Source organism: Pinus tabuliformis, chromosome Q, assembly GCF_031772625.1.
Source record: "Pinus tabuliformis cultivar Carrire ecotype Pingquan chromosome Q, CPIR1, whole genome shotgun sequence".
Lineage (NCBI taxonomy): Eukaryota > Viridiplantae > Streptophyta > Pinopsida > Pinales > Pinaceae > Pinus > Pinus tabuliformis.
The window spans coordinates 859,730,703-859,874,881 of NC_142296.1; the positions used below are offsets into that span (position 1 = coordinate 859,730,703).

Below are 144,179 nucleotides of genomic sequence, written 5' to 3' on the forward strand. Positions count from 1 at the left end.
AATAAGTTGTTGAGAGCCAGAATAATTTTCCCCGTCAGACATTCCAAATGGGTATCCAATATGGTACCCGTTAGAAAGAAAAACGGAGATATTAGAATCTGTATCGATTTCCGGAATCTCAACAAAGCCTGTCAAAAAGACAATTTTCCCCTCCCACCTATGGAGCAGATATTACAGGCAGTAGCAGGCTCAGAATTAATGTCTTTTTTGGATGGATTTTCAGGATACAATCAAGTGCTGGTACATCCCGATGATCAGTTAAAAACCACATTCCGAACTAAATGGGGCACATACGCATATCGGAAGATGCCATTTGGTCTGATCAATGCCGGCGCTACCTTTCAGAGAGCCATGGACATCGCATTTAAAGTATTTAATTAATGGAAAGATCTGTGAGCAATTTTGAAACCGACGTTTCGGACTAGCTAGGTGAGTCCATCATCAGGGTAATGAGATCCGCATTTTGAGAAGAGAGAGTCAAGAAAATGAGAACCTATTAATAGAAGGATGGATAGATAACTTTGGTTTGGAGAGGTCGGCTTGATTTTCATCAATTTATTAATAAATGGATTAAAAAATTTTAATTTTGTTTTAAATTTTAATTTAATTAATAACTTTAAAACTATATTAAAAATAAAATTTTACCTAAATTACTTTGACCTAAATTGAAAATAAAATTAATTTAAACTAAATTTAAAATAAAATCAATTTAATTAATTAATTCATTAATTAATTAATTAAATTAATTTTAAATTTAGTTTAATTAATAAATTTAAAACTATATTAATTAATTAATTAATTAATTTTTAAATTTAGTTTAATTAATAAATTTAAAACTATTTTAAAAATAAAATTAATTCACCTAAATTAATTTGGCCTAAATTAAAAATAAAAATTGATTTAAACTAAATTTAAAATAAAATTAATTAATTAATTAATTAATTAAATTAATTTTAAATTTAGTTTAAATTTTAATTAATTAATTAATAGAATTTAGTAATTAATTTATATATATATATATATATATAGATAAATTTATATATATATATCTATATATATATAAATAAGTTAATTTTAATTTATTTAATTTTTGAGCTGTAAATGCTGTCTTAAGGGAGAATTTGTATAAATTAAAGTTACTTTATTTTGTTTAGCAAGGGTTTCCAGGTATTACTTAGTTTAAGACCATCATCCCTATTCATATTATTAGAAGATTTTTCAATTTCTATTGCCTCTTTAATTCTTCTTTTTAAATAGTGGTCTTCCTTGTGGATTAATTTAGCTTGTTCCATGCATATATAGTGAGAGGAGGAACAAGCATGCTCTGCAAGACCTGATTTATCAGACCTATTTCTAGTAATATCACTAATGTGCTCTTTTAATCTTACTCCAAAGGATCTCCCTGTTTCCCCTATATAAACTTTACCGCACGAACAGGGAATCGAATAAACGCCTTTGTGACTTTTTGGGTCAATTGCATCTTTTGCAGATTCAAGCATGTTTTTTATGGTGTTAGGGGGGGTGAAAGCTACCATAATGTTATGCTTAGCGAGAACTTTGGCAATTTTATCAGTGGTTCCTTTGATATAGGGAAGGGATATTCTAGGGTTATCAAATGATTTCTTTTTGTTTTGTTTATTGGTTAAGGAATTTTTAATAATTTTGCTAATGGTGTGATGATGGACTCACCTAGCTAGTCCGAAACGTCGGTTTCAAAATTGCTCACAGGTCTTTCCATTAATTAAATACTCTACCAGCCTGTATGGAATCTCTCTTCAATCGCATTTAAAGGTTTAGTCAATAAATCTGTAGTGATTTACCTGGATGATATAACAGTGTACTCCAAGAAGCGAAGCAACCATCTCAAAGACTTGAAACAAATCTTTCAACGATGTTTAAGGTATGGGATTTCACTTAACCCAAAGAAATCGTTTTTCACATTAAGTGAAGGAAAACTGCTAGGATTCATAGTGTCAAAATCTGGTATTCACATTGAACCTGACAGAATCAAAGAAATTTCCGAAATATCCATGCCTCATAACAAAAAAGCCATGCAATCTTTCCTTGGTCAAATCAATTTTGTAAAGAGATTTGTCCCAGACTTCTCACGTATTGTTTCTCCTTTGCAAAATATGATTAAAAAGAATTCAAATTTTAAATGGGGTCAAGATGAGCATGAAGCATTCAACTTGATCAAACAAGCTATCATTAACGCTCCATCTTTAGCGACCCCGAATTTTTCAGAATCTTTTATCTTATACACATTTGCCTCAAAGAAATCTTATGCCGCGATTCTAACTCAAGCAAATCAAGAGAAGGCGGAAGCTCCAATCGCATTTTTTAGCTCGAACTTACAAGGTGCTGAACTCAACTATTCAGACGTGGAGAAACATGCATATGCTGTTTTCAAAGCGATCAAGTATTTTAGACCTTTCTTACTTAAAGCCCATACCAAAGTCATAGTACCGTTTCCAGCGGTAAGAAACCTTCTGATACAGAAGGATGTGGGCGAAAAAAGAGAAAATTGGATCACACCAAGAAAAGAACTCTGAGATTGAAAGCTAAACAATACCAGCTCATAAATGATGTTCTGTTTAAAAGGAATTACGATTCCGTGCTTCTTAGGTGTCTTGAGAAAACTGAAGCCGAAAAGGTTTTGCAGGAACTCCACCATGGAACAGCAGGCAGACACTATGCTGGAGACGCTACTGCACATAAAATTTTACGTGTAGGATATTATTGGCCCACGATGTTCAAAGACTCACACAGTTACGTGAGGAAATGCCAAGTCTGCCAAACTGCTGCAGGGAAACAAAAGAAATTGTCCATGCCACTACAGCCGGTTAACATCGAGAAATCATTCAGTCAGTGGGGCTTGGACATAATAGGTGAGATCGTTCCTCACTCTTCTAAGCAGCATAGGTACATCCTCACGACAACATATTATTTTACTAAATGGGTAGAAGCAGTTCCTCTCAAGACAACTAATTCTGAAAACATTATTGAATTCATAGATCAATTTATAATCACTAGGTTTGGATTGCCAACGGCCTTAATGTTTGATAATGCTTCATACTTCTCTAGAAATACAATGACTGAGTTTGCACTTAAAAGAGGGTTCAAACTGAAATATTCGGCCAACTACTATCCGCAAGGTAATGGATTGGCTGAATCAAAAAACAAAAACCTGATCAGGATTATTAAAAGAATAGTCGACCAAAACCAAAAGAATTGGCACAAAGCATTGGTAAATGCTTTATGGGCAGATAGAATAACGAAGAAAGCTTCAATCGACACTTCTCCCTTTAATTTAGTTTATGGGAAAGAAGTGGTTCTTCCAACTCACTTAGTCATTCCCTCTTTGTCTTTAGTACAACACATCAATGAGGTATCTACCTCCTCCATACAACTAAGACAAATGGAAATAATAAAATTAGAAGAACAACGAGAACAAGCTAAGAAAACCCATGCCCATCATCAAGTGCTGATAAAATCCTCTTTTGACTCAAGCATAATGACCAGAAAAAACTTTCAGATGGGAGATTTAGTTTTGAAATGGGATAAGGCTCATGAAGAAAAGGGCAAACATACGAAATTTCAGAAGCTGTGGCTTGGTCCTTTTCAGATTGTAGAAGTCATAGGCCCATCGACGTTTGTGTTGCAGGATTTGGCAGGTAGAAGAGATTCTTTGCCTGTTAATGGACAGATTCTTAAAATGTATTTTCCATAGAAGATCATTCTTCTATTTTTGTAGGATAGTTTTAGTTTTTATTTGTTTTTCTCTTTCTTATAAATAAAATCAGTTGTAGATGGTCACTAAAAGGGTTCATGAAAAAGACACCAATTCTCTATCGGATTTTGAGCTTTTCGCTTGTACAAGTAGCAAATTTTTTCGAAAAATCTAATTTTTATTATTGACAGGTAGAGTTAACTTTAGCCTAGACATGATGCTAGTTTCAACTTCAAAAACTTTGATGAAAGCAACCTTTGGTAAGAAATTGTTTTATATCAGCACAATGAAAGGTATCAATAATAAAATAAATATTCTCTGTAAAGCTGCTGTTTTCAAACTCTATTATTGTCGTCCAAAGCTTTCTTAAGGAAAAACAATGACTTCCTCCCTGCTAAAGGAAATCAAAGCATTCAGAGGAACAATCCCAGAAAACACTATATCTCAAAGAATAAGAGGTCTCATCACGAGCCGACTTATCATGATCACAGATATTATAACTTGCTGACTTTGCCAATATTGTCTACCAAAACAGGGCAACGACTCAAGATTGTTGCAATCAAAAGACAAGGGGTCTCATCACGAGCCAACTTTTTCAGCAAAAGTGTAAATCGAGTGAATGACTGTGTCATAATTTGGCCACCAAACCAAGACATTGTTCTTTAGAGAATAAAAAAAAAAAAAGGAAAAAGTGTCAAAAAGGGTTTTTCTCTAAAATGTTGTAAATAACCTCAAGCAGGATAAAGGATCATTGCTGGATAACAGGTAACCCTGTCGAGGCTATGGACACTTGCGGGCAGCAGAGGCTCTACCTACAACAAATGAGCATATTTTAAAAGCTAGCACACAGAGAAGACCTTATTTTATCTTTAAAAAAGACCGAGTAATGTCTGGTGTGAATACAAGAACTAAGCCTGAGGAAACAAACAATTGGAATATGAAAAGGTTGAGACAAAGTATCATTGATAGGATAAGGAGTAATGTACTCTATCTGTCCATAACAAAATTTAGACATATGAAAATTTTTCTACTTCGGAAGTGGAAATTCAATAGAAAAGCAGAGATAACTGGTTCTTCACAGTGAATCACCATTGTTGTGGTCACCAACAACCCCCCTCTTTGTTTGGTATTAGCAATAACACCAAACAAATGGGGACCCTTAACAAAAAATCCAAAAAACATTTTATCAAAATTTTTGTACTTTAACTCCCTAAAGCTGTATCGCATCGCAAAGAGAGAGTGAAGCGTTTTCCTATGCGCATAAATAAGCTGCGAAGAAGTGACGCGAAATTCATCGCATCGCATATATTGAGAAGCGCTCTTAAATGAAAAATTAAGGAATTGCCGACGGCCGATATGCGACGTCGCATATCGCAACATCGCATAAGCAGCACACAGTGATTGGATGATTAAGCATGATTTGCGATTCGCGATCTGCGATCTTGCGATCTGCGATTTTGCGATCTGCGATGAATGCGACCATCAATTCCTGCGATGACACATCTTGACATCGCAATCCTTGATACTGCGATGCGAGTCGCAGAAATCACTCATCGCAAAATTTCCTCGACATAGTGTTCAAGGAAAGCTGTCTGTAGACCAAAATTGGGCGCGCGCCTTAAGAGAAATTAATGATTGTACGCCAAAGTATCCAAGAAGGATTGTGTTGTGTTTTTCGAAGAGTCAAGTCATTATGAGTGTCATGATTATGCATTCAATAGAACTTAAAGCTTTCATGTCAATCGTTTCGTCATTACTCTTTTCCTTTGCGTAAACTGTAAGGCAACAACTAATATAAATCAATGTGCAGGAAACATCTAAGGAAAAGGGGAAAGCGTCAATACTTGGAGAACAGAGAAGAGATGCCTTCGCAAACGCATGCTGCATGCAGCAGGACCGCGAATTCCAGAGTATCACTCAACAGATACTGATGAAAATAGACTATCCAAGACTTAGAGTCAAAGGCGCACAAAAGCAGCATGTTTACAAAAGATCTTGAAGCTCAGACTGGGTAAAGCAAAAAGAAAAACGCTAAAGAGGGAAGACGCTCCAGAAAAGCCTGGAACAAAGAACAGAAGCAATTTTCAATACAGAAAATTGTTCAAAGAGCAAAGTCCCTAACTTATTCAGTCATTCGCATGGCCGGAAACTGAAATAGCAACGGCACAATCAGTTTGAAAGAAATTTGGGTTATGCCAAGTATACACACAGTGAATACACCAAGCCAGAGGAAGATTTTCGAAAATATCTTCTAGTTTGTCAGAAAATGGTGCCAGCTCTTGTTATTTCCATTTTCATAGCTCAAACAAAAGGAGAAGACAACCAGCCGACTCTTCCCAGGCGAATGTTACATTGCTTACAGCACTAAGGAGCAAATACAGAAATGGTTAGAAATTAGATTGAATTTTTAGAAATAAATTTGCTTTAATAGAAGGGTGGTCATTCGAAACCGTGTCCTAAATTTATGTAATCAAGATTAATTAGTTAGTAGTATTTAAACCCTTCTCAGGCATTTGGAGAAGGGTCTGGAAATTTGTCAAAAAACTTGTCCTCAGAACATGCACTTTTGCACCCTCGGAGGGGGTTTTTGATGAATGGATGGATCGAGATTTATCAATGTTTGCATTTAATGTCTGCTACTGATGTTGCACTTTTGTACTCTTAGTAGATGTTAGAACAAGTAGAGATAAATAGTTATTGCTTGAAGCTTATGAGTGGAACCAGTCATAAATGGTACTTTTATCTCTTGACCAACTTCTGCTTATATTCTTAAAGTGATATGCAGTTTTCAGTTGTTTATATGTTAATGCATGAATGTGTGGGTTACCATTTGGCACTTCTGTACGGTGGAGTCATTTATTTGTGCTTGATATATGAATAACTTACTATGCGGTATGCTGTTCACAATTGTTTTGCTTAACTTTTTATGCAAAGTGGTTTATCTTAATTGATTTCTATTCTTATGATAGATGAATGATCTTTATTACCAGTTATTGTTCGAAATCTCTTTAGATCGCATAATAGAAGAAATACACCCCGGGTTAGCGTAGATTAGATGTGTTGTTTCTTATTAGATTACAATAGCATAGAGTTAGTTTAGAAGTTTGAATTAAATTAGCTTAAAATACTCCTAGATCAGCATCATCCAACTCTACACACACACACACGCCTTAGATTGGGAAACTGGTCCCATTATCCCCAGTCGGACCCGCTATACCAAACAGATAAGGAGCTGCCAACCAAGGTTCGGACCGGGTGGGTATCCCCCTTGTTGTCGACCCGATTTTCGGGGCTTCAACAGCTCCCTGTACCATCGAGTATATAAAGGGGAACCCCCATAGGTTGCAAACATTTATCCATAGAAAGCTGAGTCCCCACCCTGTAAATGTGATACACCGAACATAACATTCAGGGAGATTTCCTGCACGCATGTCAAGTCCTTGGTAAATTTATTTTCTTAGGTGTATATTGGAGTTCACAGTTACTTGGTACTCCTTTTGCCTAGATTTATCCGAGTGGTCATTTTGATCTTTTCTGTCTCTTTAAATTTGAAAAGATCATAGAGAAACTTGTCCTTTCAAGCTCATTAAACCATCGAAAGTGACTAAATTCACCTTTTCGTCCTTTTCTCGACTCTTAAAATATGAAAATGCAAAGTTTGTGTTTCTAGAAATAACTACCCACGATAAACATGTCAGACCCAAGCAGTTGCTTCTTGGACCAATATTGAGTAATTCCTTGTTAATTTCAATATTGTTTAAAAAAGCCTCAATGAATTTCCTTTTATTTTATGCTCTTGAGAGGAAGTCATCGTGGCTGAACCATTGAGTTCATCTCATAGTTATCCTTCATTGTCTGATACTGAAGGGTCCTCCCAAGGAGTTCATTCGGAGCTTCCTCAGTCACTTGAGGATCAAGGTTTTGAACTTGGGATTATTCCAAGTATCCAACCCTTGTCTTTTGATCCACCTCCATCAGATTCCTGGTCACCTCAAGAATCTGATCCTGATACCTTTGATAATCCTATTCATACCCCTGAGAGTCTGCAAACTCCTACGAGTCCACAGAGACTTATTATTCATCCGTTGAATCCGTTATTCGATTTTGTTGTGATATCTCCTCGATGTCCTTACAATCCTTACGATCGGCCTAGTATTCCTTTGGAGTTATCTCCTCACACATCTCAGGTTCCTCGTCACCAGTTGTTTCCATCTATGGAGTTAGAAGGTAAAATCCCAACCTCCTCTTCGGGTCATCTGAAAGTTTCCGCTACCCATACTCCTCATATCGATGATGAACAAGGGCATGAATTTCCTCTAGAAGGCTTTCCTTTTACAGGAAGAGTCCTGTCTCTCACCTTTCTTGAAACTAGTGGACCCATGTTGCCACATGGTTATACCACCTTAGCTCAATTAGTTTCAAGTACTCCTAGTGCTTTTCCATTGTATCAAAATCCCATTTGCTCTTCAAATGCTATGCCTAAATCCAGTCCATTCATTCCAAATGCGACCTCTCGAACTTCTGTACAAAATGTTGTTACATCAGTTCCTGTTCAACCTATGATTCCATCGCAACCTGTCTCATCGTTTCAACCAACCTTTCGGTGCAACCGACTATTTCATGTCAGGTTTCGGTGAGTTCTTCTACCCCTCCATCAAGTGGACAGAATGTGCCATTACCTAGGGGGCAAGATCCGAATACTCCTCTTGTGTCAGGAAAAACCAATGTGAGTGGATTACAAACTCACATGGTTGGAGTTAATCAACCTTATTATGGTAGTATTCCTAACCCTATTGGTCCATCCAGGTCAGGAAACTTCCAATATCAAAAACCTTATATGGTTCAGATTCCACTCCAACAAGATTATGTCCCATATGGTTCGCAAGCCTTGGTTAATCAATCTTACATTCCTCAAGTAGGAGCTTATGTCCAACTTGGTCAATCAGTTATTCCTGGTGGGTATGGTCATATTTAATTCGGAAATTACCAATACCCATAAGGTATACCCCAGGGAACTGTCCACCAACCCTTGCAGCAATAAGGACAACCTTTGCACCAACAAGGGAAACCTTTGCAACAACAAGGGAAACCTTCGCAGCCACAAGGGAAACCTTTGCAGCAGCAAGGGAAGACATTGCTGTAGCAAGGGCAACTGTTACAATAGTAGGGGAAACCTTTTTTGCAGTCTCAATAGCCTTTGCAGTCGCAAACTCAGTCTGTTCAGCAGTCTACTCAACCTTTGTACTCACAAGGCCAACCTTTGCAGCAACAAGGTCAACCTTTACAACAACAAAGTCAACCTTTGCAGCCAAAAGGTCAACCTTTGCAACAACAAGATTTATATGCGTATCCACAAGGTCAACCCCTGCAGCAGCAGGGTCAATCTCCTTATGTTCAGGGTCAACAGGTTCAACAACCTTGCAACCCATATGCCATGTACAATGCTTATTAGTGACCTATGGTAGGCCAATATCAAACCTACTGTAGACCAAATCCAACTTATGGTCAAGGTAATCCTTAGTGGGGACAAAATCAGGTCCAGTATGGACAAAATCCCCCATTGTGGGGGAAAAATTCTTACCAGCAAGGATGGAACCCACAGTTTGGGTCTCCTCAAGGACCCTATATGCCATTCAACACAAAATTACCTTTCTCATCTATGTTGGAGTTGCCCAATGTCTCGAGGCTCACGAATGATCCCATTCTTCATTCACCTTACTGGCCTCCAGTTCCAAGCAAAATTCCAAGTGATTTCCCCAAATTCGAAGGAAAGTATAAGGAGGACCCGCAAGCCCATATGACGACATATCACCTATGGTGGTCCTCCAAATCGTATGTCAATGATTCTATCCGTCTTCGACTCTTTCAGAGAACTCCCATAGGTTCTGCCACAAAATGGTATATTGAGTTGCCTCGAGGTACCTATGCTGACTTCAACTCTCTCGCTATGGCCTTCCTTACCTATTTCCAATTTCTAGTTCGATATGGAACTGACACTCATTTTCTCACATCCCTTAAGCAGGACACCGCGACCAATATTTTGATCATACCCATGAATGGAGACGTCGACATCACCTCATCAATTTTGAGATTGCTGATGAGTTGTTGACTGAATGGTTCACAAAATTATTCGTTAACAAGATTGCTAAGGATATAGCTATGGGTGGATGTGTTACAGAAGAGAAAGTTATTTCCCATGCTCAGTATCTAGACTTGGTCTATTCACAATCTGGCACGTTGTATGAGATGTTTCATAATGCTTCGAGACCGTCTTCGGATCTGACAACATCAAAGTATCTTGTTGTACCACTTGTTGATGATGTGATTGGTTCCATGTCTCAGACTTCCACGAAAGCTTCTTCGAAGCAGAAATCTGTTTCAGGCATTGGTTCCAATAATCCTTCAAAGAATTCATCCAGTCCTGGTAAAACCTCTGAGGTACATGTTTTTCAGTGTACCGCAATAGATAAGGCCTCTAAAGGTAAGAAAAAGGGAAAAGGTAAAGCCAAAGCGATGCCCCAAAACAAGATCCACCCAATTCATCTGCTGATGATGTTTCTAAGAGGACGCTGAAATATCCTTGCCTCATATGTGAGGAAGATCATTACACCAAGGATTGTCCCTGATGTTCTGAAGTTAATCGCTTGTTGAAGAGGACTCCTGTTGTCTTAAAAGAACATTTTCCATCTCAGCAGACGTAGTTGGTAGACCAACTACAATCCTTTTCCTCCTTTGGTTCCCAGGTTTTCATGATGCAAGGTTCATCACCTATTTTGATTGCTACTCAAACAAAGGACTATCAAACTACGCATAAGCAGATGGTGGAGAAAGAAGTCACCAATATCCCTTATACTTCTACTCCATATAGTTCTAGTCCGCTCCATATTGAGTGCCCTAACATTGAGTTCGTAATCCGACCACCTCCCAAGGTTGTTCTTTGGAAATTATCATATAATACGAATGCTAGAGTTACACAACACTACAATATTGTTGAGGATTTAGCTCAAGCACCTTCGGCGATGTCTACCTTGGAGGTTCTCCAAACCTGTCCAACACAACAGAAGTCACTGTTGTCTGCTATAGGTGCTATTGATCCTTTCGATTCGAGTCTGATTACCTTTGATCTTGAAAACCACGTTCCTCGTCTTCCTCATCAGATTTCTTTTCTGATACAAGTTCTTATTAAAGGAAAGACGATCCATCAGACTGTTATTGATGAAGGTGCTTCTACCTGCATCATGTCTGTTTCGTGTTGGAAGGCCATTGACTCTCCTTCTCTTAACCAGTCCCCGAACACCTTGGAAGCCTTTGATGGCAGAGGCTCACGTCCATACAATATTCTCACAAATTTGCTAATTACATTAGAAGGAAAGACCGTTGAATTATAAGTGGAAGTTGTAGATGCAAATCTCAATTACAACCTTATTCTCGGGCGAAGCTGGACCCATGCTATGTTTTGTGTTGTTTCTTCTTTGTTCCGGGTGCTTTGTTTTCCTCACGAAGGAACAATTTTCACGGTTGATCAACTGTATTCATTTTCTTCTGGTTCATCCAATGACAACATCCCTTATGTGGGAAATACTCAGATTCTCGATGAGAGTGTGGGGGTAGGTCTCTTCAAAGACTCTGCTTTAATGGGTACTTTTACTCTCCCACCTCCGAATGTTACTTCAATCAATATGATCTCAGTTTTCACGGATCCTTGGATTCTTCCTACCGTGGATCAAATTGATTCATTTGGCGATTCTATGCCTTCAAGTCCATTGGAGAAAAATTATTAAGAAATTGTCTTAGCTTTGATGGTCACTTCAGAAAGTCATAATATTTTAGTATGAACCTAGACACTTATCTACCATCTCCTTGGCTTGGTTTTTGGGATTCTCTAGATCCTTTGAACGAGACATTCCCCACCGACGAGAGTATCATTGAGGTTATGTCTCTAGATGAAACTCCTTGGAACGGTCTCCATCATTATTCTTCATTTCTTCCCAACCTCAGTGAGATGCCTTCGTGTTTTGAAGCATTTGTTCCTCATTTCCCCACATCTTCTCTTCAAACACTTGTGCTGGTGCATGAAGTCCTGTCGGAAGGTAATATGGGAAACATCATTGCTACTATGCCTCTTGACATTTCCATTAAACCTGGAATTGTCGAGAACATTCATATTGGGGTTTCCTGTTCTCTAGATGAGATCAGGGTTTACACTCAACTTTTTAAATAATTTTGAGATGTCTTCACGTGGCCATATAAGGAAATGCCTGGTATTGATCCAACAATAGTGGTGCATGAAATACCAACTTATCCTAGTGCCAAGCTTGTTCGCCAATGACTTCACCTCGTGCATCCTCGAAAGGCTGCTGCTATTAAAGAAGAAGTGGAGAAGCTTTTAAAAGCAGGTTTTATTTATCCCATCCCATTGACAGATTGGGTGTCTAATATTGTCCATGTTGCTAAAAAGCAGGGCATGATCCATGTCTGTGTTGATTACCGCGATATCAATCGTGCATGTCCAAAAGACAATTATCCCACTCCTGTTATAGACATTTTTGTGCCTTACAGCTCTAAGCATGAAATGTCCATAAACCAAGGGATCCTAAGTCCCTAAAAGTGTTGTTCTGGCCCCTAAAGGAACAAGGTCAACAAATTACAGCTTCTCCCAGAAGTTCTCCACTAGAAACTACTCAGAATCAGTCAAATCAGGATCATTTCAGCTGCTCCACTAGCTAGCTACGTTGCATAGCACCCAAGTACACTAGCTAGGTGCGTTGCAACGCACCTAAATGCACTACTAGGGTGCGCTGAGCGGGAAATGACAAATGGCAGTGTCATTCCGTGAGGTGGACAGACAATGGAAGCTTCCAGAATCTTCCCCAATGACACTTGCCTCACTGAGTTCGACCAAGGATGAGTAAGAGGCTCTCAGTCTCCAAGTGGAAGCAAGAACTGACAGAGAGAAGCCACTAGTCAAATCATAAGCTGACTCATCCTCTTTGCATACATCTATATATGGATCCCTCATCCCAGAGATCCAGAGGCTGGAATTTTGTACATTGCAGAGAATTGTTGTTGGTTTTGAGATAGAGATCGGAGTATTGGGTGATTTATGCTTTGTTGGAGGTGAAGAGGGGATTCCTTTGCTGGGGAGTTGATGCTGGATCAGGAATCATCGGTTGTAACTCCTCCTGGACCTTCTTGTTATATCAATAAAACTATTTGAGTATCTCCTACATGCTTGTGTATCAATGATGCTTTGTTATATTTGCATGTTTAGCTTAAATCTGATCCTAAGCTATTTATGAATATAAATCCATGTCTTTGTGTAGTTTTCTCCTTCTGCGATCTTGCAGGAACTTGGTGAAACTGGGAAAGTAAGGGAGCAGGTAGCTGGAAGCTGTCAAAGAGGAGAGAGATTGGATCAAAGGACTAGCGCAAGACACAGGTTGGTTCATCCTATTCCTCTTCGTTTATAGTTCATAAAGAAGAATACGAAAGTAGTTTTCTCTGTTTGTTTCTAAGGTACTGTCACGCCTTAGTGGGATAGGGGCATTCTGAGTAGACACTTTTCCCGTTAACAACTCCCTTTATCGATCAAATCATCGACAAGTGCGCTGGGAGTGAGATTTTATTGTTCATGGACAGTTTTTCTGGCTACAACCAGATCAACATTTCACCTGCTTATCAACATAAAACAACCTTTATCTATCCATGGGGATTTAAATAATTCTGGCACTACCTTCGAAAGAGCAATGTCTTATGCATTTCACAACATACGACACATTTTTCATCCTTACCTTGAAGACTTACCAGCTCATTTTGTTAAGCGTCATGACCATCTAGATCACTTAAGATCCATATTCTTTCGATGTCGGCATTATAACATCCATCTCAATTCGCATAAATGTGTGTTTTGCATTGAGTCTGGCTGAAGCTTGGGTTTTGTGGTGTCCCGCAAAGGCATCTGAATTGATCCTTTAAAAATTGAGGCCATTATCAATTTACCCCCCCCCCTCATCATTGCTGCAATTGTAAAGCCTGCAAGGAAAGGATAACTTTCTTTGTCGATTCGTTCCTAAGTACGTTGAACTCGCCAAGGATTTTACTCGCTTACTTAAGAAGGGTATCCATTTCATTTTGGATGAAGTTTCCAGGAAATCCTTCGATGCTTTGAAAGACACACTTATTAGTTTTCCTTTACTGCAGCCCCCCGATTATTGACGTGATTACTTCCTATACTTGGCTGCACTTGATACTACTATTGCTATGGTGTTAGTTCAGGACAATGACGGTGGCAATGAGCACATGGTTTATTATTTAAGCTGAAATCTTCTCGATACTGAGTCTCAATATGCCCATGTCGAGAAACTTGCCTTGGTAGCATTCCATGCTATCCAAAGATTTCAACAATATATCCTTTTACGGAAAACCACAGTGATTTCCGATTGTAACCCCATGACCTATATACTGACTCGTCAATTGTTGGGGGGAAAATACTCCAAATGGATTGTTATCCTACAGGAGTTTGATTTGGAGTTTATTGCCGCCAAATCAAAGAAATTACTCATTTTTGCTGAGTTGATCTATGCCCTTTCGTCTGCAAGCACTTCGACTGATTTTATTGAGCAGATGCCTAATGAAACTCTATTTCTGATCAGCACTCTTGACCCATGGTATGGAGATATTATCGTTTATCTTCAAACCCAAACCTTCTGATTTTAGTTGTCTCGATTTGATCGATGCCACACCTGGCATCATTCCCAACCCTATTGGATCCTTGGTGATACATTGTATCAGGTTGGTGTGGACTATGTTCTTCGCAGGTGTCTCACCCTAGAAGAGGCTGAGCGGGTCCTTAATGATTGCCACTCTGGTGCCTATGGTGGTCATATGTCAGGATATGCCACTACTAAGAAAATCCTCTGCATCGGTTATTTATGGCCTTTTATATTTAAATATTGTATTTTAGTTGTTCAAAAATGCCAGATTTTCAACTGCAAGCAGCGCGCACCACCCGCACCCTTACACCCAGTAGTTACCATTGGCCCATTCGCTAAATGGGGCATTTATTTCATGACATGTAACCCTCTCTCGACCGAGGGGCATGGTTATATAATCATCACCGTTGACTATTTTACTAAATGGGCTGAGGCAATGCCTACATACAATGCTGACGGTATCACTGCTGCTCAGTTCCTTTTTAACCACGTCATAGCACGTTTTGGTGTTCCTCAAGCCATTGTGACTAACCATGGATCACATTTTTGTCAGCACATGATGGCAAAGCTAACTGCTTAGTTGGGCCTTTGTCATGATAGCTCAACTCCTTATTATCCATAGGCCAATGGCCAAGTTGAGGCAGTTAATAAAGTTTTGATTACTATGCTTCAGCGTACCGTTGGGAAGCACAAAAAGGATTAGCATTTGATGCTATTCTTAGCTCTCTGGGCTTACAGAACTTCTGCTAAGACGACCACTGGATTCACTCCATTCCATCTGGTGTATGGTTTAGAGGCAACTCTTCCAATCGAATGTGAAATCCCTTCGCTCAAATTAGCTATCGAACTTCTTCTGGATACCTTGCCTGAAGAGGAACGACTACTATATCTTGAGAGGCTTAACGAGACTCGTCGCATTGCTGTGATGGTCATCGAAGCTCAAAAGAAACAGGTCAAAGCTAATTTTGACCAAACCATTTCTCCTCACACTTTTGCTGAAGGCAACTTGGTCCTTCTTTAAGATCAAGCCAACGGTAAATAGGGAGCAGGAAAGTTCGAGTACATGTGGCACGGGACCTACATCGTTACAAGTGTCTTACAAAAATGTGCCTATGAGCTATGTGATTATTAGGGAAATGTATTGTCACAACCCCGCAATGGGTTGTATCTGAAGAAGTATTATGCGTGAAATTCGTGTAATGACTTTTGTACATTAGTGTGTTAATTCATTAGTGTGAGTTTTTTTATTTTTGGTGTGGTTCTTTGTTTTGCAGACATGTGTTTTTTTGCTTGCCCTATGTTCCACTCGGTTTGCAGATGTCGTCAAGCCATTATGTTGGTTATGCTAATGGTGCTTGTTGTAGCACACGGAACCTGTCTTCTGCAGCATGGGTACTCTATGCCCCTAATGGTGAGCTGATTAATTTACAAGGTATCTCCCTTGGTTGAACAACTAACAATATTTCTGAATACAGTGCAGCCATTGAACTCTTGTCAGAAGCAGTTGCTCTTGGCATTAGGGATTTAGTTGTCAAATTAGATTCACAGCTCGCTGTGTTACAGTTAAACAATCATTATTCAATGAGAAATCCACAAATATTGCGTATGTATCTACATGCTAGATCACTGGAAAGAAATTTTGATTTCATCACATATCAACATATTCCACGTAATTTAAATTCATTAACAAATGCATTAGCAAATTTTGTTCTTGATAGTAATTTGCGTCATTTATAAAACTGATCATATTGTGGACACATAAGTAGGAAATAAAACATACATATCTCTCTCTCTCTCTCTCTCTCTCTCTCTCTCTCTCTCTCTCTCAGAGTGTTTACATCAAGATATCAAAAAGTAGAGTGTTCTGGACACTTGGCTTTCAAAGCCTACAAAATGTGTAAAATAACTAGGAAGGCTATCAACCAGCACGGTGCTCATGATAGCACAAGACCGCTCTGATCACTCGACCTAATAGCCGACACAGTGTTGCAGATACTCCCACTGTGTGTCTCTTCCAACGCAATGGAACATCATCAACAGTGGCATACTCTGGGATTCCTCGAGTTTTTGCCTCCAGGTTGCGCTCCATCTCAGCTAAGGAGTATGCCCCTTCTTCATAGTCTACGCCCACTATTTGATGAGAAACTTGACGTGCTATTGGCGACATGCCTAGTGGTCTCTTTGGTCCCACATTTTCACATTTTCACATTTATCACAAGTTGAGTCTCAGTTTACACTTTTACAAAAAGTCATAAAACTTGAAAAAATCCAAAAAACAAGTTTTTACCTGCATCAATCCACTGTTTTCTTGGTGGCAGAGGTAGATCTAGATCCCACCTGAAATCCATGCCGGCATAAGCATAGCCATATACCACAAGTAGTTGGCATTCTAGCCAAGAGAATAATTGTGGTGGGTAATGCATATGCTGACCCATTCCTCCTCGAGGCATGAGTTGGCTCCATCTCACTAGTCTCATATTTCGGGGGGTAGGATTTGCTACCTTTTCCCACTGATACCAGAATAAGGGCACTCGCTCTAAAAAGAAAGTCACCAGTATCGATCCAAACCCAAATTGCTTCAAGTGTCTGTGCTTCCCCTTGGTCAGTTGTCTTTTCATATTTGCCAAAAGGCCTCCACACCAGTTAAAAATGGTGGGAGTCAAACATGCAATAACGTATTGTAACTGGAATTTTGAAGCCTCATGCAAGGTTTGTGTGTCAGATACACTCACCATAGTGAAGAAGATCATTCTCAAGACAAGGTTGTTGGTGATTGTTGTTATCTTCACCTTCCTTCCATTGGTCATTTCGACACGTGGACAATGCCTCTAGACTAGAATCCTTGTACTTTCATCTCCTTGGAAAGATCCAAAGAGTTGGACCGCTTCCCCTCGTCAGGACAATCCCGTGATGAAGTAGATATCCACCTCCTCAAGTTCTAGTTCCTGACCTTTTATGATGAAGATCTCTCAATCTACATCCAAAATACTGATCAAGTAACACATCAATTACATCTGGGCCCTTAACCCTGTGGTCCTAAAGAACTTTAGCAACCCACAATTCCTCAAAGCATTTATGCATTCAGGATTCTGAGCCACTTGGCGGTCTTCAGCCTCATGACCTCTCTCTTTCCATTCCAAGACCATGATCTCCTGCAAAACATCATTTAACACTAATTAATGCTTTTTTTCATGGATTAAAATAATAAATTTTTGCTTGAAAAGAGGGTTTTCCTTCCAAAAAATCTGCCTCGGTGCCATTGCGCCTGTTTGTAAAAACAGAGCGATGTCATCGTGCGAGCCTTTGGGCTTGAGCGTGATCATTGTGGCTCCGATGACGATACCCGCGATGATCACCTGCACCCTAAAAAATAAAAATCCTCCCTTATAGCATATAAATTACCTTTTAAAATGCATAAAAAGGTGATAAAATGCAAGAGCAGGGTTGGGCCTCTTACCTATTGCAGATAGTTCATGAAATGGCACTCTGGATCTCCCGTAATGGCCACTTGAAAATTGAGAAAATTAGGGCACAAATGCACTTTCAGAGCTTACTATGGTAAATGGTAAAAATATATTTACTTTTGGTTATTTATAAGTTTTGCAAGTCATTTTTGTCAATATTTTAATAATATTTTAATGTTTTTTCTCGATATCAGTGATGGGTGCAATTCTTTGTGCAATTACAGGCACATTTGAATGAACAATGATCATTATTGACTGATTCTTGTGAGTTTTATTTTATCTCTTTTTTGGACTCATTAAATAAACAAAAAAGGAACCCCCTTGGAGTCATCTTTGGGCTCTTTTTTTACTCTTGAAAATTGAAAAGATTGTTAAGTACTTGTTGTTTTGAACTCGTTGAAGTAAATGAATCAACATCACCTCAGTATACGTTTACCCCTTTTTCGGGCTGAGATTGACTATTTACGAAAAAGGTACACCTTAATCGACATGGTCAAGAGGTTCTCTCGAGTATTGTTTTCTACCTTTTTTGGATTCGAGAGACAAATTACGAAAAGGGTCATGATGGAGTTTTCTTTTTCATATATTTTTCAAACTCTCTAAATATGAAAAAGATATCGATTTATTCTTATGTCGGACTTGTTAAACTTTTACGACAAAAGACTCATCACCATGATGAGACCGAGCTTCTCCTTCCTAGGGCTCGTAAAACTTACTATGATGGATTCATGCGAAGAATGAACTCACATGAAAAGCATATGCTCTCCCCTTCAAGCTTGTGATAAAAATAATTGGGGTACTCTCTAGAAATAACGAGGAAAAATGAAGATGAAACATCCTTTTTATAGGCAGCATGTCGCTCTTGAACATAACACTCTTCTGCTCTCGTGTTGGGTTTGGGATATCCTCACTCAGTCACTTGTCCTCTAAGGTTTGGGTGATCCATTTTTTCCTCTCATTTGACTATTCCATTTTGTCATCATGACCTTTAGTCCTATGTCGAGTCATATGATACCACACTTCGGAGTTGTGTCACCAGTGTTCAAAAGAAGTCCAATCTGCAGTTATTTACCTATACACTGTTTGAGTCGCTGTTACAGTCTAGAAAATTATTCCACTTTATTCCTTGTTTTGTGTCGATGATGGGGGATTCATCATTGTCCTCCTTCGATAGGTCTCTTCCTATCGACTTCAACTCATTATCTAGGAATGTGAATTAGAAACTCCCTTTTAGTACCTTAGAGCTTGCATGCTTTAATGGCAAGTTCTTCGCATCCGACGATAGGTCTTCATTATTGGCTTTCGATCAGGTGACTCCACGAGTGTTCGACTTAAGCTTCATTATCACATTCACAGATTGTATTGTTGTACCTTGAGAGCTATTGTCATTATTGGTGGTTTCTCTCGTACCTGTTAATGGTCCACATCATTGGCTGGTAATCAGGTGGTTTTCTAGCATGTTCATCTTCAATACATTCATTCACATGTTAGAATTCATACTTTGATCTGGTTGGATGGAGTGCAAGACCCCGGGTCTTGTCTAATATGACTCAGATTGCGTGGAGTTATATGTTTTTCATGATTGTACACATGTTTCTACTATACGGATGGTTGTGACCATACCGTGGGACTTTATATTTATGATGATACTCGTTATCTGGATGTTTGTGCCCATACCATGGATCTTTTCATATAGTCTTCATCATCCGGATGGTTGCGTGCATGCCGTAGATTCATGTCTTGAACTCATATATGTATATGTATATGCATCCTTGATTTGCAGGTCTCCTGATAGTGCGTATCCTCATCCTTGCAAGAGCTCACAAAGCATCTCAACCATCACTCCTCATTCTGCCTTCATGCTTTAGGGGGAATTCGTTACACAATATTTTGTCACACCTCCTACACTTCCCTGTGACATACCTTGAAGTGCCCAAAACATGACCATTATATAGTATAATCATCCATGTATACAACTCAGATCCCTCCTAAGACTTTGTTTGGAAAATGCCTTGAGCTTTCCTTAAAGAAATAACTCTTGACACCCTAAAATGAGGATCATCACTCTTTTTAGGCTTAAAACAGTGATGGCCACCTGTTGCACTGTACTTGACCATTGATGGCATCACTCTATTCCCTTGCATACTCGCGATGATCCCAAAAAGGTAATTTTCCCAAATAATATGAGAAGCTTTGTGATTTAGAAGCTTCCAGAGCATCGAGCTAGAGGTTGTTTTGCATAGATGAGGTCGAATTATCCAAAATTGGCCTCTTTGTATTATCCCTATGAGCTACCTCCTTGAGATGAGGGCCTAATCATATCTTTGGAGAAGTCCTAACTCCCTCTCCCAGCCTATAAATTCATTCTCTCCCATTCCCAAATGGTTGGTCTATGTCTATTTGCACCCTTATGCTAAGCTTGTGCATAGAGGCTATTAATTAGACTTGGAGAAGGAGTGCTTGGAGAGTTCTTGGTTTGTACTTGGATTACCACTCAAGGAGAGCCTTTCAACATCAAGGCTTTGGTTGTAAACTTCCCTTTATTTCCTAATAATATACAACTGCTGGTTCATCTTCCCAAAATATATATTTTCATGTATTATTTAGCTTGAAATTCCTTGATGAGTTAAGTAGGTTGTTATTGGATTTTATATTGGTTTTGGCATGATTTGTTGTCTCTTGATCACTTTTGCAGGTACATAAACACTGAGAGAAACAGGAACAAGCCTGTGACACAAGCGGTTCAGGGTCCTCAACAAAGGAAATCAGAATAGCATCATAACGAGGTAGGCCACCTCGTTCGTTCTTAGTTTCAATTGTAACCTAGGAATATGTCTAGTTGATTGTTACTTCAGTTGCTAGACCCACTCATTGGGCTAGAGGGACTGTCTCTGTCTGCAGAGAGGATTAACCTTGTCAACAAAATCACAGGAAAATCGCTTAAGCCATATATGATAAATTCCTACAATTGGTGCATTCTTCCTACAATGTTAATGAAGATAGTGATGATCTCTCTCTTGTTAATAATCCAATACCATAAATATTGGAATCATTTGATGGTCAACTTGAAAAAGACATGGTTAATAAAATTGAAGAATCAGTTACTACTAAATCTAAAAATCAACATGTAATAAAATCAGAAAATCAGCAAGCAAAGGAACCAATTGAAGATTCCAACAAAGTGCAACCTGCTGCAGAAATTTCTAAAATTTCCCATGTTGATCAACCAAAAAATCTAAGGCATCCAAGCATCGATCTTCAATAAAGTATGATCAACAACATAAATGATTATGAATCTGAAATTTACATTGGAGAAAATGCACAAGAGTGTGCAAATAAAGAAATTTTCAAGTTCATTTCTTTCAATTTTCATTTCTCTCTTTACCCTGATCTTTTTTCTGATAACAATTAATTTCCTCTTTACATTAACGATATTCCAGAAGATAGAGGAGCTGATATAAATACTGTAAATGATGAATTTTTAATTAGTTTTTATCAGGGAAAATAAACTTTCAAAGATCGTTCTTTTGAAAATATTAAAAATTTGCTCAATCATTCTTGTTTTAATATATCGTATGCTCAATCATTCTTGTTTTAATATATCGTATGGAAAGGAAGAAAATACTAATGAAATTTGTCAATTCATTTATGATGATTATTTAGAGTTAGAGGACAATGAATCATTCCAGTGTTTATCAATTCCTCTCACTCTTGATAAAAATTATATATTTCAAAATGAGGATTCTCCTTTTCTTGATATTACTAATGCAAAGTTTCATTTTGAAATAATCATAATGAATTTTCCATTAGGAAAAAATGATTTTGACAATCTTCAAGTTTCCATTCCTGATCATAATCTTGAGTCTCTCTCTTATTCACAAGTTGATGCCAGTAATTGTTCCAATGGAATTTTTATGTCTAATTATTGCGAAGAAAAAATCATTTCAAAGAAGTCCCAATTGTGCTATAACATTAACTATAACACTAGTGTAAACAATAATCAAATTTTGTTATTTTTTTTTCATTTTTTATGGTTATTTTCATATTTTTATTCTTATTTTAATTTTCAATTCTTGGATATATTATGCTGACATATTCAACAAACTAGTATTAAACACTCGTGAGGCACATTAGTAGGAGAAGGTGAAATTGAACTTCTAAGAATTAGTCATGAGCATCAAGAGATTCTACTCTTCCAATTTCATTTGATGTTCATCTCATATCATCTATTTCTTTCTTCTCAAAGGCATTGCCAACAAGAATTGGCTCTTGAGAGTGTACCTTCACAATATGACCAACTATCCAACTCAATAAAAATATTATGTTGGATTCATGAAATTTCTGTCCACACTTTATTGATCCATTCGAGAGTTATTTGGAAAGTTCACTTACACAGAGGATTATTAATAATTTTTCTTATGTATTTAACAATAAATATTACTTGTCCTCTCTTTCATTTGACCTCTTCCATTCTCTATCAAATATTCATCCATATTTTTATAACCTAATAGTGATTTTATTGGAGGAAAATATTCAAGAGAGGGTGATTGTAAATAAGCTTCTTTTTGTGAATATGTTAGCAAGAAATGTACATACTGCATTCAATTTTATTTTTATTAGCTTAATTATATTTTTACTTTTTTTATTGATGTTTGATTTGTATATACATGCAAGAAATAAAATACTTGAATGGTTACACTAGAAATATGACTACACCTAGTCATATTTTCCCTCATACAGTTAGAATAGAAGTAGAATTAGTTTACTTAGTGTTATCACTCAGGTTGTTCCCTAAATTTGTAAGAAAGGGAATACGACCGAGGTAACCACAAACCAATCTTTTAGACACAGATTCTAGCCAATCTGCATCCAGAGAGGGCTCTCTCTTTATGATTTAGCTTTGTTTTGAGGTATATTATGCTAGTTATGAAGTGCAAGGGTTTTGTTTAGAGTTTTGGTTGGAAGGATGGGGACTCAATAGAACAGTGAGGTAAAACTGAAAAATTTCAGTCCATTGGGCATGATGGAGTCAAAGAAGGATGGCTTCCTGGGTTAAGTTTCTTTATCAGAGGATTTATCACAGAGCAAGGTACTCAAATATGGAACAATTTATAGGCTGAAATCTGATGTAATGGAGTCAATGGGTGAAGGGAAATTAAGAATCCTTCATCATGTTGACAGGGGGAAAATGGATGATTACTGCTAAGAAGCAATTAAGAATTCCTTAGCTAATATTCAAGATGAAAGAAACAGGGGAAACAAGAGCAATTAAGAATTCACTGTTTATGCTAATTCTGAAGAAAACATCAATAATAACAAAGACTGAACACAGAGTGCAAACACACAAATTCTGAGTTATTCTTTTTCTTTATTATTTAGATCATGAAACATAGATGATATAATAAACACAGAAACTGTAAAACACAAGTTAGAAGGGACTTATTGATCCATAAAATGATTCAAGAATTCTGCAACATGGTCCTTAGCATCAATTATTCATCCAGTGAGCTTAACAAAGATGGTTCCAACAACTTTCTTATTTCCAAAATTGTTCAGTATTACAGTCAAAACTATGAACATCCACCACTAACCAACCCTAAATACTTCGTATGGGGGGGTATTTATACAAAAATGTCAAGATATCATACACTAGCATTTGCACCAAATATTGCAAAGGAAACGCCGTAAGGCATAAATTGAGGAACAATTCCGACATGGGAATGGGAAAATGTACATAAGATGCATATATGTAGCATAAATGAGATTCTAAAGATGTATAAATTGAAGTTTATTTAGGGTGCCTAAGTCTATCTTTTTTTTAATTATTGAATTAATATTGCATATAAATCTCATAAAATTCAACCAACTTATAATTGAGGGCTCTGATCTCTAAGTTTGACTTTGGGTCATTAACATGGTAATGCACTGTCTCAACCACTAAACCACATAACAACAAACAAAAGACTACAAAATGTTACGATCATTACTATAGTAAACCCAATGACTCTACACACAATAATTTATTCTTTACTCGAAGAGAATATTGCTTAACCATATCCACAAAAAGATTGCAAGGTGGAAAGCATTATGCAGAACATAATCTCTGTTATTATAACTTGTAAGTTGTAGCATTGTTCCAATCGATAAAACTATCTTCACATTTTGGAAGATCAAATGGAAATAAGTTTTGAAGAATTCAATAAAAAACGTCCAAGATCATTGGATCACATGATTAATGGTACCCTGTCCTATGAATCTAATATTTTTATGCACTTACAATTAAGGGAGAAAGCAAGGTCCAAACAATGTATACCACAGGGACCAATAAATAGTATATTTGAAAATCCTTGCTAGGATCAGAAAAAACAACATTACTTCTCCTTAAATCCTTCACAATCAAATTATACAATTGTTGTACAACACAAGGCCCATGCTGTTGTCAATAGTTCTGATTGAGAATGCGACCAGATTCCTTCAATCTCATACAGTGATTAATGCACCAATTATACAATTGTTGTACAACACAAGACTCATGCTGTTGTCAATCAAGCAATAGTTCTGATCGAGAATGCGCCAAATTCCTTCAATCTCATATAGTGATTAATGCACCAAACACAGGTGTACTAGTTGCAACGACTTTTATATCATTTTACTGATGTTGTCATGTCAAAATCAATGTGATACAATTAAGTCACCTTTAAGAAGAACCTCATTGTAATTTCTATACAAGGATGTCTGTCTTATCATTACTCATTCTAATTTCACCTCTTTTATTGTCAGACTTCACGAATTAGCCTCCAAATGCTTGCTTCATCCACAGACCAGTCAATTACCTTTTATAAATATTTTGTTTGAGCATTGGAACTCAATAAAATTTACAAAATTATAAAATTTTTATCTCCAATCAATTTCTTTTCTTTTCTTTTTCTTTTTCTGATTTCCACTTATTATTGTTATATAAATATCTAAACTCATTTTATAATACTTTAAAAATACAAATTTTCAGATATTATAATCCCTAAATCCTTTCTTCCCATTCTTAATGACTTTTGCAATTGGAAATAAGGCTTTGCAATGAGGTTCCCTCTACATTAAACTCTGCAACTGACCCATCACGGTTAGTGTTAGAGTCCTTGGAGGGGTTTTATTCTCTTGAACAAAAGTCAAGTGACAAGAAAGAGTCTGGGATCCCGGCTCTACGCCGGGCCTGTACATTATTACTGGAATCTCTTGTACCTGTTTTGGCAGATCCTATTTTGGGTGTTGAACATCCAGCTCTGCCCTTAAATATTAAGGAGCAAGCCAAAAGTATTGCACATGAATGGAAGTTGAAGATAAACCTTGAAGGAGATGTTGCCAACGGCAATTCGTTGGAGGCCCAGGCCTTCTTGCCACTTCTAGCTACTTTTGGAATTGCGTCAGAGTTTGATAAAGATGACTTATGCAAGCTTGTTCTTGCAGTTGCACGGTGCAGGCAGACACCTGAACTCTGTCATTCCCTTGGACTTGAATAAAAAATTCCAGGTTGGTTGGCTGGTGTTATGTAATGTTAGCCTCAATGGCTAGGCTAGCAAAATTTCCATCCATTTTGGTAGATAGGCTTTTTGTTGTTTTTCTGGCATTCATGGCTAGCTTGGTTTTCTTGAGGGACTGGTGGATTTTATCAGTATACTTGGTTGTGGCTGATTGAGTTGAAGATAAATTTTGGTAATCCTGGCTGTAGTAAACCTTCCCAACGTTTTTTGTTTAGTCCAGTGAACGGGTTTCTAAGTTGACGGGGTTGGTAGTCTTTTCTTTAGATCTCAACATTTCATATGCAAGGCAGATACTGAGTGGCCTCTACTAGGTAAACATCTTTTTATGAGGTAGAAAGTTGTATGTAAGTTATTTTGTTGATATTAATAAAGGCACCTGAAGATGATCAGCTATGGTAAAGTGTCATAAGGCCTTTCATGAGTGGGGAACTGTTTACTTACGAAAATGGTCTCAAGCTGACATAGTTGTTATCTTTATTGACAAATCCGTTGAAGTTGTCTGTATTGTTTTTTCTTTCACAGTAAATTGTCTTTTGGTATTTCAAATGTTTGTGACATATTCAGATTAACTGAAAATTTTGTGATAATTTCATGCAGATGTTGTAGAAACCCTGGTCAATAGTGGAAAACAAATTGAGGCAGTCAACTTTGCTCATGCATTTGGGTTGACAGAGAAGTTTGCACCTGTTCCTTTGTTGAAGGAATATCTGAAAGATGCTAAGAAAGCTTCTAAGGCAAGTTTAAAAAGTGGGAATAACTCTACTGTTGCACAAGTACGATTGTATTACTGTTATACAAAATGTCTTGTTATGTGATGATCATTTTGGCTTAGTATTGTTGGTTATATCAGAAGTTCCTTTTTTGACCGATATTTTTATTTGGTGCTACAAAATGAAGTAAATACAAAAGAGCTTTCTGCTTATAGAGCTGTTATAAAGTGAATTGAGGAGCACAAACTTGAATCGCAATTCTCACCAGATCCTCTTCAAAAGCGTGTAGCTCAGCTAGAGAAAGCTAAGGCTGACAGAAAAAGGTCTGCAGGTGCTGTTAAGTCTCAACCTAAGCATCCTCGTGGTAATGGAGGAAATGCTGGTGTATATATGCCTCCGTTAAGTGCAGATGAAAGAACTTCGACTCTTTATGCTTCTTCCAATGGTGCAGACAGAAGAATTTATAGGTCTTTGGATAGAGTACAATATTCTGGTGCAGCTCCAGGTGTTACATCCTACAACCTACAGGGCCAAAATGCATATGACAAATCAAACCAAGGATTATATGGAGCAGGCTATGGTGTTGGAAATAGGACTCCAGTATCGCTCTCAAGGCCATATATGTATCCTTCAGATAACATGGGGCCTTCGTTGTTGGGTTCCGGTTCTTACAATTCCTCTACTAATTACAACAACCATCACTTTGGCAGTAGACTGCCTGCCCCTCCTCCAGCTTATCAATCTTCTTTTATACATTAGGTAGGTACGGTGCTTATCTTACCGTGGTCAAGCAAGTTCTGATCTTATCAGGCCCCATAAAACCTTTTCTATTGGATGTGGCTGGTAGTAAGCACTTAGCTTTGAAGAGGTTTTTTGACTTTGTTTCTGTAAATCTAAAAGATTGGCAAAGTTCATTTGGCAGCTTTTCACAATTTTCAATGGTGTTTTCTTTTATTAAGGAATCTTCTATTAAGGAATTTTATTTTTGTATGGTATTGAGTGCTTCATCACTTTCCCAGGTTACTATATACTGTAGTGTTTACAGTTCAAAGATGATTCTATGCATAATTTTGGTATTTTTTTATTTGTTTGACAAATCAGAGAGGATCAATCTGTCTCTTTGTGGAAGATTAAAATTTGGTGAATAATATATCATTTGTGATCTTGTTCGGAGCTCATAACACAAGACTTTCAATTGCATTTGTATGCCGAGGGCTGGTCTTGTGCTGAATATGATTTAATTGTCCACTTGCACCTTACCTCATTGGTACCTGTTTACTCTACGCCTATGAAGCGAATCAGATTTTATTTTGATTAGTCCAATTGTAAGGCTATTTTTGAAACTGGACCCTGCCCCTCTTAAGCTGGACCCTGCCCCTCTTAAGCTGCTGCATGATTTAAATCCCCCTTTTTGAGCAGAAATGATTTGTAGTACTAGTGATATAGTTGTTATACCCTGCATTAATATTTTTGTGTTCTCTGTAACGAGGACAAAGCACATTAGAGTTATATGTCCCATCTAGAACTAGCAATTGTCTCAAAAGGTACAAAGAGAGGCCGATAGGATTATTAAATTAGAATTGTTGAATTTCTCTAGAAGAGATGTTGGTTCAAGCCTACAAGGAGCAAAGAGATTTGATGTTTGGAGTTCTATGCTTTTTAGACACCATATTTCTTTAAATACAACTTAATTTTAGAAAAGTTCAACCCCAATGCAGTTTTGCCATGCAGACATACACTTAAATCGCTATTGGGTTTATGATATTGACAAATTCAAAGTAAACTGGTATACAAGAGAATGTACCAAGCTAAACCACAAGTTACACATATTCAGACCTAAAAAAGTACATAACAATGGTTTGGCATATCAATAACGATATCATAATTGCTTTTCCTTCCACATACATACAATTGCTCCAAAGGAAGGACAAGAAAATTTTCAGCTCTAGTGAGCACCAGTGGGTCACCAAAACAAGTGACCACTAATGGCTTTCACATTTATACAAGGAATTGGCAAGGGACTTTACATGGAATCCACTCAACTTCAGACATAGCTTCAGCCAATATGGAGAGTGATTGAAATTGAACATAGCCAAGTAGTGGCATTGGCTCACAGTAATACACCAAGTATAAAATATTGAAGCTTTTACAGAAGCAAGGAGTAAGAAAAATTATGAAGCTTAGAGAAGTAGATTTAAATCAATCAAAGCTTGTTGAACAACTATAATGTCCATAGAAATAATCTTCCAATGTTCTTCTCTCATGTACAAGATTTACACTTTGATCTGGACAACTGTTTGATACCAAATCATCATCAACTCCAAGCATTGCAAGTGATAGATGAGTTTGGATGTCACAACTCCCAGATTTTTCTCCAGATTCATCCTCAATCAATTCATCTAATTCCATGGACATTGTCAATTACCTCTTGGTCCAATAAGGTAGGTCATCTCCTTCTCCTCGTAGTAATTTCAAAGTTTGCAATAATAAGTTACAGACAAACAATGAGGAAGAATAAGTTCACGTTCTTATATTAACATTTATCCATTGTTTGAAATTTCACAAAGTCAGTTTAATGCAAAGGTAAGCCACTTTATTTGGGGAAATCAAAGCTTTCAATTCAAATCTTGCAATCCAGATTTCAGCTAGGATAGTGATTCTTAGGAAAGCTATATACTCTCTTGATATTGGAGCGAAAGCAGATATGCTGGCTCTTCTTGCATATTCAGGGAGGGGTAATTTGCATACCATCAACATCTCTTCTGCGTACCATCTGACCCACCTTCCACAAAGCATTCTTACCTTGATGATACCGCAGCTGGCTCTTCTTGCCTATTCAGGGAGGGGTAATTTGCATACTGAAGCTTTGGTTTGAGATACGATGTAATCTCTTTTGCTAATATTCAAAGAATATTATATTTCATTTAATGAAAAAAGAGATTATTGGCAATTGAGGCTTTGAATATTTTTCCATAATCCACCATCAGCATTTAGGGCTAACCTGTTTAAGGGTGATGATTTCACAAATTGAACTACTAAACAAATGTTTAGATTACAACCCTAAACACTAGGTCTAAACACCCTTTACTCTATGTCAGAAGGATATCAACTCGATATTTCATGTGCCATTCTTTGTTATGGGAAAAAACAATTCTAGCACTAACTCCTCACAGGAAAGGAAATGTCTTCAAGCAACTAAATTTGACATCAGAAACTGAAACATATATATGCAACTAATGAGAATAAGAGTAATTACTCTGTTCATTCGAGGTCGAAACTGAGCTGCTTGTCTCAGACAACATGCTGCACAAATGACCATTCTCTTCATCTTCCTCATGTCATAAGCATCTTCCAAAAGTGGATCTGCAAGTTCTCTAGAGACTGTCACTTTGCATTTAAGTAATTTCATTCATCCTCTTATGCAGATCTCAACAAGTTTCCTTAAACCGATCATCTTGGGTACTTGCTTGAGGTACTGGAGAATAACGAAGATGAGCCTAAGCGGGACAATGATGATCAAGAAAAGTAGAGACCATCATCCACAGTCTGTAGTTCTATAAAATAAAGAACATGACAAAGATTTTACTTAGAAAACAAGCTGTCAATAATGGGTTCCTGGAAGTAGTTGAATAGAAGCTACTTTGTTTTGTTTTGGTGTTTATTATAAAAAGGTAATGATCAGTGAGTTTCTTTCCTTGCAACAGCTATGGACATAACCTTCCAGAGAGTCCATTTTCAAATCTTAATGGATCCAATGGTATTAAAACAGTATTATATACTACAGAGAAAACAATGGGGAACATGCCCACTACTTCCAAAGTTTTAACACAAGCATCATCAAAATCTGCTATCGATAAGGAACTTACTTGTTCTATATGCCTGGGTACTTAGAATATTCGTTTTTTTTACATTGTTATTTCAATGATTTATCTGTATTCTAACAACAGACAACAAAATCTGAAACTTCTACCCATAAATCTATATGCAGATGCCATTGTGGAGCCGAAGCAATTAGCATGTAGCCACTTATTTTGTTTCAAATGTGTGCCAAAGGTGAGATAAACCAAGCGCTCATTTGCATTATTAAATCAATATATTTTTGAAAGAACATATATAACTGATTCAGGCTGCCATTTCTGTGAATTCTGTTGGTGCAGGTAATTAAATTGTCTGAGGAGTGCCCTATCTGTGTGCAACACAAGGGCAACCAGGTCTTTAAACTTTCTGCAAGGAGAGATTTACAATTTGATTATTACCCTTGGGAAAGAGAGCCAGTCCCACACCAAATGTGTTGTAGTTATACAAAATATACATCATGATACTCAGCTTGGTCCATTTCTCAGATGGCACTGGGTCTAAAATATAAAAAAATTTGAAAATGGTGCAAATGCAATCCTTTGTACCTATATGAAGATACAGATAATGTACACAGTGCCCCGAGATACATCAAGGTTCTGCCCTGGGGCCTGATTTATATTCTGCCCTGGGGCCTGATTTATATTCTGTTTTTTCCGACTGAGATCTTCATCCCCACTGAATTGGGATTTTCAAACTGAGCAGGCAGCCAGGAAATTTGTCTACAGATAACTATAGAAAATTCAACAGAAAATTCAGAAGATGCCAAGGAAATCGAAACCTTCAACAACCTGGCGGACCCTTCTTTTATATTCTTTGGGATCATTGCTGTATAGCTTAGCAGCGTCTGGATTCGCAGGAGAATTTGGATTTGGGTCACACAATAATGACTGCACCCACATGATAAAAACATTACAGCTAAGAACATTTGTAGCTTAGGTTTCCCTTCTTTTAGAATGCCACATTATACTTCATGAAGAACAGCTTACAACGGAAAAGTTACCCTAATTGATGTCAGAACTGCTGCGACATCGTAGGCTGGGCACCACTGCTTTTGCAAAATGTCCAGGCAAATGGCACCATCATCGTAAACTGCACAGGACGAACCAAAGATCACTTCGTTGATGATCAACAACGACCTCTTTAAACCAAGGATCTGATATGCCCGGTAAGAGTTTGAGAACAAGATGGGTAGATTTCATTGTTCTTACACCATCAAATATTATTAAATAAACATCATGAATAATCAATTTGTATTTACTGACAAGTAAGAAATTTAAGTTCGCGTAGAGAACACTTACCATTCGGGTGAAACATATTAGACACAAAGCTCACATTTGGAGGTGTGTTAGGGTAATCCTCCCTGAACTCGACCGTTAGCTTGAACATGCCTACAAAATTGCGACACAAAACTCATCGGGTTCAGTCAATCGTAATTTCGGAAATAGACAGGAAGACTTGTTCTGGGGAAATACTCACCGCCATCCCATGGAGTGCCTGAAGGACTGCAGACGATTATGGGTACAGGACAGTCATCAACTGTGAAAAAAACGAGTCTATTGAGATAAATCGTAATTTTAGAAGGAGAAAAATAATTATTTTAGAACCGGAAAAAAATTACAGAAACCCTAGTATACATACCCGAAAATAATAGCATCCCAGATCCTAATATTTTCCTCTCGCGGACATCCGCTAACACCTGCAGGGGCGTCATCTTCCAGCTTCTTCAGATCAGCCATCAGCCTCTTCAGGCACGCAGTAGACTTACTGCCTCCCGCCATCGTGGTTCGCGAGATACCACAATTACTATGACGCAAGCGAAGAAAAGCGCACAGTTACGCAGCGTTGGAATGTTCAAGAAGAATAAGAAAAGAGCTTCCATGGCTGTCCGTGATAATAACCAAAAATGAACCGTTGCATATTGTCTTCCAGCAACTGCAGATTTATATTTCTGCTCACATTTATTCTCTGCTGCTGTCGCCGCTGCCGATTTGGGTTCCTTACCTGCGGCGGATGCAATCCTCGCCAGTTATGATACAGCTGTCGATGTTGCGCCCCTTCCCGCGCTGATTAAAATTCCAAGATACGATCCAACGGCACAATCTCTTTTAATCGTATAACACATCAGATCAATGGTCGAAAATAAGACACGGTGGCATATAAGGGAGTTCTTCCCAGAGGGAAACGCCTTACGGCGTAAAAATATCTGATAGAAATAAATATCTATTGACAATTAATGTTTCTTTTACATAGATAGAGACAGACAGTCTCGAAAACAGGGAGACAATAAATAGATGTAATAAATTTTGTGCTGCGCTGGTTGATCCGTCTTTATGAGGCGTACTGGAGGTAGGTGCTGCAAGTCGGTTCCCAAATGTCTTCTACTAATCCTTTTTACTGATTTTTCTGCTTTGGCCGGACTTTCTTTAACTATGATGTGATGCGCTTTGACACGCAGGACTGTGATTTATTTTTGTACTCCATATTATAGCAGATGGTGCACAATTTTGCATTGACCAAAGATAAATTTACAAGATCTCTAACATGCTTTTCCACCACTTGGTCCTGGTATTTTATGTCTCTACAGCTTCCTTAAAGTCTCTTCAGTCTTTGTGTACCTGAAGAAATTAGGTGGGATGGTGAACATATGCTTCACCTCATGCTCTATGTAGAATAGATTTTCCAGGCTGTCATAAAGGGACTGGCCAGATGGAAGTGCTTTTTCTCCTGAAGTAATTGAAGATGCGTTAGCTTGATTGATAGCATATGTATTTAATTTATGTACATAGTCCTTGTGCTTCATCAGACGATCATTATCTCCCAAGGGACTTGGCAAACCTTTTTGATGCAGGACTGTAAATTTGTTTGTGAAAGAATCAATTTCTACCTGCATGTCCTGGCATCTTCTGTCCAAGTTTTGCATTAGAGTTCTCATGGTTAGAACTCTTTTGATGTCCAGAATAGTACCTATTCTGTCTCTAATATCCAGTGCTTCCAATTCTTCATTGGTCTTGGTATTCAAAAAATGTATTAGCCTCTTAGCTTGCTCAGGCATCTGTCCTAATAAGGCTCTTGTTTTATGAATTTCCACTTGGGCTACTCTTATCAAATCAATCTGTTCATAAATGGTTTGAACAGATCTCCACACATCACTAAGGGACTGAGTGATGTTGGTCCACAAAATTCCTCTGATTTCTGCCAGAGGCTTATGCAGAGAGAGATCCTTTTCTAAGGCTCTTACCTTGTTCTCCAATGCTTTGACCTCCCTTGTTTTCTCTGCCACATTCATTTTGGATTTATCATAGCTTTGTTCTACTTTTGCCAATTTTTCTTTGACTTGTTTTAGCTCTGATACTTGGAGTTTCAACTCCTCCATGGCTTTTATTAATTGTTCTGTAGTCATAGCTATACTACTGCCTGGTGCTGTTGCTGAGATACCTATGGTGATTTCTGCAGTTGATGCTGGGACAGTGGAAGGCACTACTGTTATAAATGTGGGAGGAGCAGTTGTGACTATTGGAGCTACTTCAGGTGGCTGGGAGGTCGACTCTCCCTACTTTTCTTGTAGTGCTTTCTCCAATGCCTGCTTTGTCTCACTCAATCTCTCATTCAGCCTCATAGCAGGTCCATCATGTCCTCCTCGGACTTCTGGTGTACAACATCTGCTATTTGTGGATGCATAGGAGGCATTTTGAGCTGTTTTCTGAGGGCAGCAATGTCCTCTTCCTTTTTCTTCATTAGTGCTTTTATGCCTTTGGCATCTTTGGGATCATGTCCCAGTTCAATGATAATATCCTCCAAGGATTTAATCCTGTTTTCCTTTGCTAGGTAAGAGGCTTTCTCTAAGTCTAACTGAGCATATGTGTTCTCCAATGAGTTTTGCAATTTATGAGCCAACATTGCTTTATCAGCTAGTGTGGAATACACCATCTCTCCAGTCTGTTTGTGCAGCTCAATCTGGTCTATTGGATGAATGTCTTTGGCAAAAACCTCCAGATTTGTCCTCATGTAGTCAGCTGCTGATTATGGTTGCTGCACCTTGGGCTTGAAGTAACTCATGATCATTTTGCCCTCCTTTATGTCATATGTTGACATCAATCTTTGCTGTTTTGTGGGGGGCATATTAAGATATTGATTATAAATTTGCAACCTCAATGGATCATTTCTAGCCTTTATCTCTGTGAATGTTCTTTTGATATCAGAGGTCTGCTTACTTGGTGGCCTAGTGGATGAAACTTCCACACTATGTTGCCTTTCCAACTCCTACCTGTGTGAGCTGGTTGATGTGTCTATCATTGGGGAGGTCTGTGGGCTGGTTTCCCTCTCACCTCTTAGGCTTTCTATTGTTTCTTCAATGATTTCCTCTTCAGATAGAGGATTCAGTCTTTGCCTTTTTGCACCTGGCTTCTTTGCAGGTCCACTGATGGGTGTGGCTTCTTCTCTGACCCTTTTCTTGCCTTTTTCCTCATTTATAGGAGTCTGTAGTACAGGAATCTCTACTGCTTTGGTTTGTACTGGATGAATTTGCCCCTGCTAATCAGTCATGGCTTGCCGCTCTGTGCCTACTACTTCCTTGCCCTTAGAAGAGCCTGAAACTGGTGTGCTGGTTTGTTGTACAGGTTGCTGTGAAGTTCCAGCAAAATATGTACCCACTCTGGTTTGCTGAGGCAGCTTGAAAGATACCTGTCCAAAAGAGTCCAGGTCAAGGGTCTTTTCTAAATCTTTCACAGCTTGTTCCATCTTTTCTTGCCGAGTCAGTTCTTTTATTAATGTACCCTCTACCCACTCATCCTGATTAGCATATTGTTCTACTTCAGGGATCCTATGATGTAGGTAAGTTGACAACCGGTTTCTTACTTTTCTGTCACTTATAAAGCTATTTGGGTCATATGGCACCCACCAAAAGCTTTTCTTCAATTTAAGGTCTTCCCCTAATATCTTATCAGCGTCTTCCCATGCTTCCCTCTTGTTAATGATAAAAGGGCCTACCTGGTTTCTTATTCTCAGCCGAGCCTTTTCCTTTACATTGCAAAAGTGAGTTAAATCTACATTGATAAGTTGCCTGAAATATTCCAATGCAAATAGTCTCATGGGCACATATTTTGGCAGCGTATAAGGGCACAGTTCACAGCCATATACCTGATTTCAGTGTGATCCTAGTAGAAGTACCAGTCACCTATCTTGTAGTTTTTGGAGAGCTATAAAATCTTCTTTATGTCAATAGAGAGCCTAGGAGGAGGAGCTCCTATCAATAGAGTGGAAGCTGGATGTATAAACAAGTCAATGAATTCACAATAGGTATAAGGGGATTCACCAATTTTGTGGAAGACCGAGGTCCAAAAGATCACATACCTTCTCTCTCCCTTGGAATCCAATTTCTTGATGGGAAATATAAAACTGTTTGAGTGATAATACAACAGCAGATGGTATATGAAAGTTGTGTATTTAAACACTCCTTCTCTTTCCAAATTCATAAATTGAGCATGGATTTTGTCAGCAATGAAAGAGGCATAGTCATACTTAATAGCAGGGGGTTGTCCTGGAGTAAAGGTGGATAACAGAACCAGGACCATCTCATCCACATATTCATTGGACCTGAATCCCAAGATCACTGATATCATGTCAAGAATAATTCTTCCAGTCTCATTGAACGAGACATATAAATAAGGAGGTGGGCCTTGGGGCTGGCAATCTGGTCTCATGAATATCTTAGCAATCCGGGTTATTTCTGCACTAGACATTTGAGAGCCTTTCTCAAGCAAAAATCCCATGGAAAGAGGAGCAAGAGGCTGAACTGGATGGAAGTGTAGCATCTCATTGATAGATTCAATAGTTATGTAAAAGAGAATAGTTTGTGATGGGGTCATAATTGCTTTACTGACAGGGTCATAATTGGCACAGCAGTGGCGAATAATATCTGGGAACACATTGACTAAGGGAAGGTAATACCTGGGGAGATTGGATTCCCATATTCCATAGATATCAAAGTTGTTTAGATGACTGTTTTTGGTTAGGCAGAAAGTATGAAGATGATTTTGGCAACCAAATGGGTCTTTTATTTGGAAATCTCTGTCGGCCAAGGGTAAATGATTCTGGTCTTTATGAGGTGCATTGTGGGGCGTTACATTGAGTGCCACAGGGGCTTCCATGTTCAGTTTTCTATGTTTTTAAACTGGAGGTTGAATTTCTATGGAAAAAGGGCAAAAGAGCAGTTCTAGATGGCTTGGTATGGCAATTATGGACTGCTTCAGTTTGAATTTGGCTCTTATAGGTGCAATTTATAAAGGAAAACTGAAAATACAGGTTCGGGAGGTGGGACGGGGTAAATACCTGTATTTTTGAAGCGAATGAGTGTAATTTGTAGGTTAACTGATGAGTTGAGGAGCAGGATGCTGGAATTTGCTTGGTCGGGTGGCGGACTGGAGCTTCTGCAGTTGCTAGGATGTAGTTTGCATGCAATAGTCTCGTAGAAGAAACGAATGAAAATGGATGAAAATGACACTTTCACTAGTTTTTTAACAAAAATTGGCTTCGTGGGGCTTTTTGGCGCTTTTCAGTGGAATGACGTCATCGGGTACGGGATGCTGAGGTGGAGGTGACGTGGTGATGATGTCAGCGGGCAAGGTCAGCGGGAGGGTGGTAAGCAGTATTGGCCTGCACCGCTTATGAGCCAAGGTGGTTTCGGGAGGAGGGGCCGCGAGCATGGCGGGAGGGCGCCGCGTGTCCCAGGTATGGTAGTAATACCATCAGCTCCCCGAGCGGTAAACATTGGCGGGGAAGGGCCTTGCGATATAATTGTGGGCCCTTGGATGCACGGGCCCAGATCCAACGGCTGGCGCTTAATGGAGTTGGTGGAGGGTTACGACCCGGGGACCCACGTATAAAATCGAATATTTTAATGTGGTTTGGGCTTGATATGGTCGGTGGCGGGGTGATTTTTTAATCAATTAACATGGGGTTAATTGATTTCAAACAATGCGCGGGGGATGGTTATTATATGGTTCTTGATGAACCTATAATCCTTGTTTAAACAGAAATAGGGCCGTAATTGACCGGGGGTGGGATTATTACTCATTGAGGGTTTTATTGTAAAGATATATTAATATGGGGGAAGGGGAATTTGTAAGGGATTTATATAATAGTGTTAGCAGTTAATATGGGTTTATAAAAAAAACGCTAAGTTATAAAGTTTGATAACTTAGGTTGAGGGAACAAAAGGATTTTTACACAAGAAATGTGGATTCTTTGCCTAAAGCAAGAATGTTATTTTACTCAGGCTTTTTTTATGAAATTAGGTGGAGTGATTTAGGAGTATTTGAGCAGATCTCAATCTCCTTGGGGGGAGGTTAGCAAGTGATTTTGGGGGAAGTGTGAAGGGAAGTTATACATGCCTCACTTGATTTGTAGCCAAACAATTGCCATTGTACCTATGATAACAATAAGATGAACCTCTTGAGAAACAAAAATTAATCATAAGCCTGCTTCCGCAACACCAAAACTGCCTACCCAGCCTATTATACCTAACATTTTCTTTCTTCTTACATGGGTGCACTTGGACTAGCAAACCCTTACAAATTTTCTTTTCTTTTCATGGGAATCCTATCTAAGTCTGCCCTTATTTCTTCCAAGGGCTCAGATTTAACTGTTGAGCTCCTTTGCTTCTCTACCTATCTACTTATCTGCCAAGATTGAATTGTTTGGACAGATTTTATTCTCTATCTCTAAAACAAGAAATTCAAACATGAACTGGCCAAGATTAAGCTATTTGGCCATCCATCAACTGTGGCAAGAGTCAACCAACTACACACAATGAAAATATTTTGAAAAATAGAATAGCAGTGGCATTTTAGACTAGCACACTTTCCTGGTCCTCTTTATTTGGGGTTCATTTCTTTTCTTTCTTGACCATTTCATTATTTTTGCCCTTTGATATTTCTTTTAGGGCATACCTTTGCAGTAGGGAAAGGATGAACATATTAGGGATTTTAACCAGTCAATCATGAAATATGACACTTATTGGTATAGGAGCATAACACTTAGTTTGTTTCCTTTTTCTTTTTCTTTTAATAATGTAGGTAAAAGAATAAATCAGGAAAATATCTCTTCCAAATTCACAAACATGTTCAACTGAAATGAAATGCTTAGCTATTGCTTGTTTTGATTTTTCACAGGCCTTTAGGTTTTTAAGTTTCAAATAATCAATCAAAGAAAGGTCCTCAAAGTAAAGGAAAATCACAAAGGAATTTCGCAGTAGTTGCAAAAATATTCTTGTCCATGGCTTTACCTCTGCTCTTTCTAGCATTTTGTATTTGGTATGAATGAGTTAAATAAATATTTTTCGCCATAGGTTCATCACGAGTCTTCTCTTTTATTTGCTCCCCTTTTATAAATTTCGAGATAATTCATAGCCTACAAAATCATCTAGCTTGCATATTGAATACACATGGGTCTTTATTGTTGGGATTTTCATTGGCCATTCATTCCTTGAGCCTTGAGAGACTTCAACTAGATTATCTTTAGAGCATTTCATTAATTTCTTTCTAGGGTGACATGTATAGGTGATCCCTTTACCTTCACTTCATTCTTGGCGCATATTTCTCATTAAGCAGAAACCACGCAAATCTGTAACCTCTTAAAATCCAATTCTAAAAGTTTTCGGGCATGCAAACATTGGTTTCCATGTCATGACATGCTTCTTTATCCGTGCATATTTTATAATTACTCTATTCTTTAAGTGATGGCCCCAATTTTTTCTTTGATAACCTGCGTACCCGGAAGCTCGTAACCTTTTCCAAATTCCAATTCATGATACCTTCTGGGAATTTGGGTATTCCCCTCTCCTCTCTCATGAGCCCATGCCTCTTATACCCAGACCTTTATCTTAATTATATCCAGGATCTCTCTTCTAGGATGCTACATACATTCTCTCTTCTACTACCCGCAAGCCCGAAATCCTGACTAATTAATAAATTGCATTTCATTTTTTTTTCAGGGCATATCTTCCTTTGGTCAAGTTTAGTTTGTTCTCACTACTATCGTGCCTACTCCTTAAACACCTAGGAAATTTACTATGGGAAATTTCATTCTCCTCTTGGGATCCATTTATCCAGTTTGATGTGGAATGTACATGATGTTTGCCGACTCATAATTCTCTTCTGAATTTAAATGCACTATTCCTCATTCCTAACCAACCACTATGTTGATGTGGTCAATTGATAAGAACACTCAGAATATGCATAGGTAATTTGGATCATGGTTAATTTATATTTGATTTCCACTCACCTTGTAATATATCTCCATTTTAACAATCACTTAATAATGAATTTCTCTCTTTGTATTTATATGAATAATTATATGGGTTAGGACTTTAGCTTGATTTTGGGCAATTTTATGAAAATTTGGGGCTGATGTAAAATTTGAAAAGGAAAAGAAAATAATTGTTGTTACAATTCATATTAGAGCACAACTTCATTTTCATTTCTAATGATTTGTTTACTTTTAGTTCCTTGAACATGAGTCATTATTTTTCTAGTTTAATGCTCGCTCTAGTTTAGATTCAATAAGTGATGATTGTTGGGAAAATAAAACTTCATAGAATTCAAATTCTTCATACTTCTTATCTTAATCAAAATAAGAAGTTACCTTTTTGGAGAAATTTGGCATCATTTAGGTAAACCTTAACAAAATTATTCAATGGTAAGTTTCATATGCCCATTTTCATCTATTACCATGTTTTTTATTTTAGCTTTGTTTTTAGTCTGATCTAAAGTTATGTTTTTGTAGGTCTTCAAGGATCACTTTGAAAACTTTGCACGCCTTCTTGCTAAGATTTTGAGTTTTTTCTCCTTGATTTTGCTTGCTTTCCAACTTTGGAACAACAATTATGATGTCGATCAAATTGCAAATCGACTAAATCACGGAGTCTCTGAACCTCTTGTTTGTTTCAAAAGCCTTATTTTTATTAGAAAATCATTACGATGTCTCCATGTAGGCTTAGTTTCGAAACAAGAACAATTTCCAGAGGAGAAACTTCTTATTTTTCTTCACCCTCTATCATAACTTCTATCTAGAATTCAATTTTTTGCTTCAATGAAAGTATAATCAATTACAACTTTGCAAGACAACTTAACAAAATCTCATCTTAAGAAAAACTTGCATTTTGTCCCTCATACTGGTGCTTTTGTTGATATATTTTTCATAAATCGTCTTTTTGAGTTTTTCTTTTAATTTCAGCTATTCATCCAACTTTTTGCTTTTAGTTTGCATCTCCTTTTTCTTTGTTTGGCAATTTTTGGTGTGATAATTTCACCTTTGCTTTGCATTTATTTTGGTGACATTACCAGGATTTATATGGAAGACTCTTTCTTACCCAACATTGGTTGACATGCATGGGATCTTTTTACTTTGTCAATTTCATGGGTTTTCGTTTACCTCAAAGGGACATATTTATTGAATTCTAAAGTCCTATTTCCTTAATTATTCTCCTATGGAGGAACATTCATCTTTTCCAAATGATAGAGTTTATCTTTGCAAGGAAAGAACTGGCTTGAGTCTAACTCAATGAATCTCTCCTGTTTTCCCCACTTCACACAAAAAACCTTTAGACTGATAGTTGCAGGGAAATATGTGGGAGTTAAAATTTTATGAGAATTATATCCATTTCATTTAGAATCGCTTGTACCACCCCGCTGTCTTCACCCAATTAATTTTTTTTTTCTCTATTTTAAATCTGATCAAAAGGGTGGTCCATAAGAGGGTTGAAAGCACACATGTGTGGGAAGCACAAGTAAACCTGTCAGGGTACTGAACATGCTCACTGGCAATGGGACTATGCTTGTGCGATACTAATACAACTTCGCCAGGTCTATGGATGCTTGCTGACAACAAAGCAATGTCGGGAAAAGGAGATTATTTATATTAATGGATATATACTTTTTTAAAACTTCCTATCTATACCTCTATTGTCACTCATAGAAGATAAATTTAAAATTAAAATATTTCCCTAAAGACACGAATTTGTGCTTTTAGACTGAGATTGTTTCAAGTACTTACCTTTTCAGAGCTTATATCGCTTGATCAATTTATGTGGGACCCATGGGAAACATTTTAACATTTGAAGGCTTGATAGTATTCATCTTTTCAACGTTTTGGTAAATTTGAGCTCATTATATTTTTAACTAGATATAACTATTTCGCTCAGTGTGTCGCCAATTGTTGTGGCAAAACAACAAACCCCCATTTTTACTTTATTATTTATATAATAATAATGCGGATCCTCCATGTCAATTTTGGCTAAATCAATTTTATTTTGCTTGACTTGGTTTATTTTGTGGGATTTTCATTTTCCTCAGATTTTCATTTTGATTATTTTATTGAGTGTGGTTTCTCGCCATCTTCCCAACGGATCTAATTTTCCTAAGTTTAGACTTACAGTTTGCAAATGGCACTTATTCAAAATCTAAATAATTTTTACTTCTTAGACTGAAAAATGTATTTTATTTTTGTATATTTAATTAATTTTATAATTTGTAAATAACATTATTTAATTCATTTATTTAATTAACCTAGATTAATTTAATTAATTGAAATCATTTCTAATTAATACTTAATAATTAATTTATTAATCTAGATTAATTAAAATAATCATAAATATTATTAATTATTTAATTAATTTAATTTTTATTTTATTAATTAATTATCTAAAAAAACCATCGGGTGCAAGAACTAATATATATATATATATATATATATATTTATAAATTTTAAATGTTTCTTGTAAATATTTAAAAAATAATATAATTAACAATTTAATGTTCCCAAAGCTTGAAACAAAATCTTAATTCCAATTTCTCAACTCTTATAGAATTCCTGGCTTCCTGGTCTTTTTTTTTCACAATAAGTGGCCCCTTCTCCTCTCCCTCGTCACTTCACTCCCCTCACCTCTTTATAACTCCATTTCCCACACCTTCCAAGCTCTCCTAGATTCCCCATATCCCTTATTCCTCCTAGGGATCCGACCCGACCCACTCCCTTGAGCTCCTTATAACTCCCATTGCCTTATATCTCCATTACACTCCGTGGGACTCCTTAAGGAGATTCAAAAGCCACCATTGTTGTTTTTTTAATATTTTATTACAATTATTTTTAATTATTAATTATATAATTTAATTTAATTTTTTAATTTTTATTTTTAATTAATTTTTAATTTAATTTATAATTGTAAATAAATTTTAATTTTTATAATTTTTTTTGTAAGTTTGGAAGATTCTTTTCGTTCCATTTTCAAAAAATAGGTAGGCATTACAGATTTATCATCCAGGGTCAGATGACCTCAACCTTACAATTGGAAAACTAGGTTTATTGGCCATCTGATTGCATTGTATGCCATCCAAAATCTAAAGAGTTTGAGAATGTCCAATAAAACACTATGAGCCTAAATGTTCTTATACCTCCTACTATCTATATCCATATGATTGAAAAAACATTTTGATTGACTGTTCATCTATACATATCAAAATTGACTGACATAACTAAACAGAAAAGCAAGTTGTTCATCTAAGGACTGAGTTGGTGCCATATCTTTAGCATTGGATCTCGACAACTTAGATTGTGGAATATAGTGGATATGTCTTTTAATGCAGACTAACTGGACATTTTGCTACTGTATCTAGCACTGGATAAGCTGGAATTCCTTATGAATATCTTGAATTTCAGTTTATGTCTCCGCCTTTGCTGCAAGAGGTGATGAAATTTCTTTGGCTAAGACAAATTTTGTTTTCCAAAAGAGATGAAGGGTCTATTGGTATTGGGTACTACGACTTCTAGTATGACCAGGATCTGGAAGGAGAGTTTTTCATTCCTCCAACTCTATCTCATTTCCTTCCATTTTCTAGCTCGCTTCTTTTTCCTGTTTATCTGTCATTTGTCTTGCCTTGGGGTGCACTTGTGTCTGGTAGGCATCAACAATGTTTCTGATTTGGTTCCGATACATTCTGCGACCTCTTCCTTTGGCCGGTCTAGAGCTGGGAAACTCTGCCCTATTCCCATCATTTTTACTACGACTTCATCCCCCTTGGTTCTTTGTTGTGAGAGGTTTGGTTTTCGGGCCATGTTCTGAAACTCACTATTGATAAATACAAAAATACATCAAGTATTTGGGATTACTGACTCCTTCCTTGGCCAGCATTTCTCTGTAGAAAACCCTTGAAATGGAGGGTGTCTATGGAGTATATGTCGCCATAGGGATGGAAGGAGTGGACCTATAAAAGTTAGGGGCACAAATACAATTGAGATAAAAACATTAGGGAAAATTCCATGATAACCAACTTTCCATTTCTTCGTGAGATAATTAAATTTTCAGTCTATATAATTTCCATACAGACCAGCGACATAGTACCCATACACACCAGGGTTCCAACTAAAAGTTGTAGAAAGGAAACATATATAATACCCTTTAAAACCCCTCCTGACACATTCATACAAGTAAGATGGGGAGTACTTGAGGAGTTGTGTTGAAGACCCCCAATCTCGCCTACCACCATGATATACTCGACTGACCAGTAGTGCTTGAGGACATAGTTAAGCAAAACACCACTACAGAGAAGAAAATAGCTAGACCTAAACTGCAGAAGAAAATAGCTAGACCTAAACTGCAGGGTACCAAATATCCCATCACTAAGATCAAGCTCAACATTAACTTTAAACATATACAAGATATCTCTCAGTGGAAGACTCAAAGACGATAAAACCCACAACAAACTAGGAAAAACTATGCAGATTATAGTGGAATTGTGATATGAGGGCTTCATTGTGTTAACATACCCATTGACTGTGCTATTGTGGAGATGGTTTGAACCCAAGGCCAGCTGAAGCGTAACCTTCCTCTCCTAGTATCACTGGCCAGAACAACCTGAATTTTGAGAGCTCCTTCTCCTAAAACTTTCCTCACTCCCTGTGGGAAATTAGATTAACCAAGGTGCATGACTATCCAAATGCTGAAGTGGGTGGTAATTTCCCCCTTCACCATCTTGCACATGGGAAATATTGCATGTGGGAAACTCTATGCCCACCAACCTTTCCCGATATTCAATATCATGCCATGGGCACAAACCCCTCCATCACCATCCTGTCTTGTCTCACCCCGATCACGGGTCTCTCTTCCTGGTCTTGGAGGTTGAGTTGGATGCCTTGTTCATCCTTAACCAATATGTGTTCCAAATTTCATATACTATTCATAATACCATTGATAGGCCATTGAAATTCCACCAGATGTAAATCATTTTGACAACCCCAATTTGCTAGAAAATCTGCTGCTTAATTTCCTTTGCGTCAAACATGAGAGGGGATTAGATAATAAAAGTCCTTAAGGATGTTCCCAAAGTTTTGCACCAATTGGGTTGTTCACTAACTTCAACTGACTTTCTCACTATTGTCTCCATGGTTCAAATTTTTGACAGTTTTGGTCACCAGATATGAGTCTCCTTCGACCACCATATTCTTGTATCCCTCTTGTTTTTCTAAGCTCAGGCCCTTCTCCAAAGCCATGGATTTTGCTTCGTTGTTACTAGAAACTCCACAGTCTGCAACATAGATGTTTCTTACCATATTTTTCCAATCTCTTATTAACCCCCCATACTTGACCTCACTCAGATTGCCTTTAGAAGTGCCATCAAAGTTTAATTCTAGGAAGCCCTTTGGGGGGAAAGAATACTAGTTCAGAGTAGAGATTGGAGGAGCCATTGGTTTCCAATTATATGGGGAAAACATTTGCGGGTAAAAATTCATATGATGCATGATTCATGATTCATGAGGAGATACTTTCCAATCATCTAGATGTCATTGATCAACAATAATAGTTTCTCGGATGCTCTGTATTATACCTTCCCATACCCTCTCCCGATTCTTGGATAAATCTTTGAAGATTCTTTTGTTACATTCTTTCTAGGTTTCCCGTAATAGAAAAACGCCGAAAATCCCTAGGATCTATTAAGAACCAAGCTTTAAAAAATGTCATTTCTCCACATCTTGATTGTTGCTTTGATATTGTGAGGGTCCCAATCCATGTGTCCAAAAAGGTTGCTAAGCTTCTGCCATATCTGCTCCAAAAAGGAGAATTTATTGAGAAGATGTTCCATATCCTTGTCCTGTTGGCCACAATGGATGCAGTACAATGAACCCTAGAAACCTTTGTTTTGAAGATGAGCCCATGTCAATATTCTACTTCTGCAAGCAAGCCAAAGGAAATGTGATACTTTGGGTGATAAGTTCATCTTCCATATCGTTCGCCGTAGAGATCGGTTATAATCCTAATTTTCTCCCGCTTCTAAGTGATAGGCTTCTCAAATAGTAAACATTCCTTTAGGTGAATAACCCCATCTTAATATATCTTGTCCATATTTCTTAGCCATTTTTTGGGATCTAATTTCCTTTTCTAGGACCTGCCATTGATTAATGAGAGGAGGATTTATAGAGTCGTTTTGGTCCTTCCATTGTCTCCAATTAGTATTTTTCAGGGTAGGTTTATGAAAATGAGCTACTATATGGTGGTTTTGGATTCCAGTGACTAGAAATATATCCCCTAGATCTTGCATGCTGAGTAGTTTTTCTCATTGCTGCCAAGCCTCTTTCTAGAAGAGTGTTGTTTTCCCATCCCTTATTTCCTAGAATGTATGGTTTCGAATGAGCTCTCTATTGCTACATGCGAAGTTCCAAATTGACGATCCTTTTGTGATGCCCACCCTTCTTATATTCTCTTCCTGATAGTCTGGCATTCTATATTTCCTCGTCCAAATTTATTTCCATAACATTTTAACCACTGCCACAATAATTTTTCTCCTAGAACTTTGTTTAATATCTTTAGATCTCTCAGACTAATCCTCCCGCTAGCTTTGGATTTATTAAATTTTTCCAAGAGAAGTGCCCATTTTTTAGATAATGTTGGGAACCACTCTAGAGAAACTTCTTGAAGATATTTTTCATAGTGTCACAAATCGTTTTTTGCGTTGCCATGCTTGCGAGTTGATATATCGTAATTGATTTCATTACTTCCTTCAATAGGATCACTCTGCCTGCTATATTGAGGGCCTGAAATTCCCATCCATTGAGCTTAGCTTGAAGTTTTTGAATGAGGTCTTACCAACAGGATTTTCTGAGGGAATTGACAACCACACGTATACCCATATATTTGATGGGAAGAGATCCAATATTGAACCCCAGGGTTCTGGCCAAGAATGATTGACTACCCAGTGGGGTGTTAAAGAAAAAAAATATTTGATTTTATCATTGTTGATCAGAGTGCCCAATTCTTGCATAAATTCTTGAGGAATGGTTTTAAATATTCTCACTTCTTGCAGGGAGACTTTGTAGAAAAGCATTAAATCGTCCACGAATGGTTTTAAATTTTCTCACTTCATGCAGGGAGAATTTTTAGAAAATCATTATATCGTCCACAAATTGCTGGTGAGTGATCAGAAGATCCTCTCCCCAGAGACGCGAACCCTTAATTTGGGAGGAATGGGAAACAAATGGAATATACGTTCCCATTCCTCAACTTCTAGAATGAACAGAAAGGGAGGAAGTGGGTCTCCTTGGTGGATGCCTCTAGAAACGTTAAAGGGTTTTGATGGATATCCATTAAGGAAAATTGAGAAAACAGGGGTTGAAATGAATGAGGAAACCCATTTTATCCATATAGAATAAAAACCAAAGGCCTTAAGGGTACTCAATAGATAGGACCAACTAAGGCAATCATAGGATTTAGATAGGTCTAACTTTATTTACATACCAGGGGCTTTGGGTTGCTTAAGAGAATGAACCACTTCCTGAGAGGTGATTATACCATCCAGGATCTGATGACCTTCAACAAAGCCAGTTTTCTTTAGAGAAAGTAATTTAGGAAGGAGAGGTTTAAGTATTTTAAATATGATAGTGGAAATGATTTTATAAATGACATTGCAAAAGCAATAGGACAAAAACCATTTGGATCCTCAGAATGATTCATCTTACAGGTATGAGCAAGAAAAGTAGAATTTAGACCAATACTTACCTTTTGTGTTCATCTCGATTCTTCCACCACATCTCAAATGTCCCGACCCATGAAGTGCCATGCAACTTGGTAGAATTTTGCTACGAAGCTGTCTAGACCTGGGGCCTTATTTCTGGCTAGACCCTTGACTACCACTTCCACCTCCTCTAAGGAAATTTCCCTCATCAAGCCTATATTGTGCTCTCGATTTACTAGATGGGGAATGTGACTAGTGATTCTTTGAATTGACTCAGTTCTATCAGATGCAAGTTCAGAAAGGAGGGAGTGGAAGTGGTCAACCATAAGGTCTTCCATATCTTCATGTTCAATGAGCCTGTTTCCTATTCCATCCTTCAAGGAGAATATTATATTATGATGTCTATGCTTAATAATCGCTTTGTGAAAAAATTAAGTTTTCTTTTCACCATCTCTAAGCCACTGGAGCATGGAATTCTATTTCCACAATATCTCCTCTTCTTTCATTCTTTCCTCAATTTGGTTTAGAACCTGCCCTTCTTCTATTGCTAGCTCCTCTAATCTCCCCATTGTTATCATCTATTGTTGGATTACTTGCATGTGATCTTGTAGATGTCATTGATCATCTAGGATATGCTCAAATTTAGTTTTGTTCCATTGTTTGATTTGTGTTTTGAGATTTTTTAGTTTGAGTTGAAAAGTGTGCATATAGTTTCTACTCTGAATTGCACATGTTTTCCACCATTCTTCCATTTTCACAACAAAAGATGGATCTCTAAGCCAAAATGATTCAAATTGGAATGGTATGTTTCTAGGGCTTGAGTTGATATTTATTTCTATCCTGACCAACCAGTGACCCGATCCAAAGCAAGGGAGTATAGACGCTTCCAGGAAGATATATCTACTTACTAATTTCTCTATCACTAGGAATAGGTCTAGTCTTGATGCCACTTGGTGCTTTCCTCCACTACGATTTTTCCAAGTAAATATCCCATTGATGGTTAGGATGTATACAAGTTTCATCTCAAAGATCAGGTCTTTTAATGCCTCCATCTCTAGATTTGAACGATTGATACCTCCTTTCTTCTCCTCTATAGATGTAATGAGGTTAAAATTCCCTCCTAGAATCCATAAATCGTCCACTATATGTTTCCTAAACTTTCCTACATTTTGTAGGAAGGTTTATTTTTCACCAAGAATGTGAGGGTCGTAAACATTCAATAGGATTTCCCAATCCCGTGATTTGAGGTGTCTAATTATCCCTGTAAGAATTCTTGGTAATATGATCTAGTCTTCAAATATGACTTCCATTGGGTTCCATAGGATAGCCAAGCCACGGAAACTTCCTTGAGCGTCTTGTGCCATTACTTCATACTATATCTTAAGTCTTCTTACAATTTCTTTTAATCGATTATTCAAGATCTTGGTTTCTTGGAGCATTATGATGTCTAGTTTCTCTTGCTTGATTATGTATTTTAGATATCATTGTTAACCTCGGCTATTGAGGCCTCTCACATCCCGGGATACTATTTTCATTTTGAGGACTTATTAATTTAGTAAAATACCGCTGATAGCGGTACCAATCTTCCTAAATTCACCAATAGGTCCCCCACCATCTAGGTTGATTAATGCAACTTCTTTCGTCCTCTTTTCTTTCCTACTTCCCTTGTGAGCCGAGATCTAACCCACTTCTAGATTGGCAACCCCCTTCACCTGGGGGATCTGATTGAATCTTCCCTTGTTTGGATTGAAATTTCTAGAAGGTGTCCTGATAAATCATTGTTTGTTCTTCTGGGATGAATTTCTCATCCAAGTTCCTCCATTCATTCAAAAATATCTTTCATACTATTTCCTATGTGCTCAACTCTTCTCCATTCCCATAATCACCTAGTCCTCTCTTGGTTATTCTTCCTCTTGGTATTTCAGATCCTCTTGCGATTTCCTATTTGATTTATTATTTCTTTTTAGAGCCCTGACTCCCTTTGTTGTTAACTATTTCTTTGAATCACTTTGTGCTTCATCAGTCGTAGAAAGAACCTCATATCGATTACCTCTACTCTACGTCTTTGTTGTTACCTTTTGAGAGTTTGATGGCATATATCGACCAATTTTTTTTTTTTTTATCACTGGTTGGAATCCATTTTTCTCCCCTTGGGTTTTAGTGGCTTCTTTTCTGGTCTCTTTTCTATAGTTGCTACTTGGTTTAATGAGAAATCCATGAACAAATCGCCGTACTTGTGGAATTTTTTGCATTGAAATGGAATGTGCTCATAGTCAATAGGTTGCTACCAAAATTCATCCTAGTATTCCAATTCAATGAACTCCAGAAGGGGTTCAATGATATTCATGTAAACACATATTCTGGCATACGACGTGTATCAACCTTTTTGCGTGGAATCAACTAATTTCACAAATATTCCAATGGTATTTCCTATTCCTTCTAGGATTTTCGGGTCCCAGAAGTCAACTGGAAGGGAAAATAGACAAACCCAAACTGGGGCGGCCATACATTTTTCCTGATTTGAATTGTAGCATTCCTCCCAGTGTCTCATGAATAATATTGCATTGTAAAAAAAAAATATGGTCCATTTTAAAAAACCATTTCCTTATCCTCCAAATTAGTAAAAAGTATTGTGAAAAAATCCCTGGCTCTAAGATCTATATCTATGTGGCCTTTGGTTTGCCATTTTAGCTGGATCCATTTAATGAGGTCTCTTTCAGAGGCAAGATCACTATGAATTTACAGATCAATGCATGGTCTTTCATGTAGGTGCAGTAACACTCTAGTTTATTGTTTGGAATAACAAACCTAGGATTTTTGGCTGCCCTGGGAAGGAATTGAGCTCTGATGCGACCTTGCCACTTCACTCCCATTATTGGGTTTCCTTTGGCACCTTCCTCCTTTTCACCATCCCTTGATGTCTACCCTTTTCCCTTCAAATCTCTTATTACTATGTTCTGGTAGGAGGGGATTCATGAGGAGATACTTTCCAATCATCTAGATGTCATTGATCAACAATAATAGTTTCTCGGATGCTCTATATTATACCTTCCCATACCCTCTCTCGATTCTTGGATAAATCTTTGAAGATTCTTTTGTTACATTCTTTCTAGGTTTCTCGTAATAGAAAAACACCGAAAATCCCTAGGATCTATTAAGAACCGAGCTTTAAAAAATGTCAGTTCTCCACATCTTGATTGTTGCTTTGATATTGTGAGGGTCCCAATCCATGTGTCCAAAAAGGTTGCTAAGCTTCTGCCATATCTGCTCCAGAAAGGAGAATTTATTGAGAAGATGTTCCATATCCTTGTCCTGTTGGCCACAATGGATGCAGTACAATGAACCCTAGAAACCTTTGTTTTGAAGATGAGCCCATGTCAATATTCTACTTTTTCAAGCAAGCCAAAGGAAATGTGATACTTTGGGTGGTAAGTTCATCTTCCATATCGTTCGCCGTAGAGATCGGTTATAATCCTAATTTTCTCCCGCTTCTAAGTGATAGGATTCTCAAATAGTAAACATTCCTTTAGGTGAATAACCCCATCTTAATATATCTTGTCCATATTGCTTAGCCATTTTTTGGGATCTAATTTCCTTTTCTAGGACCTGCCATTGATTAATGAGAGGAGGATTTATCTAGTCATTTTGGTCCTTCCATTGTCTCCAATTAGTATTGTTCAAGGTAGGTTTATGAAAATGAGCTACTGTATGGTGGTTTTGGATTCCAGTGACTAGAAATATATCCCCTAGATCTTGCATGCTGAGGAGTTTTTCTCATTGCTGCCAAGCTGATCCAGGTGGATATTGGTGGCCACCTGCCAAGTCCACCTGGACCCCCACCATTGTCTTTCTCAGCATTTTCAGTTTCCTTAATTGTAGCACAGTTTACTATTTTTAGCAGTTTTTCGGGTCCTGAACTTCCGGAGCCGTTTTGAGGCCCTAAACGACGTTTTTTTGGGAATCTGGGGCAACATGGGTCCATGGATTAATGTTGCCTCCCAAAGTGGTAGTACTCGGATAGATCTTTCTAACGAGCTATTGTACGCGTCAAACGGAGATCATATGCCAAAGTTACGACCCCGGGAAGTTGATGTACCAATTTACCCCCAAACGGGGCCCACAGTTTGGCGTTTCATCTCCTAGGGTTAGGTTTTGGAATGTTAAGGGTTTTCCATTGTTTCTCAACAATAAATAGGCCTTCGAGCCTCATTGTAACACAGTTCAGAGGCATGTAGCCATCACATCTCTTCTCAGAGATAAGCTACCATCGCCCTAGCTAGTTTATTTCCATTTCTGTTTGTAAGCATATTTCAGTATTTTCCATTAATGAAATGAAGTATTATTTCCGCTGCATCTTTGTGTATATGGTTATCTCTGTAATTTGTTGCGTTCCTGTTTAAATCCGGATCAGTGGTATCAGAGCGGTCTGCTTTTTCTCTGTTTTTCTTTGCATGTCCCCAACAAGGTCGGGATATAAGGAGTTAGGGCTTGAACTGGTTGAACCTTTGCAAGACCAGCCTCGCAAATCCCGACGGCCTCCCATGGCGGACGAGAAGAAAGACGAGGGGGCAGGAGATCCCATCAAAATCTTGCTCGAAGAAGCGCTCGAGCGACAACGGAACGCGATGATGGACAGCTTTGCGCAGATCCTTCAGCGGCTACCCAGAAGCGGCGCATCAGCTTCCAGCAGCTCCTCTGGAAACGCCACACCCTTTAAGGTACAAGTTAATTTTGAAATCCCCATATTCGAGGGTCAGATAGACGCCGATGCCGTAGATAAATGGTTAAATCTGCTAGAGGGTCATTTTTCTGTTCATGAATTTTCGAGTCGGGAAAAGATTGTTTTTGCTCTTCTCAAAGCAGCCCCCCACGTCAAGGACTGGTGGGAAACCTACTGCGAGCAGAAGGATGAAAGTACTGGCTCACTATTTTCAGCCGTACCCACCTGGGATTCGTTCCGGGATGCCATCAAGGAGCAGTACTACCCTGTCGGAAGCTATGAGGATGAATACATAAAGTGGACCACGCTGCGGCAGGGAAGGGACCAAGACGTGCCGGAGTTCACCAATCTTTTCCATACCCTTCGCACAAAGTTGGGTATCAAGGATTCGGAGCAACATTTGATACTCAAATACCGTGGCTGCCTGCACAAGTACATCCAGGAAGAAATACAGTTCCTGAACATCCCCTCGCTCGGCGCAGCATACCGGTATGCCGTCAAGGTCGAGCAGAAGTTTAAACAAAAGAAGCGAGACTTTGGATCTGCGAATCCAAAGCAGGGGAAAGGTGCCCCTAAACCACAGAACAAAGGACAAAGCCAAGGCGGGACAGCCCAAGACAACCAGCCGAAGCTACAAGCAAAGAGCAACGCCGTGAAGCCGAGAAAGGACACTGGAAAATGGTGCGAGTTCCATAAGAGCTCCACTCACAACACAAGTGAGTGTCGGGCCAAGCAGTCACTGGTGGCTGAGCTAAAGGTTTCAGAATCAGATGCATGTTCCGACTCTGAGTCAGAACCCGATAAGGGGTATGAAAAAGGGAAGCAGATCATTGATGCGGATCCCAGCGCCACTGTTGCTACCGCAAAGATCCAGAAAAATGAACCCGAAGATCCAGAGGAGGAGGAGCGTCTCTTCCACTCCCAGATGTGGGTAAAGGGCTCCCCGATACAGTTCATTGTTGATAGCGGGAGTCAAAAGAACCTCATTTCGGCAGAGGTCGTGAAGCGGTTGGGCTTACCGACCACAGCACATCCACAACCATACACCATTGGGTGGCTTCACCAAGGGCGAGATCTTCGCGTGAGCCAGCAGTGTCGCCTTCCATACAACATCAAGCCCTTCACGGATGAGGTATTGTGTGACATTGCTCCCCTTGAAGTTTGTGATGTATTACTAGGACAACCATACTTGTGGAAGCGACATGCTGTGTATGAATCAAGGCCCCGTGCTGTTATTATTACATTGGGAAATAAGTTGTTCAGGATACCAGAGGTAGCACCACCTGCCGCCGTCTCTTTGATTACTGCAAAACAATGCAGTAAGATCATTTCCAAAACCAGGAAATTTGTTTTCCTGATGATACGCCCTCAAGGGAAGAAGAAGATAGTGGCCGCGGCCTCCAAACGGGGCCCCTCTGCACGGCAGCTACAGATGGATAAGATTGTGGAGGAGTACGAAGACATCTTCACCTCCCCGGCAGGGGTTCCTCTGCACTGTCAAGTCAAGCACTCCATCGATCTGACCCCAGGTGCGCCGCTACCCAATGGACCAATTTATCGGCGCTCTGTTCTGGAGAACAATGAAATCAAGAGGCAGATTCAGGAGCTCCTGCAGAAAGGTCACATCCGTCCGAGTTCTTCGCCCTGTGGGAGCCCGATAGTATTGGTACAGAAGAAGGATGGGACGTGGAGACTCTGTATTGACTATCGGGCGCTGAACAAGATCACTGTCCGTAATAGGTACCCGATCCCGCGGATTGATGACCTCCTAGACCAACTAAAGGGGGCGAAATATTTCAGCAAGATCGATCTGAAGTCAGGATATCACCAGGTACCAATTGAACCCTCAGATGTGTGGAAGACTGCCTTCAAATCCAAGGAGGGCCTCTTCGAATGGTTGGTCATGCCTTTCGGATTGACGAATGCTCCTGCAACCTTTATGAGGCTAATGGATGACATCTTGCGGCCATTCACCAACTCCTTTGTAGTAGTATACTTGGATGACATTCTGATCTTCAGCCAGAGTTGGGAAGAGCACCTCCACCACATCCGACAGGTTCTCCAAACACTGCGGCAACACAAGCTATGTGCCAATTTGGAGAAATGCACTTTTGGCATGACCGAGGTTCATTATCTGGGGTACATCATTGATGAACAGGGGGTGCATGTCGATCCAGCCAAGGTCCAAGTCATTCGGGATTGGCCCTCTCCAACCACTCTAACAGAGCTCCGCAGCTTTCTAGGTCTTGCCAACTTCTACCGCAGGTTTGTGTTGGGATTTTCTCATATTTCTTGGCCCTTGAGTCAAGTCACCAAGGGCGGGGCGAAAGCAAAATTCTTTTGGTCTGAATCTCAACAGAAGGCATTCAGGGAGTTGAAGGATCGCCTCTGCACGGCACCAGTGCTCGCGTTACCAGATTTACAACAACCATTTGAGGTCGAGACAGATGCCTCTGACTATGCTATTGGGGCAGTCCTTACTCAACATGGACATCCAGTGGCATATCACAGTGAAACACTTTCAGACACAGTCCGGAAGTACCCCACTTATGATAAAGAGATGTATTCCATTGTACAAGCCTGCCGACAATGGAAGCATTACATTTTGGGGAAGGAAACGGTCATCCACACAGACCACCGACCTCTGCAGTTCATACAGACCCAAGGGAAATTGCAGAATGATCGCCATCAGAAGTGGTCTACATACCTGCAACAGTTTCACTTGAATATCAAGTATAAAAAGGGCAGCACCAATAATGTTGCAGATTGCCTCAGTCGACCACCGATCATGGCGCTAACCACCGTGCTCAACTCTTGCGGGCACGAGACTTCTGATTGGCCACTTCTCTACAAAAGCGACCCAGAATTCGGCCACACATACCAGACACTCTTGGAGGGTCGGCAGGTTGCAGATTTTCACCTCCAGGATGCCCTATTATGCCACCTCGGTCACCTTTGTGTTCCTTCAAGCGAGCGTGCCAAGATGATTTGGGAAGCACACTACAGTCGGGCTGCTGGGCATTTCGGGGTCGAGAAAACAGTGGCAGTACTGCAAAACTATTTCTATTGGCCGAATCTTCGACAGGATGTTGGGAAGTACATCCGATCATGTACTGCCTGTGCCATTGCCAAACCGACCATTAAGAAGCAAGGCCTCTATACCCCGTTGCCTACCCCTAGTCGACCTTGGGAATCCATCTCCATGGATTACATGTCAGGCCTTCCTTCCACTAAGCATGGAAATGACTGTGTTTTTGTGGTCGTCGACAGGTTCTCAAAGATGGCCATTATGATGGCCTGCAAGAAGAATATCACAGCAGAAGCCACTGCTAAACTCTTCTTTGAACGAGTGTGGGTGCACTTTGGGATCCCACAGTCTATCATCTCAGATCGGGACAGTCGGTTTCTCAGCACCTTTTGGTCCAGTCTCTGGTCAATGCTGGACACCAAACTCACGAAGTCCACAGCCTTCCATCCTCAAACTGATGGCCAGACAGAGGTTGTCAATAGGATGATTGTGCACATTCTACGCATGTATAACTCAAAGCATCCTCGCACATGGGACGAGAGCCTCCCCTACGTTCAGCACAGCTACAACCGAGCTCTTCACAGCTCCACTGGCCATAGCCCTTTTCAGGTGGGTTTGGGATTCCAGCCACTATGCCCCATTGATGTGGCCATGCCACTTGCAGCTACTCACATGAATTCAGCTCATGTCCAGTCCGAAACAGATAAGGCCACCAGCTTCATTGAGCGCATCCAACATATTCGCCAGCAGGTCCATGACATCCTTGAGAAATCAAATGCCAAGTACAAGCAGCGACATGATCAACATCGGGTGCCACACAAGTTTCAGGTGGGCGACAAAGTCTGGTTGCATTTGCAAAAGGAACGCCTTACTGGAGCCTATCGGAAATTGAGACCACTCTGATATGGTCCTTACACCATTACTAAGGCTATGGGAGACAATGCATTTGAGCTCAGCATTCCCCCATTCCTTGGCCTGCACCCAGTGTTCAATGTGGACCGCCTTCGGCCATACTTTCCACCATTGCTAGACACATCCGACATTGCAGAACAGCTCAAACCCACAGAATTAAATCCAGATTGCATGGAACAAGCTGCAACTGATCGGATCATGGACACACAGATCAAGAACACTCGCCAACAGAATATCCAACTGTATCGAGTTGTCAAAGCAGGCCAACTCCTTCAGCAGGGCAAGTGGCTCACCAGGGAACAAGTTCAGCAGAAGTTTCCTCATCTCATGGAGGAGCTCAACGCAATGGGGACCATTGCTTCCTAAGGGGGGAGGAATGATCCAGGTGGATATTGGTGGCCACCTGCCAAGTCCACCTGGACCCCCACCATTGTCTTTCTCAGCATTTTCAGTTTCCTTAATTGTAGCACAGTTTGCTATTTTTAGCAGTTTTTCGGGTCCTGAACTTCCGGAGCCGTTTTGAGGCCCTAAACGACGTTTTTTTGGGAATCTGGGGCAACATGGGTCCATGGACCCATGTTGCCACCCAAAGTGGTAGTACTCGGATAGATCTTTCTAACGAGCTATTGTACGCGTCAAACGGAGATCATATGCCAAAGTTACGACCCCGGGAAGTTGATGTACCAATTTACCCCCAAACGGGGCCCACAGTTTGGCGTTTCATCTCCTAGGGTTAGGTTTTGGAATGTTAAGGGTTTTCCATTGTTTCTCAACAATAAATAGGCCTTCGAGCCTCATTGTAACACAGTTCAGAGGCATGTAGCCATCACATCTCTTCTCAGAGATAAGCTACCATCGCCCTAGCTAGTTTATTTCCATTTATGTTTGTAAGCATATTTCAGTATTTTCCATTAATGAAATGAAGTATTATTTCCGCTGCATCTTTGTGTATATGGTTATCTCTGTAATTTGTTGCGTTCCTGTTTAAATCCGGATCACAAGCCTCTTTCTAGAAGAGTGTTGTTTTCCCATCCCTTATTTCCCAGAATGTATGGTTTCGAATGAGCTCTCTATTGCTACATGTGAAGTTCCAAATTGACGATCCTTTTGTGATGCCCACCCTTCTTATATTCTCTTCTTGATAGTTTGGCATTCTATATTTCCTCGTCCAAATTTATTTCCATAACATTTTAACCACTGCCACAATAATTTTTCTCCTAGAACTTTGTTTAATATCTTTAGATCTCTCAGACTAATCCTCCCGCTAGCTTTGGATTTTTTAAATTTTTCCAAGAGATAAGTGCCCATTTTTTAGATAATGTTGGGAACCACTCTAGAGAAACTTCTTGAAGATATTTTTCATAGTGTCACAAATCGTTTTTTGCGTTGCCATGATTGCGAGTTGATATATCGTAATTGATTTCATTACTTCCTTCAATAGGATCACTCTGCCTGCTATATTGACGGTCTGAAATGCCCATCCATTGAGCTTAGTTGAAGTTTCTGAATGAGGTCTTACCAACAGGATTTTCTAAGGGAATTGACAACCACACGTATACCCATATATTTGATGGGAAGAGATCCAATATTGAACCCCAGGGTTCTGGCCAGGAATGATTGACTAGCCACTGGGGTGTTAAAGAAAAAAAATATTTGATTTTGTCATTGTTGATCAGAGTGTCCAATTCTTGCATAAATTCTTGAGGAATGGTTTTAAATATTCTCACTTCTTGCAGGGAGACTTTGTAGAAAAGCATTAAATCGTCCACGAATGGTTTTAAATTTTCTCACTTCATGCAAGGAGAATTTTTAGAAAATCATTATCCACAAATTGATGGTGAGTGATCAGAAGATCCTCTCCCTAGAGACGCGAACCCTTAATTTGGGAGGAATGGGAAACAAATGGAATATACGTTCCCATTCCTTCAACTTCTAGAATGAACGGAAAGGGAGGAAGTGGGTCTCCTTGGTGGTTGCCTCTAGAAAATTTAAAGGGTTTTGATGGATATCCATTAAGGAAAATTGAGAAAACAGGGGTTGAAATGAACGAGGAAACCCATTTTATCCATATAGAATAAAAACCAATGGCCTTAAGGGTACTTAACAGATAGGACAAACTGAGGCAATCATAGGATTTAGATAGGTCTAACTTTATTAACATACCAGGGGCTTTGGGTCGCTTAAGAGAATGAACCACTTCCTGAGAGGTGATTATACCATCCAAGATCTGATGACCTTCAACAAAGCCAGTTTTCTTTAGAGAAAGTAATTTAGGAAGGAGAGGTTTAAGTATTTTAAATATGATAGTGGAAATGATTTTATAAATGACATTGCAAAAGCAATAGGACAAAAACCATTTGGATCCTCAGAATGATTCATCTTACGGGTACGAGCAAGAAAAGTAGAATTGAGACCAATACTTACCTTTTGTGTTCATCTGGATTCTTCCACCACATCTCAAATGTCCCGACCGATGAAGTGCCATGCATCTTGGTAGAATTTTGTTGCAAAGCCGTCTAGACCTGGGGCCTTGTTTCTGGCTAGACCCTTGACTACCACTTCCACCTCCTCTAAGGAAATTTCCGTCATCAAGCCTAGATTGTGCTCTCGATTTACTAGATGGGGAATGTGACTAGTGATTCTTTGAATTGACTCAGTTCTATCAGATGCAAGTTCAGAAAGGAGGGAGTGGAAGTGGTCAACCATAAGGTCTTCCATATCTTCATGTTCAGTGAGCCTGTTTCCTATTCCATCCTTCAAGGAGAATATTATATTATGATGTCTATGCTTAATCATCGCTTTGTGAAAAAATTAAGTTTTCTTTTCACCATCTCTGAGCCACTGGAACATGGAATTCTATTTCCACAATATCTCCTCTTCTTTCATTCTTTCCTCAATTTGGTTTAGAACCTGCCCTTCTTCTATTGCTAGCTCCTCTAATCTCCCCATTGTTATCATCTATTGTTGGATTACTTGCATGTGATCTTGTAGATGTCATTGATCATCCAGGATATGCTCAAATTTAGTTTTGTTCCATTGTTTGATTTGTGTTTTGAGATTTTTTAGTTTGAGTTGAAAAGTTTGCATATAGTTTCTACTCTGAATTGCACATGTTTTCCACCATTCTTCCATTTTCACAACAAAAGATGGATCTCTAAGCCAAAATGATTCAAATTGGAATGGCATGTTTCTAGGGCTTGAGTTGATATTTATTTCTATCCTGACCAAACAGTGACCTGATCCAAAGCAAGGGAGTATAGACGCTTCCAGGAAGATATATCTACTTACTAATTTCTCTATCACTAGGAATAGGTCTAGTCTTGATGCCACTTGGTGCTTCCTCCACTACGATTTTTCCAAGTAAATATCCCATTGATGGTTAGGATGTATACAAGTTTCATCTCAAAGATCAGGTCTTTTAATGCCTCCATCTCTAGATTTGAACGACTGATACCTCCTTCCTTCTCCTCTATAGATGTAATGAGGTTAAAATTCCCTCCTAGAATCCATAAATCGTCCACTATATGCTTCCTAAACTTTCCTACATTTTGTAGGAAGGTTTATTTTTCACCAGGAATGTGAGGGTCGTAAACATTCAATAGGATTTCCCAATCCCGTGATTTGAGGTGTCTAATTATCCCTGTAAGAATTCTTGGTAATATGATCCAGTCTTCAAATATGACTTCCATTGGGTTCCATAGGATAGCCAAGCCACGGAAACTTCCTCGAGCGTCCTGTGCCATTACTTCATACTATATCTTAAGTCTTCTTACAATTTCTTTTAATCGATTATTCAGGATCTTGGTTTCTTGGAGCATTATGATGTCTGGTTTCTCTTGCTTGATTATGTATTTTAGATATCATTGTTAACCTCGGCTATTGAGGCCTCTCACATCCTGGGATACTATTTTCATTTTGAGGACTTATTAATTTAGTAAAATACCGCTGATAGCGGTACCAATCTTCCTAAATTCGCCAATAGGTCCCCCACCATCTAGGTTGATTAATGCAACTTCTTTCGTCCTCTTTTCTTTCCTATTTCCCTTGTGATCCGAGATCTAGCCCACTTCTGGATTGGCAACCCCCTTCACCTGGGGGATCTGATTGAATCTTCCCTTGTTTGGATTGAAATTTCTAGAAGGTGTCCCGATAAATCATTGTTTGTTCTTCTGGGATGAATTGCTCATCCAAGTTCCTCCATTCATTCAAAAATATATTTCATATTATTTCTTATGTGCTCAACTCTTCTCCATTCCCATAATCACCTAGTCCTCTCTTGGTTATTCTTCCTCTTGGTATTTCAGATCCTCTTGTGATTTCCTATTTGATTTATTATTTCTTTTTGGAGCCCTCACTCCCTTTGTTGTTAACTATTTCTTTTAATCACTTTCTGCTTCATCAGTCGTGGAAAGAACCTCATATCGATTACCTCTACTCTGCGTCTTTGCTGTTACCTTTTGAGAGTTTGATGGCATATATCGACCAATTTTCTTTTTATTTATCACTGGTTGGAATCCATTTTTCTCCCTGTTAGTGTCGGTCTTGAGCCCTCCATCGGTGATCAATAGCTCTTTGCATATGCATAGGTAGGTGTCTCATTAGTGTCAGTTTTGCATCCCGCTAGGCATGCCATAAAACTGAATGGAGGGCTGGTCTTTGTTCCCTTCTTGGCTTTGCTGGAATCAGGTCATACCATTTGAAAAAACCTTGTGTCACACTTGTTTCATTTTTGTCTTGAAATTCCAAGTCTAGGTATAGCGTTTCGGTCAAAATCATTGCCAGGTCATGAGTCAAAAGTCTGATGGTCTTCAGCAAGCCAGAAGGAGGTTTGTAATTACGTTTTATTGATAGTTTTCATCTGCTACAGCTTATTTTTACCTTGGTTTTAAAAGCTCTGTTTTTAAACCCAAGGTCATGTGAAAATGGCAACAATAAAGGAAATTTTCAAAAATCTTCAGAATGCCGGCAACAACCCTGGTTTCTTCCTCAGAATCCATCAGAGAATCAACCTGCAAAAAGAACCAAGTGAAAACACTCAAAAAATCAATTTCAGGCAAAGTGCAACTTAAAAAACAGTGTTAAATTAAATGCCAAAACATGCAACATTTGAAAGTGGGTTTGATGTTTTAATTTTTTTTAAAATGTGGACCTATAAAGACCAAAAAGCCCTCTTCATGGCCTCATTATGCATTGACAAACTTGCAAGACACAAAGAGAAGCAAAGAAAGGCGATTTGGCTGCGATTTTAGTCATTTATGGAGGAGCGACTAGTTGAGTTGGAGGTGCGACTAGTTGGGCAGGTGCAACGAGTCAGAGCTGCTCTCACAGTGTAATTTTTGAACTGGAGCGACGAGTCATAGGGGTGCGACTAGTCGAGCTGGGTTTGCCAAGAAACGTGCCAAATCACCCAAATCGCCCTCCCAAATTGCTAAATCAACCAGGTAAGCTCCAAATTCATCTGTGATAACAAGGAATAAGTGAATGATGACATGTCTCATGGTTTTCTTCTTCAAAAATTTGCAAGATAAATGGTGAATTTAAATGTTGTCAATGTAGGCAAATCTGCTAGGGTTTTGTTTGTTTTTCAAGGTAAAAATCCCTCTTATCCCATCCTTGTTCCCTTGGCAATTAAATTCACAAATGCTGCTGCATGTTTATCTTATTATTTCATTTATATCGTTTGCCAGAAATACAAGGTTTCCATCCCATATTCCTTCAAAATCTTTCCCTTCCCAAATTTCTTCGCTAAACCCTAATATCCTTCATGTTCCCACAAACCCTAAATTGCCCTTCTCCTTCCCCACAGCAAGCAAATTACATGGACCTGCAGCAAGAAAATAAAACAAAAAGAATATAAAATATATATATATATATATATATATAAAAATTGATATGAAAAGAAAAATAAAAATAAAATGCCAAAATGACCCAAATATGAAAAACAAAGATATTATTGGGTATAAAAAAGAGGCAAGCTGCTGTTATGAAATTTATAAAAAGAAAAATCAAAGATTGCAGCTGTGTATATATTCATAATGGACATATTGCTGTGTTTTTGGTCTATAAAATCGTGTTGCTGTGCTGCCCAAAATAAACTCTGTTTTCCCTTTTTTATCATTCCCTTGAAGTTGTCAAATCTCCTTTTGATAAAAATACAAGTGAAGCTCTCTTTCCCTTATCACTAAATGCATATGAATCCCGTCCAGATAGCAGAGTTTGCTTCATTAAAGGATAAAAATCAAATGGATAATGCTGCCCCATACCCCCTGTCATATATGTTCTTTCCCTTGGTCCCTATCATACATGGTTTCGTTGCAAATGATTTCTTAAAAATGATAAGATGGTATGTGTTACATTTTGTGAATTTTCCCTAAAAATCCCTGTTTTTATTTCCCATTCCTTATTAAAAATCCCTCCCCTAACAGTTCCCTTATGATTTTTCCCCTTGAAAACAACATACTTCTCAGCATTTTGCAGGCAGAGGCAGCAGTTCTATTTACCTTTCAGCTTGCTCATCTGGTTCCAAAACCATGTCAGACACCGAGAGTTATGAGCCTAGTGATGACCATTCATCAGCTACAGAAGTGGTGGTACAGTAGAGGGTTCCTAAAAGGGGTGGTCATCATAGGAGACAGGAACCTACTTCTTTGGCAGCATTGCAGGCTTGTCCTTTGGCAATGAACGGTTTTCGGTACATGTCATGTTTTCAGTTCTATGAGAGGCTTGCTCACATTCAGCATCATAGTGAGTTGGCACATTTATTTGTTTTGCACCTTCATGATGGGCAGGTCACTCTTGCAGGGGTGAATTTTGTGTTATCTCCAGAGATGATTTCAGAGGCTACCGGGATACCGAATGTAGGGGAAGTGTGGCCCAAGCGCAAACTGCTGGACTTTATCTTTTTTGAGCCATATGTCAGGCCCTCATTTGTGAGCCACTTGTCAGGAATCTTTCCTTCCAGATTCCTCCGGGCGGAGTATGTTTCGATCATGAAGCTTATCATGCAATACTTTACATGTGACGGAAGATTTTCACTGGTCTCCACTTGTCATATTCGCATGTTGATGCACTTTACCAGGGTGAGGATGATGAACATCCCGGTTTTCTTCTGCCAGGACTTTCAGAGGATGTCATCCGTATTTCAGAGGCGGACCCCAGCCCAACAGCATAGGAGTCTGTGCCATCATGGTCTCATTCAGCTCATTGTTTCCCATCAGTTGAGGCAGCAGGGCATTTCATGGGCAGACTTCATTTCTCATGAGGTTTTTACAGCGACATCACGGCCACAGCCAGAGCCACAGAGAGGTCAGCCAGAGCCACAGATCAGCCAGAGCCACAGATCATTCATGAGGAGGGAGGTCCATCACGCCAGGCAGAGATTATTGTGCCTACACATGTTGTTTCCCCACTACAGTGTACATATCATAGGGGTCATAGGACCTTGTTTGCAGCAGCTCGACGAGTATTTTCTCCACATCAGGTGGAAGGGGTCTCGTCGTCATCATCAGATCAGCGAGTGTTATCTCCACACCAGGTGGAAGGGGCCTCGTTGCCGACAGCAGCACAGGTAGCAGAGAGGGGCAAGCAGCCCATGATTGAGGATGAGAGAGCTGGCGATACACGTCATGATTTCATTGATTTTGATGCTCATTCTCCTTCTTCTGATTTTTATGAGCTTATCAGACAGAGAGAGGAGGAGAACCTCGTGTTGTAGCAGAAGCTCGAAATGGCTCAATGGACCATCACTTATCTGGAGTAGCACAACAGAAAATTAGAGGCGGAGAAAGAACTTGACGAGCTATGGAGGATCCGTGGTAATAGAGGCTTGAACCGTAGGAGGCCTGGGGACCCATTGCCTGCTGACCGGGAGTCCATGCTCATTCAGGTGAATGCCCACTTGGAGAGGCTGTTAGAGAAAGCCAACCGGGACAAAAGGCTGCTACGAAACATGAAGAACCATTACTGGGCAAGGTTGCACGTTTGGAAGGCAAAAATGAAGATACTCCAAAGGAAGTTGTCCGAGGCCCGCAAGAGGAGGAAAAAGACCAACCCGCTCCGTATCTTGGCTGAGGCCTCTCTTACTCACCATGATACTGACTAGCCTTCTTCTAGCAGCAAAACCAAGAAATTTTGAGGATTTTGAGGCATTTTTGGCATTTTTTTTGGAATTTTACAGGTTTTGGCCACTCGACTCGTCTCACCCTGTACGAGACGAGTCGTCGATACAGCTCAGAACGGGGAAAACTCTACATGGTTGGATTTTTCTTGTAAAAGTACACTTTCCTATGGAAGGGTTTCAAATTTTGTGAAGATTTGGGCAGCCAAAAGCTCAAAATACAGCCAAATTTTGACTTTCTGCCCCTTTTTTGAGTTGCAGAAAGAAGTCTTGGGAGATTTGATTTTTTAGGGGTCAAATCAACTCCAAATTCAGAAATTCCGGTTGGGTTGGAAAGTAGACTTCCAGACCTTTCCAACGAGCTATTCTACACTTGATTTGGACTCCGGGAAGGCCCTTAAACAGCGCTGCCAAAAGGTGCGACTAGTCAAGCCAGAGGTGCGACCAGTCAAGCAAAATTTGCCAGTTTTTGACCAGTTCGGCCAGCTAAGCACAGTTTTCACTTGGGTTGATTATTTAGGCATGTAATTGATGGATTCTTGTGTAAATTTCATGGCATTAGATACTTTTACTCTTCTTTACCTCTTCTAGAAGCTTCTTTGATGTAAAAAGTTAATATTTAATGCATGGATAGGCTTCCTAACTTTTAGAGGCAAGTTGTTGTGCTGGCCTATTATCTAGTGACTGATTTAGAATTAGTTGTAACAGCTCCTAGGAAGCTGAGCTCGACCCCTAGAGGTGGGGGAAGAGGTTTGACCTTCTATATTATGCCTTCTCTTTCTCATTTTCAGGGTTGGACTCTAGAGGGAGAAGTGCTATTGTATTTTTGACTTGTATTTTCTGCAATTTGAGGAAAAGGAAGGCCAGGATTTTGCAGACTTCATTGTGGATTCTTGTGGATTATTATGTTGATGGTGTGTCTCCTACTGTTATTGTAAGTGTGTTTATGTGTTCCATTTCTTAATCTCTTGCTGCTATTTAAACAAAAGAAGTGATAAAGTTTGAATTCATGCATGCCATGCTCAGCTTTCAATTTTGTTTAAAATTTATGTTTTCCACTGTCTAGAGAGGATTCGAATTCATTGTTCGCCCTCTTTAGCTTCTCTTCTTTCTTCCTTGATCATCTCTTTCAGCTAAAGGCATCAGCATAAACTCCTACCTTGCCCCAAAGACCCACCTGCAAAAACTGAGCTCAATCCCCGCACCCTGAATTGCACTCCCTCCAAATTGCCACCAAAAAACCCAAAAACTTTAAATCAAATCCCCTTATCAGTTTACTAGCCTAAAATCCTTATTCCTAATTGGTCAAACTCATCTCATCGAGAAATCCACCAAGTTTGACCCGAGAGAGCCTTCTCATACCTCGTAGGGCTAGCTACGAAGTGAAATGGTTTGATGTTGCCTTGAAGGTTTACCTTCCTCAGCCTAGGGTGAAATCTCAAGCGCTAACACTCCCCTTGGGTTTTAGTGGCTTCTTTTCTGGTCTCTTTTCTATAGTTGCTACTTGGTTTAATGAGAAATCCATGAACAAATCGCCGTACTTGTGGAATTTTTTGCATTGAAATGGAATGTTCTCATAGTCAATAGGTTGCTACCAAAATTCATCCTAGTATTCCAATTCAATGAACTACAGAAGGGGTTCAATGATATTCATGTAAACACATATTCTGGCATACGACGTGTATCAACCTTTTTACGTGGAATCAACTAATTTCACAAATATTCCAATGGTATTTCCTATTCCTTCTAGGATTTTCGGGTCCCAGAAGTCAACTGGAAGGTAGACAAACCCAAACTGGGGTGGCCATACATTTTTCCTGATTTGAATTGTAGCATTCCTCCCAGTGTCTCATGAATAATATTGCATTGTAAAAAAAAAATATGGTCCATTCTAAAAAACCATTTCCTTATCCTCCAAATTAGTAAAAAGTATTGTGAAAAAATCCCTGGCTCTAAGATCTATATCTATGTGGCCTTTGGGTTGCAATTTTAGCTGGATCCATTTAATGAGGTCTCTTTCAGAGGCAAGATCACTATGAATTTACAGATCAATGCATGGTCTTTCATGTAGGTGTAGTAAGACTCCAGTTTATTGTTTGGAACAACATACCTAGGATTTTTGGCTGCCCTAGGAAGGAATTGACCTCTGATGCGATCTTGCCACTTCACTCCCATTATTGTGTTTCCTTTGGCACCTTCCTCCTTTTCACCATCCCTTGATGTCTACCCTTTTCCCTTCAAATCTCTTATTACTATGTTCTGGTAGGAGGGGATCACCACCCCCCCCCCCCGCCCCCCCCCCCCCCCCCCCCCCCCACACACCCCCCGCCAAAAGTTGGTGCACTCATTGGGACTTCCAATATCCCTTGATCAATGCTGATCCACAACGACTTATTTGATTGACACCTTGCAACGAGATTCAGGGCTTGCCAGATGAAACCCTAGGAGAGATCCTAGAGGGACTATTTTTGTTTTTTAATCTTGTTTTAAATTGTATACATATTTATAGTTTGTATAAATATTTAAATTTTTAACTTAATTTTTATTTTATTTTATGTAAAATTTAAGAATAAAATTTAAAATTAGAATTTTTAATTAAAGTGTAAATTTTGTCGAGGTATGCATTTTCTAGCACATTGGCAGTTTTGACATCTCAACTTTAAGACATAATATATTGAGTTCTACTTGGACAAATGAGATCCAATATGGCTCGTTGGAAAACTAGAAACATGGAGAACAATTTGGGAGCATTAACTCATCCAAATATGCATATTTACTATGCCTACAACTTATAAAAAATACAACTTTGAATTTGTACAAAAAAACTAATTTCTAAATTTGTTTTGGAAAATATGATTGGTTAAAGCTTTTGGCTATAGCTAATTTATTCGAGTTAGTCCTCTTGGGCCAAAGAGATTATTACAAATATAATTGGGAAGCACATATTCCATTTATTTTATTAATTTAGTTTGATTTTAATTTGAGAGTTTGTTTTCCTAATTTTGGTTTTTCGATTTGAATGAACAAATTCATTCATGTTATTCTGGTTTTTTATTGATTTTTACAGGAAATCTATTTGAGAGGTTGAGGCTAAGAAATTTTGGATAAATTCTATTGCACCAACAAAGGAAAAAATGAGATTTTCTAGCTCCAAATTTGATGGATCTGAACCACTTCCCACAACTCTCCATTTTTGGAGTTTTTGTAAATTATTAAATATACGATTCGGAGAATGATGATGTGGGTTCCTATTCTTTGCAACTTTTATACTCTGAAGCACTTTTGTAAGGAGCTATAACTATAGGAGAAACAGGAAAACTCAGATATGGGTTGCTTGGGGATTTACCTTCTGAAATTTGCTCTTTATCTTAGAGACAAAACTTGCACTTTTGTAATTATTCTTCTTGCTAGTAGAATTTAAGATTCTAAAAGGATTGTTGGAGATCTATTGAACATAGAAAAAGGATTAGGTTTATTAATTGTTTTTACATGTACTTTTATTTTTAATGCAATTTCATTGATTCAATTACATATATATGCCAATTGCTTCATATTTTAGCACTACAGTTGGATATGTTAGTAATTTCTTATTAAATGAGCTATCTTGTCTAATAGAATCATAGATTTGTTATTTATTTCCTTGTTGCTCAAGTGCCTAAATTAGATTTCTGAGTAACTATTTACTCAAAAATTTCCCATCTAAAATCAATTTAATTGTTATTAGAATTCAGTTAACTAATTCCTAGTTTTGATAACAAATTATTTATTGTTTTAAGATCTTCGAACAAAGCATGTTTTGAAATGACATTGTCAACTATTAGAACTATTTCATTAGCTTGGTAGTCATCATAAAATAGGCATGTTAAATCCACATCCATTTAATTACATTGTTCTCTATTGGGTTTAGATCTACATCTTCCTAATCAAGATGACCTTAGGATTTCTTTTATATCACTTGCATTCTAGACTAGATTTGCATTTAAATTGATCACTACATTTTTAGAAGTCCCCTTACCCAAGTGATAACTTTATGTGTGGCTTGGTTGAGCCCTCACGTCAGTTTAAGGTTTCTTTCTTGCAAGAGATCTACAAGAGGGTAAATCTAATTTCTTTCTTTTCGTTGATGAGAAATTGGTAACATCATAAGTCGGTAGGAAGAGAGAGGGGGTAATTGGATCGAATAGAACCAGTTGGATCCATTATACAAATGGATAAGAGTCTGATTTGGGACTATGACCGGATGGCCTTACCAAATGTTGATGAGGTCATTTTTTGCCATCAACAGGACCCCCACACTTCGGTGGGTCGATCAACCCATCCATATTTTGCATTTGCCACTTATCGAGTGTTAGAGCCTATTGTAGCGGCTACAACACCACCCAAAATTTTGGTTTGCACCAATTTCAGAGCCTCCCTTGAGAGTTTCACTTGATGACTGCACACACTTGGGTTCACTCCGTGAGCTCGTGTGAGTCCTTGCATCCGCCTTGCTTGTTCATTTCATTCAAGTTTCTGCATGCTGGTGTCTAAGTCATGCTTGCGACCATGTTCTGGTTATGCTCAAAGTCTTCGCTTCGTATGTGCTTGTTGTGTTCACTATGAAAGCATCTGTCGCACTCACACACAGAGTCACATTCACTGTCGCGCAAGCATCGTCTCGATCAATGAACGGTTAATCACGAGTGTCATGCTTGTCACTTGCACCGTCAGTTAGTCATGTTGAACATGTGTGTCTAGATGGTTTGAGTCATTTCGTCGTCGAGTCATGTGAGTGTGTGTTTGTATGATCACCTATGCATCTTTCGATCGTTCACACACTTAGTCATTTTTGCTGAAGTTCTGATGACCAGAATCCCCTCTGATAGCCGGACCATCACCCCGCCATCGACTCGATCGACTGTCAACCAGAACAACGCAGAAGCACCAAGCTAGTCTTTTCAAGTTGCGTTGCCTACAAGCAATTCAATCAACTCTCATGTTGGCCACCTGGACAGTCAGACCTGATAGTCACCCTAGGGCTGACTCCCCTAAAAAATTGCGCAAAGGCCACTCACCTTACTCGCTTAGCTGACTGAGGAAATTGCGGAGACAGGCCAAACAGACACCAAGTTCTGTCCCTGTCTCCCTTAGAAAATTACGCAATTTTCCCAGTCAGTCATCCCGACAGTCGACTGGCTGCTCATTTAAGAAATTGCGTAGTTTTCATGAGAAATCCTTCTACTACCCAACAGTCCGCTAAGCTCATAAATTGCAGAGAGATGATCAGCAAGTCGGCCTCCCGACCTCAGTGCAGTTTCCCCTGCCAGTGACTCCTAGCAAAAGATTGCTAGTTCCCTCTAGGAATTGTGCATTTTCTGCTTGCCAGTGACCCCAATAGCCAACTTCTAGTTCCCTATGGGAATTACATAGTTTTGGCTGCTAGTGACCCCAGCAGCTACCTGCCAGTTCCCTCTGGGAATTGTGCATTTTTGGTTGCAAGGCTCTCGGGCAGTTCCTCCCAAAAACTGCACAATCTCTGCCTACTGACCCTGCTTGTAGCCCGACCTGTTCCTCCATATAATTGTGCAAAATTTTCCTTCCAGCCCCTGCTGCCTGCTCGTTCCAGAAACTATCCAAATCCTGCCTACCTTGACTTCTTGCAACCTGGACTATTCCTCCCAAAATTTGTGCAATTTTTCCTTCCAACTAAGCCAGACCTCGCAAACAGTCACTATCGACTTTGATCGCCCATCTCCATCACTCAGTGACTCTTGTGCAGTTTTCATCAACAGTGCTCGGAGCCATTATCCCGCTTCGCAACCTTGTTTCCTCTCCCAGTCACCTGCATCCGAAATGATCATGTGTTATGGTAGACTAGGAGGTTTTGGATTTGATGTCGTTTCATCATGAGTGACTACAGGTACAGGTACCTTGTGTGTTGTGACTTTCGCATCCGTGTGGACTGCTCCTCCGAAAGCTGTGGATGTCCTATTGTGTTGAGTGTTCCTAGCCAAGTTCGGACTTCATCCCAACCAACTTGGAACTCACTCCCACCCTCTCCCTCTACAATGAAAGCACCATTGACACAAGTGGCACTTACACTCACCAAGCACGCGAACCTCACTTCTCGAAGACAAATCAGACCACTCTCCTATGCTGAAAAGCAAGAGTTGAGGCAAATTATTATGACAATGGCAACCGGGCCATCATACTAGATGGGACTCCCACACAAAACGATGTGAGGTCTAATTGGGACTTCATACTAGGGTGATCCCCTGAATGTTGGCGGGTCCAGCACTGTGAACATTTCTGGCGCTAGAAGGAGGGAAGCTAATTGTATATGGCTGAAATTCCCCTCACATTCATTCATCAACCATCTGGTCAAGACATTAACTCGCACTCCCTCTCACCTACATGCGACCCTGTATTTGGTTACTCCTCACCTCCTAGAATCTAACATGAGATTCCATATCAACACCTTCGCTTTGTTCGTCCTATCACTCTGTAGTTCGCGAAAGTAGTCAGACTGATCCTAGGCATACAACATCTTCCACACACATCTAGGAAGCCAAAAGCCACTCCCACAGGAGTTGTTGTATCATCAGTGGAAGAATCAGTCCTTGCCACACTTGAAGGTATAGACGAAGCTATTGAAGACGAAGAGGAACCTCCGATATTCCAGCAAGGCGAAAAAGACACTCTTGTGATCTTGGGATCAGAATTCAATGGAGGAGGCGGAGGGGAAGGCAATGGAGGTGGAGACAAACCAACCAACTTAGATCCGGAACCATCAATCTCTGAAGGATAGGAAGAGGACGAAGAAGAAGAAGAGATGGCTGAATCGAATCTTAAATGGATGACTTAGGGACCATTAGCTCTCTCGGTTGTTCTACACAAGATGCCAAAGCGAGCAGAGAGAATGAACATAAAGTCCAACCCTGACAGCACGGTGAAGGTAGAAGACCACTTAGAAAAATTCTACCTACAAATGTGGACCCTTGAGGTATGTTATGACGACTTAGAATGTATATTGTTCCCATGTACCTTGGATGGCCGCACAACTACTTGGTATCACAGCCTTCCACCCAAATCGATACAGAACTAGGGTTCTTTCAAACATATGTTCCTTGAAAAGTTTACCGATGACAATACCCCATCCATGCTACTCAAAGAATTAGGAAGCCTCAAGATGGAGGGAAAAGAGAAAGTGAAAGATTTCAATCAGAGGTTTACATGTATTTTGAACAAGTTTGCGGTAGACACTAAAACTCATGACTCCATCACTGTTGACTATTACATGTCCACACTGCCAACCAATATTGTGCAGTTTGTCAAGCGAGCTGCAAATATTGAAATTTGGTACCGGAGGACAGGTGGTTCCCTAAGGTTTTGATCTTTGGCCTAGGGAAAAGTGTCCAAAAGAATTTAATTTTTCTCCTAAAGTGACTTTATAATTTTTATAAAGTCAAATCTAATTTAAAAGTGACTTTAAGTGATAAAGTTACTAAAGTCTAATTTTAAAGTGACTTTATTAAAGTCAATGTAAAATTAGAAAGGAAAAGTGACTTTGGAAATAAATGACTAAGTGGGTCTTTATTAAAGTGGGGTGAATTAAAAAATAGAAAGTGAGATTTAAATGAGCATTTAATCTCAGCCCTAGATCTCAATCTATTTAGCCATTGGATTTAGGGATTACCCAAAAGTCACTTAGGGTTAGATTAGGGGAGGAAAATGAGGAAAATGTCATTCATTCTTTCATGAGTAGATTGAGAAAAGGAGAGCAAGAGAGAAAGGGAGATTTTTGGATAGTGAGGAGAAGGAGGCAGCAGCTTGGCACACATTCCAAGGCAGACTTTCAGCAAGTCCGTATAACAGAGTTTCAGCAAGTCGGAGTTTCAGCAAGTCGGAGTTTCAACAAGTCGGAGTTTCAGTAAGGCGGAGTTTCAGCAAGTCGAAGTTTCAGCAAGTTAGAGTTTCAACAAGTCGGAGTTTCAGCAAGTCAGAGTTTCAGCAAGTCGGAGTTTCAGCAAGTCCATACAGCGGAGTTTCAGCAAGTCCGTATAGCTGAGTTTCAGCAAGTCCGTACAACTGAGTTTCAGCAAGTCGAGGGCAGAAATCCGTACAGCTGTACTGCTATTTTTTCGAGGAGGCCGTACAACATTTATTGCTATTATGTTTTGTTGTTTGCAAATTTTCCCAGTTGGCTGTGAGGCACGGAAAACGAGATAAGTTGTAAAAGTTTGCTTGTTGATTTTTGCTGAATATTTCTCACTGTAAAAAGCATTTTTCAAAAATAAGAAAGAGCTCTCAAACTGGTTTTCCCCAAGAGTTGTAGGGGGTTTTTCCAGGGTCACCTTGACAAAAAACAACTGTGTTTAAATGAGTTAAATGGTTGTTTGTATGTGCTGATTTTTATATTTCTGCATTTTCCAGCATTCAATTTCCAGAATTTGTGTTTTCAACAAAATTTATTTTCCAGTTGTTGAATGTATGGATATGGGAAAGGGCATTTAACTATTTTGGAGAAATAATGTGAAACTGAAAACCGGGGTGGGAAATGAGAAATTTCTTCATGGTATCAGAGCTTGGGTGCTGAAGTGCAGTTTGGGACAACAAGGAAGAAAATTACAGCCTACTTATTTTTCACTCAGAAAATTCCAGCAAGCTGATTTTTCACAAACAACAGTTTTATCTTTACTACAACAGTACTATTTTTCAGTTTTAGGACAACAGGATGTCATTGGGATTGAGGGTGGAGGATAGGTTGGATGGGCATAGAAATTACAACGTTTGGAAGGAGAGAATGCAGAGCATCTTTGAGGAGGCAGAAGTCTGGGACATCATGGTGCATACCACACAAAACCTTGTTGTTGTGCCTACTGATGTTACTCAGTTGGTTGAGTATAATAAAAAGAACAAAAAGGGTAAGAGACTGATTCTAGACGGAGTCAAAGACCATTGCATTCCTCATGTGAGAGGAAAGAGAAATGCCCATGAGATGTGGACAGCATTGTCCAATCCTACCAGAGTACCAATGAGAACCGGAAAATGGTCCTAAAGGAGAAGCTGAAGACTATTAAGATGGGTAATGATAGTGCAACTGGATATCTCACCAAAATTACTAATGTGAGAGATGAGTTGGCAGCAGTTGGAGAGGTCATTCCACCCACTGAGTTGGTGCGGATTGCAATGAATGGCCTCCCACATTCATGGATGAACTTTGCTGATGGGGTTTGTGCACGTGAGACCCTTCCCACATGGGAGAGGTTTTGGGATGATTGCATTCAGAGAGAGATCAGGAAAGGTCAGCTTGGGGCAGCCAAGCCAGCTGAGTAGGATGAGGATGTAGCACTGGTGGCAGGAGGCAAGAAAGGAAAAGGGAAGAAGCAGGCTTCCACAAGCAATGGTGGGGGCAAAGGCAAAGGTAAAGGTAAACAGGATAACACACAGAAGGACTATTCCAAGGTGAAGTGTTGGAATTGTCAAAAGATGGGACACTATGCAGTTGTGTGTTCGAAGAAGAAGAAGAAGAAGGGGAAGAACCAGAGCATGGCAGCTTCAACAGAGGTTGAGGACTTTGCAGATCGTTTTGACCGAGAGTTTACGTTCACTGCGTGTAAGTCCTCTAGTGCAAGATCACCTGCCACACAGGTTCGGAGGGAGCATGCTTTTCCCTTGATTAGCGGAGCATCTTCGGGTATCTGGTATGTGGACAGTGGGGCTTCATGTCACATGACATGAGTCTGTGAGTACTTCTCAGAGCTTTCAGAGAGTGGCACTGATATAGAGGTAGTACTCGGTGATGACAGAGTTGTTAGAGCAGTCGGGGTGGGGACACTGACATTTCAGAGGGAGTCCAAACCTCCCTTGAAGGTGACAAATGTTCTTTATGTTCTAGGGATGGGAAAGAACCTCATATACATCTCAGCTTTGGAGGACAAAGGATATGAGGTATTGTTCAGGGGAGGACAGGTGTTGATGTATCCCAGGGGCACTCCAGTTGATTCAGCTAGAGTGATAGGTGTACACCATGCAAAGGTGTACAAGTTTGCATTCCAGCCCCTTTTGGCATTGAGCAGTAGTACCGACAGCAGAGCTAGCAGTTCTGAGTTGTGTGAGATTTGGCACTGCAGGATGGGGCAGATGTATCATGGAGCCTTGAGGACCTTGTGGGAGATCACTATAGGTGTGCTAGATTTCAGTATTGATCACTTTGATACTTGCAGAGGATGTGCGGTGGGCAAGTTTTCCAAATCCCCTTTTCCCAAAAGTGACAGCGAAGTGGCTGGGATACTTGATTTGATTCATTCCAATGTGAGCGGTTGGATGTCTCATGTTTCCTTGAGTGGATATGAGTACTATGTTGTATTCATTGATGATCACTCCAGGAGGACCTGGATTTATTTCTTGAAGACCAAGAGTGAGGTATTCAAGCAGTTTCAGGAGTTTAGAGCTCTTGTGGAGACACAGACAGGTCGGAAGATCAAGTCCCCGAGGTCGGACAATGGGGGAGAGTACACCCTTGGAGAGTTTGTTGACTATTGTGCGGAGGCAGGCATTAGGAGGGAGTTCATTGTTCCTTACAACCCCCAACAGAACGGGGTTGCGGAGAGGAAGAACATATCCATCGTAGGGGCTGCCAAAGCCATGTTACATGATCAGGGGTTGCCATTGTTCTTATGGGTAGAGGCCTGCAACACAATTGTTTATTTGTAGAACAGGAGTTCGCATTGTGCCTTGGGGCACATGACTTCGGAGGAGGATTTTTCTGGGAAGAAGCCTGATATTGGTCATCTTCATATCCTTGGATGCATTACATACTCCTACATACCCAAGGAGAAGAGGACCAAACTAGAGCCCACCATAGAGAAGGATATCTTTGTGGGCTACAGTGAGACCTCAAAGGCCTTTCGGATTTAAATTCCTGCACAGAGGAAAGTTGTTGTCAGGCGGGATGTGAAGTTCGAGGAGGACAGGGCCTTTAGGAGGTCACAAAAGTTAGAGTATCTGGATCAGCCAGACCCTCAGCAGTAGTTGAGTCAGTCGCAGGGATCCAGTGGGTAGGGATCAGGAGGATCTGGAGGTAAATCTATGAGGATGTCAGGTCCGTCAGTGAGCAGTGGCTCACCGAGCTAGAGGGGTGGTGCTCCGGGCAGCATGCAGAGCAGTTCACAGAGCAGTTCACTAGGGAGTCCATTGATGGACAGTTCACATGGTACCTCAACTTCTACAAGTTCAGGTGTAGATAGGAGGACAACAAACAGACAGTCAGGAGTTCAGGCTCCTGATGATGATGAGGAGGAGGAGTTTCATTCTCCTATGGGAGAAGTGCACTAAGGGAAGAGGAAGCCCAAGTGGCTTTAGGACACCTTGAGAGATGCCACATCTGTTGCTGAGCCTAAGAGGCCGGTCAGAGAGAGTAGACCAGCTGAAAGGTTTTGTAGCTATATGGAAATGGTTACCAACATCCTTAACTCTGAGCCTTCTAGCTATGAGGAGGCAGCTAGCCAGCAGGTCTAGAGAGAGGCCACGCAGGAGGAGTATTATTCTATCATAAAGAGTGATGTTTGGGAGGTGGTGCCAAGGCCTGAGGGAAAATCCGTGGTTACTTCCAGATGGCTTTACAAGGTAAAGCATGTTGCAGATGGCAACATTGAGAAATTCAAAGCGAGGTTTGTGGCTAGAGGGTTCGCCCAGGTAAAGGGAGTTGATTATGAGGAGACCTTCGCTCCCGTGGCTCGATATACTTCGATCCACTCCATTATATCGATAACAGCAGAGATGGGTTGGAAGATCCACCAGATGGATGTGAAGACTACATTTCTCAATGGCTTCATACAGGAGGAGGTGTACATTGAGCAGCCACAGGGCTTTGAGGTGCATGGGAAGGAGTCCCATGTGTGCAGACTGAAGAAGGCCCTTTATGGCCTGAAGCAAGCTCCCAGAGCTTGGTACTCCGGATAGATACATACTTGCAGGGGATGGCTTTCACAAAGAGTGAGGCAGATCTGAACCTTTACTATATTGTGATAGGTGAAAAGCCTCTCATTCTGGTGTTGTATGTGGATGACTTGGTCATTACAGGTGCAGAGAGACTCATAGAACACTGCAAGAGAGATCTTGCGGTGGAGTTTGAGATGAAGGACATCGGCTTGATGCATTACCTTTTGGGTTTGGAGGTGTGGCAGGAGGAGGGGCATTTCTTCCTGGGGCAGGGGAAGTATATTGTGGACATCCTTGGCAGATTCCACATGGAGGATTGTAAACCCATGTCGACACCGATGATTACCAACTGGAAGAAGCTTCATGCTTTGGATTTCGAGTTGGTGGATCCAACATTGTACAGGTAGCTGATTGGTTCCTTGATGTATTTGGTCAACATTAGACCAGATATTTGTTTTGCAGTCAACACGATGAGTCAGTTTATGTGTGAGCCTAAGAAGGTTCACTGGGTGGCTGCAAAACACATTTTGCGGTACTTGCAGGGGACAATGGATTATGGTCTGGACTACAGGAAGGGGGATGGAGTGAGATTGGAAGGTTATACTGATTCTGATTGGGCAGGTTGTGCTTCTGATAGGAAGAGCACTTCAGGGTGCTATTTTGGGTTGGGTTCGACAATAGTGTCATGGTTCAGCCGAAAGCATCTGTTAGTAGCATTGAGTTCAGTGGAAGCAGAGTATATGGCAGCCACTCTAGCTAGTTGTGAGGCCATCTGGCTTCGCAAGATGTTGTTTGGCTTATTTGGTCAGTCGTTGAGACCTTCAGTGATTTATTGTGATAATCAGAGTTGCATTAAACTCACGGAGAATCCAGTATTTCATGACAAGTAAAACCATATCGGGATCAAATATCATTTCATCAGAGACTATGTTCAGAAGGGCGCTGTGAAACTTGAGTATATTCACACTGATGAGCAGGTTGCAGATATTCTTACCAAAGCCTTACCACGGGGAAAGCATGACTACTTCAGAGACAAGATGGGTGTGGTGAGGAACACCTTCCTCAGTAAGAGGGAGTGTTGAAATTTGGTACCGGAGGACAGGTGGTTCCCTAAGGCTTTGATCTTTGGTCTAGGGAAAATTGTCCAAAAGAATTTATTTTTTCTCCTAAAGTGACTTTATAATTTTTATAAAGTCAAATCTAATTTAAAAGTGACTTTAAGTGATAAAGTTACTAAAGTCTAATTTTAAAGTGACTTTATTAAAGTCAATGTAAAATTAGAAAGGAAAAGTGACTTTGGAAATAAATGACTAAGTGGGTCTTTATTAAAGTGGGGTCAATTAAAAAATAGAAAGTGAGATTTAAATGAACATTTAATCTCAGCCCTAGATTTCAATCTATTTTAGCCATTGGATTTAGGGATTACCCAAAAGTCACTTAGGGTTAGATTAAGGGAGGAAAAGGAGGAAAAGGTCATTCATTCTTTCATGAGCAGATTGAGAGAATGAGAGCAAGAGAGCAAGGGAGATTTCTGGACAATGAGGAGAAGGAGGTAGCAGCTTGGCACACATTCCAAGGCAGAGTTTCAGCAAGTCCGTACAGCGGAGTTTCAACAAGTCGGAGTTTCAGCAAGGCGGAGTTTCAACAAGTCAGAGTTTCAACAAGGCGGAGTTTCAGCAAGTCGGAGTTTCAGCAAGTCCATACAACAGAGTTTCAGCAAGTCCGTACAGCTGAGTTTCAGCAAGTCGAGGGCAGCAATTCGTACAGCTGTACTGCTATTTTTTCGAGGATGTCGTACAACATTTATTGTTGTTCTATTTTGCTGTTTGCAAGTTTTCCCAGTTGGCTGTGAGGCACGAAAAACGAGATAAGTTGTAAAAGTTTGCTTGCTAATTTTTGCTGAATATTTCTCACTGTAAAAAGCATTTTTCAGAAATAAGAAAGAGCTCTTGAACTGGTTTTCCCCAAGAGTTGTAGGGGGTTTTTCTAGGGCCACCTTGACCAAAAATCATTGTGTTTAAATGAGTTAAATGGCTGTTTGTATGTGCTGATTTTTATATTTCTGCATTTTCCAGCATTCTGTAAAATTTCCAGAATTTGTGTTTTCAGCAAAATTTATTTTCCAGTTGTTGAATGTATGGATATGGGAAAGGGCATTTAACTATTTTGGAGAAATAAGGTGAAACTAAAAACCGGGGTGGGAAATGAGAACGAAGCCAACACTCTTGGAAAGTTGTGAAGAGGCTATTGATGTTGAAAAATACTTACGCGCAATTAGAATCATCAAGGATGACGAATTGACAAAGGACTCCAAGGATGCAAGCAGGAAGCCCCAAGCAATGAGGAGCAAGGGTAGAGACAAGGAGGTAATCGATATTGAGATCCTCACTCGCCTTGTCAAGAACTTGACCACGAAGTGTCTGAGCTCAAGCAACAGAAAACATACACATTTGTAAACAGTCATCTGCCTAGACAAAGACAGGCAAACAGTTCATCAAATGGCTCATCAAGCAACAACCAGTTCGCTTCAAAAACTGCGCAGAAGCCTATGTTCCAACTTGAACAGTGCACAGATCCTAAGTTCTATTCCTTCCATAAAGAAAATCACCCTGAGAACTCTTGTTCGGATTGGAAGCGAGTCGTTAGCTCTATCTGCAGTCATACACTTGATGCAGAAAACAATATGCAGGAGCAGCTGGAAGACATTGACGATGATGAAGGGGCTGCACCTGATGAAACATCAAGTGTTGGGAATGTGGTGAATGCATATCAATGCTTGCATGTAATGTCAAAGATGAACATTGAGAAGCAACCCCAAAAGCAAAATGATCATTACAATCTTAGGAGTAAAGGGGCTCCCCCTACACCTGGGGAAATGCAAGAGAAGGTGAGACTGCTAATAAAGAAGGCATATCCATTGACCGCCCCAAGGAAGAAAACACAAAGAAATTCTGGGAAGACAACAACAGATAAGACTACATACATGAGCAGCAAGTTGCAAAACACCTTGTCGGACAACACAGACATCTGTTCCACCTCAGACACCTTGGTAAGTCTACCACCTCTGGACTACAACATTGTTGAAGATATGAAGAAAACTCGACTGAACATCAATTTGTTCGAGTTAGCTAAGGTTTAGAGTCAACGAGAAATCCTACTGCACGTAATGGGACATACAATAATAGAAAGCGCAACCTCCACCAACAAGGGAACAAGCACACCTTCCAGATCACTATGCAATGTGCTTAATACACTCCGGATGGAAGAAGAAAACTTAGGTTTCCCTCCATTCCTACTCTAATTTAAAGTTTTTAACTACAATGTTCATAACTGCTTGGTTGATTCTGGTGCGGCAGCCAATGTCATGCCGCTCTCCATTGCTAAGAAGTTGAACACACAATGGAGTGAAACATCAATAAGAATCATCCAACTTGATCAAACATTGGTACCAACCATTGGTGAACTGCGAGACGTGATCATCTGACTATCTCATGAGAGTCGAGTCCACCAATGCATAAAAATAGTTGTTGTGGACGTACCGGAAGCATATGGTATGCTACTCAGCAGAGACTGGTCCAACAAGCTAGATGGATATTTTTCTATTGACTGGTCTCACATGTGGCTTCTGTACAAGGGCAAATGCAACCAAATCCGAGTGTTATCTGAGAGGTATATGAAACACAATGTCACTCCCCTTAACGGTGAGAACGAACCGTTGGCCTTCGCAGAACTCATGTTTGGAAACTACCTCCTGGAAACAACATTGGAGTGTTATCCTGCATGGCCAGCTCCAACCTCATTAGACACATAGTTGGGACTCCTTCCTTGCTTAATTGATGGTAATGAAACATGTACAGTTTATTTTACCGATAGTATTAGTAGTAGGAGTACTAGCATGCTAAACGGTCCATGTATAGACAAGTTGTGGGCCATGAGTCTTGACAAATTAGAAATATATGTCGGCTCAAGTATTGGGTGTAGCTTAGTCATCCAAAACGACAAACAATGCATGATTTCAAGATGCTTTAAATTCAAGTGCAGAAATAACACTGTTGAGTATGAAGCACTCGTGCTAAACATACAAAGGACCAACAATACGAATGAACAAAGCAACCTGGAAACCTATCATGATCTGAAGATAGCTAGTCTTGGTACAAACTACACACCACAGCAATGACAAATATTTGATTGCTTGACCAAACAATACTGAGATGGGTCTACACGGGTAGGTGATGACCTGAGTACACACTACATGCAAGCAATCCAACACGGGATCCTAGGTAAAGGAGGAGATAAGCTATTGCAACAAAGACCAGGTAACACATTCATGTTGTTTTCACTCCTTATACAGAAAAAATTGACTAACATTTTGGATGATTGGATTACTTGCAAAGTTCGTCATCATACTTGGTTCTCTAATTTAAATTTTACACGTAAGAAATCCAGGAAAATTCTCTTATGCATTGACTTTAGAAACTTGAACCCTTCCCGGCCGGAATAAATACAACTACCCCGTGCCATCATCTGAGCCCATGTTGCATGCAATACCTGTAACAATGGTGTTGTCTTCACTTGAAGGTCTTTTTGGATGCCACTAGGTTCCGGTAGCAGAGCCCGATGGACTTGCACTGGTCTATGAGAAGCTTGGCCTACACACGTATCATTTGCAATCACTTGACAGGAGGATTGACAACATTCTTGCCAACGGCCAAGATCTCAAACATTATTTTCAGTAGGTCTGGCCGCACCCGTGCCATGTACATAGTCTGCTTGCTGCTTGTTGTTTTCATCTTGTTTTCTTTGCTTATTATCTTTGTTTTTGCTTTATTTGACTATGCTTACTATATTTGTTCACGTTCATTTTGTTTGTTTGATATATTACTATTTTTGTTTCTAGAAATAAGTGCTGCCAACTATTACGTTATGGATTTTGAATAGAGTATGTGGCTGAAATTTGAAGAGACTTGTGACACTGTAGCACTTGGCCAGTCTTGTGTCTGTCTTCTCTGTGCTTGGTTATAACCTTCGACTGATGAAGTCTTGATGGAAAATATGAACCATATGCAAGGGAAGTTTTGGTCCAACCATGAACCTGTGTCCACACTAGGAAGCCCCATGCCTATACTCAACCTTCTGCTCTGTGTGTTCAAGCTCATCCAATTAGTAGAAACGGAGAAGGGGAAAATCTAAACGAGAAAACCTATGTCAGAGGTCTTACATGATTCTCTGAAGGAACAACCTCTTGTGCTCTTAATAAGTTAGGATCCCTCTTCCACCCAAAAAATAAATAAGTGCCTTTTCACATTCCTCTTGAAAAATACAAAGGCGAAAGAAGAGAAAGGCTTCCTACGCAGAGAGGTGAAGCATGCAACTCCACCGGGGTACTGACCAGGCTCACTGGCAGTGGAGAAATGTGTGTGTTCCTACGTGACTCCATCGGGGTACTGTCCAGGCCTGCTAGTAGTAGAGAAACAATAGAGATGAAAACTTATACTCTGAAAATTTTCAACTTGCGAGCTAGGCTACCCTTCTCGAATTTGAAATGCTGAGATCAAGCTGAAATTTTGACTGTGTTTGATTGAGTTGGAAAAGGGTAAACCATGTATTTCCATGGGGTAAGTGGGGAAGCTGAGGTAACCCGCACAATGATTCAATAATCCTCTAAAGACCAGGGCCATGTGCTAGTAATGAACCGAAACAGAGAAGTTGGAGTTCTACCAGTGTGTCGCCAAGTGTTGTAGCGGCTATAACCACCCTCCAAAATTTTGGCCTGCACCAATTTCAGAGCATCCCTTGAGAGTTTCACTTGATGACTGCACACACTCGGGTTCACTCCATGAGCTCGTGTGAGTCCTTACATCTGCCTTGCTTGTTCATTTCATTCAAGTTTCTCCATGCTGGTGTCTAAGTCTTGCTTGCAACCATGTTCTAGTTACACTCAAAGTCTTCGCTTCGTATGCGCTTGTTGTGTTCGCCATGAAAGCATCTGTCACACTCACACATGGAGTCACATTCACTATCGTGCAAGTGTCGTCTCGATAAATGAATGGTTAATCATGAGTGTCACGCTTGTCACTTGCACCGTCGGTAGTCATGTTGAACATGTGTGTTTGGATGGTTTGAGTTGTTTCGTCATCGAGTCATGTGAATGTGTGTTTGTATGATCAACTATGCATCTTTTGATTGTTCACACACTTAGTCATTTTTGCTGAAGTTCTGACAACCAGACTCCCCTCTGATAGCTGGACCATCACCCCACCATCGACTCGATTGACTGTCAACCAGAACAACGCAGAAGCACCAAGCTAGTCTTTTCAAGCTACGCTGCCTACAAGCAATTCAATCAACTCTCATGTTGGCCACCCGGACAGTCAGACCCGATAGTCATCCCAGGGCTGACTCCCCTAGAAAATTTCACAAAGGCCACTCACCTTACTTGCTTAGCTGACTGAGGAAATTGCGGAGACATGCCAAACAGAGACCAAGTTCTGCCCCTGTGTCCCTTAGAAAATTGCGCAATTTTCCCAGTCAGTCATTCGGACTGCTCATCTCAGAAATTGCGCAGTTCTCATGAGCAGGCCTACTACTACCCAACAGTCTGCTCAGCTCAGAAATTTCACAAATATGATCAGTAGGCCAACTTCCTGACCTCAGTGAAGTTTCCCCTGCCAACAGCTCCTAGCATTAGATTGTCAGTTCCCTCCAGGAATTGCGTAGTTTCTGCTGCCAGTGACCCTAGCAGCCAACTACCAGTTCCCTCTTGGAGTTGCACAGTTTTGGCTGCCAGTGACTCCAGAAGCCAACTGCTAGTTCCCTCTGGGAATTGCGCAGTTTTGGCTACTAGGATCCCAAGCAGTTCCTCCGAAAAACTGCACAGTCTCTACCGGCTGACCCTGCTTGCAACCCGACCTGTTCCTCCAAACAATTGTGTAAATTTGGCCTTCCATTCCCTGTTGTCCGCTTATTTCGGAAACTACACAGATCTTGCCTAACTTGCCTTCTAGCAGCTTGGACTGTCCCTCCCAAAATTTGTGCAATTTTTCCTTCCAACAGAGCCAGACCTCGCAGATAGTCACTGTCAACTTGGATCACCCATATCCATCACTCAATGACTCTTGTGTAGTTTTCATTAGCAGTGCCTGGAGCCATCATCTCGCTTCACAACCTTGCTACCTCTCTCGGTCACCTGCATTCAAAATGATCATGTGTTATGGTAGACTAGGAGGTTTTGGATTTGATGTCATCTCGTCATGAGTGACTGTAGGTATAGGTACACCAACAAACATGGCATGACGACGAATGGGATGAATGAAGGGAGCACATGTAGAAGGACATGTTCACCAACAAATGAGTGAACCATGCATGCGAAGAGATGTGCTCACGAACAGACGAACATGCACCTTTGCGAACAGATGAGCCTGTCAAGCCTCTCAACATGCAAGCAAGGAACAACATGGCCAAAGCTTCATCAAGCAAACCAAAGATCATCGAAGACTCCGCGCACTTCGCCATGTGGAGGTGAAGCTGTGATACACCAAGCATGCATCACCCAACAACACTGTAGGTTGACATACACTCCAACAACAACACCAATGTAGCAACACAATCATGTCGACTCATGTCATGAGTAAAGTCATCCACATTTCTACTATGGGCTATGTTGTCAATCAATGTAATGTAACGTGGAAGTCCAAGAGACCCACTTGTTGTACAAAGATTCATGTAAAGTCGAAAAGTCATGGAAGTCAAATAGTCATGAGGGTAGTCAAACAACCACAAGGGTTAGTTTCACCCTTGGCTATAAATACCCCCCTCATTTGTACATGAATGGAATTTTCACGTCAGCTCCTTCCACATAGCCAAGAGAGTCTACAATCTTTTCTTTGGGGAGTAAGTAGTGGCTCCAACACCCCACACTCGGGTTAGTGATGTATGGTGTAACAATGTGTCTTAGAACTTTCTCTTAATTCAGAAACTCGCTAATAGGCCAACACATTTTCACACATGTATTGTAATTGTTGTAAGACTAATCTTTAACACTTGAGATGCATGTTGTTTAACGTGTGTTCTACATCTGAACTATTTCACTTGTTGTAATACATAATGTATTAATAGAAATGTGTTGTATATGTTGTTAACGCTGTCTTGCCCGTGTAGAATACTCTCTTGGACACCAAACATACCTTTCACATAGAACTTGCTGTAACAACTGTTGCACTCTTTCGGACTCATCCACTGAGTGTTGTACGTGTTATCTTACCTTGTGTGTTGTGACTTTCGCATCCGTGTGGATTTCTCCTCCGAAAGTTGTGCATGTCCTATTGTGTTGTGTGTTCCTAGCCGAGTTGGGACTTCATCCAAAGCAACTTGGGACTCACTCCCACCCTCTCACTCTACAGTGAAAGAACCATTGACACAAGTGACACTTACACTCACCAAGCACACGAACCTCACTTCTCGAAGTTAAAGCAGACCACTCTCCTGTGATAACAAGCAAGAGTTGAGGAAAATCCTTAAGACAATGGCAACCGGGCCATCATACCAGATAGGACTCCCACACCAAATGGTGTGAGTTCTAATTGGGACTTCATACCGAGGTGATCCTCTGAATGTTAGCAGGTCCAGCACCATCAATAGAGCCTAAAAAATCTACAACTAACAAGGACAAGAAAAAAAGTCATAGTAAACCATTTTTCCTAAATTATTCTTGTTTAATTAATTTACCCATGTGAAGCCCTACCCATAAAATATTTCCATTCGATTAATTTACTCTAATGTTTTCATAAACACATTCCTTATAATACGAAAACTTTCCATAAACACATATTTTGTTTTTCAAATATTTTATGAAATACGTAAGAGATTGCTCATTATAATGTTACTTGTACACTACATAATCTAGATGCTAAAATATTACAAGCATTATATATATATATATATATATATATATATATATATATATATATATATATATATATATATATATATATCCTTTTAAATTTATATATATATCTCAAAAATCACCTTCAAAATTGTGATAACTTTCCTTGAAAAGGAAAACTATCTAAACATGTAAAGGAAACAATCCTTTTTAATGAACATGTTTATTTTTAAATAGTGGATTAAATTTGGAATTTAACAATTTCTAGTCTAATTAACTTTGAATATTAGTTAATGCAAATTGTACATATTAATATGTTTCACTAGTCCATATTCCATATCTTACTCGAAATATTTCTTTATTAACGCATGTATTTTTCATCTTCATTAGTGGGTTCTATGTAAACATAAAGGTCCATGCTCATAATCTCATTGGTTTTAGGATGGAATTCCTAATGTGGTGTTAAGAATTTGTACCCACACATACATTGATTATCTAATAGTAAATTCTTCACATGATTTACCATATAAATAGTAAGAATAATATGAATATGTTTATATTTATATATTTAGAATAATAATCATTCCCATTATTTACTAAATAGTAAGAATAGTAAGAATATGTTTATATTTATATATTTAAAATAATAATCATTCCCATTAGGGCCAAATTCCATGCAAAATAAGAAAATAATTAATAAATAATACAAAGTTAAATGGTGATAAAGTTCATTGGATACTTCTATCCATCCATTAAATTTTTCATGCTTTCTAAACTTCCTTATTGGATGATTAATGGAAAAATTTATCATGTGCATTAAAAAGTGGGAGTCATTTCCATTAAAGAAATTCCTAACATTTATATAGTATGGATTCCTAGCATTTATATAGTATGAATTGTCATAATATTACTAAAAACTTCTAAATCATTAAGAATACCCTTATTCTTCTTCATATATTTCCTGTGATATATGGTAATAAGTTTCCTAGATCCTTATACTTTATAACATGCATCTTATTATGTGATGTTGGTGTGCACATTAAATTTTAAAATAGTACCCTTACTATTTTGGTGACTCTCTTTTTCTTCGTTAATATCGGACACAATATTTTAAGATGGGAGTCCTTTATTATTTAGGTCAGAGGTAGTTTGATTTTAACGATTTCTTTATAACATGCATCTCATTATGTGATGCTAGTGTGCACATTAAATTTTAAAATAGTACTCTTACTATTTTGGTGACTCTCCTTTTCTTCATTGATATTGGACACAATATTTTAAGATGGGAGTCCTTTATTATTTATGTTAGAGGTAGTTTGATTTTAACGATTTCTATTTTTTTACAATTTTATATTTAAAGTTTTTTGTTTTGTTTTTTTTCTTCTTTAAATTGAATTTTTTATTAATTCAAAATATCATGATATATTAGAACATTTAACATTTATCTATGTAGCACATTGGCGATCTCTGACTACACTCTTGGTAATAAATGCTAGGCTAATTTATGGATTTTTTTTTCCTTTTCTCTTTCGTACATCAATCCAATCTACAAAATTATCCAAACTTATAGAAGTTGGGGCAACACCCTCGCTACTAAGAGAGATTTCCATTACAACTAGTTCAACCATGTTTTCCATTTTTTTTCACTATCTAAGTTATGAGACTCATGGGTATGTTTTTTCCCACTCTTTGCATACATGACTATGGATGAAGCCCCACCATTATCATTTGTCATACGAGTCTCCTCAGAGTAGGGATGAGGAGGAGTTACTAGAGTTTGTTATGAGTTCGGTGGAACTGATTTTTCAACAGAAACCTTCTATTGTAGCAAGTTGTCCTTTTGGCTAGTAGGATTTTTGGAACCTTTTCCTACTTTTGGGTCACTCCATCTGCGATTAGCTTTCCTCGACTCTTGGGAGCCAATGACCCCTTTGAGAAAGGGCAAGATTTTTGAAGGTGTCCAGGATGTTTACAAGTCCTACATCTAAATACAATGTTTTCATAGTCTAGAGGTTGAAAAAACACCTTACATTTATATTTAAGGAGGATTCGATCCGGTAGCCCTTTGCTAATGTCCACTTCAACACATACACAGACAAAAAAAATAATATGGTATTTCCTTATCTATTTTTATGAATCAACCAATTAAATTCCCAATATCTTCTAGGATATATGGACGTATCTTATCCAGAGGTAAGTTAGGGAGTCTTACCCAAATTGGAGTAGCCAAGGAATCCATGGTGAGGGGGTTGAAATTCAGAAACCATGGCTACATCGAAAAACCAACTCGATCCTAAAACCAAGGCCCCTGGTCGAAAACCTTTTGCTGGTCCTCTTAATTTTTAAAGAAAACCACAAAATATCATTGGAGCAAAATAACAGGTCCAAATCCTGGGTCCAATTCTAATGAACCCATTCTCTGATAGATGTAGAGGGCCAAATTCCATTAAAAAAACAAATGCTCACACACCTTTCAAATTTTGTCACCTTTAAATCTATGATAATATCATCCATTTCAAGTTCTGGAACGTCCGTTGATTGATCCACCACATAAGTAGGACCAAATAGATCATTATGTGCCAATGAACTGGCTCTATGTTTGAGGACATCATTGAAAGGAAATTTTTTTGAAGCCAAAGGTGCTCCTCCGCCCCTGGCACCACCAAATAGGCTTGCCACAAGAGAGATGGAGGAATCCTTCATGATTCCATAATCTCTAAGGTATTTCTCCATCTTGAGCTGCCTTCCCTCGTGAGGGAGTCACATATAGCTCATTGGGATTGTTGTCCTCTTTTGGATTCTAGTCACTAATATGTTTCTTGATTCTGCCAAATTTACCTTAATGCAAATAAACCCTTTAGAAAGAGTCTTGACAAAGATTAAGAATTATTGTAGAGATTTTTCCACAATTCCTTATTTCTCCGCTTCTGAAATTGAATATGTTTTTTGTAAGTCCTTGCTTCCTAATGGACTAGGGAAACATGCTATGTATCACTCCAAAGATATTATTTCTTGTTGAGGTATTATGTCAAATAGGTTATGTGTTGTTCCTATTTGACTATTTATGATGTACATGACAAGATATTTTTGTCCCATCAGAGTGTAGGTTGTTGTCCATGGCACCGAAGACACCACACCTTGGTGGCACTTTTTGTAAAACACTTCAATTGTAATTGCATTCACAACGTACCATGAGCGTGTATTTATTGCGGGCCCCTTCCGGAAAACCCAAAACTAGCCGAGGGGTCCGCATTCCAAGTTTTGCAAATAGGTTGTTTCAACATGTATTTTTTGGGTTATAAAATATATACCATATTATTTATATACTATTAAATTAACATTTAAAGTTGTATTATTATATAACATTAATTTGATTTTAAACTAAAGGTTAATTAATTTAACCTAAATCATTTAAAGAGCACTTCTACAACTAAATTCTAGAAGTTTTTTTCTTTGACAAAGTTATAAAGAAATGGAGGGGAAGATGGGAAGATTGAGAGAAAAATTGTCAATTTATTCCCAAGGAAAAATAAAATCTCAAGATATCATTTTCTAAAGATTCTAGCTTCAACAAATTGTAGCAAGTTCTTTTTTGGTGTGATTTTTCTACTTTTCAAAATAATTTTCTTCTTATATGTTCCAAGTGTTTGAATTAAATCAACATAATTCGGAAAATATACAAGGGTGATAGCATGGAGATGGGTTACACTTTTTGGCAAAGCGAGGACACATTTTGGTGAAAAAAAGATGCTCGATCGAACACTTTTAAGCGCTCGATCAAGCAACTTTTAAGTGCTCAATCGAGTTGTTGAGGCACTTAAAAATAACTTGATTTAGAGTTTAAATAAACCCTTGATCGAGCCATTTTATAACTCAAGTTAAAGGCTCAATCAAGAGTTATGGCTTGATCGAGATATATTTTTCGATCAAGTGCTTAGGCTCAATTGGGCATTATTTCTTATTAAGAACCCTAATCGCAACTTGCACAAGTCATTTTTCTCAGACCAAGAGAGGAAAAGGAATTCGACGGAAGATTTATAAGCTCGCCCGAGATGAAGGAACTCAATCCAAATACCCATGAAGCCCGCAAATGTCCTAGAGGCTCAAGTTGAGGTAGGTTTCCTGTCATTTTTGTCCTTTTTTTTTCAAAATAAAATAAATTAATTTGAAAAAAAGACCCACCATATAAAAACTACAAAAAAGAATCATGAAAACCACAAACAAACAACAAGAAAACCCTTGAAAACCACAAAAAATAACCTAGAAAACCGCCAAGAAAACTCTTGAAGACCAAAAACAACTTAGAAAACCACCAAGAAAACCCTTGAAAAGCACAAAAAAAAAACTATAATTTAGGTTTTATTTTTATTTTATTTTTTATAATTTCATTGTATAAGTTATCTGCAATGGTAGCATGTTTATTATAAATATTTTCTATGGTAAAAACTTTATTTTTTAATTATTTTATGTTTTAAAGTTTTTTAAAGGAATTTAGTGAAATCATTTTAAAAAAAGGTGATTTTTTGTTATTAAAAATGCATTTTAAATTTCAAACAAATTTGCCCAGAAATATGCCCATATATAACAAAACATAAAGTTTATATATATATATATATATATATATATATATATATATATATATATATATATATATACGACATAATTATATAATTATATAACATAACATAGCATGTAACATAACTATATATAACATAGTTATAGCTATAACATCACACACACACACACATATAAAACATTTAACATATTTTCATGACTATTTAACATAATGCGCTCTTCATAATAACATAAGATGGGTGATGCTACATAACTTTTTTTAAGACTATAAATTGTAATTTTCCTTAAAATTTCCACTACTCATATTTGTAGAATTATTTAAAATAATGATATGACAATTATATATCTCTTAATTACTGCCCTTATTAAATTTATTAGTGAGCGATGATTTTGTAACTTATATTTCCTATATTTTTATTTAACTATATAACACAACATAGCATAAGTTCAAGTTTCAACAATGCATCATTGATACATACATTAAATCCATGATGAAAAGTGCATTTAAAGTGAATATATAAGCATTTTGACTCTTTTCTAATTTGTACCATATTGTTTCATTATGTAGTGCATCGTACCAGAAACATTATCTTCATGTGCTTACACCCAGTACATGTTATGTGTCAAAATCAAACATTATAAGAACTTGTCTTATGGAGTATTTGGTTGGCATGAAGTTTTATTAGTTTTGCAAATAGGTTTATTTCAAATTTTTACAAATTTTTACATATTTATGCTCTATGAATAAAATGCATTATTTATAAATGAGAAAAAAAAATGTAATTTAGATTTGATCACATTTTTCAATTGAGTATACATGGAACTCAATACTTTGGTTGATAATTTATCAAAAAAGACACTCTATTTAGTTTAGGACTTTATCCTAGATTATTCTACTTGAGTTTATAAATTGTTTTCTTGTCAACATTCTTTCCATGTCAACATTTTTTTCTTGGATTAGTTTATATTTATTATATGTAATTTCCAAAGCCATTTCCATACACCCCCCAACCACATCCTGTCAGAGTGTTGGGGATTTGTTATACATGGTTGGGCTATATCACGTAGTCATACTAAAGTGTCTGTTCCACTCATAGATCTTCCCTCTGACACAGTCAGAGTGTCAGAGACAATGTTTCTGCCTCTGTTGATGATCTTGATACAAATAGTGGACCTTCTTCCCCTGTTGCAGGTATACATATTTCATTTTAAATCCTCTTTAAAGTTTGTGTTTATGTCTTTAAATTGTCTTCAATTGATGTGTTTGAATTTAATGTATATTTTTTTTTTCTCAGTAAAATTAAACTATTTCTATTGAGTAAAATATAGTACAATCATGAGAGACAAGAAACCGGCAGACCGGAAATGATAAAACTATCAACCTCGGTCCCGGAGAAGGAGTGAACCAATCACGGAGCTACAACAAATAACTTGAGAGAAAAAACTGACTATTACCCCACAGGGGCAGTAACCTCAACATGGTATTTTTTTCCCTTTCTTTTTATTGACTTTTATCCAGCCATCCTGGGGAGTATGAGCTAAAACAACTTGAAGACTGGAATTCTCCATCAGGGGGATCTCCTTATCTGATTCATAAGAGGAGGTCTCATGGACAGGTTTCTGGGAGATTGTTGTGACAATGTTGTGCGTAGGAGTATCTGTGGACGGATCCATCGTCTGAGGCGCCTGGTCTGGTTCTGAATCGCTCTCCTCATCTTCCGAGCTTGAGGAATCCGAGCTCACTGCTGGTGGCGGAGAACAAGGGGTCCAACGCTTGGGTTTGGACTTTGCAAAGTTGCCCTTTTTCGATTTTGCAGGCAGCGATGGGCAGGAATTCTACAGGTGCCCTGTTAGGTGACAGTGGCGGCAGCGGAAGGCAGTGTTTTCGTAATCCAGGTTCTGGGTCCAGACATAGACATTGATCTTGAGATTGATTTGCTCTGGCAGTCCCTTGCTTAGGTCTAGTTCCACACATATTCTAGCATATGTGTAGAGACCTTGTTGTTCCCGCGTGTAATCTCCCATTAAAAATCTGCCCAAGGTGTTGCCTATGCTCCTATAGACTGCTGTATGCCACAGGTGAACTGGAAAGTTTGGGAGTCTGATCCAAACAGGGGCTTTGGTAATGACTGCAGAAGCTGGGTCAAAATCTGAGAACCATGGAGTTATGAAGAGTCCTGCTGTACCCATGAACCGAGGACCTTCTTCTAAGGCCTTTTCATAGTGCTTAAGACTATCGAACAGAACTATGAAATATCCTTTTGAGCATAAGCAAACCTTGCAATGGTGAGTCCAGTTGTCATTGATCCAGTCATAAAGGTCCTTAGAGCGAGGCCAAAGCCCATTGAATCTGCAAATGATGGCCCTTTCAGAAAATCTTTGAATGTCATCTGCAAGTTCAGGGTGGGAGATCTCGACAGAGGGGACCTCCTCTAACTTGTCAACCAGAAAAGGCTTAGGTTTGGGAGGTTCAGGGGAGATGGGTATCTCAGAGCGAACTGCAGCTTTGTAAGAGTAGGGAGGAGCAAAAGAAGATTGACCTGCAGCGCCACCTCTCAAACGAAGGGAAAACACTAAAGAGCTATTATTTTTTATGCTGTAAGAAGAGAGGGGAAGAGGATCATCGAGTTGTTTACCTTGAAATATAAGTCTCTGTAGGGCATAGGGGATCCCAAATCGACGTTCCAGATTTACTTTGAGATTCTGCACCAGATCTGAAGGGTGTACCCATTGCAGAGTGGTCTTGCCTGAGATCTGTGTGATTTGAACCTGAAAGGGGGCATAGAAATTTTCAGAAACTTTCTGAAGCAGCACAGGGCCAGAGGCTTTAGGGTCTCCTATCTCTTGATGCATTGGAGGCAGAGGGGGAGGAAAAGGCTTCTGCCGATGGTAGCTTTCACTCCAGACCAGATCCGCTACAAAGGAATTCTCTTGAGCCGGAGACTCTGACAGAGATCTCATTTTCATGTTCGCACTATCAGGGGTTTAAGAATGTGAAATTTCTGAAACAGCTTTGGAAGTATTAGGCGTCGAACACGAAGGCTGAGTCAGAGGCAATGCCACCACAATCTCCAGGTCCGAGAATATTGATGGCGAATCAGGCGTTCCGTTCTCCAGATGGGCATTCTCATCCGATAGCTTCTTCGTGCTTTGTGTGGGAGAAGAAGGGCACCTGTTCATGAAGGGTTCGGTGCCATTATGGTGGGTTTTCTTCTTTCTTTCACTAAGGGAGAGAAAATCCACCTTCCTCTTGTATCCGCCATTGCTGAGCCTCTGCAAGCGATTTTCCGAAGAGCAGCTTGTGAGACTTGCTGCGGGTAACCCTGGGGAGTTTCTCCATGGGCGGGAGAAGGCGACGAGCCAGAACTGCGAGAGATCCGCTAGGTTTTCGCCCCAACCACATTACACACGGAACTGAAAGCGGAATCTGTGTCTTGCCAATAGTCTTGGCATCGCCAAGAGCCACAACCTCTCCCCCTTCGGGTCTTTTCTGAGATGTGGCGGGTAGCAAGATACCGCCTTGGGTTTTCTCTTCCGCCTGCTTAAGTTTAATCAAAACTTGGTCAACCAGGGGCTTCAATGTAGAAAGCTTGGAAGCCACGGAAGTTGCATCCCTGACAGAGAGCGTGGGGCAGGAAAAGCGTCTGAGAGACACTGAGGACGACGCCAAAGATGGCTTGCTGGGAAGAGCCGGTCTCAGGCCCTCGTAGGACTTCAGAGTAGGGTTCCTGCCCATCTGAGAGGTCACCATTTCGAAACGCAGGAAATCACGAGAATCTTTACCCCGACCACCGAAGCGCTCTCTCGGACTCAAATCACTAGCTCATGAATTTAATGTATATTTTATTATGCTTCTAGTTTGTTATATATATTAAATTATGTTTATGATTTGCATACCCTTAGCAAGGTGAAGACAAGGATCAAAGTGCAATGTTGATCCCTCCATGGAACGACGTTATAGCCAGTATCATAATTGAGGATGTTAGGGACCAGCATACATGGATCACATGAGAGCTGGATGAAATATCTACTAGTTTGCCTACTAGGCATAGTTTATCTCTCATGTTGGATAACATCAACAGGTTGATTGAGACATACTAGAGGGAAGGCCCACAAAACCACCTTCTATATTCCATACATAGAATTAGGAGGCTAGAGGTTAGAGGCCCACATACTTGGAAGGTGGTGAAAGATGCCACCAAGAACATTGATGTTCGTGGGGAGTTGTTTGACATCCCTTCGGATTGTCATGCTAGACATGTTGGTCTGATTCCACTAAAAATAATGTTGATGCGACCCCCTTTTTTATGATCGCTTCATTGGAGCTTGGGGCCAATTCCACCACCATGAACAGGTCCCCATTTACTTTGCAAAAAATATATATGCAGAGTTTGTGCTACATTGAGGCCAAATTACACCAGCACCAGTTCTAAGTTTTATTGATCCATCTTGGGATGTTGTTATGAATGTGTTAGGGCTCATATGGACCCTGCACATGTAGCACCACCTCCAAGATTGTTTCCATGACCATCTCGGGGCATGGTATTTCCGATAGAGCTAGAATAATCATCACAACTTGGTACTGAGACTAAGTATACCATTGCAGATAAATTGTAGAGGACATTGGCCATTGCACATGTTTCATTGCGTGGAGAGATGAGAAAACCACCTTCGTTGCCTCGTGGCCCACTAGTTTCATTACATGATGATTCATATCTTGAGAGTCTAGGGCATGACCAACTTTTTTCATATGCATGTACGTGTTGTGATACCATCTGTGACACTTGGAGGGTGCATGAATCACATGACACAGACTAGGTATATTTATACATAAATTTTGACTCTTATCACCAAATTATACATTATTTATATTAATAAGTTCGTATCATATTGCATTTATATTAATAATTTCATAATAACATGCATGCACAATGCAAATACACAAATGAGCTTCTGATGTCATTTGAGGTGGTAGTTGACCAGCCATAACGTCCTCCTCTCGTGCATGCTTCCGTGGCTTAGTTTCCTCCACCTCCACCTCCACCTCATAACACTCATGGACTAGCATTTGAGGTAAAAAAAATTATTCTTAATATTTCAACATTTTCTTTTTTTTTAAGTTACATGTATGCATGCTAATTAATTCATAGACTAATTATAATTTGTCTTTGCTATTGTGTACACAAGCCCAGATGTAGAGGGGTGTCGATGTTGTAGTTATGCGGACACATGAGTGGGATGCTGGGTATGGAGGCATTGAGTCACATGTAGGGGAGCACCAAACCTAGATTGAACAGATCCCAATCCCACTTGACTTCCATTTGCACTTGATTGAGTCACAGGTAGGGGACTATTTAAATGCATAGTTCAAAATCATTTATTTCCAAATTGTTTATTTTGTGCAAATAAATTTCTAATTAATTTGAATTTGAAAGTGTTATATTGCAGTACTGGATTATGGACGCTCACTCTACGCAGCAGAATGCACATAAGAATTCTAGAAGCAATACTTTCTAGAGTCGATCATAGATAGTTTGTATATTTTTAGGCCCATTTCATAGGACACATTCACATGTGATGTACAAACTTTGTATATTTTCATACATGGACAATTTATGGATGCATGAGCATTATTTTAGTCTATGGATGCTTATTATTTCAGTTTGTGTGTGTTCACGTATAATTTAATTTGTATATATTTTCATATGGATAGTTTATTATGATACATAACTAACAAGATAACAATTTTGACTTCTCAGGAAATAAGCTAAGAAAATAAGTACATTCTTAGACTATGATGCAAGTCACTTTAATACTTAAAATGAACTAAAATATGTGTTCATGGTTCAATTAAAAGACACAAATAGGATTGAAATACATTTTAAATTCAATTTTAAAAGATGTCTTCAACTAGTAATGTTCAACTCATAAGTTTTATTAAATTTTATTTCTTTTGAAGTCATCTACAGGAGCTTAGTCATAACACATGATATAAGTCAGATGTATTGGTATTTAATAGACCAAAGAAAAATTAATGATACGTTTTTAGATAATTTTATGAACTTTCCTAAATTTAGTTGGCTATCAAATATTTCAATCAATTCCTTAACTTAAGACATTCAATTTAGAACATTCAAAAAGTAAAATTTTACAAAATAACAATTTTGAATTCTAGTTTCATAGACTAAGGAAATAAGTACAATCTTACTATGATGCAAGTCACTTTGATACTTAAAATGAACTAAAATATATAATGCACATCAATTTAATATTGAATTTGTAGAAAGGGTCTTTTAGTGCATAATCAATGTATGTGAAATTACAATGATTTTAATTATATGTCAAGATGTAAACTACAAAGAAGTTTTATTCGATTTTATTTCTTTTGAGGTTATCTAAAAGAACTTAATAGCCACACACACACACACACACACACACACATATTATTTGTTGCACTTTTATATTCCAATATGAAGCATGTGTGCAAGTCTTTCCATGTTTTATATTAAATTGACACATGACATATTATAACAAAAATATTTCAATGTTGTTCATAACCTAGATATTTGAACTTTTATTTTAAGTAAAATAATATATCAACTTGGTTGTTACATATTGAAATAGATTTCCTAGAAACCAAATGTATGACATGTATATAGATATATAAAATTTCTTGCATGATCAACATGAATACTATACACATGACATTTAAAAAATTTAAGATAAAAAATTTAATTGAATCTAAGTCTAAATCCCTATTGATTCTAAAATTTAATTAAATTTTAGATCTATGGGGTTCACATAGGGATCTTGTCCCTAAAAATAAAACCTTCTTAAAATTTGGTGAACTTTAGAAACTTAAGGACCTCAAGGAAACTAAAGCTTATATAACATACATGTACACCATTATGAATCCATCCTAGATAAGAGGGGAACATTTCTCTATTGAAAATTACAAAATTTCAAGAGTATTCAATTGTCACATTTATAGATTACAAAAAGCTTACATTTGAGATCTCTTACACTAGATTAGATTAGACTTGACTGCTATAGACTCAGCTTCAGGGCTCTCCATTTGCATCATCTACTCATCTGGCCAATGGTTCATAAGAATGCAAGTCTCCATAATATGTTCATGGTATGATTCTTTCATCTTCCATCTCCTTAGTTCACTTTGTTTGTTTTTATTTCTATGAGATTGATCCGAGATGCTATGAATAGATGACTGTATTGATAAGATCTATATTCAGGCATAAAATCTATATAAATGATGTGATCAATATTTTTTTAACCTTTTCAAAAAAATGGCCCATCACAACCATGTCACCAATTTGGTATGTGAATTTTCCATCTTCATATGGTCTCACCAACCTACTTTTCACCTGTGTGCATCACATCAAATAGTAGGCCACATTCTCTTCGTTTCCTGTGGGGTCAAGGACAACAAAAATATCACCTACAACCAAAATATAAAATATGTATTAGTTAAATGCATTCAAGATTTCAATTTATAGATGAAACTATTAATGATAAATGGGCCACATACATTCCTTTACAAGATCAAAGACTTGATCATTATCAAGTGAAATGATGGCCTCTTCGTCGTGCATCTCTTACCACGTCAGAATTGGATGAGGTCCCTTTAGATTAAGAGGCACATATTTCCATCCTTTCACATACTCGTGCTTTTCAAAGCGATCAAGTCTACATCCATCAACACCAATGCAAAACTCACAAAAACATGCGAGTTTTCTTGTCTTGATGGAAAATATTTCCCCCATGTATTTGCTTTGCACTAAGTGTACTTCCCTTGTTCCTTCTATAGTATTACAATACCAAGGAATGGATCTATTCACATTGCCAAGTTCAACATTCCAGAAGAACCTATGCACATTCCTTGTTGATCCATGACCTTCATGACCTAAATGGGATCTGCACCAATTGACTACCTCTAGCGATTATTTGAGTTGATCTGCATCATGACTCATTTGGTATTATTCTAAGTGCTCGCTTCACATAAGCACCTGCACCATCATGCTCACGCTTTCTATGTCCGGTTTCAAAGTAGCTCCAAGTATGTTAAATTTTTGTCTTCTTGTGTAGTTGGCTTAACCAATAAAAAGTGTGTTCTGACTTGGACCGCCTTGCATGACCATCTGACCATATCCAATGCTTCCTTAATATATCATTTTTTTTTTAATGATTCAGTAATCATGTCAAAGAAATGTTGCACAAACAATGTGTCATGCTCACGATTATCACTGATATAAAAGTGATACTCCTTAATCACATCACATGACTCGTCAATGCTATCCCTACCATCAAGTTTCAATTGTACATGTTTGTACAAAACATGTACATATATGGACACATGCTCTGAGTGATAATACTCACTCTGTATCTATGTCTAAGGAGAAAATGTGGAATTCTTAGCAAAGTCGACCACTGATAAAATTGTGCCTGACTGAAATACTTTGCGAGAACGCTTAAATTCAGACACTTTCCACCTGGACTTGTGCTTGTGTTTGATATATTTATAGATATAGTTTTGAAACACCCCCATGAATTGTGAAATAGGAATCTCATCCTCAGCATAGTTGATCATGTTAGGCGCCAGAGTTGAAGAACATGGTTGATTTCCCATGACATACTCATAATGCTTTCATGTGACAGTGACATCTGACATCCTAGACTAGTTGGGATCAGTAAGAAAGTTCCTACATAGCAATTCCAAATCACCATGTTCAGTGCATCTTCTCCCACATATACATATTTTATTGTAAAACAACTCTTCTGGCTTCTTTCTACACAATATTGATGAAACAAAATCACACACTATAGGATGAGGAGGGTCGTCGTGTTAGTTCTTCTCGTAAAATTCTTGGAAAGTGTCATAATGAAGCTTAAATTTGTTATGAAACCAGCTCAAGAAAAGATAGAAAAGAGAGATCAACGCCTTAGAATTCAGCCTCTTCGAGGGGGCAACCTCCTTTACATTACATAAATGAACAATTCTTGGATGATACAAATGACAAAACCTCCTTTCTATATATAGGAGTCTAAGGAGTCACAATATAATCCAGCCGACCTAACAATAATAATATAAAGCCACAAAAATAACAATAGAGGGATTCTATGGGGCACAGAAATAACAATATGGGGGTAATAGGGGCACCACAATATAAATAAGGGGTATAACTACAATAATAATGGGGTAATTACTAGTATTATAGGGACCCAACATGCCCCTCTCCTTCAAAAAAGTGTTGTCCTCAACGCTTGAGCAGTTCTGGGTACTTCTGCATAAAATTCTCATCCTCCCATGTGGAATCTTCAGCGGATAAGTTCTTCCACTTGATAAGATACTCTGAAATTGATCGATTTCGTAGCTGTCGAGTTCTTGTTTCTGTGACTGCTTCCGGTTCCAATATAATTTTTCCTTCCTCGTCAAGTTCTAGCAATATTGTTTGACTGGGAGCTTGTCGCCTATGACCTTCTTTAAACATGAAACATGGAAAACTGGGTGCAATCGAGAAGCTGCAGGAAGCTCCAATTTGTATGCCATAGTACCAATCTTTTCCAACACCTTGTACGGACCATAATACTTTGGTGATAATTTATTATCCTTCTTAGATTGCTTTAGGGACATTTGCTTATATGATTGTAGCCGTAGGAATACCCAATCACCTACATCAAAACTTCTTTCACTGCGATGTTGATATGCCTGTTGTTTCAGTCTATTTTGTGCCAACACGAGGTTATCCTTTAAGAGTTGGAGGACTTGTTGTTGATGTTTGATGTGATGTTCCACTGCCTGAACCTTAGAATTTTCTCTTAAATATGATGTGATTGATGGTGGTTGGTACCCATAAAGTGCCATAAATGGGGTCATTTTTGTTGCTGTATGGAAGGAAGTGTTATACCACCATTCAGCCAGAGGCAACCATTTGACCCATTACGTCTGTTTATCAGATACAAAGCAACGAAGATATCCTTCCAAACATTTGTTTACTATCTCAGTTTTCCCATCAGATTGAGGATGATGAGATGAGCTATGAGCTAACTGAGTACCAAGACAAGAAAATAATTCCGTCCAAAAATTTCCAGTGAAAATGGGATCTCTGTCACTTACAATAATCTTTGGGTTTCCATGTAGCTTTTGAATTGTTTCCATAAATGCAGTAGAAACTGTACTGGCTTTAAATGGATGTGATAATGCACAAAAGTGTGCATACTTGGTAAGTCTGCCAACTACCACCATGATGACACTTTTTCCCTCAGACTTGGGTAAACCTGTGATAAAATCCATTGAAACCTCCTCCCAACGTTGGCTTGGAATGGATAAAGGTTGTAATAGACCCGGTGTCTTAATTGTTTCAACTTTATTTTGTTGGCAAACCAAACATTCCGCCACAAACTTTTGAATATCTGATTTAAGGCCATCCCAAAAAAATTCCTTCTTAACCCTGTGGTAAGTTTTTAAAAATCCTGAGTGCCCTCCTAAGGGAGAAGTGTGCAATTCCATAAGAATCTTTTGTTTTAGTTGGGAATTCTTACAGAGGTATAAGCGATCTTTGTACCATAACGAATCATTTTTCCAACTAAATGTATCAGAAGTACTGGAATCTTGTTGTAGCTTTCGAATAAGTTCCCACACTTCTTCGTCATTCTTCCATTCCTCCTTTGCTTCGTTTATCCAATCTGGTTGGATAATAGAAATGGCACACAACAATGCTTCCATATCCTCATCCTTTCTTGAGAGTGCATCTGCCACCACATTTTGCTTCCCTTTTTTGTAGATGATTTCAAAGTCATAACCCAACATCTTTGTGACCCACTTTTGTTGCTCTTCAGAGGATAATCTTTGTTCTAAAAAGTATTTAAGGCTATCATGATCCGTTTTTACCTTGAAGTGTCTTCCCATTAGGTAGGGTCACCATTTCTTAAGTGCATGGAGTATTGCCAACATTTCCTTCTCATAAATAGCTTTGCTTAAAAACTTTCCCTTGATTGGACGACTTTCAAAAGCAATGGGTCTTTCATCTTGCATGAGAACAGTACCAATTCCATTTCCTGAAGCATCACATTCCACAATAAAGGTTTTTGTGAAGTCCGGTGTAGCTAAGACCGGTGCTTGGCACATTGCCTCTTTAAGATGTTTAAAGGCCTTTGTTGCTTCCGGAGTCCATGAAAATGAATCTTTCTTCAATAATGTTGTTAGAGGTGCTGCTATTCTCCCATAATTCTTAACGAACTTGCGATAATACCCTGTCAACCCAAGAAATCCTCGCAGATGCTTTATGGATGTGGGGATTTTCCATTCCTTAATGGCTTTAATTTTTCTAGGGTCTACCTTAACTCCTTCATGAGATACAATATGACCCAAATATTCCACCTCCTGGACTCCAAAGAAACATTTGGATCTTTTTGCATATAATTGTTTCTCCTCCAATAGTTGTAACACCTTGTCAACATGTTCAACATGATCCTTCCAAGACTTGCTGTAGATTAGTATATCATCAAAAAATACCAACACAAATTTTCTAAGGAATGGTTTGAAAATTGAATTCATCAAACCTTGAAATGTTGAAGGTGCATTGGTAAGGCCAAAAGGCATGACCAAAAATCATAATGACCCTCATGAGTTCTAAATGCCGTTTTCGGAATGTCTTCAATCTTCATTCTGATTTGATGATATCCCGAACGAAGATCCAACTTGGTGAAGTAAATTGATCCATGCAATTCATCCAGTAATTCATCAATGACAGGAATGGGGAACTTATCTTTAATAGTGATCTTGTTGAGCTCCCTATAATCTGGACACATGCACCATGATCCATCCTTCTTGTGCACCAATACTACTGGAGCTGAGAAAGAACTTTGACTCGGTTGAATTATACCAGCCTCTAGCATTTCTGCAACCATACGTTCAATTTCACTTTTTGGACATATGGATATTTGTACGGCCTGATGTTTGGAGGAACACTTCCTGGAATCAGATGAATAGCATGATCATGATCACGCATAGGTGGGAGACCTTTGGGAGTCTCAAATACCTTGGAATGATTGTCCAAGACTTTTTGGAGATCTAGAGAAATAGATGATTCCAATGTGGAAACATCTAGCGAACATAATTGTGCAATTACACCTCTTTTCTCCTTTTTTAGAAGCTTTTTCATGCCATTAGAGCTGATTATCTTTCCTGGTTTCCCTGCAATACCCCTTAATTCAACTTCCTTTCCTTCCACAGAAAATTTCATGAAAAGTTCTTGAAAATTAAAAACTATTGTACCCAAGGATTGTAGCCATTGGACTCCTAGTACAACATCAGCACCTCCCATTGGAATGGAAAGCATTGGGCTAGTCAATACATATTCTCCCATGGATAGCTTGATATTATGGCACTTTCCAGAACAATTTATTGTTCCTCCATTTGCAATCATCACTTGACACTCTGGTGTTGGATATAGGAAGCAATTCAATTCTTTTGCTACCCTACAATGAATAAAATTGTGGGTGCTTCCTGAATCAATCAACACTATTACCTTTTTCTTCTTGATTTGTCCTTCTATCTTGATGGTTTGAGGAGTGGTAATTCCCGCCAATGCATTACAAGATATGGTCGGATTTATTTGTTCTTCATCTAGGCTTTGTTCCTGGAATATATCCTCTTCTTTTGACCTTTCTTGCTCCTTTTCTTCTTCCTCTTCACAATCTATGTAGAATAATTTCTTCTCACCACACTTATGACCCTTTGTGTATTTTCTATCACAATTGTAACAAAGCCCTTTTGCTCTTTTTTCTTCCAATTGTTGTGGTGTCAACCTTGTAGGTTGTGGAAGACTATGGGCAACAACACTTCCGTCTTTATAGTTGTGAATGGTATGCTTCCTAGTTGCCATAATTTTGCTTTCCATTTTTCTTGCTAACCTGAATGCCTTCTCTAATGAATCAGGTTCCCAAAGGCGCACATCATGTTGGATATTATCCTTTAAAGACCCTATGAACACATCAATCCTATGCTCCTCTGGAATATCTTTTACCCTTATGTTCAATTTTTGGAACTCCTCAATGTGCTCCATTATTGAACCCTTTTGTTTGAGACTTATCAATTGGCTAAAAAAAGTGTTGCTTTTTGTATCCTCATAATGTGCTATCAATTCTTCCGTAAAAATTTCCCGTGATAAATTGTTTACGCGAACAAAGCCATTGATACCATACAAACTGATTTGGTTCTAAATATAAAGTTGCCATACGTACCTTTTGTGTGTTTTGCACATTATTGAGATCGAAGAATTGCTCCATCTGTAATATCCATGTGGCGGGATCCTTGCCATCAAACTTCCTCATATCGATTTTTGGAACATGGTGAGTCTTCGATCCAACATTAGAGTCTATGGAATCATGATTAACATTTCTTTTGTTCTCATCATGAGTTTCCTTTAGTACTCTTTCACCCTTAGTGACCATTTCTTGTAGCAACTTATTCATATTTATCTTCAATTCTTCCATCTTATCATCCATGCCAACAATTTTAGCGTCCATGCCATTCACCTAAGCTTCCATGCCCTTTATCTTAGATTCCACGCCATTTATCTTAGCATCTGTTAGCTTTTGTGAGCGTGACATTTGTTGCACTTGTTCTTGTAATTTTGATATATCATGTAGCATTTCTTCCTCTTCTTCATGAGTCATGCTAGAGATTTCAGGTTCCTTACTAGGTGTTTGCATTTTCTTTCCTTGGGGCATCAGTTACCGATAATAATGCTTTACTATGCCCTTTGAATTCCTTCAAACCAAGCTTATGCAAAAATTAAAAAAAAACTACACACCTTTTTTTTACTTTGTAGAAGCCTGATATTGAATCTGATGTATCTCTGTAATTTCGAATCATCCAGTTCTGAAATTGTGACCTGTAGTATCCTTCCATGTCCTCTTTCCAATGCCACTAGTCTGATCCAAATTGGATTCTCCAAGAAAGAGTTATGCACAATCTCCCGCAGTGACCTGATTATAGACTAGTTCAGTAGAGCGAACTTTTATGAAGTGCCACGTGTCACTGTTTCAACCTTTGAATCTGAAAAATATATAAACGAAAACTACAGTCCGTCCTCTTTCTGTACCTTCTTACGAAATTTCAATCCGATGCTCAGAAAGTAAGTTATGACGATTTTCCCCAGGTCACCTGTTTTGAGTGTAATTCAGGAGTCTACAAAAAGACCAACTTCCTCAGATCATATCTCTGAAAATATCGCGCGCAAAGCTCTGAAATTCGGACCCAAGGTTCAACGCGATTGCTTCTCAATGGGTTTTTTTTGCGAATTCTGAAACGTCACAGAAAAAAAGTTATAGCGAAAATTCCACGATGACCTGTTTGGAGCAGCGAAACCCTAGAATCCAAAGCTCTGATACCAAATGTTATGAAACCAGCTCAAGAAAAGATAGAAAAGAGAGATCAACGCCTTAGAATTCAGCCTCTTCGAGGGGGCAACCTCCTTTACATTACATAAATGAACAATTATTGGATGATACAAATGACAAAACCTCCTTTCTATATATAGGAGTCTAAGGAGTCACAATATAATCCAGCCGACCTAACAATAATAATATAAAGCCACAAAAATAACAATAGAGGGATTCTATGGGGCACAGAAATAACAATATGGGGGTAATATGGGCACAACAATATAAATAAGGGGTATAACTACAATAATAATGGGGTAATTACTAGTATTATAGGGACCCAACAAAATTCAACATGATATCGACAACAACACATGTCACAGATTGTATTAGGCCTAGTAAACTATGGCTTCAATTTCTGAAACATCCTTATGGATATCTTCGCATGGTGATTTCTTTCTTGAAATTCCTCGAACAATGAAACTTATGTCATTTCGACAATGTGCGTAGTGTGTTCCACATACCCACCTTTAGCTATGCGATGCCGTATGATATGCTTTCTATTTGGAATAGCATGGGAATGACTCTCCCAAAACTCTACCACAAATGATATGATTCCTACTGTAAGCCTGTCTTGGTAGGGTTTCCTGGTGATAAGAGCCCAACAAGAATATTCAAAATTTTCATTCACTCAAACCCTGAATTTTATATGCTTTTGCAATATTTTTCTCAAGATGAATCAATTTTGACATTGTTGCCAATTTTTGTTGCCTTGATGTACTTGGTGTAACAATAATAGTTGTAATTTCCCTGCGTGCAGATCAAACATCAATTTTTCTTTATTTTTCAAACATAGCGAATGCCTTTGATATATTTTCAGTGAAATTCATATGTGTCTTCTTGCTTTTAGCATCTTGGACATCCAAAAACTTTGTGGCATGTTTTAGTTTCTTATGTTTGATCAACCCATGTAGTATCTAAGCTCGTGAAACAAATGAATGATTATGAAAATATTGTCGAATGATGTTATTGACATGGTCTCTAACAGTACGAGTAGGGATAGGATCCCCAAGGTCCTCTATTGTGCTTACATCCAAATTTTCTACAAATGGTCCACCCCTTTCCAAACCATTGCAACTCTCTATTATCCTGTCAAATTTAGAGGAAACAATTCATTCTTCTAGTGGTTGATTAACTTGACAGGGAAAATATTTTTCCTCTAGTGGTTGATTAGCTTGATGTGTCACATATTGTTCCCCTAGTGATGGTTGATAATCTTGATGGGAACATGTTCCTTTGGTGGTTGATTAGGTCCATAGGGCACATCTTGATCATAATCTAGTTGATCAACTTGATGGGACACATCTTCCCCCTCATGTGGATGTTGTTGATCAGTGGTTGTCGTTGATGTCAACCCAAGCCGCACCTGGGGCTACCCCGATCTTGCATGGGCATTTTGACTTGAAAAATTATTCTATTCTCAGCCAAGAATCTTCTAGATGGATTATAATCATCGTGATGTTTTCATTGATAAATGGTATGCCAAGTAATTCTTCACGATTTGAGAGATATTCATGTTTGAAGTTAGTAACCCCAGTGAGTGGGCTAAAACCCTATGGGGTTGTGGAATGGACTCATAAGTGGTTGTGGTCATTGAATAGTCAATAATTAATAATGTTTTTTTTCTCCTAAAATCCCTCCCACGTTCACTTGTTGGGGACCCTCTCAACTCAAGACATTCATATAAATAATGACCCTCATATCCTCCTCTTGTAGGGATTTTGTGGCTTCAAACAAGTCATCGTGGCATTTTCACTATACCATTTTTTTCTGCAAAGCTTCAAAAGCTGAACTTAAAAACCATTTGAGCTGAAATCGTGATGAACCTCGTGACTAAATTTCAGGTCTTGGTTCTCTATATTTTCAGAGATATGATCCGAGGAAGTTAGGGTTTTTGTAGGCTCCCAAATTCCATGTCAAATAGGTGAAGTTGGGAAAATCGTCATAAATTTATATCTGAGCATTATATTCAAATTTCGTAAATAGTCATAGAAAGAACACGGACTATATTTTGTTGAGTATAATTTTTAGGGCTGAAGGTCGTAATAATGACACGTGGCACTTCGTACAAGTTTGTTCTACTAAACTAGTCTATAATCACGTCATCGTGGGAGATTGGGAATAAATCTCCCTTGAAGAATCCAATATTGATCAGACCTATGGGTTTGGATAGAGGACTCAGAGGGCTACCACAGGACGAAATTTCAGACCCTAGATATCTTAATTTACATAGATACAACAGATTCAATATCGAGCTCCTAGAAGGAAAGAAAACACATGCATTCAGGGATCATTACAGTAAGGACCACACATCTACAATCAAGGGTAAGTCTCCTACAACAAGTTATGTATGATTAGTTCTTACATTTTAATTTTGAGTATCATCTCTGACATAGTTTTTTATAGGACAACGTAAATATATACAAGGTCTCGGTTATATCTCTATGTCTCTATATGTCACAGTTAGTTTTAATACCACATTTTGGATGTCATATTCTTGATACTACACATTTGATACTACACCAAGTCTGCTAAATATATATTATGTTGTAAGTTCATGTTACTTGTCTTGTCATAGTTTATAGAATGGTCTCTGTTGTTGTACTTAGAACTTGCTTCATCACAAGTCTAGGGTCTGTCATCAATTTCTATTGTATATATCTTTAGGTCAGTTTTAGATATAGTCTTGCATAGAGTCCAGGCCTATATCAAGAGTGGGAGTCTTTGTCTACTGCTGCAACAATTCAACAACAAAACTGGAAAGCATACTTCAGGTACACATTGTAATTTTAATTTATTCATTATTATGCACTTACATGTGTTTTGCAGGCAGAGGTAAGTTGATAGGTATTTTGTTTTGTTTTGGGATTGGTTTTGCGGGGAAAATTTTGCATGTAGGTAGAAGAAGATTCAAGTACAACTTCAAGCAAGAATTCAAGATCAGAAGTATCAAATGAAAGGAAGCATTGCAATGGGACATCCTTTGAAGACATGACAACCATCCATATATTGTGAAGAAGTGTCAAGGTCAAGAGTCATCATTGTAAAGTTGTAAAAGAGTCATTTGTAAAAGTGTCATCATTGGAAGAGTCACTATTGTAAAAGAGTCAATCTGCCTAGAGTCGAAAATGCATTATTGTGAGGTATAGGAGTCTCTGTTGGGCTGATGTCATGGTTGGGTTTCAGTTCATAGTGTGATTGGGTGTTCAATCAAAATCATTGTAAATCACATTGTAACATGGATCGTTGTCCTTGGTATGAGAATCCACACTCTTTTCTCATTTCAGTCATTATAGGGTGGCAGAGAGGTGCTAGGTTGGTGCATGAAGTTGCCTACAGGTTGGAGCCTGTGAACACTTCAGGGTGGTAGGTTGGTCTAGGATGTTGGGGCATCCATTTATTTGACTATTGAAGAAACCAGGGCATTGGGGCGTCCTTCCAGTGGGAGTTGGAGAAGAATGATTTTCTAGAATTCTAGGAAGTTGTGGCTTTCATTTCAGTTGGGGCTGAAGCTTAAAGAATTTATTAGAAAAATGTTCAGTGGTTTTTGACTTGGAGGGGGTTTTCCACCTAAAATTATTGTGTCTACTATGTTCCATTATTTACTTTTATTATTTCATAAACATTAATAATAATTGAAGATTAACCAATGCTCTGAAAATATTTAAAAGTGCTAATTGCAAAGGAATACTGATTCACCCCCCCCCCCCAAGTATTTCCAATGATTGGTATTAGAGCTTGGTTCCTTCAGTAACAACTTAACCTCTGGAAGTCAGTTATCAAAGCATAGATATGGGAAAGTCAAAGAAGTAGGTTAGAAGGATTTCAATGGAAGGTACAGGTACAACAAATCTGAATAAAGTGAGTATTGTGTACCAACCCTAATTTTGATGCAGATAATTACTGGATATGGGAATCCAAGATGGAAGTACATTTTCAGGCACATGGAATATGGGAATCATTGTTTCTGGAGACACATCTACCGACGAAGCTAAAAGGTACAATTCAAACGCCATGAATGTAATTTTGAATGTTTTCCCAAATTTTGTGAAAACAAAAGTTAGTCAATGTTCAATAGCTAAAGCTCTTTGGGAAAATCTTCATAATCTCTATTCAACAAAGAAATCTGGTCAAGATGTTACTGAAAATTCGGATCCTTTTGATTATGATGAAGAAATGAGTAAAACAGAGTTTCAAAATCAAGTGATCAAGGTGATAAAGGAACTCAAAAGCAAAAGGAAAAGACAAGACTTTTGGAAGCAGAATTGAAGACAACAAAAGAACTCATCAAAGAAAATGAAGGGTATGAGAAGATGATTAGTAGTCTTAGAACTCAATTGGAATAAATCAAGAATATAGTGACACAAGACCTCAAGAGATAAGTCCAACATAAGCAACAAGAACTCGACACAACGTTTGCAGATATTAGTAGGATCACACAATAGATGAAGGACGCATAAATTGAAAGGAAGGAATCTGATCAAAGCTACATATATGCTGTTGACCAAAAGAAAAAAAAAATTAAAAACATCTTCAGTAGAAATAACGAGGCTTGGGATTGAAAATGAGACGCAGAAGGAACAGATACAGGTTCTCAACAAAGAAGTAGAGAAGACCACTCTTCTCGAGCTACAAGTTGAGGAGATAGAAAAAAAAGGAAGATCTTGAAAAGATGATTCAAAGAAGATCTTTCGCAAAATCAAGAAGAGATTGATGAAATCTGTGATGAGATCAACAAACTCAAGGGATCGCAAAAATAACACTTACAAGATAAGAAAGTTGAAGAAGCAAAAATGAAGACAATTAAAGATGGTAAAGCTCCAGTTGATGAAGGTACAAGCTCAACATATTCGCAGGATGATTCTAAGAAGGAAGATGATCAAAGTGAAAAGCCAAAGAAGAATGTTGCAACTCCAAAGAACAAGACCAAAGAAATCAAGAACAAAGGACCACAAAAAACTACAACACCACCTCCAAAGAAGAATGAAAAATATTCCAGGTATGTTCGTTTATTTAATGGTTATTGTTTTTCATGTGCTAACTATGGACATATGGCTAAGGATTTTAAAGTTATTGACAGGTACAACTATCAAGGACCATCACATCTGAATGAACCATTCAGGTGCACACATTTATTTAATGTTTATTTCTTTTTATGTGCTAACTATGGACATATGGCTAGGGATTGTGAAGTTTTTGACATGTACAATCATTATCCACAAAACCCTAGAAGCAAGTTTGTAGGATCACGAGATAGGTTCCACGATGATTTTGTCAGAAGAGAATATGTGATAGATGGGCCAAACATTGTGTTGGGTCCCTATAATACTAGTGATTACCCCATTACTATTGTAGTTATACCCCCTATTTATATTGTTGTGCCCCTATTACCCCCATATTGTTATTTCTGTGCCCCATAGAATCCCTCTATTGTTATTTTTGTGGCTTTATATTATTATTGTTAGGTCGGCTGGATTATATTGTGACTCCTTAGACTCCTATATATAGAAAGGAGGTTTTGTCATTTGTATCATCCAAGAATTGTTCATTTATGTAATGTAAAGGAGGTTGCCCCCTCGAAGAGGCTGAATTCTAAGGCGTGGATTTATCTTTTCTATCTTTTCTTGAGCTGGTTTCATAACATTTGGTATCAGAGCTTTGGATTCTAGGGTTTCGCTGCTCCAAACAGGTCATCGTGGAATTTTCGCTATAACTTTTTTTCTGTGACGTTTCAGAAGTCGCAAAAAAACCCATTTGAGAAGAATTGGCGCTGAACCTTGGGTCCAAATTTCAGAGCTTTTCGCGTGATATTTTTGGAGATATGATCTGAGGAAGTTGGCCTTTTTGCAGACTCATGAATTACATTCAAAACAGGTGACCTGGGGAAAATCGTCATAACTCTCTCTCGAAGGATCGGATTGAAATTTCGTAAAAAGGTACAAAAAGAGGACGGACTGTAGTTTCTTGTATGTGTGTTTCAGATTCAAAGGTTGAAACAGTGACTCGTGGCACGTCGTACAAATTCGCTCTACTGAACCAGTCTAAAAGCGAGTCACTGTGGGAGATTTCACATAACTCTTCCTTGGAGAATCCAATTTGGCTCGGACTTGTGGCATTGGAAAGAGGATGCAGAAGGCTACTGCAGGTAGCAATTTCAGAATTGGATGATCCGAAATTACAGAGATACATCAGATTCAATATCAGGCTTCTATAAAGTGAAAAAAGGTGTGTAGTTGTTTTTAATTTTTGTGTAAGCTTGGTTTAACGGAATTCAAAGGGCATAGTAAAACATTATTATCGGTAACTGATGCCCCGAGGAAAGAAAATGCAAACACCTAGTAAGGAACCTGAAAGCTCTAGCATGACTCATGAAGAAGAGGAAGAAATGCTACATGATATATCAAAATTACAAGAACAAGTGCAACAAATGTCACGCTCACAAAAGCTAACAGAAGCTAAGATAAGTGGCGTGGAATCTAAGGTAAATGGCGTGGAATCTAAGATAAAGGGCATGGAAGCTAAGATGGATGGCATGGAAGCTAAGGTGAATGGCATGGACGCTAAAATTGATGGCATGGATGATAAGATGGATGAATTGAAGAAGTTGCTACAAGAAAGGGTCACTAATGGTGAAAAGGTAGTAAAGGAAACTCATGATGAGAATAAAAGAAATGTTAATCATGATTCCATAGACTCTAATGTTGGATCGAAGACTCACCATGTTCCAAAAATCGATATGAGGAAGTTTGATGGCAAGGATCCCGCCACATGGATATTACAGATGGAGCAATTCTTCGATCTCAATAATGTGCAAAACACACAAAAGGTACGTATGGAAACTTTATATTTGGAACCAAATCAGTTTGTATGGTATCAATGGCTTTGTTCTCGTAAACAATTTATCACTTGGGAAATTTTTACGGAAGAATTGATAGCACATTATGAGGATACAAAAAGCAACACTTTTTTTAGCCAATTGATAAGTCTCAAACAAAAGGGTTCAATAATGGAGCACATTGAGGAGTTCCAAAAATTGAACATAAGGGTAAAAGATATTCCAGAGGAGCATAGGATTGATGTGTTCATAGGGTCTTTAAAGGATAATATCCAACATGATGTGCGCCTTTGGGAACCTGATTCATTAGAGAAGGCATTCAGGTTAGCAAGAAAAATGGAAAGCAAAATTATGGCAACTAGGAAGCATACCATTCACAACTATAAAGACGGAAGTGTTGTTGCCCATAGTCTTCCACAACCTACAAGGTTGACACCACAACAATTGGAAGAAAAAAGAGCAAAAGGGCTTTGTTACAATTGTGATAGAAAATACACAAAGGGTCATAAGTGTGGTGAGAAGAAATTATTCTACATAGATTGTGAAGAGGAAGAAGAAAAGGAGCAAGAAAGGTCAAAAGAAGAGGATATATTCCAGGAACAAAGCCTAGATGAAGAACAAATAAATCCGACCATATCTTGTAATGCATTGGCGGGAATTACCACTCCTCAAACCATCAAGATAGAAGGACAAATCAAGAAGAAAAAGGTAATAGTGTTGATTGATTCAGGAAGCACCCACAATTTTATTCATTGTAGGGTAGCAAAAGAATTGAATTGCTTCCTATATCCAGCACCAGAGTGTCAAGTGATGATTGCAAATGGAGGAACAATAAATTGTTCTGGAAAGTGCCATAATATCAAGCTATCCATGGGAGAATATGTATTGACTAGCCCAATGCTTTCCATTCCAATGGGAGGTGCTGATGTTGTACTAGGAGTCCAATGGCTACAATCCTTGGGTACAATAGCTTTTAATTTTCAAGAACTTTTCATGAAATTTTCTGTGGAAGGAAAGGAAGTTGAATTAAGGGGTATTGCAGGGAAACCAGGAAAGATAATCAGCTCTAATGGCATGACAAAGCTTCTAAAAAAGGAGCAAAGAGGTGTAATTGCACAATTATGTTCGCTAGATGTTTCCACATTGGAATCATCTATTTCTCCAGATCTCCAAAAAGTCCTGGACAATCATTCCAAGGTATTTGAGACTCCCAAAGGTCTCCCACCTATGCGTGATCATGATCATGCTATTCATCTGATTCCAGGAAGTGTTCCTCCAAACATCAGGCCGTACAGATATCCATATGTCCAAAAAAGTGAAATTGAACGTATGGTTGCAGAAATGCTAGAGGCTGGTATAATTCAACCAAGTCAAAGTTCTTTCTCAGCTCCAGTAGTATTGGTGCACAAGAAGGATGGATCATGGCACATGTGTCCAGATTATAGGGAGCTCAACAAGCTCACTATTAAAGATAAGTTCCCCATTCCTGTTATTGATGAATTACTGGATGAATTGCATGGATCAATTTACTTCACCAAGTTGGATCTTCGTTCGGGATATCATCAAATCAGAATGAAGATTGAAGACATTCCAAAAACAGCATTTAGAACTCATGAGGGTCATTATGAATTTTTGGTCATGCCTTTTGGCCTTACCAATGCACCTTCAACATTTCAAGGTTTGATGAATTCAATTTTCAAACCATTCCTTAGAAAATTTGTGTTAGTATTTTTTGATGATATACTAATCTACAACAAGTCTTGGAAGGATCATGTTGAACATGTTGACAAGGTGTTACAACTATTGGAGGAGAAACAATTATATGCAAAAAGATCCAAATGTTTCTTTGGAGTCCAAGAGGTGGAATATTTGGGTCATATTGTATCTCATGAAGGAGTTAAGGTAGACCCTAGCAAAATTAAAGCCATTAAGGAATGGAAAATCCCCACATCCATAAAGCATCTGCGAGGATTTCTTGGGTTGACAGGGTATTATCGCAAGTTTGTTAAGAATTATGGGAGAATAGCAGCACCTCTAACAACATTATTGAAGAAAGATTCATTTTCATGGACTTCGGAAGCAACAAAGGCCTTTGAACATCTTAAAGAGGCAATGTGCCAAGCACCGGTCTTAGCTACACCGGACTTCACAAAAACCTTTATTGTGGAATGTGATGCTTCAGGAAATGGAATTGGTGTTGTTCTAATGCAAGATGAAAGACCCATTGCTTTTGAAAGTCGTCCAATCAAGGGAAAGTTTTTAAACAAAGCTATTTATGAGAAGGAAATGTTGGCAATACTCCATGCACTTAAGAAATGGCGACCCTACCTAATGGGAAGACACTTCAAGGTAAAAACGGATCATGATAGCCTTAAATACTTTTTAGAACAAAGATTATCCTCTGAAGAGCAACAAAAGTGGGTCACAAAGATGTTGGGTTATGACTTTGAAATCATCTACAAAAAAGGGAAGCAAAATGTGGTGGCAGATGCACTCTCAAGAAAGGATGAGGATGTGGAAGCATTGTTGTGTGCCATTTCTATTATCCAACCAAATTGGATAAACGAAGCAAGGGAGGAATGGAAGAATGACGAAGAAGTGTGGGCACTTATTCAAAAGCTACAACAAGATTCCAGTACTTCTGATACATTTAGCTGGCAAAATGATTAGTTATGGTACAAAGATCGCTTATACCTCTGTAAGAATTCCCAGCTAAAACAAAAGATTTTTATGGAATTGCACACTTCTCCCTTAGGAGGGCACTCAGGATTTTTAAAAACTTACCACAGGGTTAAGAAGGAATTTTTTTGGGATGGCCTTAAATCAGATATTCAAAAGTTTGTGGCGGAATGTTTGGTTTGCCAGCAAAATAAAGTTGAAACAATTAAGACACCAGGTCTATTACAACCTTTATCCATTCCAAGCCAACGTTGGGAGGAGGTTTCAATGGATTTTATCACAGGTTTACCCAAGTCTGAGGGAAAGAGTGTCATCATGGTGGTAGTTGACAGACTTACCAAGTATGCACACTTTTGTGCATTATCACATCCATTTAAAGCCAGTACAGTTTCTACTGCATTTATGGAAACAGTTCAAAAGCTACATGGAAACCCAAAGATTATTGTAAGTGACAGAGATCCCATTTTCACTGGAAATTTTTGGACAATTATTTTCTTGTCTTGGTACTTAGTTAGCTCATAGCTCATCTTATCATCCTCAATCTGATGGGCAAACTGAGATAGTAAACAAATGTTTGGAAGGATATCTTCGTTGCTTTGTATCTGATAAACAGACACAATGGGTCAAATGGTTGCCTCTAGCTGAATGGTGGTATAACACTTCCTTCCATACAGCAACAAAAATGACCCCATTTATGGCACTTTATGGGTATCAACCACCATCCATCACATCATATTTAAGAGAGAATTCTAAGGTTCAGGCAGTGGAACATCACATCAAACATCAACAACAAGTCCTCCAACTCTTAAAGGATAACCTCGTGTTGGCACAAAATAGAATGAAACAACAGGCAGATCAACATCGCAGTGAAAGAAATTTTGATGTAGGTGATTGGGTATTCCTACGACTACAACCATATAAGCAAATGTCCCTAAAGCAAGCTAAGAAGGATAATAAATTATCACCAAAGTATTATGGTCCGTACAAGGTGTTGGAAAAGATTGGTACTATGGCATACAAATTGGAGCTTCCTGCAGCTTCTCGATTGCACCCAGTTTTCCATGTTTCATGTTTAAAGAAGGTTATAGGTGACAAGCTCCCAATTCAAACAGTATTGCCAGAACTTGACGAGGAAGGAAAAATTATATTGGAACCGGAAGCAATCACAGAAACAAGAACTCGACAGCTACGAAATTGATCAATTTCAGAGTATCTTATCAAGTGGAAGAACTTATCCGCTGAAGATTCCACATGGGAGGATGAGAATTTTATGCAGAAGTATCCAGAACTGCTCAAGCGTTGAGGACAACACTTTTTTGAAGGAGAGGGGCATGTTGGGTCCCTATAATACTAGTGATTACCCCATTACTATTGTAGTTATACCCCCTATTTATATTGTTGTGCCCCTATTACCCCCATATTGTTATTTCTGTGCCCCATAGAATCCCTCTATTGTTATTTTTGTGGCTTTATATTATTATTGTTAGGTCGGCTGGATTATACTGTGACTCCTTAGACTCCTATATATAGAAAGGAGGTTTTGTCATTTGTATGATCCAAGAATTGTTCATTTATGTAATGTAAAGGAGGTTGCCCCCTCGAAGAGGCTGAATTCTAAGGCGTGGATTTATCTTTTCTATCTTTTCTTGAGCTGGTTTCATAACACATTGAATGTCACAAATGCCATAACTATGGCTATAGCACTCGCTGTTGCAGATATCAGAAGGAAACACCTATGGACAACATTGAATGCTTCAAGTGTCATAACTATGAGAAAATGGCTCGAGATTGCAGGAATAATAAGTTTTGGAAAAGGAAACAGGTATAGGAAGACAAAGAAGATAACAAGGTTTCAGTAGTTATGCTTTCAAGATTTGTAAAAGCAAAAGGTCATGAGGAATTAATAGTTGCTTCAGATAATGACTCAAGTCAAGATGGTCTATTAGGTGAATCACTATTTTTAACAATATGGATTGTTGACTCCTTAATGTTTGTAGAGGAGGAGTCTATGCAGTAGTATATGGCACAAGTCTACGATTGACAGGAAGGTAGTTTTAACAAGATGGAAGTTTCATTACAATTTCAGGGGGAGAAAAACAATTGAAGGATTACAGGTTACCAGTGTAGAAATTCTGATTGTAGATTAACCTGATAATGCAATATAACTAAAACAAAATACTTAATCTACTTCTACAATCAAACTTGCAGAAGATTAATAGATTTGAGTAAGATCAAGCGGAACACATATAACCAGAAGAAGAATCAATGCACATGAAACACAAAAGAATACTCCAGGGAAAGGCTCAGCTAAAAACCCCACTATCTGTATTATCATACAAGGTTGAAATACATCAAGATTACGCAAAGCTTTAGTTCTCACATCTAGCCAGCTCTCAGTACAATCCTCCTGGATGCTCACAAGCAAACAAGGCCTCTCACAAACCTTCTTCTCTACCCTCCAAGCCTCCTATTTCCTTGTGTTGTTTCTCCTGGGTGATCCTCCTGTTACCAAGTGGAACACTGATCACTCACACTGATCTCACACCCTGTAAAACTGCGCAATCCTCAAGGAACCTTGCTCCTTATGCATGGATGAGTTTCCTTTATAGGAAAACTCATGCAACTAATAGTAACCTATCCCTGTCTTTAATATCAACTAGGTCTTTCTCTTAATAGACATGCATGAGTTATTTATGCGAGAATCTTAAGTTATCTGGAGTACACTAGTTGGATGCATGCATGCATTAATTGACTGAACTCACAATTAGTTCCTCAAACTGTTTGGAACTAATTTAACTGGACATAACTCAGTTAACTGAGCTAACTAATTACAACTCAAATACAACTCATCCTTATCTCCTTAATTAAGGGATAATCTCCTTAATTTAAGGGATAACTATTGCATGACTTCACAAATACTTCTAGCTTGAATTTCTCCAACTAATTAACTCAAGATGAATTAATTAATTATTTTTCAAGTAGCTGGTGAGACTAAATTCGAATTTTAATTCAAGGACAAATTAAAATTGGAATATTTTGAATGCTATTTTTAGCATTTCTTGTTGCTATTCTCAACACTCCCTCTCAACAAGAAAGGAATTCAACTTGATCTCGATCTTGAACCTTTGGAATGTTCTGCATGCAACACTTCTCTCTAGTGTTGTTGCTCTAGCAGCTCCAGAAACAAAAAAAAAACATCCAACTTGAATCAGTATGATGCATCTGTCATCAAAGTCTCTGACTGCTATTTCCTCTGTCAACTGAAACCTTTGCGCTCCGGCTGACTCTGCCTTTCTGCACTATTGTTAATCCTTCTCTGCGCTCTTCAGTATTTGACCGCTCTAGCCTCTGTCACTTTGATCTCTGACTGCATCAATCCCACTGATTCCTACCACTACTATGTACTTTGGGCTCCCATAGCGAGGTACGATCCATGAGATAAAACCTCTTAATGGACCGTCCCTAATTTCAGGCTTCTTGGGACTATCACTTCACATCGCCCCACCTCACACCTGGAGGTATGGTTGCATGTAATCCCTCTGCTGAATTGACTCGAAATTTCCCCCTACTGAAGGACTCTACATGAATGGATGTCTCCACTCGGTCTCCTCTCATAATATCCAATTGTGGCTCCTCCACAATTATCTGAGAGTTCTTCTAGGACTGCATGTTGAGAGGTAATTTACTCTCCTTCTCAACCACCAAGTCTCTAACATGTGCCTTTCTCCTCAAGGCTTTGCATGCATCTTGAACCTCAAGAGCATACTTGTTTTAAACTCGTGAATCGATCTGTTTCATCTATCTCGTGGTGATGTGTCTAAGGAAAACCTTTCCCTTACTCAAGACAACATCATAGCATTTGTCTTGCAATATCACGATCGATACCAAATTCTTCTCTAGTCCAGGCACATACTTCACATCCGTCAAGGTGATAAGAGCTCCATGCTCCCTCTAAAAAGCAACCGTGCCCACTCCTGAAACACTATACTTTTCATTGTCACCCATCTCTATGTGCATCTTGAGGTCTTTCTCCTCCAAGGTACTGAATAAAATTCTATCGCCGATTATGTGGAATGAGGCTCCATTGTCAAGAAACCAACCATTACCCATCATCGATGAAACCATGCATGCGATGAGAGTAAAGTCCATTTCAAACTAAGAGGCTAATGACTCACCTTCTGATCCTTCCAAATATCCCTTCTTGGACTTATTTGATGGGCAATTAGTCGCATAATGACCCATCTCGTGACAATTAAAGCATCTCACTTTAGATTTGTCAACCGTCTTCCCTCCATGGAAGAATTTTATTTGGAATGAGAATCCTTCTTCTTCCCTTTCCTTGCCTTCCTCGCTAAGGCAAGATTTTCTTCATCATCATCCTTTGATGAAGAACCATCTCGAGTGCTCCTCCTGATCTCCTCCTGCATGAGATCCGACCACAATCGTTCCCAATCCGGCAGTTTCTCCCTTCCATTCATAGAGTCCTGGTAGTTATTCCAGCTCTTTGGAAGGCCGAGGAGAGTGAGGCTTACCATATCTTCATCAACATTAGTTATTCCCACACTTCCAAGCTCATCTCTACAGGTGGTGAGCTTGTTCAAATATGTGGAAATAGTATTGCCATTCTCCATCTTTATTCTTCGAAGCTTATCCTTGAGCGCCAATTTCCTCTGGTTGCTACTATTCTGGTAGAGGTCCTTCAATGTCTTCCACATTGAATATGGAGTATCCTTCCCATGGAGACTCGAGACAATATGGTCTTGAACTCCCTCAAGGATGATCTGTCTCGCCCTCGCCACACACTTATTCCATTCAGCCAACTCTTGTGCATTAGTTGAACCTGGATTTGGGATTTCTTGATCAATGAAATCCTTCAAGCCGTTGTCTTCTAATACAGCCTCCATGCGATATTTCCATGCTATGTAATTCGAGCTACCATCCAAGGCATACTCGAGTCTCAAGCCATAGAACGCCATTGTCCAACTTGAAGTATGAGATGAATTCGATTTGTACTTGCAACCTCGAACTTCAAACTTCTAATTCTCTTCTCCATATACTATTCACAGCTCCGATAACCTTTGCTCTGATACCATGTATAAATTCTAACTGTAGATTAACCTAATAATGTAATATAACTAAAGCAAAATACTTAATCTACTTCTACAATCAAACTTGTGGAAGCTTAATAGATTTGAGCAAGATCAAGTGGAACACATATAACCAAAAGAAGAATCAATGCACTTGAAACACAAAAGAATACTCAGGGGAAAGCCTCAACTAAAAACCCCACTATTTTTATTATCATACAAGGTGGAAATACATCAAGATTACACAAAGCTTTAGCTCTCACAGCTAGCCAGTTCTTAGTACAATCCTCCTAGATGCTCACAGGCAAACACGTCTTCTCAAAAACCTTCTCCTCTGCCCTCCAAGCCTCCTATTTCCTTGCGTTATTTCTCCTCGGTGATCCTCCTGTTACCAAGTGGAACATTAATCACTCACACTCTTCTCACACCCTTTAAAACTACACAATCCTAAAGGAAACTTGTTCCTTCTGCATGGATGAGTTTCCTTTATATGAAAACTCATGCAACTGATAGTAACCTGTCCCTGTCTTTAATCTCAATTGGGTATTTCTCTTAATAGACATGCATGAGTTATTTATGAGAGAATTTTCAGTTATCTGGAGTACACTAGTTGGATGCATGCATGCATCAACTGACTGAACTCACAATTAGTTCCTCAAACTATTTGGAACTAATTTAACTGGACATAACTTAGTTAACTGAGCTAACTAATTACAACTCAAATACAACTCATCCTTATCTCCTTAATTAAGGGATAATCTCCTTAATTTAAGGGATAACTGTTGCATGACTTCACAAAGACTTCTAGATTGAATTTCTCTAACTAATTAACTCAAGATGAATTAATTAATTATTTTTCAAGTAGCTGGTGAGACTAAATTCGAATTTTAATTCTACAATTTTAATTCAAGGACAAATTAAAATTGGAATATTCTGAATGCTACTTTTAGAATTTCTTGTTGCTATTCTCAACACTCCCTCTCAACAAGAAAGGAATTCAACTCGATCCCAATCCTGAACCTTTGGAATGTTTTGCATGCAACACTTCTCTCTAGTGTTGTTGCTCCAACAACTCCAGAAACAAAAAAAACATCCAACTTGAATCAGTATGATGCATCTGTCATCAAAGTCTCTAACTGATATTGCCTCTGTCAACTGAAACCTTTGCGCTTCGGCTGACTCTGCCTTTCTGCAATGTTGTCAATCCTTCTCTGTGCTCTTTAGTATCTGACTACTCTAGCCTTTGTCACTTTGATCTCTGACTGCATCAATCCCATTGATTCCTCCCGCTACTATGTACTTTGGGCTCCTGTAGCAAGCTAAGATTCATGAGATAAAACCTCTCAATGGACCCTGCCCAATTTCAGGCTTCTTGGGACTATCAATTCACATCGCCCCACCTCACACCTGGAGGTATGGCTACATGTGATCCCTCTGCTGAGTTGACTCAAAATCCCCCCCCCTGGAGGTCTCTGAATGAGTGGATGCCTCCACTCAGTCTCCTCTCAACATCTCCAATTGTGGCTTCTCCACAATTGTTTGAGACTTCTTCTGGGGCTGCATGTTGAGAGGTAATTTACTCTCCCTCTCAACCACCAAGTCTCTAACATTTTCCTTGATCCTCAAGGCTTTGCATGCATCTTGAACCTCAAGAGCATACATGTTCTAAATTCATGAACCGATCTGTTTCACCTATCCCATGGTGATGTGTCTAAGGAAAACTTTTCCCTTACTGAAGACAACATCGTAGCCTTTGTCGTCCAACATTGCAATCGATACCAAATTCTTCTTCAGTACAAGCACATACTTCACATCCGTCAAGGTGATAAGAGCTCCACGCTCTCTCTAAAAAGAAACCATTCCCACTCCTGAAACACTATACCTTTCATCGTCTCCCATCTCTATATGCATCTTGAGGTCTTTCTCCTCCAAGGTACTAAATAAACGTCTACCGCCGGTCATGTGGAATGAGGCTCCACTATCAAGAAACCAACCATTACCCATCATCGATGACACCATGCATGCGATGAGAGTAAATTCCATTTCAAATTGAGAGGCTAATGCCTCACCTTCTGATCCTTTCGAGGATCCCTTTTTGGACTTCTTTGATCCGCAATTAGTCGCATAATGACCCATCTCATGAAAATTAAAGCATCTCACTTTAGATTTGTCAACCTTCTTCCCTCCATGAGAAGAATTCGATTTGGAATGAGAATCCTTCTCCTTCCCTTTCCTTGCGTTACTCGCTAAGGAAAGATTTTCTTCATCATCATCCTTGGATGAAGAAGCATCTTGAGTGCTCCTCCTGATCTCCTCCTACATGAGATCCGACCATAACCATTCCCAATCTGACAATTTCTCCCTTCCATTCATAGAATCCTGGTAGCTATTCCAGCTCTTTGGAAGGCTGAGGAGAGCGAGGCTCACTATATCTTCATCAGAAGTAGTTATTCCCACACTTCAAAACTCATCTCTACAGATGGTGAGCTTGTTCAGATATGTGGAAATAGTATCGCCGTTATCCATATTGATTCTTCGAAGCTTATCCTTGAGCGCCAATTTCCTCTGGTCGCTACTGTTCTGGTAGAGGTCCTTCAATGTCTTCCACATTGAATATGGAGCATCCTTCCCATGGAGACTCGAGACAATACGGTCTTGAACTCCCTCAAGGATGATCCGTCTCACCCTCGCCACACACTTCTTCCATTCAACCAACTCTTGTGCATTCTCAATTCAAATTTTAATTCTCAATTTTAATTCAAGGACAAATTAAAATTGGAATATTCTGAATGCTATTTTTAGCATTTATTGTTGCTATTCTCAACAACTAGGAACAAGGCAAGATTAGTTTGCAAAGGATATGCACAGGTAGAAGGAATCGATTTTGAAGAAACATTTGCTCTCATTGCCAGAATGGAAGCTATTATGATGTTTCTCGCTTATGCTTGCTCAAGAAAAATCAAGGTCTACCAAATGGATGTTAAGTTAGATTTTCTAAATGGTGAATTGGAGGAAGAAGTTTACATTGAGAAACCTGAAGGTTTTCTGCTCTTTGACAAAGAAAAATACGTCTGTAGATTAAAAAAGGCTCTATATGGTCTCAAGCAAGCTCCTAGGGTTTGGTATGTTAGTCTTGATGGATATATAAATCAACATGGATTCAAGAAAGGAAGTGATGACAACAATCTTTAGGTGAAAGTGGATTGAGATAACCTAACAATTATCGAAGTATATGTGGATGATATAATATTTGGAAGCAGTGATGATAGATTAAGTAAAGACTTTTCCACAAAAATGCAAAGTGAGTTTGAAATGTTTATGATTGGCGAACTAACATACTTTTTAGGGCTTTATATTTCTTAGCAGGATAAAGGAATATTCATATATCAAACCAAGTACATCAAAGAAATGCTCAAGAAATTCCAGATGGAAGATTGCAAGCTAGTCCTTACCCCCATGGTAACATGTTGCAAGTTAAGCTTAGAAAATTCGTCAAAGGATGTGGACCAAAGGTTGTATAGATCCATGATTGGTAGTCTCTTATATGTGATAGCCTCCCGACCTGATGTGATGTAGGAATTTGGACAAGTAGCAAGATTCCAAGAAGCACAAAAATAATCTCATATTATTGCCGTCAAAAGAATTATTCGGTATCTTAAGGGCAGAACAGAATATGGTCTATGGTATCCCAAAGGAAATTATCTGGTCATCCAAGCTTATACAGATGCAGATTGGGCAAGAAGTGTTGATGATCGTAAGAATACCAGTGAAGCAACACTATATCTAGGTGGTTGTCTTATTTCACGGTTAAGTAAAAGGCAGACTTCAATCTCATTATCCACAACAAAAGCAGAATATGTCACGACAGCAGCTTGTTGTACTCAAGTTCTTTGGATGAAGCAAACTTTGCAAGATCTTCAAGTCAAGTTCGATGAACATATTCCCATCTTTTGTGATAACACTAGCGCCATCAGTATCTCCAAGAATCCTATGATGCATTCCAAAATGAAGCACATTCTGATTAAATATCATTTTGTTAGAGAGTAGGTCACTGAAAAGAATAGCAAGCCTGAATATTTGGCACAAAGGAACAAATTTTTGACATATTTACCAAACCATTACCTAGTGAAGCATTTGAGTATCTTCGCCAAAAGCTTGGGATTCTCCCAAGTTTTTATTAGACTCTTTCTCTTATCAACTAAGTAGAAAGGGGGAGTGGAGGTGTGTACATGTCCGCAGGATGAAAGTTTGTCAAGGGGAGTTACCCTTTGCCATTGATGACAAAGGGGGAGAGAAGGTAGTAGGAAGAGTTTTCACGATTGCAGGGGGAGTACTTGTGTTTCCATCAATGCCAAAGGGGGAGATTGTTGATCAGTGGTTGTCATTGATGTCAACACAAGAAGCACTAGGGGCTACCCGATCTTGCATGGGAATTTTGACTTGAAAAATTACTCTATTCTGAGTCAAGGATCTTCTATATGGATTCTACTGATCGAGATTTTTCTGTTGATATATGGAACGCCAAGTAATTCTTCACGGTTTGAGAGATATTCATGTTTGAAGTTAGTAACCCCAATTAGTAGGCTAAAACCCTATGGGGTTGTGGCATGGCACTCATAATTGGTTGTGGTAATTTAATAGTTAATAATTAATAAAAAAATTCTCCTAAAATACCTCTAACGTTCACTTGTTGAGGACCCTCTCAACTCAAGACATTCATATAAATAATGACCCTCATATCCTCCTCTAGTAGGGATTTTGTGGCTTCAAACAGGTCATCATGGAATTTTCGCTATAACTTTGTTTATGCAAAGCTTCAGAAGTTGAAATTAAAACTTATTTGAGCTGCAATATTGATGAACCTTGTGACTGAATTTCAGATCTTGGTTCGCTATATTTCCGGATATATGATCTGATTAAGTTAGGGTTTTTGTAGGCTCCTGAATTCCATGTCAAACAGGTGACATTGGGAAAATCGTCATAACTTTCTCTCTAAGAATTAGATTCAAATTTCGTAAATAGTCATAGAAAGAGGACAGATTTTAGTTTGTTGAGTAGCGTTTTCAGGGCTGAAGGTCGCAATCGTGACACATGGAACTTCGTACAAGATCACTCTACTGAACCAATCTATAATCAGGTCATTGTGGGAGATCGGGCATACCTCTTTCTTGATGAATCCAATCTTGATCATACCCATGGAGTTGGAAAGAGGACTCAGAGGGCTACCACAGGATGAAATTTTAGACCCTAGAGATATGAAATTTCATAGATACAACAGATTAAATATCAAGCTCCTAGAAGGCAAGAAAAAGCATGCATTCAAGGATCACTTCAGTAAGGACCACACATCAACAGTGAAGGGTAAGTCTCCTACAAAAAGGTACATATGATTAGTGTTTACATTTGAATTTTGAGTATCATCTTTGACATATGTTTTTGCAGGACAACGTAAGTATATACAGGGTCTCGATTATATCTTTATGTTTGTATATGTCACAATTAGTTTTGATACCACATTTCAGATTTCCTATCCTTGATGATACACCGAGTCTGCTAAATCTATATTATGTTATAAGTTCATGTTACTTGTCTTGTCATAGTTGATAGAATAGTCTCTGTTGTTGTACTTATAACTTGTTTCATCACAAGTCTAGGGTCTGTCATCAGTTTCTATTATAAACATCTTTAGGTCAGTTTTGGATATAGTCTTGCATAGAGTCCAAGCCTATATCAAGAGTGGGAGTCTTTGTGTACTGCTGCAACAAGTCAATAAAAAAAGTGACAAACACACTTCAGGTACGCATTGTAATTTTAATTTGTATTTATTCATTATTATGCACTTACATGTGTTTTGTAGGTAGAGGTAAGTTGAAGGGTATTTTGTTTTGTTTTGGGATTGGTTTTGCCGGGCAAATTTTGCATGCAGGTTAAATAAGATTCAAGTACAACTTCAAGGAAGAATTCAAGAACATAAGTATCAAATCAAAGGAAGCATTGCAGTGGGACATCCTTTGAAGACATGACAACCATTCGTATATTGTGAAGAAGTGTCAAGGTCAAGAGTCATCATTGTAAAGTTGTAAAAGAGTCATTTCTAAAAGTGTCATCATTGGAAGAGTCATTATTGTAAAAGAGTCAATCTGCCTAGAGTTGAAAAGGCATTATTGGGAGGTATAGGAGTCTTTGTTGGGATGATGTCATGGTTGGGTTGCAGGTCATAGTGTGATTGGGTGTTTGGTCAAAATCATTGTAAATCATATTGTATCATAGATCGTTGTCCTTGGTACGAGAATCCACACTCTTGTCTCATTTCAGTCATTATAGGGTGGAAGGGAGGTGCTAGGCTGGTGCATGAAGTCATCTACATGTTGGAGCCTATGAATACTTCAAGGTGGTATGTTGTTCTAGGATGTTGGGGCATCCATTCAGTTGACTACTAAAGAAAGTAGAGCGTTGGGGCGTCCTTCCAGTGGGATTTGGAGAACAATGCTTTTCTAGAATTCTAGGAAGTTGTTGCCTTCATTTCAGTTGGCGCTGAAGATTAAAGAATTTATTAGAAAAGAATTTGGCGATTTTTTACTTGGAGGGGGTTTTCCACATAAAATTCTTGTGTCTATTGTGTTCTTTTATTTACTGTTATTACTGCAAAAACATTAATAATAAGTGAAGATTAACTAATGCTCTGAAAATATTTAAAAGTGCTAATTTCCAAGGAATATTGATTCACCCCCGCTCTCAGTATTTCCAGTAGATGCTCAATTTCCATCCCTGCATAGTGGAATAAAAAATATACTTGTAAGTCAAGTGAATCATCATCATAAGACAAGTGAATAGTAGATCTATATACACATGCTTATTTAAGAAATCACCATAGGTGGAAGGTCTTGACATGATTTGATAGTAGGCAACTAGTTACCAGAAGTTGACATGGACCAAGGGTTCTAAGTTGAAACATGAAAATAAAAGGGTTTCAAGCTCAGGGAAAGATGGGTCGAAGAAGAGCACACCAGTAAGGGTATCGGTCTCTGTGTCAATAAAAAGGGTGATTCTGAATATGATGAAAGGTAAAAGCATTCCTCCTATTGAAATGTGTAACTACGTTCAATCTTCATAAATATGAAATGTACTTTTGATTCTTGTATATTGTAAAATGAAAGAAAAAGTATTATTGTTATTTTTATAGAATGGGTTTCATGCTCAAGGTCATTTTATTTAGAGGTCAAGCATTCATTGAGGGCTTCTAGGGTTTTTCCTAGGGTCAAGAAGTCAAAAGAGTCATTGCCATATGAAGAAAACCCCATCGAGCACATTGTAACTTTTAAAAAGACTTATTTTTTATTTATAAGTGTCAAAATACCCTCCAAGGCCAAGTCGGCAGGTCAACTAAGAAGATGACCTCAATTAGTACATGTTGTCCTACTTGGAAGCCTATATGTAGGAGGGAACTTAATCTCTTATGGACATTTACTCATATACTCATATTATAAGAGAAGGAGAAGAAAAAGAAGGCTAACAAAGAAGGAAGAATGAAAAATGACAAGTGTTTGGGTTATTTCTCTCTCTCTCTCTCTCTCTGACATGTGCGAAGGAAGTGGGATAGGATTTGGTTACTGCAAGATCAAACTTGGAGAAATAGTTGAAGAAAGGTTGAAGGAAGGTTTATTAGGTCATCCTCAAGCCGTAGAAGAAAGTGAAACTCAAGGGAAGGTCAAAGGAGGCCTTATATTTTATCACATGTGTAGAGGCAACAACTATTGCAGGGGGCAAAAATTTCAAACTTGCAGTAGAGGTCGAAATTATGTAGATGGGGGTCAAAGTTGTGCAGCTGAAAGATATTTGACTAGGTTTGACTTTGACAAAGGAAGCAAATCATCAAGAAGGTTGGACTTAGTATTGGTCTTGGTCTAGATGTCTTGGAATTCGTCATTTGAAGTATTTACAAGAAGAGAAGATATTTGTGGGTTTTCCTCTCAATTGGAGATGTTTTGGCCTTGGCTTGCAGCCTATGTATTGTGTTCTTGTGTATTGTTGATCTTGTTTTTTTGGTAGTTGTTTGAATATAAGAATAACATAATAGTAAGAGAAGAAGATAATAAGTAATAAAAAGTGAAAAGAAATCACAAGCAGTTATCAAGTTTAAGAGAAATCATCTTAGTTGCAGCCCTATGGATTTCTCAACATGGTGTCAAAGCTAAGGTTGACTAAGGGCATGATGAAGATCACTATATCATTGAAAACATATTTTAAGTAGGTGTTATATGGTAGCAAGTCATCTCAAGAAAGATATCAAGGAATTATGGAATCTCCTATTATCCATCAAGAATAGTATGACCAAGACTACTACAAAGGATGAAGGATTATTATCAGCACTTACTGGCACATTTGAAGATGAGAATATTTTGGTAATTGACAATGGAGCATCAAGACATATGATAGGTGAGCACAAGCAACTAAATACCTTATCAAGAGGAAAATTTCCCTACTCCGTTGAGCTTGGTGACAAGAAGAGATATCTTGTAAGAGGAATTGGATCAACCTTACTGGAGCTAGAGAATGGAGGAAATATTCATCCCAACAACATCCTATTTGTTCTAGGTTTGCAAAAGAATATAATTTCTATTTCATGTTTAGAAGATAATGGATATATATTTGCTTTTATAGATGGAAAGGTTTTAATATGGGATAAAATCTCTAGCATCGAAAATGCAAGGATCATTGGGATTCGTAAAGGAATACTCTATAGATTGGTGACACCTCTCTCTCAAGCATTAGTTCACATTGAAGTAAGTCCATGTGAACTTTGTCATTGAAGGTTTGGACACCTTCACTACAAAATATTACTAACTCTATATTCAATGGTGAATGGCACCCCTAAACTCAAGGAGGATCATGAAGGGCAAGGGATGTGCATTCAGGAAAAAATTTAAGAGACCATTTGGAAGTAGTGCTTCAAGGTCAAAAGAAGTCCTGGATCTCATTCATTATGATGTCTGTGGTCCTATATCTACAAAGTATCTTGGAGGTCAGCTATATTATGTAACGTTCATTGATGAACATTCAAGGAAAACTTGGATCTATTTTATGAAGTCCAAGGATGAAGTATTCAACAAATTTCAAGAGTTCAAAGCTGAAGTAGAGAAGCTTACAGAAAGGAGGATAAAGGTACTGAGATTTCACAATGGAGGAGAGTACACATCAAAGAAACTCATATATTTCTATAAGGATGCTAGGATTGAGAGAGAGCTGATAATCCCCTATAATCATGAACAAAATAGAGTTTCTAAATGAAAGAATCGATCAATTGAGGAAAGTGTAAGAGCCATGTTACATGATCAAGACTTTCCTAAATACTTGTGGGGTGAAGCAACAAAAAATACTATAAATGTTTAAAATCAAATTCCTCACAGATATTTACACAACATGACTCCTCAGGAAGCCTTCACTAGGAAGAAACCAAGTGCAGACCATCTCCAAATATTTGGTTGTCCTGTTTATATTCACATTTTGAAAGATAAAAGAAATAAGTTGGATCCTACAAGCATGAAGGGTATATTTGTTGGCTACAGTAACACCTCAAAGGCATATAGGATCTACATAATGGAAGGACACCGAATAAAAGTAATTCGAGATGTGATATTTGATGAAAGTATTGCATTCAAGAAATCGAAGGACCTCCCGATTGACTCTGATGATGAATAACTTCCAATATTTGAAGATGAATGTGCTAGGGAGTGTTGTCTAGGAAAATCCTCTCTTCGGAAAGAGAGAATCCCTCTAGCCCAATGAGTGGGACTAGCAACCTACATGACAATCTACAAGGATACTTTCCTAAATTAAAATCAAAATGAGAGAAGAGGAAGATGACCTACCTCGTTCTAATTCTATAACACACTCCTTTGTTGAAGACCTCAAATCACCTGCGCCTCAAGCTCAGCTCTATTTCTCACAACGTTCAGATACTTGCACAAAGGATCAAAGACACAACAAAGCATGCAAGTAAAAATAGCATAATCGAAAGTAATCCACTTAACAGATTAATGAGAATTAAGATAAATGATGCATTAACACAAATACTTATAGAAAGTGAACCAACAATTGTATAAATTAATAAAATAAAGGAGGAAGCATACAACCAAGCCTTGATTTCAATAATCTCTCCTTGAGTGAATTTCCAAGTCCAAGCTCAAGATCTCCAAGCACTCCTTCTCCAAGCCAAATTAGTAGCATGTAGGCATTATCTCAGCATAAGGGTGCAAATAGCCAAATACCAACCATTTGGGAATGGGAGAGGATGAATTTATAGGCAAGGAAAGGGAGTTAGGATCTCTCCAAATATAGGAGAAGGCCCTCATCTCAAGGAGGTAGCTCATAGGGATAATATCAAAGGGAAATATTGGGAGAATTCGACCACATCCACCCCGAACAACCTCCAGCTCGTCGTTCTGGAAGCCTCTTGATCGTGAAGCTTCTTGTACTCTTTGGGAAAATTTTCCTTTTAGGGAACAACGTAGGTATCCAAGCAAAAAGAGCACTAGCATCGCAAGGCTAGTATAGTGAAACTAGCGATCAAAATGAGTTTCCAGTTTCAGGGTCGCGCTGGTCTTGAAATTAGGGTTTTCGAGCTTGCTTCTTCAGGGAAGGCTCAATGCATGTTTCCATCAGTGTTTCAAGGAGGATCCGAGTTATATATCAGGATGGGTACACTACATGATTGTCAAGTTTCAAGCACTTTGGGGTATGACATAGGGAAGTGCAGGAGGCGTGACAAAATACTGTGTAATAGATGCCCCCTAAAGCATGAAGGCAGAACAGGGAGTGATGACTAAGATGATTTACGAGCTTTTGCAAGGATGAGAACACAAACTGTCAGAAGACCTGCAAATCAAGGACACATATACATATGCATATATGATATCAAAACATGAATCCACGGTATGGACACAACCATCCGAATAGAAAGGACTATGTGAAAAGATTCATGGTATGGGTGTAGCTATCCAAATTAAAAGGATCATCTGTAAATTTAAGATCCAAGGCATGGAAACAACCATCCGATATAGAAGGATCATCATCATAAATATAAAGTCCCACGGTATGGTCACAACCATCTATATAGAAGAAACATGTGTACAATCATGATCAATACATTACTCCACGCAGTCTGAGTTATATTAGACAAAACACAGGGTCTTGTGCTCCATCCCAACTCGATCAAAGTACAAATTATAACATGTGAATGAATGTGTCGAAGTCGAACATGCTAGAAAACCACCTAATTACCAGCCAATGATGTGGACCGTTAACATGCACGAGAGGAACCACCAATAATGACAATGGTCTTCAAGGTATGATAATACAATCTGTGAATGTGAAAATGAAGCTGATGTCGAACACTCATGGAATCACCCGATCGAAGGTTAATAGTGAAAACCAGTTGTCAGATGTGAAGAAATTGCCATTAAGGCATGCAAGCTCTAAGGTATTGAAAGATAGTTTCTAGGTCATCTTCTTGAATAGTGAGCTGAAGTCGAAAGGAAGTGACCTGTCGAAGGAGGGCCATGATGATTCCCCCATCATCGACACGAAACAAGGAATAAAGTGAAATGAATGAGTATGATTAAGACTGTAGCAAAAGGTCAGACAATGTATAGGTAACAAACTGTAGATAGGAATTCTCTTGAACATATTAGCTACACAACTCCGGAGTGTGGCAACATTTGACTCAACATAGGACTAAGGGTCATGATGATGAAGTGGAATAGTTAGATGAGCGGCAAAATGGATCACCCAAACCCAAAAATCCAAGTGACTAAGCGAGGATATCCCAAACCCAACACGAGATGCAGATGAGTGTCATGTTCAAGAGCAACATGCTACCTATACAAGAGATGTTTCACTTTCATTTTCCCATATTTCTAGCGAGTACCCCTATTATTTTTATCACAATATTGAAGGGGATAGCATATGCTTGTTGTATAAGTTCATTCTTTGAATGAATCCATCCTAGTAAGTTTTACGAGTCCTAGGAAGGAGAAACTCGATCTTGTCATGGTGAAAAGTCTTTTGTTGTTTAATTTTTAACAAGTCAGACGGAAGAATAACTTGGTGTCTTTTTCATATTTAGAGAGTTTGAAAAAGAGACGAAAAAGAAACTCCATCATGTCCCTTCTCGTAATTTGTCTCTCGAATCTGAAAAGGTAGAAAATAATATTTGAGAGAACCTCTTGACCATGTCGACCAAGGTGTGCCTTTTTCGTAAATAGTCAATCCCGACCTGAAAGGGGTAAACGTATACTGAGATGATGTCAATTCATTTAATTTAACGAGTTCGAAAAGACAAGTACTAGACAATCTTTTCATTTTTTGAGAGTCAGAAAAGAGCTTAAAGATAATTCTGCCTAGAAGAACGAGTGGTATAAAAGGATAACAACTGGTTCTGGTGATGATGGAACTGCTCAAAACATGTAAGGGTCAAGAGGTTGGCTATTAAGACCACTCATCATAGATGTTCCCCAAGCAAAGGTAAAACAACCAAGTGAAAGTGAATGATTGACCAAAGAGATGGTGTCTATGGAATGGATAAGACAAGGCTCATCTGTCAAAAGTCAGCTGATAAAAATGAAATCACGAGATGTAAAGTGGCAATGGTTTCATTTTTTCACAAGCTTGAAACATGGGAAAAAACTATGCTTGGATTTGGTTTCATTTTTTACACAAGCTTGAAATAGAAACAAACTATTCTTGGGTTTGGTTTCATTTTTACACAAGCTTGAAACAAAGATAAATTATGCTTGAGATAAGTTTGCATGCCCTCAGCATAATGACTCAATTGGAGGAACATGCCCCCCAAGCTTCATTTCATACAGTTGAGTGGATGGAATGAAGGTTCACTTATGAGATCAAGTGAAAGACTCAATTGGTATTTTACGAGATTTAATCAAAGACTCGAATTGGAAGGGGATTTGTTTAATTTTTTTAATGAGCTTGACATAAGAAAAGAACCATGCTCATGACACCTTGTTTCATTTTTTAACAAGCTTGACACAAGTAAAGGAACCATTCTCATGGGAACCTATTTCATTTTTTAACGAGGTTGACATAGTAAAAGAACTATCCTCATGGCCCTTGTTTCATTTTTTACCGAGCTTGACACAAGACAAGGAACTCTGCTCCATGACCTTCATCACAGACCAAAAGAGGCCATGGCTTCCAAGAGGTTATCATCAGATGGGAGAATACCAATCTGGAAGGGATACATGTCCAGGGATCCAAATGAAAAATCGGGCTCTAATGCCCCTAGTACATGATGTACTACATCACCTACTAGATCATCAGTAGATGTAGGCATGGAACAGGTAGCCACGTGATTAAACTGTGGTGGGGGTGATATCGCTTGCATATAAGAACCATTTAAAGATGATGGTTGATGGGGAGTTGATTCACAAACAATGAATGTAAGATGATCAATGATCACAATGATTCCTTCATGCGGGAAACACATCAATCGAAAGAGGGAAGAGAAAATAGCTCCCATGACATAAACATAGTCACAACCAAGGAGTAAATTAAAATCAAATGAGATTTTTACAACCATAATGTCTATATAGACAATATTTCCTCCCAAAGTAATAGGTAACTTAGGAAGGATCCCTAACAGTTGACTAGTTCCTCTGTTAAAAGCTAACAGATTCTGGGTGATGGGGACAAGCTAAGGAGAACCTAAATCTTGCCAAGCAGTTGAGGACAAAATGATAACATATGCACCCTTATCTATGATTGTGCTAGGTATGACCATATGGTAAGCATGTACTGTAATCTGGAAAGGCACATAAGACAGAAGGCGATATCCTTCCAGTCAACTCCAATCAAAAGAAGTGACAAAAATACTCAGAGGGGGTATTGTAGGAAAGTGAGATCCACCCTCTTGCTCTATGGGAATAGGAGAACTGCTCTCATGCACCTCAGGAATGGGAGGATTTCCCTCCAGTTCATTTGAAACTGAAGAAACCAAAAGAACTTGAGAAGTACAAGGTTCACTCTCTACCAAAAAGGTATGATTAATTGAAGGTGGAGCCAAGTCTACAGTTTTCTCAACCAATGGTTGGTCAATAATGGACTCACGAGACTCACTTTAAGAGAGAGTGGGGTTGACCAAAGATGACTTTTGATCAATCATTGGATCAACTAGTGAATAATTATGGGAAAGCTTTTGATACCCAACCGGAAGATGAGTTTGAGAAGCTATAAGGTTTTCCAACTCTTTGGAAATTTCATCCATAAGAGGAAAAAGGTGAATGGGATGATTACCTTCACACAACTTACAGGGAAATTTGACATTTCCCTTTTTCCCATGGACCTTATTATTACTAGTTGAAGGTATGTCACCAACATGAACTCCAGAGGCTGATGACAAAGGTTGATGTGAACCTGTGGACCACACTTCTAAGACTTTAGGAATTCCAGGACAACTTCGAAGAAGGTGGTCACCCTTACATAACATGCAAGGGAATTTTAATTTTTGGAGCTAGTTGGAAGATTTTTATTCATTAATTGAATCGCTAACAATAGTTATTTGGTTTCCCCTGTTGTTCCTTAAGAAACCAATTTCCTGACTGTGGGGAAATTGTGCTTAAGACATTAATAAATATTATTTACTATCACTTATTGTTTGTTGTGTTCTCAAATGAAGGACCTGGAAAACTTGGTCTTTAACTCTTAATACATGTATGACTAGAACATCTCAGAATTCCATTTATTGTTAGATATAAATGATGAATGAAGAAAGTTTGAAGGAGAAGTTAAAGATAATATGATGATCTCTCACAGAAACTACTATCTGTAACTTAGAGGAACTATGATAATGACAACTAAATCATAGACAATATGTTGTTCTTTCACTTAAACTATTATCTATAACTTAGAAAGGAAATGCGGACTTCAAGTATAGGAGCACTCTTTTAAGGAATTTTAACTTTATCTACATAAGAAAATAAAGATTACAACTTCATTACTATACTTGAAAAGAAGAAAACATAGCATGACACATGAAAGAGAAGCTTACAAAATTATATGCAACAACTCATAAAAACTTCTGATTCTTTCATTAATCAACAATGATATTAGGGATATAGTGGCCTAGTCTCCATGTTCTCCAAAATTCCAATCCTTTCTTAGTAAATTTTCCTCTTTTTATACATTATGGAACAGTTGTTGATTTCTGAAACTACCCAAATTATCTAATTGCTTTTCTAACTATATGAAGTAAAAACTATTACAAAATTTTACAGAGGGTAAAAGACACCTCAAAGAACATGAAATAACAAGAACATAACTGGATTTAGAAGGGGATGATAACTGCTGGCTTGCTCTGTTGATCCGCTGCCGAATTCCTTTGTAAATTCCCTAATGATGCTTAATTCGTTTTAGCCATAATGAAATGTGTTTAGTTTGTATAATCCTGGGCTTACATGGGCATTCTGATTGGCCAAAATGCAAAGAAACATACCGGATTGTCTTTCTCTTCAGCTTCTACTCTAACCCTAATTTTCCACATTACACAGTGAAATTAATGTAAACCTCTGATTAATACTGAACTCAAAAGAGTTAATCCTGCTTTACAAACCTGTCAAATCCGCCCGTTCAATGCTCCGTTGACTTCCATCGCAAATCGCAATCGGCCCGATAATCATTGTAAAACTTAACTTACGCACCCTTAGGCCACATAACTACGGAAGTGTTGGAATTTTATACATAAATCCATTATATCTACTTGTAAACCTTTTATAATGAAAATATATTATAAAACATGCTTTTTCTGCTTTCAATATGGGCTCCACACAATTTTCGAGGTATACCTTTCCGCCGATACATCCCCACTGTAGATCTGCTCTTTTCAGATTAGACGGTCTGTAAAGGTTTCGGGTGGGACATAAGCCCGGAGAATACCCGCCCAAAATGGGTGGTTTCCTCTCTCCACCCGGCTACTACGTGCTGAATGATAAGTGGGATTGGGTGAGTTCCAAATAAAACCATTTACCATTTTTTCTCCGCCCGAAAACTTGCCTTATAAATTTAAATCTGCCTTTTCTTCAGATTCAACTTTAACACTAATTTTTCGTTTACACAACAAAATCAACGCAAAACACGTAAAGCGGAACTGAAAATGAATTAACCCAATTTAATAAATCTATCGGATCTAAAAACTTTATCGCAAATCGCAATCGTTGATTGAACTAACATCCATTGCTCTGCGGACCCACCAAAGTTATTAAACACATTATATATCATTTCGGGTCCGGCCCACCCATATCGCAATTGGCATAGCCACACACACACACACACACACACATATATATATATTAAGAGTTATGCGATATCGCGGACCCGCCGAGGCTTATAAAACATAACATATATATGTTTTGGGTCCACCATCACGAATCGAAATCGGCAGATCCATATACATATATATAACTGCGGACCCGCCAAACTTTATAAAACATAACTTATAGTATTTCGGGTCCGGTGTTAACACTTTAACACTTGTTTCCTTTGTAAATTCGATGTATTCCTTTATTTCTTTCTCGTTTCAATATGCACTTATATATATATATATATATATATATATATATATATATATATATATATATATCTCAGGTCTAGCTCCATATAACCGTTTATATAATGACTTGATTTATTTGTATAGTAACTTTGGCTACTCTGGGGCCGATTCTTTTACAAGTCTTTCTTTTATGATTTCAATGTATAATAAACAAAATACTTCATTTCCCTTAAACTCTGCGGATGTAAAGAAAATAAAAGAGCTTCATTAAGGTTGAACCCCTGCAATGATTTTAAAACCACACATTGTGAATAAAGTGATAAATAAGCTTAAACAAAATATACGCTACATCATCTGGCTCCAAATGGGGATAGTGCTTTTTCCACAGAAGCACTAAGAACCGTAGATTAGTTCCTTATCCATTGGGCATGGAGTCATATATTGCTTCTCCAAACTTAACTGTGTGAAAATTTTGTACTGTGATCCCACGCTGATATCTGCAGTGATAAGATGCTTGCACTTTGATAGCAAAATATTGAGAATCGTAGATCAGTAGCCTTAGTTGGGCATGGAGTCCAAAACTATGAAAACCCTGAAATCTCACAACTGAAACCTGACATTCTTGAAGTCTGAAACCTCTGTAAACCAGTTTCCAACTGGGAAAGTCCCCCTTATTCATCAACTAATAATTAAACTGAAGAACTACAACTGGAAACCAAATGCTCAACATCTGAGCTTATTTATGTACAAGTTCCTACATATGCACATGATTGACCTCAATCAGGTAAAGTCAATCTTCCAATGGTACCAGGTTAGCATCTGAGTGCTTGATCTAGAACCATTATGCCAGTTAATCTTGAAAAAACAATTCATTCTGAGTTTCTCCTGAGTTCCAATGTTGTGATCCTGAATGTGTTCATCCTGTGAAACCTTCCCTGAGACAACAACCACATCATTGGGGTTAGAAAGCCTTTCAAGAGGAACAAGTACCTTTGGCAAAATATTATCCTTCAATTGAAAAATCTTTGGATTAGCTATTGAATCTTTTAAACCATTGATTTCTGCAACTTTTGTTATTTCTTCTTTATCCTAATCAATTTCTATGCCCTGAAACTCAACTATAGTCAAAGATTCTTTAATCTGTTGATCATCTTCAAAATCTTGCCAATTTTTAACATTATCAGGAACAGAGGCTCTATGTCTCATCCCTACCTCATATCTTAGCCTTGGATTAATAGGAGCCTTGAAAGTACTAGAGACACAGCCAATGAATCTACTAATCTATTCTCATTTCTTGGAATAAATTGTATGTTAAAAGCTTAAAAAAAGTTCTCAATCAAATCCCATACCTCATTTCCGTATACCCTAAGCCTAGGGTTCTTTGTTTTTAAATGATTTTTTATTCGCTTGATAATCAACTCCGAATCTCCAAAAGTAGAAATTGACTTAACTCCCATCTGTTTAGCTATTTCTAGAGCAATAATCAAGCACTCATATTCTGCCACATTGTTTGTCACCTCGAACTCTAATTTAAAAGAAAAAGGAAACATATTACCTCCCAGTGCAATTAGGAGAAAACCAACACCTGTTCCCTCCTTGGAATAAGCTCCATTAAAGAAGCATCTCCACACTTCTTCCGTTTGCAGCTCTGTAATTACATTGGCTGAAGCAAGCTGCTTTTGATTATCTTCAGCTAGCTCTGCATTATCATAAAGTGTGAAACAAGCAAAGTCATCCTTCTCTTGGCTATATACAGGTGAATTACTTTCTCCATTTATTGTAATTGTTTTTACAGATCTAGTTTCTCTATACAATCTCCTCTCTTCCCCACCAAAAATAGGTATAATAGCATATGTAAAATCCAGTTTCAAAACACCACCCAATTTAGCCCCCCAGGACCTAGATAGAAGCATTCCAAATCTAACAGGGATATATGCTACTACTACATCCATGGCCAAGATTCTAGCTGGAATTTTGGCTAGTGACACTGCCAGATCCTTAATAAACCCCAGACATTTGACTTTGTTTGAATCAAAAGAGTACAAGTCCCTATAGGGTTTGGTAACTTGAAGATTTAGTTGCTTCATTATTGACAAAGGCATAATACTGTGTGAAGCTCCCGAATCAAACATACAATTATGTAAGAGGAAGTCATGGACCAATAAGGAAATATAAAAAGGAGGTATTGAAGGGTCTACTTCCTCTACATGTGCACCAAAAACCACTACTGGTTTGTCTTCTTGCATATTTACGGTATCATTTATAATCTCATTTTCTTTCAAACTAACAAACTCAACAATCTCCTTTTGATAAATAGGTATTTTTGTCAACTCTGTAAGAGGAACCTGAATTCTTACCTTTTCCAACTCCTTAGTAAGACTAAACAAGTAACCCTGTTTAGCAGTCTTTTCATTCTCATCTTCACCTTTCTTCATGACTGGAATTACTTGAGGAATTGAAACAAGTTTCTCCAAAGGAATTTTTCCAGTTTGATCTTGAGAAGACTTACCTTGAAGTATCTATGTCTTGCCATTTGCATTTTGTTGCTACTTTCCTTTATTCACTTGTTTTGCAGACTGAGATTCTTGTGGAGTCACCTTTGGTGAGGAAGTTGAAACTTGCTGCTCACTTTCATTTTCTTGATTTCTTGACCTCTTCCTCGATCTCAAATCATATTTCTTATGTAGTTCAGCTTGCATAAAATCAAAAAATTGCTTCAAATATTCATCAATTTAATCATGAATGGCATATGTTTCATCATATTCGTACTCTTCTTCTGTAAAAATTTGATCTTCAGGATGCTCTTGTTTTTTAATATGACCTACCTCTATATATAATGGTGCTTGAATTTGATCTTGATCTTTTCTTTCCCTTTGCAAGATTTGCAAAGGTTGTCTTCTGTATTGGGGAGTAAAGTTCTTATTATACTGTGTTTTCTTCTGAAAACTCTTATTTTCTAACTCTAATATACTTACCTTATCTGACAAAATTTTAGTTACATCACACATATCCTCCAATGTTTGACTTTGAGAGGATTCTGTCTTTTCCTTTCCCTTGTCTTGGGTAGGATATGTTTCTGGTGCTTTTCCTGTAGCCACCAGATTTGATTCTATCTCTAATGCATCTGTTTGGATCTGATCAAGGGTTGGAGCTCTTCTTTCCCTTAATGTGAATCCAAAGTTTGATTCAAAGCCCCTGCAAAATTTATTTTTGCACCAACAGGAGGAGGCTTAATCTCTGTTGGGAGACTATTGTACAATTTGTTAAATCTTCTGACAAATTCAACCACAGTTTCATCAAAATTTTTCTTTATGGCATTAAACTCTGTTAATGAATACCCATGGTCTCTTTTTTCTCCCCATCTCTGAATAAATACACGTTCCATCTCTTCCTAGGAAGGAATGGTATTATTCGGAAGTCCTTTAAACCATTTCCTTGCTTCTCCATCCAAGGACTAAACAAAAAGTATTAGAGCAACATCTACACGTTCAATGTCTTTGTTTGCTGCAAAATTGCAAAATACTGCTACATGATTCTTTGTTTTCTGTTCATATTCCCCTGTAAAACGAGGAAGAGTTTTGAGGTAATCCTGTGGCATTTGATTTAATGGTTGTGGTAATTGAAGAGGTGCATATCTATTCATCAATAATATAGGTACTACCATCTTTATTGAACTTTTATTACCAACATATGTGGAACCTGACTGAGAGGTAGATGGAATGTGCACAGGTGGTAATGTGGCTATTGGTTGAGGTTGAATGATTATAGAATATAAATGAAAAGTAACAGATTCTAAAGATTGCTCGTGACAACTAGGTTCCTGAATGAAGATGATATAAAAGATGACTCTTTATGAGATGAATGTTCAAGTGAATTGCTGCCTGATGTAGACAATGTAGGAATTGGTGTAATTGGTATCTTAGACCTTACAACCCTCTTAGAAAATAGCCTTTCAGGATCTAAAAGAGCTTGAACCTTCTGTTGTGAAGTGTTTGATCTTGTATGGGGTCTTCTTAAAGCCAGAATTATTACTTTGATTCAAAATAGCCAAATATTTCCCCCTTACTGAACAACTAGAGGAAAATATTGAAAACCCAGGGAAAAGTTTTCTTGTCTTCTTTCCCCAGCAACGGCGCCAATTAATGTTGTTCCTTAAGAAACCAATTTCCTAGCTGTGGGGAAATTGTGCTTAAGACATTAATAAATATTATGTAATGTCACTTATTGTTTGTTGTGTTCTCAAATGAAGGACCTGGAAAACTTGGTCTTTAACTCTTAATACATGTACGACCAGAACATCTCAGAATGCCATTTGTTGCTAGATATAAATGATGAATGAAGAAAGTTTGAAGGAGAATTTAAAGATAATATGTTGATCTTTCACAGAAACTAATATCCATAACTTAGAGGAACTATGATAATGAGAACTGAATTATAGACAAAATGTTGTTCTTTCACAAAAACTATTATCTATAACTTAGAAAGGAAATGAGGACTTCAAGTATAGGAGTGCTCTTTTAAGGAATTTTAACTTTATCTACATAAGCAAATAAAGACCTGCAACTTCATTACTATACTTGAAAAGAAGAAAACATAGCATGAAACATGACAAAGAAGCTTACAAAATTATATGCAACAACTCATGGAAACTTCTGATTCTTTCATTAATCAATGATGATATCGGGAATACAGTGGCCTAGTCTCCATGTTCTCCAAAATTCCAACCCTTTCTTAGTAAATTTTCCTCTTTTTATACATTATGGAACAATTGTTGATTTCTGAAACTGTCCAAATTATCTAACTGCTTTTCTAATTATATGAAGTAAAAACTATTACAGAATTTTACAGACGGTAAAAGACACCTCAAAGAACATAACTGGATTTAGAAGGGGATGGTAAATGTTGGCTTGATCTGTTGATACGCTGCCGAATTCCTTTGTAAATTCCCTAATGATGCTTAATTCCTTTTAGCCATAATGAAATGTGTTTAGTTTGTATAATCCTGGGCTTACATGGGCATTCTGATTGCCCAAAATGCAAAGAAAAATACTGGATTGTCTTTCTCTTCAGCTTCGGCTCTAACCCTGATTTTCCACTTTACACAACGAAATTAATGCGAACCTCTGATTAATACGAAACTCAAAAGAGTTGATCTTGCTTTATAAACCTGTCAAATCTGCCCGTTCAGCGCTCCGTTGACTTCCATCGCAAATCGCAATCGGCCCGATAATCACTGTAAAACTTAACTTACGCACCCTTAGGCCACATAAATATGGAAGTGTTGTACTTTTATGCATAAATATTTATATCTGCATGTAAACCTTTTATAATTAAAATATATTATAAAACATACTTTTTTCGCTTTCAATACGGGCTCTGCACAATTTCCGAGGTATGCCTTTCCACCGATACATCCCCACCGTAGATCTGCGCTTTTCAGATTAGACGGTCTGTAAAGGTTTCGGGTGGACATAAGCCCGAAGAATACCTGCCCAAAATGGACGGTTTCCTCTCTCCACCCGGCTACTACTTGTTGAATGATAAGTGGGATCGAGTGAGTTCCAAATAAAACCATTTACCATTTTTTCTCCGCCTGAAAACCTGCCTTATAACTTTAAATCCACCTATTCTTCGGATTCAGCTTTAACACTAATTTTTCATTTACACAGCAAAATCGATGCAAAACATGTAAAGCGGAACTGAAAAGGAATTAACCCAATTTAATAAATCTATCGGATCTAGAAACTTTATCACAATCGTCGATTGAACTAACACCCATTGCTCCGCGGACTTGCCGGAAGTATAAAATATGGTATATAATTATATCAGGTTCGGAACCCAATCGAAAATCACAATCGGTGTTGTGAACATATACATAAGGCGCTTTACAGACCCGTCGGAGTTATTAAACACATTATATATCATTTCGGGTCTAGCCCACCCATATCGCAATCGGCATAGCCACACACACACACACACACACACACATATATATATATATATATATATATTATATGTGATATCGTGGACCCGCTGAGGCTTATAAAAAATAACATATATATGTTTCGAGTCCACCATCACGAATCGCAATCGGCGGATCCATATACATATATATAACTACAGACCGGCCAAACTTTATAAAACATAACTTATAGTATCTCGGGTCCGATGTTAACACTTTAACACTTGTTTCCTTTGTAAATCCGATGTATTCCTTTATTTCTTTCTCATTTCGATATGCACTTATATATATATATATATATCGGGTCTAGCTCCATATAACCGTTTATATAATGACTTGATTTGTTTGTATAGTAACTTTGGCTACTCCAGGGCCGATTCTTTTACAATTCTTTCTTTTGTGATTTCAATGTATAATAAACAAAATACTTCATTTCCCTTAGAGTCTGCGGATGTAAAGAAAATAAAAGAGCTTCATTAAGGTTGAAGCCCTGCAATGATTTTAAAACCACACATTGTGAATAAAGTGATAAATAAGCTTAAACACAATATAAGCTACAACATCTCCCTTGATTATTTTTCTTCTTCTTCTTCATCATCTTCTTCTTCTTAGCTTCCTGATTACTAGAATCCAAACTTTCACCAGGCGATGAGGAAGAACGAGGTGAAGAAATAGGCGAAGAAGGTGAGGGGTAAAATTTAGGATCAACATGAGGTTGATGTTGTTAAGGTGGAGGAGAACTCAGTTGAAAAGCAATTTGGACACTCAAAATCACCGAGGCCGAAAATAACCAAAATGGCAGACCAATGGTCAATCTAGGAAGGGACAACGTTGCAATATATGGAGCACCAACATTTCCAAAAGAAGGAAAAGGACTAAGACTCCCGTCAGGGGGGTTTTCTTGGTTGGTAGACTCAAGAAATGTTGCCATTGGTATCAACTTAAGATCTAGTAAGGAGTATTTCCATAGGGGGGATATTTTTCCACGGTCAATTAATTGATTTTATAACTTTAACAAAAATAAATAAAAATGGGTAATATAGGCAAAAGGATTTACCAAGTATCTGTGAACCGCTATATACACCTTATCTGAAACCAAGGACTTAACGTACGGTGGCCAGTCTCCCCGAATGCTATGTTCGATGTATCACATTTACAAGGTGACTAACTCGGTTACATGTGGCTAAAAGATAACAACCTAGTGGGGTCTCCCAATATATACTCGACGGTACGGGGAGAACAAGTATTTTTTAGCGATGTCTAATGCAAAACTGTTCAATGAGAGCATCCCTATATACTTATCATACTGAATTGCCTCCTATATACCCGAAAGTATTGGAGAACCTTCTATATACTTCCATATTGGGACGAGATTTCACTCCCGAGATACACTGCAGGTAGTTAACGATAGTTGCTATGTTTAAAGACGTTGGAACACATCTTTAGCCTAGACCTCTAGATATTTGTGTTAGGTTACAAATGCTCCTTAGGTTAATTAAGGTAAATTTTAAGTTTATTTTCAATTAAGTTTCAGTTTGATGGCTCAACGATGTCACATGTACCTATGATGCAACTAAATGATAAAAATAAAATATTTTCATTTGATGAAGGCTAAACTAATGAAGGAAGAGAGACAATTGAATAATGTATCAATCAAGCAGAACACATTAAAACACAATTCTTTATCTTTCCAATGAAAAATGTAAAAATGAGATCTAATCTTTCACTTTCACAACCAAATGCAATGCTAAGATGCAATCCTAAGAGAAACAAAAATCACTTTTCTTTCACTAAGATGGACTAAATCTATTTTTTCTTTTCAATTTGATTCAACAGTGCAAACTAATGCAATGAGAAAATGAAAAAATGCAATCCAAAGCAACTAAAATGAAAATTTCATTCATTTATGGTTTTTGAATGCAAATCATTTCAAAAATACTTAAATGAGGAAATCATTCAATTTTCTTTTCTAAACAAAGAAATCAAACAAACATTTAGTTTCAATCCTTCCAAAGTATGCAATTGTAATCTATGCTTGACAATGGAGCAAAAGCAATCTTCGAATCATAAAACATGAGTCAATACTAATGAAAATTACTTCACAATCTCGAATCGAAAACAACTTGAGAACAATGTCCTGAAGGCAGTAAGACTCCTGAATGGAAACAATCAATCTCAAAGAGGAAGATCAAGCAATGAGCGAAGGGTGACCTAGATACCCTATAAACTCTAGAAAGCACTCAATCTTCAAAAAAAACTTCAAAAAATCCAAGAGACATATTTCGATCAAACAAGAATGTCAATTAAGACAAATACACTGTAGTCACACTGGAAAATCATTGACAAGGGTCAAAAATACTGAAAACAAGAAGAAACCCCAATTTTATTTTATCCTCTGGGATCATCCCACCTGCTAAAGGCAAAAGGACAATGCAAAGTATATCAATGCGACTATAATTAAAACATAAGTGCTGACATCGCCTCTATCATAGCAGAAAACGTACTAAATGGGAAAACTAAGGGAAAAATAAAAATTCTTCAAGATCATAGCAGGCTAAACATTTCTAAGTAATAATCAGTGACTGCAAACATCTACAGTGATAGACACAAACCAAGAAATTGATGATTAGTCAAACTCATCAGAGAATCTGATTGAAGGAATGGATGGAAAGTGTTATAACTTCCCCAGTGGAGTCGCCATTTTTTTGTCTAGGCAAATCCTCTCTGCAGAAAGAGATGATCCCTCTAGCCCAATGAGTGGGACTAGCAACCTACGTGACAATCTACAAGGACACTTTCCTAAATTATAATTGAAATTAGAGAAGAGGAAGATGGCCTGCCTTGTTCTAATGCTATAACGTACTCCTTTGTTGAAGACCTTGAATCACCTGCGCCGCAAGCTCAACTCTACTGCTCACAGCATTCTGATACCTACATAAGGGATCAAAGACACAACAAAGCATGCAAGTAAAAATAACATAATCTAAAGTAATCCACTTAACAGATCAAGGAACATTAAGATAAATGATGCATTAACACAAACATTTATGGAAAGTGAACTAGTAGTTGTATACATTAATAAAATAAAGGAGGAAGCATACAACCAAGCCTTGATGTCAATAAGATCTCATTGAGTGAATGTCCAAGTCCAAGATCTAGCTCTCAAAACACTCCTTATCTAAGCCAAACGAGTAGCATGTAGGCACTATCTCAGCATAAGGGGTGAAAATAGCCAAAGACCAACCATTTGGGAATGGGAGAGGATGAATGTATAGGCAGGGAAAGGGAGTTAGGATCTCTCCAAAGATAGGAGAAGGCCCTAATCTCAAGGAGGTAGCTCATAGGGATAATATTAAAGGGAAATATTGAGAGAATTCGACCACATCCACATCGAACAACCTCGAGCTCGTTGTTCTGGAAGCCTCTACATCACGA

General features: G+C 38.4%; 1 protein-coding gene across 1 annotated transcript; it reads right to left on the minus strand.

Annotated features, from left to right (window-relative positions):
* Positions 1-30,761: 30,761 nt before the first annotated feature.
* Positions 30,762-31,787, minus strand: LOC149222259 (ubiquitin-conjugating enzyme E2 1-like). Its single transcript, XM_089387551.1, has 5 exons — positions 31,648-31,787; positions 31,486-31,511; positions 31,308-31,397; positions 31,010-31,098; positions 30,762-30,896 (listed from the first exon to the last, which is right to left on the minus strand). The coding sequence occupies exons 1-5, from the start codon at positions 31,785-31,787 to the stop codon at positions 30,762-30,764; spliced, it is 480 nt and encodes a 159-aa protein (XP_089243677.1).
* Positions 31,788-144,179: the final 112,392 nt, after the last annotated feature.

Coding starts and splice junctions, on each gene's coding strand:
- LOC149222259 (XM_089387551.1), bottom strand. CDS start 31,787: ATGGCGGGAGGCAGTAAGTCTACTGCGTGCCTGAAGAGGCTGATGGCT. Junction 31,099..31,307: donor TAATATGTTTCACCCGAATG/GTAAGTGTTCTC, acceptor CGTCCTGTGCAG/TTTACGATGATGGTGCCATT. Junction 30,897..31,009: donor CAGTTCTGACATCAATTAGG/GTAACTTTTCCG, acceptor ATGTGGGTGCAG/TCATTATTGTGTGACCCAAA.